The 123,367-nt window shown below is 43.8% G+C and overlaps 8 protein-coding genes across 15 annotated transcripts in view; 6 read left to right on the forward strand and 2 right to left on the reverse strand.

Annotated features, from left to right (window-relative positions):
• Window positions 1-3,834, forward strand: part of ajm1 (apical junction component 1 homolog) — a 16,188-nt gene extending 12,354 nt beyond the window's left edge. Inside the window, exon 2 of the mRNA XM_035625252.2 lies at window positions 1-3,834. This exon is cut by the window's left edge and continues 1,410 nt beyond it. Within this exon, the coding sequence (XP_035481145.1) occupies window positions 1-1,920 (1,920 nt within the window). The 3' untranslated portion in view covers window positions 1,921-3,834.
• Window positions 3,835-8,803: 4,969 nt separating this feature from the next.
• mapkap1 (MAPK associated protein 1) lies at window positions 8,804-22,227 on the reverse strand. Of its 6 annotated transcripts, none has more exons than XM_035625298.2 (13): window positions 22,009-22,204; window positions 21,385-21,548; window positions 20,494-20,977; window positions 17,748-17,837; window positions 17,046-17,197; window positions 16,678-16,850; window positions 16,420-16,596; window positions 15,447-15,556; window positions 13,610-13,717; window positions 12,215-12,355; window positions 11,115-11,252; window positions 9,705-9,802; window positions 8,804-9,488 (listed from the first exon to the last, which is right to left on the reverse strand). In XM_035625298.2, the coding sequence occupies exons 3-13, from the start codon at window positions 20,774-20,776 to the stop codon at window positions 9,366-9,368; spliced, it is 1,593 nt and encodes a 530-aa protein (XP_035481191.1). In that variant the 5' UTR covers window positions 20,777-20,977; window positions 21,385-21,548; window positions 22,009-22,204; the 3' UTR covers window positions 8,804-9,365. The 6 variants fall into 6 exon arrangements, with proteins under 6 accessions (XP_035481191.1, XP_035481194.1, XP_035481195.1 ...); XM_035625301.2 differs by having other exon boundaries at window positions 22,041-22,199; XM_035625302.2 differs by having other exon boundaries at window positions 22,087-22,184.
• A 1,944-nt stretch (window positions 22,228-24,171) lies between these two features.
• chsy3 (chondroitin sulfate synthase 3) lies at window positions 24,172-30,836 on the forward strand. Its single transcript, XM_035624014.2, has 3 exons — window positions 24,172-25,700; window positions 26,168-26,451; window positions 27,130-30,836. The coding sequence occupies exons 1-3, from the start codon at window positions 24,779-24,781 to the stop codon at window positions 28,699-28,701; spliced, it is 2,778 nt and encodes a 925-aa protein (XP_035479907.2). The 5' UTR covers window positions 24,172-24,778; the 3' UTR covers window positions 28,702-30,836.
• A 965-nt stretch (window positions 30,837-31,801) lies between these two features.
• On the forward strand, window positions 31,802-43,364 carry sptlc1 (serine palmitoyltransferase, long chain base subunit 1). Its single transcript, XM_035625310.2, has 15 exons — window positions 31,802-31,947; window positions 33,204-33,311; window positions 33,450-33,544; window positions 34,974-35,067; window positions 35,192-35,264; window positions 35,718-35,850; window positions 35,965-36,094; window positions 37,514-37,603; window positions 38,045-38,152; window positions 38,871-38,966; window positions 39,324-39,420; window positions 39,522-39,576; window positions 41,793-41,910; window positions 42,274-42,347; window positions 42,918-43,364. Exons 1-15 carry the CDS (start codon window positions 31,894-31,896, stop codon window positions 43,009-43,011), a joined length of 1,419 nt encoding a protein of 472 aa, XP_035481203.2. The 5' UTR covers window positions 31,802-31,893; the 3' UTR covers window positions 43,012-43,364.
• Window positions 43,365-45,009: 1,645 nt separating this feature from the next.
• ror2 (receptor tyrosine kinase-like orphan receptor 2) lies at window positions 45,010-79,656 on the forward strand. Its single transcript, XM_035625263.2, has 9 exons — window positions 45,010-45,654; window positions 64,997-65,068; window positions 70,241-70,528; window positions 71,011-71,041; window positions 74,272-74,393; window positions 74,511-74,825; window positions 75,530-75,784; window positions 76,397-76,602; window positions 77,147-79,656. The coding sequence occupies exons 1-9, from the start codon at window positions 45,591-45,593 to the stop codon at window positions 78,602-78,604; spliced, it is 2,811 nt and encodes a 936-aa protein (XP_035481156.1). The 5' UTR covers window positions 45,010-45,590; the 3' UTR covers window positions 78,605-79,656.
• Window positions 79,657-83,280: 3,624 nt separating this feature from the next.
• Window positions 83,281-88,401, forward strand: nfil3 (nuclear factor, interleukin 3 regulated). The gene is made up of 2 exons (XM_035625320.2): window positions 83,281-83,516; window positions 85,741-88,401. The coding sequence occupies exon 2, from the start codon at window positions 85,823-85,825 to the stop codon at window positions 87,005-87,007; it is 1,185 nt and encodes a 394-aa protein (XP_035481213.2). The 5' UTR covers window positions 83,281-83,516; window positions 85,741-85,822; the 3' UTR covers window positions 87,008-88,401.
• Window positions 88,402-89,814: 1,413 nt separating this feature from the next.
• On the forward strand, window positions 89,815-100,547 carry auh (AU RNA binding protein/enoyl-CoA hydratase). Its single transcript, XM_035625330.2, has 10 exons — window positions 89,815-90,089; window positions 92,127-92,194; window positions 93,073-93,160; window positions 93,282-93,368; window positions 95,287-95,379; window positions 97,278-97,334; window positions 97,787-97,974; window positions 98,187-98,237; window positions 98,601-98,648; window positions 99,288-100,547. The coding sequence occupies exons 1-10, from the start codon at window positions 89,879-89,881 to the stop codon at window positions 99,363-99,365; spliced, it is 969 nt and encodes a 322-aa protein (XP_035481223.1). The 5' UTR covers window positions 89,815-89,878; the 3' UTR covers window positions 99,366-100,547.
• A 4,282-nt stretch (window positions 100,548-104,829) lies between these two features.
• Window positions 104,830-120,699, reverse strand: syk (spleen tyrosine kinase). Of its 3 annotated transcripts, none has more exons than XM_035625280.2 (15): window positions 120,548-120,699; window positions 120,379-120,462; window positions 116,971-117,418; window positions 115,979-116,139; window positions 112,662-112,800; window positions 111,920-112,001; window positions 111,772-111,824; window positions 111,266-111,328; window positions 108,871-108,949; window positions 108,157-108,316; window positions 107,837-108,046; window positions 107,349-107,538; window positions 106,353-106,493; window positions 105,765-105,877; window positions 104,830-105,682 (listed from the first exon to the last, which is right to left on the reverse strand). In XM_035625280.2, the coding sequence occupies exons 3-15, from the start codon at window positions 117,370-117,372 to the stop codon at window positions 105,610-105,612; spliced, it is 1,866 nt and encodes a 621-aa protein (XP_035481173.1). In that variant the 5' UTR covers window positions 117,373-117,418; window positions 120,379-120,462; window positions 120,548-120,699; the 3' UTR covers window positions 104,830-105,609. The 3 variants fall into 3 exon arrangements, with proteins under 3 accessions (XP_035481173.1, XP_035481175.1, XP_035481176.1); XM_035625282.2 differs by having other exon boundaries at window positions 116,971-117,425; XM_035625283.2 differs by lacking the exon at window positions 111,266-111,328.
• Window positions 120,700-123,367: the final 2,668 nt, after the last annotated feature.

Here is a 123,367-nt window from a genome sequence, read left to right on the forward strand (position 1 = left end):
TTTTATTATTCCAGTGACATGTATGCAATGCCACCTGAGCACCATATCCCAGCAAGAGCATATTACACAGAGGGCCGAAGACATGCTAGAGTTATTCCGGCTCAAACAGATGATTGGTATGGCTCAGATGCCTCTGGTTATTCCACCAATCCCGCCTCATATGTATCTCAAGTCACTCCGACCAGAATCCGACAAGAGCCTGTGTTAACCTCTTGGTATGCCAACCCATGTGTAGAACCTCCAAGAATTGGCACAGATTCAAAATCTTACTCAAGGTCCTGGGATAATATTCTCAACTATCATGTGGAGAAGGAACAACCTTTTCCTGTGCAGCGGGGTCAGAGCTATGATGATCTCCTTGACTCTAGGAAGCCTGCAGAAGCCACAGGTGACAAACCTCAACCAGTGGTAGTCAATCTCTCCAGTTCACCAAGACGCTATGCAGCCTTATCAATGTCTGAAAACTCACTAGTTGACAAAAGCCCAACAGAGACATCAAAGAGCACCAGTAAACTCTGGTTTGTCACTCCAGAAATAACAATCACTGATAATGACATTCGACCAGGAAACCTTAATAAGGCTGAAGGACGGTCTGCCAGTTGGGACATTCTTGACTCCAGAAGCACTAAGGGTCCAGAACTGTCCAAGTGTGACTTTGAAAGCTCAACCAAAGAGAAGACACATGACAATGCCTCACTACAGCAAAGCCTAGAACAACTTGATGAGCTTCTGGCAGATCTTGTGACTGACTATAAGCCACCTAGTAGAAGGGCAAGTGAGGACATTCTGGATCAACTTAAGAAGTTAATTGATGAGGAAGAAGCAGTATGTCTGTCCAGAAAGAGCTCACGGGCAGGCACAGAGGAACCAGCTCCTCTCGATAAGCAGCCAACCTCAATAAGAATGAATTCCGATCCTTTTGGAGATATGGATGGGGCCAGTGATGCAATGAAGAGTGTAGATGAGTGTTCTCCAGATCAGAGCCCAGATGAAGATGATACAATGATGTGCTCTAACAACAAATGTCGGAGGACAGAGACCCTGTTCAATGCTTGCTTATATTTTAAATCCTGCCACAGCTGCTACACTTACTACTGCTCCCGTAACTGCCGCAGAGAGGACTGGGACATTCATAAAGAAAGCTGCCTGTATGGAAGAATTGGCAGTACATGCCGTCACATAATCAAACACTGCCGGGAGACTGTTGAAGTCCACAAGGCATTCTCCCGTATTGCCAAAGTTGGCTACCTTTCTCGAGGTAGAGGAGTTCTATTCCTTGGTTTTCCAAACCCTGCAGCATCCAGTAATTTCCTGCAGTATGGCCTGGATAGTCTCCTTATGTCTCCTACATACCTGTCCCTTCGAGAGCTTGATAGCTTCAGGGACAACCTAGGGGAGTACTGTAAGGAGCTGCAACAAGCTGGTAAAGAGTATGACCCAAATGAATGCTTCATCTTGAATGTATCAATTGCTGTTGGTGATCAATTGCCTAATGGGCCATCACCAAGGAACCAAGCTCCAACTGTCAGAAAATATGCAAAGGTTGCCCTGGCTTCCTTCAGCCCTGAGCGGAAGGTTCACAAGAAAGAAAGTGACATGGAAACTCTGATCCTCACTCCACCACCAGGAACAGCAGATATTGACAAAGAGGGAGAGGAGGGCAGGAAGGCCCGGGAAATCTGTTTTATCAATATACAACGAGAGTTAAGAATTCGAGGGGTTTTCCTACGCCACGAATACCCACAGGTGTACCAGCAGCTCTGTGAGTTTGTGGAAAGCAACAGAAGGTTCACTCCCACAACTATTTATCCCATCGATAAGAGGACAGGTAAACAGTTTATGTGCATGATTATGGCTGCCTCTGAGCCAAGGACATTGGACTGGGTAGGCACCCCGCATCTCCTTGATGACATTATTTAAGTGCACCTTTTGTTGTAAATATATATGTATAGAAATACATATATATTGTTACACATATTTATATATAAATCTAGTTATTAACATTTGTAGATACATATTTTGTTATTAAAATGATATATATTCATGTCTGCTTGGACAGTGTTAGTCTTTATCAGAATAATTCCTGTCAGGTGGAGAGTATAGTACACACAATTTATTTGACCTTTTTACATACTTTTTATCCACTAGTCATCTATCTGTATCCTGGTCATGTACTGTTACAACACATTTAGTTTGGTAAGGATAACCTAAAAGGACATTCTGGTGTTACCTCTTTTTGTTACTGTATGTTGTTTGTAACTTAGTCTCTTTAAATGACAGTCAATTTCTGTAAGTGAGTACAACATGGCTATTTTTAATATACATTCTTCAATGGTATATCATTCAGAAAATATATACATTATTTTCTTAGCTATGTAAGTACTTTCTATGCAAAGTTGCTTCATGAGTTAGTACCACAGTCCTGTACAAGGAGTTGTTTTATATTATATTATATTATATTAAAATGTTAGAATGTTGTTTTGGTGGCAACAGAAATCCTCAAAAGAAAATGATGAAAACTGAAAAGAGACTTTAAACATCAATAAAACAGACATTAAGTCGTATTGTTGCTCGGGTAGGAATATTATTTTCAGAGTTAAGATTTTCTTCTTTACTGACTCTAATGGCATACTGAAGAAATTAATTTGAGTACTTCTGTAATTCTACAGAGCAGAATGTGGAGCAGTGCTGGGCTTGACAGCTACTTCCAAAATGGATTTAAAAAAAATGGTGCCAGTTACCAGCCACACAGTTGATGTTGGCCTGTACTGTTCAGTTTTAAACACTGTGAATAGTTAGATTTTATCTACTACAAAAAAAAAAACGTGGTAAAATACCAAACAATCGTGCAATTTCCTTGAAGTTGTATTTTTCACTATATTTGCAAAACAAAATATATAAATTAGCAGCAGAAGTTATTGTCCCTAGAACAATGTGAGCCAGATTTGGCACAGTAGCTATATGATACATAATGCTTGAAAATGACATTTGTTGTGTATTTGTGCACTAGATTTATTATGTGTGATTTTTCGCCTTTTTTTGGTTTTAGCAAATCAGAAAACGATTCGATTGCTCAGTGGTTGCAGAAGTTTCAGAACCATTTATCCGTGCAACTTAGCCATGCTGCCACATTCTTTTTTAAGCATATCGTACATTTCTTGATTTTATTTTTGTAGTGTCCTACATCCCATATTTCTTGACAACACTGATCTGAGGATTTGAAAATCAACTGTTTAACTGGAACATGTTGACAGTGTTTGAAAAAATATAACAATTAAAAACTGACCTAATTTTACAGACGACTCAACATGCTGTATGCAGGAGATGTGAAGAAGCATTTGTCAATCAGTCCACATAAAAAATTGAAAAAGCTGTTTTCGCAAAGTCATCAATCATTCTTCCCCATTCAAACTTTCTTTCTTGATGAATCCGATTTCTTAAGAGTTTTCAAGACAAAATATAATGACACTTGAAGCACAGTATATATTTGAAAATCTGTTGTTTGGCTGACAGGATGTGCTGTACAGATTCAGTAAAAAGTTACTGACTGCATGCGACTAGGTTTTTTATGCTCTGATCTCATTTACATCATACTGATAGTAACTTGCTCGATGAATGGATTTGTGAAAGTGAAAACTACTATGCTGTGTGAGTAAAATCATATGAATTTTCCATTTTTGTCAGTTCTAAGTAAAAGAAACTTGTCAAAGGCAACGAAAAAGAGACCTCACATGTCAAGAAAATCCTGTAATCTTGTATTTTTTATACTTTCAACGTATGTGACTGAGTGTGTCTATTTATAAATTATATCTAATAAATGGAATGGGAACTCTGTTCTGCTGTCTGCCAGCTGAGTGGCTCGTGTTTCTTCAAGGAAAAGGGAAAAAAACGGAAAGCACGGTTATAAACAGGACAATGTGTTGAAGCCTTCAACACCATGATTCTCCCTGCGCTGCCAGGCTTCTCCAGGTGAGAAAAGAGCTCTGTGGAGAAAGAAGATGACGGCGGCATCTACCCATGATGTCAGGCTGGTAGGCGACCTGCAGCGGGTCCATCGATGGTCTCACCAGGGGGCGGAGAAGGACGAGGACCAGGCGCCCCAGCGTCTTCATCAGCTGCGATGTCAGTGCCACCGGCCTGTAGCTGCTCCACAGCTGTGGATCTCTCCCCAGCTTCATCCTCAGGTTGAAGACGCGCTCCACAATCCAGCACAGATGGTCTGCACAGGCCTGGTCCGGAGCCGAGAGCTGGTGCCGTCTCTTTTCTCACCCCTGCCGCCGGTGTATGAATGAGATAAAAAATGGGCCGTATATAGCAGCACTGTATGAATGTGTGTGTGTGACTGGGTGAATATGACTTGTACTGTAGTGTTTGGGTGGTCACTAAGACTAGAAAAAGCGCTACATAAATACAGTTCATTTACCAATCCATTCAAGTCAGGCTAAGGATATACTGTAAATAACAACCTGCTCCAGATTTATCTTCCAGGTGAAGTTGAGAGGATCAGATCAAAAGCTGCCAACGAGCCCGACTATCTGAGCAGAGAGAAGAGAAGTCTGTCAGAAATGTTCATTTATAACCAAGGGGGAATATTGATCAGTGTTTGGATACGTCAAAGGGTTTGATTTTCCTTCTCCTCAAGTTGTCCTGAGCTGCAGTGAACGAATAACAGTCAAAGCATCAACAGTTTTAAAACCAGAGTGGACACACAGAAAGAGTGGAACGGCAAACCGATTCCACTGATCACTGCATGCTAAATCAGTGCAAAATGAGCTCATTCGGGAAGGAGAATCATAATAATCCGTACAAATACAAGAGGGCCTCCGTCAGCCTCCTGCTGGTCGGCGCTCGGTCCCTAAAAAAAATTGTATAGCGCCAGATCACAACACACATCATCTCAAAGCACTTTACATAGTAAGGCCAAGACCATACGATGACACAGAGAAATCCAACAGTTCCCACAATGAGCAGCACTTGGCCAAGAGGGGGCAAAAAAACCCCCCGGTTTAACGGTTTAGCTTCACCTGAGCCTTCCAGAGCGTTTTTCTTTTCTTTTTTTTTACAGAAGAATAAGGAAAGTGAATTTTGTTTCTCATTTCCTGCAGTGGACTCGTCAAAGTTATTACTTCAGGTCCAGTGACCGGGGGTGATGGCCAGAAACAATAACTCTTCCTGTGTGCATGGTACAATTTGTGAGTGGTGTAATAAGATACACTCATTGCCAAGCCCCCTCCTCTCTCTTCTTCTCCTCCTCAGTGGGACTTGATGGTGCCTGTGAAATGAGATAAACCTCTCTGTCATTATTCTGGGCAATGACCTCCAACTGTCCTACAACCCCTTATGAGGCACCTTCGATTTCATTGAACTTCCAGTAGTGTGTGCGTGTGTGTGTGTGTGTGTGTGTGTGTGTGTGTGTGTGTGTAACACAGGTCTCATTCCACTGGCTGGATATCTAGCTGCTCAGCTCAGCATCTTTTGTGACGGCCGGGAGACCGACAGGACTGCGGAGGCACCAATAGGTGCAGCACAGTCGTGCATTCAGGGACCATCTCAACTGTAGCCAAGTGCTCTGAAAACCTGCCACCGGATGTGTGTGTGTGTGTTCACTCAGAATGTAGGCCATGTGAGTAAAAGAATCTCAGACAGAAAGGGAGGGGGCAGACTGGGCCTCAGTTTTTTCCCGGCTGAGCTGTTTCCTTGAGCTCGCTGTGGGACAGAGCAGACTGTTAATGAATATTACCACGTTTCACTGACCAAATGGACTTGAATTGAATGTGACAATCAATTCGTGAAGCGGTTACGAAGGGGCTAACTTCCAAAGTGCCAGACCACCCCTTTGCTCAGGCCGAGTGCTCCACTGCTTCCATACAAGCAATGTTAAAGTTTAACTGACAAACACCCTCTACTATGACTGTTGACCATCAGGAATAACCAAGGTACAAATGTCATTCTGTAAGAAATATTATTCACCCTCTGGCTTGGAGTTACAGGTTCAGATGGAAGGTGGAGATGGCGACGACGAGATCGTGAATACGAGCGGCTGAAATGAGCTCCCTCTGCAGGGTGGATGAGCTCAGCCTTCCAGATAAGGTGAGGAGCTCAGACACCCGGATCGGGGTCGGAGGACAGCCGCTGCTCCTTTTGCCACCTGGGCGCCTTCCTTTGGAGGTTTACTGGGCACGTCCAGCAGGGGTCGAACCAGCACTCGCCGGAGGCACTACATGTCCCTTCTGGTCTGGGAGTTGCCTCCGGATCACCCAGGAAGAAGAGGGAAAGTTCGGCTGGGAAGAGGGATGTCTGGAACACCCTGTTTAGCCGGCTGCCTCCCCGACCCAATCTTGGATAAGCAGAAGAAAGTGGAGGGATGGGTGGATGGATAGTCCATGAATGTCTTGTTCCAGTGGTACAGTATTAGGCAGCAAGCAAATATTTATTCTCAGCGTTGATGTGTTAGAAGCAGGCAAAATGGGCAAGTGTAAGGATCTGACACAGAAGAGCTACCGTAGCAGTAATTGCTGAAAGAGAAAGTGATGCTGGTTCTGATAGAAAGGTGTCGGAACACACAGTCCATTGCAGCTTGCTGCGTATAGGGCTGCAGGGCCGCAGACCACCGTGCTTACAATGGTCAACTGAGCATCAGAACTGGACCACGGACCAATGGAAGAAGGTGGCCTGGTCTGACGAATCACGTCTTCTTTTACATCATGTAGATGGCCGGGTGCTTTGTGTTGCTTACTCCTTGAAAAAGGAAAAGAAATTTAAGAAAAGCGAAAATGTAGAATGGAGCACTTGAAGCGGTGTTTGCCTGTTTGATAAATGTTTATTTACTCGCATAACTCTGGCACTTTTGGGGAATATGTTCATGGTTGAATGCACTTACTGTAAGTGGTTTCAGACAAAAGCGTCTGCTACATGAATGTAATTGGCCGAAACTGCCAAGTGGGGTGTGAGTGTTGGAAACTAGACAGAAATATCACATTTATGTGCTTAGAATAACATAATATTACGGTAGAATAATATTATGGTATATAAATATGGAGATTACATATTGAATCCCTGCCCTGACTGACCCCGTCATGACCTCAACAAGCTACGAAGTTAAAAACAAATTCTCTACTGTTATGTGTTATGTGCCCGTATGTGCCTGAAATAATTGCTGAATAAATATGTAGATTTTTTGCATGTCTATGACAAATCCAGATATACTGAAATATGTCTTGAGTATAAAACTATAGTTCATGTTGTGTAGCAGAAAGGAAGTTATGCAGGAAGTACTTTCTACCTGGACAGGAAATGAAGGGGAGGAAGGAGGGGCAAGAGAGATGATAAATCAGGCTCACCTGTGAGCGAAAAAGGCGGGAAAGTCCAAACAAAGAAACCATGGAGGAGGACCGAGTGAAAGAGGAGTGAGAGTACCCAGAGGAGAAATTAGCAGTTTTAAGCTTTGAAACAAATAAAGAGTAAAAGCAAAGAAAACAGACGAATCATAGTAAACCGAACTGTGACAGACATCCAACACCCGGCCATGAGGGACCTCGCTGGACCTAAGAGTGGGTTGTCAAGATGGACCCTTGCCACTGTTCTGTGGACCTGCTGGAACAGATGAGGGACCCCTGACTGTGGTGGAAGAAAAGAAAGCGAAGCTAAGTCCAGTCTCCGATCTTTAATCTCTGCTGGCTGCCTCTATGTACCTGCCTCCTATCATCCATGTCCATCTCCCTCCTCCCCCCTCTTAGTGATTTACCTGTTTCATTGTACGGTTATCTAGTTGAATATACTTTATTTGGTGAACCTTCTTTGATGTGTTGACTTATGTTTGGTACCTTCTGTAGCCAGGGTCAGTAGGCCGGGCTTCGACCAAATTATTTAGGTAAAATATTTAAAATAGTGACAGGAAAATAACGTCGTATTTCTCCTGTCTGGCGCCCAACGAGCAATTTGGTCATTTATAGTGTGACCAAACTCACGTCCTCATACCAGCGAGACAAAGGATGCCGCAACATTTTTTTCCACGCTTGTTCACTGTTGAATGAGGACAAGTGAGCAGGGATAAAGGATCAAACATCCCATCCGCGTCTCATTGCACAGTCCTGTCTGGAGACGGCCTTCTGTGGTGCATTACACCGTCCTTATCGTCCGGCCAACCATCAATCACCTCTCCGTGTGATGCAACACTAGCCTGGCGGGGTCAGACTAATGCTCCAATGTGTTTTAGTCTGGGACCTCTCGGTTCATTTATCCAGTTTCCAAGAGGCGTCACCACCGGACGCAGAGCAAAATGCCTCCGGCCGCAATTGGGTAGCAACGAATCATGTGACGTCTGTCGAGCAACAGACGAGAGCAGAGGGGAGATGACGTGATGTGTGTGATGATGATTCCACAATGTGTGAGAGACTTGTCGTTTTTGTGGGAGAAATGTGAAGATATCCAGTACTTTTAGTTAAATGCTCGTTCATTAGCGCCAGCCATCTTGGTTGTTTAGAAAAGCCGCGGCGTGGTATAAACCCCGCCTCTTATTGGATAATGGGTTGTGATTGGACCGGCACGTTTTCTGCCGGAGAGAGTTCACTTCCCAAATGAGGAGATCCAGACCGAAGTCTGGCACAGCAAATTAAATGAGCTCCCAGAATTCACCTGGGTCCCAGGCTAATGCAACACAGCATCAAGACCTGATCATACAGTTGAATGAATCCCTCTAAACATTCTAAATATGTTATATTGTCTTTAGCTCGGTGCACATAACAGACTGACAACTGAAGCTGGACGATGTTTGTAAAGAATGTAAAACATTTGCAATCTGAAGTCAAGGCAGAATGGTGTTGATCTTTTTAAATCCAGACTGGGTCATTCATATTTAATATTTAACCTCCTAAATGTAAAAAATACATAAATGTACAGTACATATAAAGTGAAAGTTTTCTTTGATGTAATATCAAAACTGTTACAGATGGAGGTCCGAAGCAGAAATGTAGTGCGTAGCATTGTTGTTGTTGTTGTGTGTACAAACTAGCATTTTCAAGCTGTACAAATCCATTCTGCAAGACGGAGCTTAAATTCAGAGGCAGCGAATAATAAAAAAAAAAAATAATAAAAAAGAAATGATGGCAACATGACAGCCGACAAATCCCACAAATCTTTTTGTTTCTTAGAATGCATGAACAAGAATGCATTTGTTGTTGCTCGTGGAACCTCCGCCGAGGCAGACACGTCTGCTTGGTCTGTTTCCTGCTCTCATCTCCTCTGACCCGACGCCCCGGTCTGTCAGTCGCCACTTCTGTTTCGCCTGATGCTGTGTATGAGAACATCACGTCTGGTCTGTGTACGTACAGTACAGACAGCCAGGTGCCTGAACAGCTGCAGTCCATCTACTGGCCAGACTTTTTCTCCTTCTGGAAACTAAAGCTGGTGCGGCGGCTTAGTTTCCGCTGTTTCTGGGCAAAGTAGTCGGCCCGAGAGGTGCTGGCCCGGGACTCCAGGATATAGTTCACCTAAAAAACAAAGACTGGTTTACATGAAATGTTGATGTACAACATTCAATTGTATGTCTGACATCCATCGTGTCCTCCTACTCCTGTGATCAGCTCTGTACGTGTCACTGTTTAATAACTGATTGAGGAATAATCCCAGACAACACGGAATAAGCTCGTAAAAGTTTTTCTGAGCAGAGAAACGGGACCGAGCACAGACGTCCGACCACAACTCACCTTCAGCACTATCTCATTGACGGTCCCAGCATCAGACTCAAAGTAGAGAGGCTTGTAGTCGTGGTTGCTGAGATAAGTGAGCTTAAATATTGCATGAGCTGTAAGAGAGCGGAGAAATTTCTTTAATGAGACAGAAACTGAACACGGATCACAACCTCCTCCCTTCCCCATGTGTTTTCATGTGTCAGATCTCAGATGACAAAGATGAAGCTGCATAGGTTTGTTGAATTGTTGTGAATCACAGTTGATCCAAAACAGTTATGACAGTTGCTTCGCTCCAGGTGATTATAAACTATTGAATCAGGATGGGTATTCAATTTAATTTTTGTTAATAAATCCCCCCTAAAGCCTACAAAGTCAAAGTCAATTGAAATGTAGCAAAGCGAGAATGAGAGGATGACATGACAATAAGAAAAATACTTTGTAGTTCACATGACAATAAGAAAAAGACATTCCTGCCTTCGTTGGATCCGTCAGTTCTAATATGATATAATGCAAACTAGAGTTGCAACAGTTAATCGATTAGTAATCAACTACTAAATTAATCGACAACTATTTTGATAATCGATTAATCTGTAGTAGTTTTTGTGGAAAAAGTCAAAATTCTATGACTTTGGCTTCTTAAATGTGAATATTTTCTGGTTTCTTTTCTCCTCTCTGACGGTAAACTAAATATCTTTGGTGTGAGAACAAAACATAACATCATCTTGGTGTTTTGAGAAACACGATCGACATTTTCCACCATTTTATGGACCAAACAGCTAATCGATTAATCGAGAAAATAACTGACAGATTAATCCTTTATGAAAATAATCGTTAGTTGCATCCCTAATGCAAACTACTTCAGTACCACTCAGTTGACTACCTTCCCACATCGGGCCTCAGCGGTCCACTGCATGCGAGTAAACTGTAGTGTGTCATAAAGCACCACTGCTAACAATTCCTTCATCTCTAATCTGTTTTTTATAAGCAACATAATCACATCAGTTGCTGATCATTTATATTCATTATATTAGTAACTTGGTCACAGACTAAATGGACTGGTGCCTCTGTGGTTCTGCTAGCTGGCTGCTGATATTACTCTACTGCCCTGAAATATTTGTGTATATGATATACCCAGTGCTGTTAAAACACAGATTTTGGTCCAGTAATTTATTATTGTAATGTCAACGTCATCATGTTTCACAGCACTGGGTTCATCAATCACTGCATCATTTACAGTCCATTGTGTGGGTAGGGGTCAATCACTCCTGTGCCCTCCATCACGATATAGACGTCTGTCCCAAACTACTCGTGAACTGCTGCCACCAGTTCGCCAGGTTGTCGCCAACTGTGGTGATTCATGGCTGAAATGGTCAAGGCCGAGCTGTGTACAAGAAGGGGATGAGCCGACTCTACTGGTACACTTACTGGGGCTTCTCTCCTCCACAAGGTCACAGGCACATAGATGGTCCGAGTCAATGGAGATGGGTTTCTGACGAATCCAGAACTTCGTACTGGCCTTCTGATTGGTAACAGGATCGATCTCCACCTTCTCTCCTGAAATGCCTGATCAAACAATTGTATGTGAATTAATTCATAAAGAACACAACGATGACCACTCAGTGTAGGACTGCAAGTTGAAGATTTGTTTTAGATGTTAATCGGCTCAAACATAACTGCTGCATATGAGCTTTCTGATATTTCATACACACTTAATGTGGCTCTGGGGCCGACGATGTCAGTCAGTCAGAGAGTGAAATATCTTATCAACTATTTTACAAACAGTCCAGTGCCCTTCACAATGTGCACCAACACATAGTTTCTCCAAATACAGAGGGTCTAAAATATGGAACTTTCCCCTCCTGACATACAGAAGCTTTCTCCACTATCATTTAGAAAATCTATGAATTTCCTTTTTTTTTACTCTATCAATAGCTTATATTTCTTTCGTCTTGTTAGGATGACTTACTCTTTTCTATTTCTTCACATATTATTTACTCTCATTGGATTGTCCCTTTCTTCTGTCCCTTTTTTTAGACTATATGCTTTTTATTTTTCTCTTCATGTTGTATTTTATTGAATAATTGTAGGGAACCCAACGTGCCAAGCCCCTTGTGGATGTATCCTTGTTGTTGTTGTTGTTTACCATGTGCTAAATAAATCATATCAAAATCAAAAAAAAGGTGAAATCAGTTTACAACTGTGACTCAAAAAGGCTGTTCTGGAAACTATGGAAACCCCTTGACAGTGAGCATTGGTTTGTCTGCTTCAGTATAAGCTGCAAATGTTAACATGCCTAGTTCCCAAACTTGCAAACTATACCTCAGACTTCGCCAATTAGCTGCAGCTCATACAATTTGCTAATGCTTGAAACCACAAGTTTATAGTTACCTGTTGAAACTGAAATGCTACTTTTGTCATCTATCTAAAATCAAGGAGCCTTTGTTTGAAGAATTTCAATGAATATTTCAAACAAACATTCTGCTGGGGAAAATGACAGTTTTATAGAATGGCGAAGTCGTGTGTACCTAGTTGGACGTCAGTGGTGAAGCGAAGCTTGTGGATCATACTGATCTTGAAGGACTTATAGTGGTGACTGCTCAACATGTCTTGGACAGTAGTGATGTCAATAGGAGGGTCTTCCTCTGAGCTCTCCTCTCCCCTGGAGCCTGGAGACAGAAAGAAAATGCTCAGTCCAAAAGATGTGAGCAGCAACAACTGGGTTCCAGGCAACACAAAGGAAAGTCATTTGAGCTGGTTTCCTTCTGTTCAGACACTAACAGTAACGTTTACAGTCCCACAACATCGGTCCAATGACATTGTTAACATGAAAAAAAAATTACTGTTTATCTAGTCATTTCTTGACCAAGGTTACAATGAGATCACACTGAATAAGTATTTTTTTGTTTTAATGCATGCAGAGTGACAAAATATATAAGATTCCACAAATACATGCACTTAACCTTAGGTCCAAGAAAACAATTCCATTTTCAAAACGCCCAGTATCAAAAGCCCCTAAAAATATTATACGGCGATGCGATGATCTTAATTTGGCATATGATCTGCTTTTCAGAGGAATCGTACAGATCGCAGGGATGGTTCTGAGCGGAACGCCGATACCGTAATGATTAATACGAGAACAATAATTATGAAAGGCTGTAGTCATCTTCGCTATTCCCACTCCTGAGGAGAGATCAGTGTCTCTGTGTGGGAGCCTGTTCGGTGCAGGGGGCGGTGCCAGACACAGAGTGAACCGGTCGAATGTGTGGTTGTTGTACTTCAACAAAATTAAAGTGTAATAAATGTTTAGTAAAGGCAGTAACACGAGCGACCTGTGGAAACATTTAGGGAAAGTTCAAGTGAAAGTTTTTTTTTTGCCCACTTGTTTTTTCCAGATAGACTGATCTGATCTGGTGCGAGAAATTGTGATTCAGATCGTGGATGTGAAGATGAAGCGAAGATTGTCATATGAACTTTTGGCCTGATCGCCCACCCCTACTTTAAGCCCATAAGGAACAGGTTTGTGGTGCCCTCTATTGGCCAATTTTGAGATTGACTGACTTTGTGAGACCGTGCTGGATTGACATCAGGTTTGGAGCGAAGCAAGTGATAAATGGGCTGTATTTAAATGTCACATTCACCCATTCATACAGCGCTGCTATACATTCACACACTGCCAGCACCAACGCCAGGGGCAGTTTGGGGTTCAGCTTCTTGCCCAGGGAAACTTTGACATTCCTAAAAACAGTGTCAGAAAACCGATCTAACAAAATTGGGTCTCATTTTGTACAGTCCAACTTCAGAGGGATTTGCTCCTTTGGTCCAAACATCTACAATTAGTGTCAGATAAGTGTTGAAGAGAAACTGGTGGACTGTAACCAGCTGTGGCAGTTGAACCCAACTGACCTACTGATATTACGTACTGTTTTCTCTGACCAGGCAAAACTCCAGTGTGTTTTGGCTCTCCAGCGTCACGTCCAGGTCCACTGCAGTGTTCGGCTCCGTCTGCTTCTCCAGGCGATACTTGGGCCCTGTTGGAGAATGATGGAGTCAGACGACAGACACAGACCTCAGATTTCTTGGAGTTGGGTTGGAGACCTTCAACAGTCTGATTGTCTGACTGCTTGTGTTTGTTGACCAGTCAGACTCCCTTTTATTGATCTCTCAAAGTTCTGTCGGCAGAATAATGCAAAAATAACTGAGGGGATTTTCCAGGAAACTTGGTAGAAGGATGGCACATGGACCAAGAAAGATCCCATTAGTTACTTTGGATGGCATAACTGTGGCCTCCAGCTCTACTGTAAGGAGCCCTGGAGTTATTATTAATGATAATATAGTATATTATTATTGACCAAGACATGTCCTTTGACTTATAACATCACATAACATGTCTTTAGTACAGCCTCACCTGACACATATTTAAAGGTTAAATCAAGTTTCAAAAAACAAAACTGAAACAGTTATACAGTGCAAACAGGAATGTTGATGCATTATTCAATTCAAGCTTTACCCGTCCACCAGATTTCATGGAAATAGGTTGAGTAGTTTTTGCATAATCCTGCTAACATACAAACAAATAGATGAAAACATGACCCTGTTGGCAGAGGTCAGCAGGGGGAGCAACGTAATGGTTCTGCTGCCCCACTTAGTCCTTTTAAAAATAAACATATCATACAGTGACCCCCGGTCAGGTGATTATATTTGAGCAACCCATGTCAAAGATCATTTCACTAATTTCAGCAACTGACAACCACTTTTTAAATTTTTTTAAAGTCACATATTTTTGGAAATATTAATTTAATGCTCATCTTTTCAGACAGGGTGATTGACAGGTGCTGGTTTACAGTGAGGTCTACGTCAAAATGATCTGGTTTTGAAGTTCCCTTTATAACCGTCCATCTACAGCAGCTGGTGGTGTTATGATAAACACTGGAATCAGACCGCTGTGGTGAGGAAGTCTCTTTCATGAATTCGGTCTGTTAGATTGTAATCATTGAGAATAGCAACATTGTTTAAATTGTTGCTTTTCTATTTACGTTGTTTAAAGACGTTAAATGATCTACATCCTTTGTGACGTGTTGGCATTTAAAGACATGATTTGTCCTTGTTTGAACTTGACAAAGGGTTGGTAGCCTGCAACCTACCTCCAACTTCACCCTACATAATGCTTTATAAATATAATGTGAAATATATGAATCAGACATTCTTGTAATAATAATTTCCTGCCTTGATCCACTCATGATTTGTTGTTGATGAATTATCAGTTTTCAAAGCAGCCTCAGTCTTAATAATTTAGACTAGCACAGGTGGCTTAGGGTTAGGTGTTGTAAAAATTAAGTTGTTTTAAATTATGAGAAGCCAACACCGATTATGTACCTATTAAGCTTTTTTCTCCCCCCTTTTAAAACACAGGACCCATCTCTGTAGAGGGTGGGGGGTTGGGTGGTTTATGTTACCACCTGGGATTTCTACAGGCAGTGGACAACCACCCTTTCATGTATAGATCCCTCCTCTAGAAATATAAACAGTATAATATCATCAGCAGCTCGACATACAGAGGCAGACAGGATTTTGACGGTAAAAGCTAATTCAGTTTTGTATCCCACACACTGAGGCGTCTCTTCCAACCAAGATAAACTTCTAACTGTTTGTGTTCTATAGTGAACAAGCTTTAGTACCAGTGTACTAACTCAAAGACAAGGACACATCACGTTTACCTGCTGTACATCCGATCTGGCAGGAAATGATGCGTGTCCTTACCTGAGCCTTTCTGTGAGCCTTTCCTCTTCTTGAGTGCTTTCTGGAGAATTTCCTTCATGGTGACCTTCAGACTGTCCACAGGGATCAGCGAAAAACCATGAGCAGCGTTTCTAAAATGGAAATGGCAGAAAGGGTTGAGAATCGCTTTGTTGGGGATGTGGAATTTTAAGAAAATGTACAATTTAGTATTCACAGAGCTATTGGACCATTATTCAGGATATGCACACAGTCGCCAAGTGTTTGCTCATTGGTGGAACTGTTGGGTTTCTCTTATATTGTAAGGTCTAGACGTTCCTGTGGAAAGTTAGATAATATACTGTATATTTGTGAACTTATGACATGCCATCTTTACCTGGTAGGTGTTTACACTGCACCACATTTGTTAATTTTTTTAAGGAGTTCACAGAGCCGAACGTGAGTAAAAAAAAACTATTTTTACAAAAAGCGTATTTGGATTGAAATCACTTCCTGTCCCTTTAAGATGTCTTTGGCTTTGCATGTTTCTCCTGATTGTGTAGCAGTTGGATCCAGAACAGCATCACAATACATTTATTTCACAGCCATTGTAATGTACAAAAAGTAGACTGTAGGGCAAGGTACCCTTTCGAAATGGTTCAATACTACTTGAAACCTGAGTTTTGATTCTGATAACAACATCATTTTCTTCAAAACCTTATTTTCATTTCACAGAAGGAGCCAAAAACTAATGTTTAATACTTTCTACAAACAGGAACACGTTTATTAGAACCTCACCGAAAACATATATAATATGATATGTTTAGCTAAAATGTGTTGCACTCTTTGTACATACAGGTCAAAGACAACAAACTCAACAGCGCAGATGATGTTTAGCACAGGCCTAAAATAACTCAGGTTAACCATAACATTCACATTTCATCGACATATTGATTATATATATATATATACACACACACACACACATATATGAATAGGTTTCTTACTCCATACTCACATTCTGACAAACAGCGACTGTCTGGACGTGAGGCCAGGTGAGGAGTATTTCTCCACCAAGGCCAAAGTGCTGAAACCAAACTTGTGGATTGGCTCATTGGAGTCGAGTGGAGGGAAGTCAGTGTCCACCTCGCCATCGTCCTCCGCAATGTGGAGACAGTAAGCGTTCACATTCTCACTGTGGAGAGAAGAAGAAGAGTGTGTCACACAAAGTCATATTTTACATTTTTTGAAACTCAGTAAACATGTTCGCTCTCACTTGAGTTTGGGTTCTCGCCCCTCGCTAGTGTACTGCCAACAAATGAGACCAATGAGGTCGTGCACGCGGGCATTGGCGATGGTCACCACCGTCATCGGGTGAACTTTCTCCTGAGCCATCTGCATTGAGAGGTAGACGTCGATCTTTTTTGTCGCTGTTGTGCCAATGTGGCCCTGAAACATGACGAGACAAAAGAGTAAAAACTTATTACACAGAGGAAAGGGGAAAACTTGGTATCAAAAGCTAAAACTATAAGTTCAGTATTTACTCTAAAAGGGAGCAAAGTTTGTTGATGGTCACTTTCACTGCATTATCCCCCGTCCACCTGCAACCCACACTTCTCAGGACTGAACTGTTGAATCATTCACCTTGCCATCAAACTTGGAATATTCATTGAAGGGGTTGTTGAGCTGCTGGGGACACTGCTCCAGTCGCAGGGAGAGGGTGGATTTGGAACCCGTCAGCTGCCGTGGCCTGTCTTTAAAGTCACGTTTCTCAAACAGAGAGCCCAGATCGTCCACTGGACAGAAGCATGACGGGCAAAAACCTTGATTACTGTCAACAACACTGACAACAGACACATGCTGCTGGGACACATCCAGATAATATGGAAGGTTTCATGTCTCGATGGAAAAAATGCTTTCACAAAACAAGTGCTTACCAGGTATGACTAGTGGGATTTTCAACTTTGTTTAACATGAATTTTAGAAGGTCAATTGATCTGATATATTTCATGTAAATCAAAGTTAAGTTAAGAATAATTGTTGTCGCCATTTTTCCACTTGCTTTCCTATCCAAGGGAGCGTACATAACAATCCAGTTCATCTTCTCCTCACACCTCACATTTATCTTGTGACCCCTGGGCAGATGGGAAACACTGACCGTGGGTACTACAGTTTAATTTGGTTTCAAGGTGTTTCCATGACAACACTTTGAACACTAAGAATACTTAGCAAACCTTTTTTGTTTAGAGTGAAGTTACTTCCAAAATGCAGTAGACATAGAAACAATAAATGAAGTGACAGATTATGTTTTACAACAAATCTTGATGTTTGTGTGTGAAATAGTACCTGATTGGGAGGATGACCTCTCTTTCCACTGAATATTTTTACATTTGATTTGGTTCTGCCGCTCTTTCCTTAGCCTTTCAAGTCTTTGGGCTGAAAAGAAAGAACAACTTTTACATTTCTGTTACATGCAAACAAGTCAAAGTCACTAAAAACCTGGTGAAATAGAGAAATTCATCATCGCTTAACACGCGAGAAAAATACCAGATCACCTCAGGTTAAATGTCTATTGTTCACTGGGCTAGAGGGAACATGTATACAGCAAACATGATACCGACCTGCCTCATTTGTAAGCTCTTAAATGGCTCCACTTCAACTTTGTACTTTTATCAATCAGAAAAAAATCAAACAAAGGACCAACTAGTTCTCCCCGAAAAGGGGACTGTGAAAGCTCTCAGGTCCAGCTCCTCCAACCAATCGGACTTCTCTGTAAATCTGGATTTATGCTCGGCGCATCGGTCCATGCGGACGGCGGCGCTGACGTCACTTCCTGTTGTGTGTGGTTTTTCATTGGTGCTGTTTCGCGAGGCCACGCACCTCCCGATTTTTATAACTTGACGCAGTCCGGAGCATTGGCACTGTAAGCTGACTGGGCTGCGATGGGTTCTGTTACCATGATCCGACGGAGCAGGTTGTCAGACCGATATGCAGACATGCGGAAAAGTGGTATCTCTTCATCCAACAAACCAACATTTCTTCTTCACTGAACGATCGCACCAGCTCTGCCGCGGTTGCCATGGTGTAGATATAGACTTTTGTCAGCGGCGACATTTTCGTTTCGCATAAGACTGTGTTCACTGTGTCAGGCACGGCTGAGAGTAAAGTAGTCTGGCGCTGCGGTGACGTCACAGTTGGTGCGCACATTGGCCGATGCGTCGAGCATAAATCCATTACCAACACGTTACCAACCGAGTTGAGAAACTGCACGTCTTCCCACACTCATCGTGTCCAGGACCGGCTTCTGAGCAGTCAGACATGTAAACATTTTTGACTCTTACAGTCGTTTTAATTATTGTTTACTGTTGTTATTGTCATGATTCTACCTGCTGCTAACTTCTCCCATGTCTTCTGCCCGTTGCCAGGAGTCTCTGTTTTGTCTAGTTTGTGGTTGTATCAGTGTATTAATGTCTTCTGGTTTTGTTTCTGTTCTGCCTGGCTCATGGCGTATCAACTCTCAATTACTGATGTGTTTTTGACTTTATTTAAAGTCACACAAAAGGCTCCAAAAAATCTTGACAAAGGACTGCAGTTAAAATGATACAGGCTTTCTAAAACTGGCACATTTTCAGAAATGTTTACAAATGTGTGTTGCCGTTATAAATAAATACAATTTTCAGGAAGATGCACTAAACATGTGCCATGTGGTATTTTCACTGACACGACCCATGCTGTAAAGACTGTCAGACACACAAAGAAATGGAAAGTGTAGACGGACTGTAATTACAAAGGCTCCAGTCTTACTGACTAATAAATGCTTTACACTACAAGTCATATTCATACAGTGCTTCTATACACAGCATCTTTTCCACCGAACTTTTGGTTGGTAGACGGACCCACTCTTCCTGGGCCACATGTACACACCCTATAAATACTGTGTGTACATATACACAACAGGAGGAACATCAAATGAAGCTTTCATCCCTGTCATCTTACCAGCGGCCCCAGGTTTCTCACGGCTGTCTTGTCCTGATGAGACAGCCACCACACGTCAGTCTGAAAGTCTTTCTACCCAAAACACAGACCAGCACACCACCAAACTGTGTCCAAACGTCCAGGGAGCCAAGAGGAGACGCGACGTCTACCTCTGGACTCCCTCCGTCACCAAACCCACATTTACCTTCCAGAGAAAACACTCTTCCGTTGATTGAAACTCACTACACTCATATTACACACCCAACTCCCCACACACTGCGTTATATTCATTTGATGACTGATTTGATGATTTAATGCTGATTAGGACACCAAACCTTGAGATCTGTATCTGACAAACACTCACTCACTTCTGTAGTTGCCATCAAATCAAAACCATTGTTTGGTCTGTGTGAAGAGAAACGATGTGCGTGTTTATTTGCATATGGAACGGTGAAGTGAGATATGATCGAGTGGTCCCAGGAGAAACACGAGGGAGTAACTCCACGTGTGAACTTGCTGTGTCCACGTGAGATCAGAATGTTAATGACAGCTATGAAAAGGGCCTTTGAGCAAAAGGCACCAAGCTGTCTTGATGACATAATGGTGCGAGGGAGATACCATGTTATGGCAACATGTTCAGTTGGAGTCCAGCAGAGGAGCTTTCTTCAATGTCATTCTCTTGCTATCGCTCCAATATTTCTGACATTTTTATCAAAAAGTATTATAAAAGGTATCAACGCCCCAAAAAAGAACTCACAGTAGGCACCAAGAAGTTTGAGTCCCACTTCTTTGCCATAGCTGCTTAAATTTGTTTTTACTTAATGACATAATAAGAGGAACAACCTGACATTGCTTGATTTACAAAGTATACTGGCATACAAGGGTGACATAAATCATAATGAACAATTTATAGATTTCACACAGCGCTATAACCCCAAAAACAACCATCCATAGTACACACAATTTGACTTGAGCCTCACTAAACCACTGGCCCAGATTAGACGAACACAACAACAGAACAGGCTTTGAGGCTGCCCCCGTCGTGAAGACAGAAGGGGGGGTGTGCCCGACAGAAAGCCTACCCTGCTTACCAGCAACAACCCTGAGAAAGGCCTACCTGTGTTGGACCGCCGGCGGATACCAAAGTCCCAGCTGGAGGTGATGTCCATGGACTGGGAGAGGTCACAGGAATGATTATCTCTCACACCGCTGCCCTCCTCGCTCAGGGAGCCCGACCCCGTTGAGCCACAGCTGCTGCCGGGCACCAGAGTCAGCTGGCACTTCTCTAGATCCACATCCTGGTCTATTAGTACCATCTCACACATTCCTGTGTCATCACTGGTCACATGAGACTGTCTGATGTGGGCCAGAATGATGGCTGGATTGTCCAAGAAAGCCATCTCTTTTCCGTATTAAGTGTGGCTTAGCTTTGGAAGTCTTCTACGTCTCACTGTCCTGCCTATGTGCCAGAGGATTCTTCCTCTCAATCTCTATCGAAGAGAGTAATAGAAGTGGCTGATGACAAGTGGAGAGTTGTCATCTTTTCCCCTCTCCTTTTCCTGATGATTCTCTCTGCTCCGAGGTGGGAACGGGGCCAGTGCCTGTTTGGAGTGAGTTCACAGTTATTACATGCTCCGCTGGAGCTTGACAATTCAAAGCCTTTAAATGTGCATTTGTTTACATTTGGGGTCAAATAAGTGTTTATTTTCTTAATTCAACTTCTCTTTATTTGGTTGTATTTGTAATTTCTTTTTCAATTTATAGGTATTTATGATAAAGTTTATGGTTAAACGTAAATATCATGCCTCAATTACATTTCTGTCATGAAGGTTTAAAAAGGACATCTTAGGAATCATTGACAGATTAAAATATATATATATCAGACTATGTATCGGTATCGGGAATCTTGTACTCCCTAATATTGATATCTGCATGTAACATGTAATGTAGTGAAAGCAGCACAGCACACAGTTTGCCTGTTGTTTGCATTGTATAATCTTAAAAATACCATGGGAGGTAGTGGAGCATTCCTGTCTACGACTGCGTTCCATTCCATCTGCATTCAACCTCTGTGGATCCCACACGGGTTCGAGTCCTCAACAGATGACGTGACACTGTCACAACGTTCACGTTTTGTCAACCACTTCCTGGACCGGACACTTGTATTCGACACTAAAACAAAGGACCACATCGCAGCGATGTGATGATGATGACGATTTCATTTCCCTGTGTGTTCACACTGTGTCAACAAGGCGATGAGCCACACGTCGACGGATCCACGGTCACCGTCTCCCGGGGGACAAGTGTCCGACATGTGGAAGGTGTCCTCGGGCGCCGCCGTCCCCCTCACTGTCATAACTCCCAGTGGCTAGTTTGACGTTAGCTCTGGTCGCTGTCGCGTTCCCCTGCCCGTTCTGAAACGTGCTTACTGCAAAGCCCCGCGCTCGAACCAAGTCGCCGTGTGTCCGCTACACGTGGCAGCACGAGTGCATACGTGTCGTCCACACTGTCAAAACATTTACCGACGGCTTTCTGCGCAAAGCGAAATGATCATTTCCAGTTAGCATGTAAGCTAGTTTAGCTAAGACCCCTGGCGCTCACTGTGGTTAGCTGGCTGTAGCTAACTGCTAACCTCAGAGTGTTCTGTTCATGACGGCGTCCCACCTTCAGAGGCTCCATCCGAACAGATGTGCACAGCGGCCCATCTTACCCACGATCACTCCCCCCGAACGGTCCCGGGACCCTCGTCGTCAGCAGCAGGACTCTGGTGCTCCCTGCTCAGCCTTCTGCTAGTGGCTCAGACTGTTGTTCTTCCGCCTCTTCTTCTTCTGTTTTTTTTGGCGGTAGGCAAACAACAATTTGGTGCATTACCGCCACCAGCTGGTGTGGAGTGTGGCTCAGCATCGCTATTATTTACTTGATGAAATAAAAACTAACCAAACAAAAATCAATAATGAACAAAACAAAACAAAAAAAACTCACATCTTCTCAACGACCATTGCTTGTCTAAGATACTGAAACATGACTTGATTACACTCATCTGTGTTCTTCTGTAGAATATCCATTAGATTAAACTGTACTTTTTATTTTCTTTCATCAGTTTTGAATTAGATGCCTTCTTTCTTGCTCATATTTTTCACAGTGCAGCATAACACGCTCTATTGTTCTTTCTTAGCTATACAGCAGTCACAGTTACCTGTATTATGTAATGATGTACTGTTTAGTCCAGTGTGTCTTGATATTATTGTTTCTCATCTCCTGATCCTGCCTGCACTCCTAGTTTCTCCTCGTTTCACCACCGGTTGCGGTTTGCAACTTTATACCAGATGCCGCCAGAAAAGTACAAAAATTACACACTGGGGCTTTAAATAATACTACTTAACCCTGCATGACCAAAACGTAGCCTGTGAATTATTGTTTCATCTCTCCGTGTTCTCCCCATACTTCTCATCACACCTACTTTTCTTCGAATACCATACAACCATCTTCCTGTTCTTTCTTTCTCCCACTGTTTTTTGCCACCTCTCTTTCAACATATGCTTAACTGCTGTCTTCATTTCTATTTTACTGAAGGTACTGTGATGTCAAGCGATTTGTTCTTGTGGCTTCCTATGAACATTTGTCAGGTATTTAATTCCCCTTGAATCTTATATGTGCTGGCACCTGAAAAAAGTGTCACGTCCAGTCCCATCATTTGAATCCTACACAGTATTGAATATCTGATCCATCTGTCCAGTCTCTTCCTGTCAGCAGTTAAGATGCAGATGGCTGATGGCCCCACAGTGTCAGAGACGGTCCTCAGGAGCACGTACAGTCAGTTCAGTTATAAGTCATTAGTAAGAACATGTTTGGGGTTGTCAGGTTGAAATGAATCCAAACATTCTCACTTTTTAACAAGCCGTCACACGTGTAGTTGCACATTTTGTAAAACTAACAATAATCACCAATAATCCACATTTGACTCAGCTGCTCTGCAGCCTTTCTTCCCGTACGTCACTCTTTTTCAACTTGACAGAATAACTCCATACAGTTTGGAGTAAGTGCATCTGTACCATGCTATTCTGCAGGTAGATATCAAAAGGGAGCATTATTTTTTCTTTTTCACCATATATTAATCATTTAAAATGTGCCTCCTCGCCTCAATTGCAGCAAAAATCGCTTTTATTTGAGGTAATTTCTCTTCAGGAGAGGTTGAGGCACTAAAATTGTGATTGAAGACAGACTCTTGCCTTGGACAGCTGCCCTGCTTGTAATGCAACCTCAGCCCTTCTTCTTGATCCTGCTGCCACTTGCTGGTGCTTTAGTTTCCCGAAACTCACCCAAAATGTACTGCAGAGTGGTTCAGATAGGACCTGTCATATTCAAAAATCCATCTTTATATTTGGAAAGTGGAAATGAAGGAGGAATGGAACGTTGGATTCCTCGTTCCCCTGTACTGAGGAGCATGAGATGAGCTGAGATGAGCCTTTATTCGACCACAATGGGGAAATGTGGGTGTTAACAGCCGCAAAGTGGATAGCAGAGAGTAGAGATCTAGAATTTTTTGATTTATCCTTTATTTCACCAAGAAGGTCCCATTGAGATACAATATCTCTCGCATCCCATGCCACACTTGCACAATGAAAAATACAAGGCTAAGTATGAATATAAATACTGAGATGTCACACAAAAGAGTGTGACGTGCTTTTTGCTCACCAGCAACACAAGCTGTTTCCACTGTTAAAGAAGTGGAAGAACCACAGGAGAAATTTAAACAATTACTTCAAATACACTATGTGTGGAGGCTTGAGTCCTTCTGCAGCGGCCACGGGTTCGACTCTGACCTCTGCCCTTTGCGGCGTGTCGCCCCCCACTCTCTCCTCCTTCACACTGCACACTGTCCTGTCATTAAAGGGTTCAAACAATATCTTCTAAATTCTAAAAATAAAATAAATAATTAAAAACAGGATTAAAAAATGTTCCTTCACACACTCGGGGAGAAGCAGCCGGTGATGGACGTGATGGAGGAGGAGGAGAGGACGTGGCACTGTGGACGCTGTGGGGTGACTCGCTCCAGAAGATGGCAGTAGTGCATCGTGAAGGGTGCAAGCTGCCCTGAAAAGCCAGAGAAGAAAAGGGAACGCTGCGAAGTTGGCACAGACACCAGTCCGTGTGAATGTCGAGACGACGTGTGACGGGACGAGCCGGTGGCGATGATCGAACCGTCCGGACGTGGAGCCTGTCCCGGGGGAGGGGACAGTGAGACCGGTTCACATGGGACAGTCGAGCCCTGAGGACGGGACCGGACACCGTGTGGTTCGAGCCCAGTGGCGAGCCTCCTCCCGCCGCACCGACAACACGTCAGCACCTCCGGACAACGGCGGCATTCATGTGTCCACCGGCTCTGGTCCAGGGAAACCGCGATGGCTCTGAGACCGAGGAGGCCGTGGGCCACCGTGATCCTCGGCGTCTTCCTCGGATTCACCGCGTCCTCGTGGCTCATCGTGCCGCAGGTCCTGGAGAGCCGAGGGAGACGCTCCCCCGCGTGTTACCACGGTAACGCTCCCGACATCCTCGCGCGCATCGCGGGCGGCACAGCCCGGGACGGCCCGAAGCGGAGTCGGGGGGGTGACGTCATATTCAACCATGGAAACAGTAGCGGAGCCAACGGGGGGAGGGACACCGGGGGGGGAGACACCGGGGGGAGGGACACCGGGGGTAGAGACACCGGGGGAAGAGACACCGGGGGGAGAGACACCGGGGGAAGAGACACCGGGGGGAGGGACACCGGGGGTAGAGACACCGGGGGGAGGGACACCGGGGGGAGAGACACCGGGGGAAGAGACACCGGGGGGAGGGACACCGGGGGGAGAGACACCGGGGGTAGAGACACCGGGGGGAGAGACACCGGGGGGAGGGACACCGGGGGTAGAGACACCGGGGGGAGAGACACCGGGGGGAGGGACACCGGGGGAAGAGACACCGGGGGTAGAGACACCGGGGGTAGAGACACCGGGGGAAGAGACACCGGGGGGAGGGACACCGGGAGACCGACGCGTTTCCTCTACGTCGGCGTGATGACGGCCAAGAAATATCTGCGCTCCCGCGCCGTCGCCGCGTACAAGACCTGGGCCGGTTCCATCCCGGGGAGGGTGGAGTTCTTCTCCAGCGCCGGGTCCGGCGCGGTCCCCCTGGCCGCCCCGGTGCCGGTGGTGTCTCTGGCCGGTGTGGACGACTCGTACCCGCCGCAGAAGAAGTCGTTCATGATGCTGAAGTACATCCACGACCACTACCTGCACCAGTACGAGTGGTTCATGCGCGCAGACGACGACGTCTATATAAGAGGTGATTAATCTCTCTCTCTCTGTCTGTCTGTGTGTGTGTGTGTGTGTGTGTGCGTGCGTGGGTGTCACGATGTGCTTATTCCACAAAGTGGATCACACACACACACACACACACACACACACACACACACACACACAGACTGGCTGTAGTTCTGTGCACACGAGGAACTGTTATTTGTTACCTCATGAACAGTTGCTCACTGTCCAACCTGTGTGATCGTCCGACTGCTTGATTTCTCATCCTGCCAAACTTTGTAGTAGTTATAAATGTCCATAACGTTGATTTTTGAGTGTTAAGTGTTTCAGAAATGTGACTTGTGTTTTGGGGTGAGTCTTTGAGAGCTGGGCACAAAAAAATTAATTAGTTTAAGTTCATTTAGTTCTGACTGCTGTGTTTTATTTTGTAGTAAGCCATGCTTATACTGAGCAGAGTAAGTAAGCTTCTTCTCCCTCTCTCCCCTCCACCAGGTGAGAAGCTGGAGTTGTTCTTGCGCTCACTGAACAGCAGCAAGCCCCTCTACCTGGGCCAGACGGGCCTGGGCACGGCGGAGGAGCTGGGCAGGTTGGCCCTCGAGCCAGGAGAGAACTTCTGCATGGGGGGCCCCGGGATGATCTTCAGTCGAGAAGTGCTGCGCCGGATGGTCCCGCACATCAGCACCTGTCTGAGGGAGATGTACACCACCCACGAGGATGTGGAGGTGGGCCGCTGTGTGCGTCGCTTCGGAGGAACACAGTGTGTGTGGTCTTATGAGGTATGTCTCCTTTCTGTCCATTCGGGTTCATGGATTGTGATGGAGTGTGCATTTAGTGACAGTGGGGGGCTTGGATCGGTCCCTTGGGAATTAAGATATTCATTATGGTGAAGTTTTTAGGTGAATAATAATTTATAAAAGTAAGAGGCACATTTGGGGTGCAACAAAAATGTTTATGACAAGGTGACAAGGAGTCTAACACATGTAGTATTAGAGGAGGTGAGCCAAGGGGAGAGAAAAACACTTTCAAGGCTCATCCCGTGTGACAGAATCAAATGATTGATTCAAATGCACGGACAACAGTGTACACTGGAAGCAGCTACTTGATATTGCCCCATCATGTCTTCATCCCAGGTTAAATGTCAAGTTGAAGAATTTCACAGTGGATGTGTTGCTGAGAATTATGCATATGTTAAGAATAACTTGCCTGACTGATAACAGATACTTCACTTTGCTGGTGTCACCGCACTGTGAGTGCAGAAAGACTGCACTGTGTCCGGCGCCTGAACCCGTCAGATGTTTCTCTGCACCGTCGTCTGCAACGCCATCATTCTTAACCGGCTGATTAAATTCTGCTCAACTTTGTCTGTTTCATGAGTGGGAACATGATGTGTCCTGCTATTTCCCTGAGCCTCCAGCGGCCGGTGTGTTAACATGGTGTTCCAACTATTTTCACAGATGCAGCAGCTCTTCTATGAGAACTATGAACACAACAAGAAAGGTTTCATTGAAGAACTTCACAGTAGCAAGATCCACAATGCCATCACACTCCACCCCAACAAGAAGCCGGCCTACCAGTACCGGCTGCACAGCTTCATGCTGAGCCGTGAGATCTCCAGGCTCCGTTACCGCACCGTCCTGCTGCACCGTGACGGCCTGGTCATGAGTTACCTCGGTGACACAGAGGTTCTGTGGGAGGACCTGCAGCTGGGCTCCCCGCCTTCCTACATGCGTTATCGGCCCAATGAGAGAAATGATGTCATTGAGTGGGATTTCCTGACGGGCCGTCACATATTTTCTGCGGTTGAGAACAAGACAGTGCGACAAAGCCTTGGGAACTTGCTTTGGACTGCACTCGAAGACATTATACTGCAGGTCATGGGAATGATTAATAAGAATTCAAAAACACGTGGCCGTATGATTGATTTTAAGGAGATTCAGTATGGCTACTACAGAGTTGATCCGATGCACGGGGCTGAATACGTCTTGGACTTACTGCTTCTCTACAAGAAACATAAGGGACGTAAGATCACCGTGCCTGTGAGGCGGCATGCTTACCTCCAGCAGCCCTTCAGCCGACCCTACTTTTCTGAATCTGAAGAATTAGATGTGGTCGAACTTGTGGCTGCCATCAACTCTGAATCCCAGTCTCTGTCTTTCCTGTCCAACTCCCTGAAGTTCCTGGCACCGTTCCAGTTCTACGAATCGACCAGAGAAATGTGGAAGCAAAGCCAGAGGAAGGTCAATATCGTCGTCCCATTGTCCGGTCGATACGACACCTTTGTCCACTTCATGGAGAACTTTGAGAAAGTCTGCTTGGTGGCCAAACAAAATGTTAGGCTGTCTCTTGTTCTTGTGGACAGTGAGAGCAACCAGAGCAGTGGGAAACATATTCAGTTAATCAAAGCTTACCGTAAGAAGTATCCCACCGCTGACCTTTCTGTAATCCCAATGACAGGCAACTTCTCGCGAGGCCTGGGTCTGGAGCTGGCCTCCTCGAAGCTTGATAACAACACATTACTGTTCTTCTGTGATGTTGATCTCATCTTTACTGGTGAGGCCCTGCAGCACTGCAGAGACAACGCTGTCCAGGGAAGACAGGTCTATTTCCCTGTTGTCTTCAGTCAGTACAACCCCAGGATGGTGTATGCTGAGAAGACCCTGAGAGAAAACAATTTAGTGCTCACCAAGAAAAGTGGTTTCTGGCGAGATTATGGCTTTGGAATCACATGCGTTTTCAAGAGTGATCTTCTGAGAGCTGGAGGTTTCAACACTTCAATCCAAGGCTGGGGATTGGAAGATGTGGACCTGTTCACAAAAGTTATTCATTCTGGTTTAAAGGTGATGCGCAGTCAGGAACCAGGAATTGTCCACATTTATCATCCTGTCCACTGCAACACAAGCCTGGAGCAGAGACAATACAAAATGTGCCTTGGGTCAAGAGCGAGTACATTTGCGTCGACAATGCAGTTAGCAGAGCTGTGGCTGGAGAAACATGTAGACACGGGGTATAACAGAACTTCATCCTGACATTCAAGACCTCCCCGGTCCTCACACTGTGTGTGTTGTAATGTGACTGTGGGTGACGTGTCAAAACAGATGGACCAAACCATTTCAAACCCTGCAGGTCGACCCACTGACACATGGATCCAGAGGAAATGGTCCAAGAACAGAACAGAGTCCAAGACACAGATATCTGTTACCTTCTCCAGTCCCGGACCAGTTGGGGAAACCACAGACACATAGAGGTTGCCTGTTGGCTGTTACATCGGACATTGAACAATTGACTTCAGTATCACAGATTTATTATTCACAAATCTGGAGTCTTGTGACCTTTACTGCAGTTACTTACCAGAGGTTTCGCTTAATGTTAATTCTAAATACGGTTGGCTGGTGTCAAATGATATATAACAGGAAATGCAATCAAAAGAAAAATACTAATATTACAGTATATTCAAATCTTTAGTAGTGTAAAGGTGTCACACAAAGTCCTACCTTACTGTGTTGCAGGATACAGCAGTATCCCCATGTGCATGCGTGCGTGCGTGCGTGCGTTGGCCATTACGGGTTGAATTAGTTTCCATTAATGCCAAACAATTCATCAGGTTCCTCTCTGAGTCGTGAGGTTCAGTTTCAGTCATCGAACTGTAGAGGAAAGGTAGGACACTTTGTACAAGGTGCACAATATTTATTGCGATGTAAGCATTTGCTTAAATCTGTGTAAATTGATTTTCAAACTTGTCTAAATTTCTGTTTTGACACAAGCCCACTTTCTTGTTGACAGGTGGAGCAGTGCCAGGGAAGTGAAGATGGGCTTTAGTCATTTGTTGGTCTAAAGACATTTAGACATCCAGGTTAAAACTGGGATAACATTGGTTGAATTTTTCCCCCCAATGTGTTTCAGTGTGTATGTCCGCCTCGACACTGCTGTTGAAACAGTTGTATATAACCTAGATGCCCCAAAAAAGACACTTTGTCATCGGTGCTGACTGAAGCGTCACATGAGAGACTGTAGTGCAACATGTGACTCGCTGAGTTATAGTTGTGATCAAGATCAACGCAGCATGAGGGATGTGTTTGATGTGGGTGGGGCCTCTAAGTGACAGCCCCTTGACTCCACTGCTGTGTAATAAAAGTATAAAGGCTAGGAGTGACGTGAGTGACGCATCACACCTGGACGGCTCCAAGTACAGGTGTGAGCGCACCAAGGCACCAACTGCCACATTTATTTATTGTCAAGTGGGTAGAATCTTATTATTATATTGACAACAGGCCCATCTGTACAGTGAGACAGGTTCAAAACTTCATCATTTGGTCTGAGCAGAAATAATGTAATTGAGCGGGAAGTGAGATCCGATCACAAGTGACCACAGGAGACCCATTCAGGACGTTGTTTACTCTAGGACCGATGTTAACACCAGGTGTGAACAGGTCCAAAGTGTTTAAGGTGATCCTGAAGGCCACACGAAGGGGTGAGACACTACGAACTGATGATTAGGGTCTCTCCTCATTCACGGTTCACAAGGTTATTCACAAGAAGTGATGGGTTGAGTTGTGTGAAGTATGAAATGAGAAAGACTGACATATGAGTTCAAACTACTTCCCAACATCTGGCCTGTCCCCACATAAAGTTGGTCGGACACAGGTCCATGTGGTGGACTACATCATTCAGATCCAGATCCTCTGATGGTCAATCAAACTGTTCTTGTGTCATTCAGCTCTACAGTATCTTCTAACGGACATAGTCAGACTAAACAAGGGATATTTTCTCAGCCAGGGCTTTTGCTTGACTTTTTACTGCTATAGTTATGATGACGTTTACAGTTCGGCCTCAGGACCATGTGTTATCACCTGTATGTGGTGCTCACTGCCTATCACCAAAAGGAATAATCTCGGAAATACTGTAATAGCTGGAGCAATCTGAATTAAACTGGTTCCTCCTGGAGCGTATTTCTGTCACCATTCAAAAAGAAAAATGCAATCCTTTTCACATCATAGCAGGATATTTCTGTATTTCTCTTGAATCACTTCATACCAAATTATTCAGCATCAAAATGAGAAACTGAGTTATGACTATGATATTTTTGTCATGAGTGCAGCAGCTTTTGTCAGACCTCTGAGTTGCTGTACATTCCTGTTTTATCAGCAATACAAACAAAATAAAACAAAATGTCTGTCACTGATTTTAAGTGACTGAATAATGCTCAGTTCTACTGGTTAATGATTTAATCAGAACATGTACATTGTACAGTACCAGATTAGCTTTTACTTTACAGTTTGTTCTATTGAAAAGAAGAACTAAAAGCTCTACAATGAACGACACAGATTCACAGCACCAGAATCCACTTACATTTCATGTACATTGCAGTCACCAAAGAAAAAAATGTCAATTTATCTAATGACAATGACACACTAAGTCATAATTACAAGGTCTATTTTTTTTCTTTTTGAACGAATTAAGGATCATTTGCAAAGATTCTGTAAGGGTTCTCTATGTATATACAAGAATGACTTCGATCTGCTACCAATAACAACTACTATATCAACAAATGATAATTTAGAATAAATGTTTCAACTCAGATATTTTGTCAGTGCTGTCTATTCCTGTAGTTCTACGCAAGAAGCTGAATTGGTGTAAGTAGACTGTATTTACTTTTATAAAGTCAAAAGAAGTTGTCAATTGGCTAAATCAGGCCATGCAAAGTTCTCACTCAGTGGCTGCATGTGAGAGGACTGCAAACAACACTTCCTGTGTGGAGCCAAAACAGGGGCCATAGTTTTGTTTGAAGAAATATTTGAAACCCTAACTTTGAAAAATACAACATTGAATTCGGAATTGGAGCAAGTGTAGTGTATTTTAATTTAAAGGAGACATGCTCATATTTAGGTTCAACATTTGGATTTGGATTATTACTTAAATTAATAAAATGTTTAGACGCTCTGATGTTCAGTGAACGCATCAGTGTCCTCAGATATGTCAACATGAATCGTGGGTTCGTTCTGCGGATCAGATTCTCCTTCTTACTGTGCCTCCTCATATTCCCTTTGAAGAGGAGTATTGCATTTTATTTATTTGTATTGCCAGTTACAAATGGGTGCGATTAAGAGAGTAGAAGTGTGAAGTTCATGTGATATTACCGTACATTCTAATCTACTAGGTTTTCTTGAAGAACCTGAATGTAGCATTACTGATGACGTTGGCGTTGCACAAGGAAGCAAAACATGGCGTCCGGACAGCAGTGGGTGTTGGTGGAGATGGTGCAGGCGTTTTACGAGGTACGTGTCCCCTGTCCGCCACTCAACCGAGCACAAGTCTGTCCACACGGACACGACTGTCGGTTCACGGACTCTCCTGTGTGGTTTTACTTCTGTCCGAGGCGGTCGGGTGAATTTCCGAGCGCCGCGGCCTCAGGAAGCTGCTGGACAGAGCGTCGAAGCCAATCAGCGGCTCCCGGAACACCGGCGGTTCCGAAACCAGGAAGTTGGCGGATCGTTGAAAAAGTTTAGTTTCGGCCCAAACGTAGAAACCGGAGTTTAAATTGATGCACTGCTCGAGTAGTGTCGATGGATCCAAGAGAATATGACGTGATTCTTTTATGTTGCGAACGTGAACATATGGTGTGTGCTACAGAAATATGGGGAAAATACCAGGTACCAGGCAGACATCAGTGTGGCGTTCATAAAACACTGTCCAGCCAACTAAGTCTGTGCCGTTCAGAAGTATGACTGAGATATAAATACGATTCTCATCAAATGTAATCAATGTCCCTTGCCACTCAACTGCTCAAGCGTTTCTTCTTATGGTGTTCCCGGACGGACGGGGGGGGGGGGGGGCAGAAGTTTACATTGTACACACAATAGTAGTAAACTAGAATAGATCTGTGCAATATTTAAATATATATGAAAATAGGTCAAGTTTAATTTAGAAATATGAACAGAAAATGTTTGGATTTTTGTCTTTAAAAAGTTATTTACTTATAGACCTTTACACAGGCGAGTAAAGATAAATTATTGAAACATTTCTGAACATTAGAGCATGTAAACCTTTTCAGTGTTCACACAAATTAAAATGAACCTGAATATGATCATTGTGTCACCTTTAAGATAAAAAAAAAAATAGTTGGCAGTGATATTTTCATACGGCATGTCATCAGGAATATGATGATCCTGTTCCATGTATGAAGTCTATGACTGGCATCTCTCAAGTCTACTGTGGTGTATGTGAGACGATGCAAAGAAACACAGCTAGTCTTGGCATTATCAACTTGAAGTGACGTACTTTGTTTACTTCATCATGCAACAAACTGTCCTTGCAAAATGATCCAATGGCCCTAAAAGACAAGTTGGACAAAAAAAATCAAAGTAAATGTGACCGATGAGATCATTATCATCAATATATATATATATATATATATATATATATATGAATATTAGCATCAACACAAATCTCAACTAGACAAGATGGAGCATATTTAGTGGACAGGATCAAACACGCCCCCCCCCCTCACCAGACTCTGTCCCTGTCACCACAGGCTCCTGCGTACCACCTGATTCTGGAGGGGATACTCATCCTGTGGATCGTCACACTGCTCTTCTCTAAGACCTACAAACTCCCTGAGACCTATAAACTGACAGAGAAGGTAAACTCAGCCCAGTGTGATGAAAAGCGTGTGCGTGTGTGCGTGTGTGCGTGCGTGCGTGCGTGCGTGCGTGCGTGCGTGCGTGTGTGTGTGTGTGTGTCAGTCAACAAACCGCTGTCATGTGGGTCCATGTTACAGGAGAAGGAGGACCTGATTGAGGAGTGGCAGCCGGAGCCTCTTGTCCCCCCTGTCTCCACAGATCACCCCTCCCTCAACTATGATGTTGTCACTGGGTAAAACCAACACAAACCTCTCTCTGCTTTATTTTCTTTAGAAAAAACACATTTACAAAAACTGCTGGTAAATTCTAAGGATACTGTTTTGACAAGATGTGAATGTTACAGCTCACACAAACATCCAGGATTGAACCTTGGAACATGCTTTTTGTGTTTCATGGGCCATGTTCAGAGCTGTAATTAAAGATCTGATCACAATGTCACTTCATTACACCACCTGCTTCGCCACCCACACAAATATATTCATCAACCTCCCGAACCCGACCCCACCCACTCGCACTTTTTCAACAGTACTTTATTGCTGGAAACGAGTAGTCCAGATACTTTCAGACATGATCTGCCCAACACAAACCAGTGTTTGTGCACATTCGAGCCCATTTGTCAAAAACAAAATCTAAACTCAAAAAGTACATTAGTTAACTACATCTCATGAGTAGTTTTTTTTGTTTGGTTTATCAAACTGCATATTCCAAGATCAAGAATGTTCTCTAACACTCAGTTAGATTTGTTCTTTACATTACGTTGTCATTGTGCAGTTTCGTTGACTTCTTTAATTTGTTGTAAACTTGTGTAACTCATGTTAAATTTGCAAGTTTCATGTCTCAGTCAATGTTAATACCTCAGGGATCAGATTATAGACCCAGTGGCTGCCTGGAAGTGAGGACAAATAATGACAATGCTCAACACTTGTACAGTAACTGGATATTGTGTCTTGTGGTTACTGGTTTTCACGGTAAACCACAGTGAAATTGCCCAGGATTAGCTCTACTGTTACAAATTGTAATTATCATTAAAAACGGTGGTTGATTACCACAGTAAATACTGCCAAGTTAAGTTAGCAACAGTCTCCCAGTTGCAGGCGCAGCTGCAACGTGGGTTTGTTGTGGATGTTTGAAGGCGGTGACAGACTACCAGATACTTTCAATCGTCGAAGACAACTATGTCAGAATTATGGGCATATTTTGGCGTTTACAAAAGTGCTGAGTGACAGTTGATGGGGGGCAGTTGATAAAAGATGGCTATCCTGTCTGCAGAACATGCAGGAACAAAATGGCTATTGAACAACTCTTTAGGAAGAACGAATGATCTGAGTGGCACTTGGGAGCCGTTCTTTTTATTCCTCAGCCACCCACTCCCCAAGACGTGAGCAGAGAGAACCAGTCGGTCATGAGGGCGTCATGTTGTCGAGTTTATGTTGTAAAACCCAATCAAACACATCTCTGCACACGATGAGCTGTTCTTTTGGAAGGTTTATATATTTTGAACATTTTCATCATATTGAATAACACCCTGATGATACTGATAGCCATGATCATTTTGGTCACAATGAACCGTGATGATAAATTGTCATAGCGTTGCTTCTCTGCTCTGAACTCCATACTGGGAGTGTCTTCAGTGAAGCATCTAACAGTGTTTTTCATTACAGACCTCCAAGCCACAAAATCATAATCAACGGAAAAGAGTGTGTAAACTTTGCATCGTTTAACTTCCTGGGTCTCCTCGACAATGATCGTGTTAAGGTCAGTTCAACTTTTTTCCTTTTTTTATTTGCATGTTTCCAGTGAGGTGGGGAGAAAAATCCTTGTTCTGTTGGAACTTCAAATCATTTCTTTTTAAAAACGTCTTCTTTCCTCATCGTGACAGCAAAAAGCTTTGGCATCACTGAAGAAATATGGTGTGGGCACGTGTGGTCCAAGAGGCTTCTATGGAACTTTTGGTAGGCAAAATAATTTATTCACCGCTTTTCCTCTTTGATGAACATCTTGTCATCTGATATCAAGATAATGCAATAGACTGTAGAAAAAAACAGATCTGGATCTTCTTGCTCACAGTGACGGGCTGAGGCCTCCATCAGTTCTGTGTTCTCTGTGGTGCAGCGCCACACGTTGACCCACAACACAACCAGAAATTGCTCAAACAATTCATAATAGAAAACGAGAAACAAAGAACATTGAGTTTAAACTGACAAAAAGCCACAGGATTCACGTGGGTCCTAGAAAGTTTGTGAATTTGAGAAAAAAAAGAGGCCACGAAAGTTTTGAAAAACAGATATAAATAGACATGGTCATTGAAAAAGCTTGAGCCTGGTGTTCTCTGTAAACTGGAATATGCTCTGTCATAGTAAATCCAAATTCACTCAGTGAAAACTACTCTCTGTCCCCTCCCCAAGATGTTCACCTGGAACTGGAGAGCCGTCTGGCCAGATTCATGAAGACAGAAGAGGCCATCATCTATTCGTATGGCTTCGCAACCATTGCTAGTGCAATTCCTGCCTACGCCAAGAGGGGTGACATCATCTTTGTGTAAGCTTTATTTCTGCCCTACACACGACTGTCAGCCAGGTTCAGTGCAGACAGACACATCTCCCATCTGCCGCCTGTTGATGATATCTGTTCTTTTGTGTTCTGGGTGTACAGGGATGAAGCAGCCTGCTTCTCTATCCAGAAGGGTCTTCAAGCATCCCGCAGCTTTATTAAATACTTCAAACACAACGACGTGGAGGATCTGGAGAGGCTCCTAAAGGAGCAGGAGCTTGAGGACCACAAGGTCAGCACAGAGTGGTCACACTAATACATTACATTATTACTTTACATTTACTCAGCCCGAACTTTTGTCCAAAGCAACTTACAGTAAGTGCACTCAACCATTAAGAGGTTACCCAGAACTCCAAGAATCATGCGAGTACATAAAAATTCATCAATCAGGAAAACGTCTTCAAGTGTGAAGGGTCTCTGCTGTCCTGATGTCAATGTGGAGCTTGTTCCACCAATCAGGAACCAGGACAGAAAACAGACAGGATTTAGATGAGCGATGGCTCTGCCCCTCATAGTTAGGGAGGAGCAGAGCGGAATGGATGGGCTGGGGTGTAAAGGTCTGACCATGTTCTGGATGCAGGACGGGCCTGAGTCATTCGCAACACGCGAGGACCAGATCTCTCCTCACGATTGGGAATAGCGAAAATTCATCATAGACAAATGCATTAATTTATTTAATACAATCGAAACTGGGGGTGTGTGTTAGTCTGGATGGACAGAAACTGGAACTTTGGAAATGGTGACGCAGGCGGCCATGTTCTCTTTCTATTGTTTCATCAACCACAACATATCCTTGCCTGATTTGTCATACTCGATATCACATGAACCTTTTCCAGAAGAAACAAATGGCATTCGGCTCGACTACCAGTGGTGAGCGCAAGACGGATAAGTTAGTAACAGTTCCACCTCGTCTTCAGGCCGAGCAACGAAACCCCTGCTCTTTCTTCTCATCATTGCTTTTCCTTGTCAGTAGTATTTTCTGTAAGACAATCTGCTTCCTGTTCACACCACATGACGTGTGTGTGTGATATGGGTTTTCACTGAGTTAATGTCACGATGGATATTTTTTGTGTGGACATAACCAGAGATGAGGATAATTGTGGGTGTGTCACGATATGACCCTACGCATATGTAGCCCAGAGTGTTCGAACTGCAGATCTGCATAATCCTAGCCTCGGACCCAGGTGAATTCTTGGAGCTCATTTCATTTGCTCTGCCAGACTCAGTCTGGATCTCCTCCGTCTGGATTTCTCCTCCAGCAGATAACTTACAGGTCCAATCACAACTGATTATTTGATAGTGGGCGGGGTTTATACCACGACACGGAGATAAGCGACTTGTGTAAACAACCAAGATGGCTGCCGCTGATGAACGAGCATTTGACTTAAAGTACCAGATATTTTCACATTTCTCCAACAAACATATCAACACTGGTTCACAGACATTGTGGAATCATCATCACAGACATCGCATCATCTCCTCTCTTCTCTCGTCTGTTGACATTTTCACATCGCTCAACAGACCTCACATGATTCGTCTGCGTCCGTTGGTAACGCCTCTTGGAAATCTAAAATAAACCGAGAGGTCCCAGACTAATAGATAATCCTGTTTCATGAATGTCGTGTTGTCGACCATACTTTGTCTGTTGCAGAATCCTCGTAAAGCTCGAGTGACCCGGAAGTTCATTGTAGCGGAGGGGCTGTACATCAACACTGCAGACATCTGTCCTCTTCCCCAACTGGTAAATGAAAAACTCAATTCATTATGCTCTCCTTGGTTCTGGCCCGGCTCAGTAGACGCTGTCGAGGAGCCTGTGATCTAGTCATTTATCAAGAGGCACATCCGTACAATGTCACAGATATCGTGTAACAATCTGCAAAAAACAGAGGACTCCTAGGTTCTGATGCTCCTGTTCCTACTATGACTCATATAAACTAAATGCCTTTTACTCATCATTTGGTGTGAGGTGTTTCCTGTGGTTGTAAGGAAAATCACAGGTTAAGTGAACATTCAAGAAGTGTAGGAATATTTAGACAGATGGATCACATCCATGTCATTGAGCAGTGTACATGTTTGATTCCGGTGGCGTTTTAGAGCAGGTCTCCCTAGCTGCATTTCTTACTGATCTCTTACTGGGCTACAAATCTGAACTGCTGCTGTTTTTGTGTTGTGCAACCTCCAGGTGGAGCTGAAGTACAAGTACAAGGTGCGGATCTTTCTGGAGGAGAGCTTGTCTTTTGGTGTGTTGGGAGAATGTGGCCGAGGAGTCACAGAACATTTTGGGGTCAATGTGAGTACACTGAGCTTTGAACAAGGAAATACTTAAATTCAATTTGAGTCCATACAATGGTATCTGTATAGCACCAAATCACAGGATACATTATCTAATGGCTCTTTACACAGTGAGGCCGTGACCTCACTGTGTAAAGAGAAACACAACAGTTCCACAATGAGCAGCTCTGTAAAAGGCTGAGCAGCTGATTAGAAACGTGCTGCTAACAATTAAGTTCCTTGTTGGGATGTCTGCCATAGTTACAGTATATCAGCAGATCAATAGCTGCACTACTAATAATAAACCAGGCACTTATTATTAGAAAAATTAATTCAATAAATTCACTGGGCCTCATGCAAGAACTGTTCGTACCAACACATTTGTTCTCAAATCGTGCGTACGAGTGATGCAGGAGAACTACCCCCATTCACTGATTTTATCGTAGATTTCTTTCAAGTACAAACAGAGTTTATGGCGTTCATGAATCAGCTGTAAATCAGACCAAGTTTTTCCACTTATGGATAGTTTTTTCTCTCCTCACTTTGAAGCAATTATACATGAATAGAACTTTGTTGTGCAAAGGCCAGGGGAGTGCACAACTTTAATCTTTTGCAATAAAGCCATTTAGAGGTTTCATTCGTTAAACTTTTCCCTTAAACAAAGATATGTAACACGTGTTCGATTGAGAGCGTGTCTGAGCGCTGTAACATCCCTGTACCCTTCCGGTTTCCTGCAGATCGATGATATTGACCTGATCAGCGCTAACATGGAAAACGCTGTGGCCTCCGTCGGAGGCTTCTGCTGCGGACGCTCCTTTGTCATCGACCACCAGGTAAATACACCAAGAGGATAAATCCTCGGCATTATCAGTTTGACTTGTCTTCCCTGGATGGTGTATTCTTTTTGAACCAGTTTTATTGAGGGAGCGGTGTGAATCCAAAAATAAGATTTTAAAGAGGTGTGAAAAGTTTCCAGAGCTCTGGTGGTGAAATGAAGTTCATACAGACTCGTCCATATAAACTGTAACTGTTGTAAATGTGCTTTTACAAAATATTGACATAGTGGGGGCAAAATTAAATGCAGCCATTTGTTCTCTATGCTCCCTTTTAATTTGTGCCTCTTTGTTTATAATTTACATGTTCTCTTTGTGTCTTGTGATTAACGACTGTAACTGACTGTGTGTTCATAGCGTCTATCCGGTCAGGGTTACTGTTTCTCTGCGTCGCTGCCTCCAATGCTGGCTGCTGCTGCCATCGAGGCCCTGGACATCATGGAGGAGGATCCAGGTACGAGCTCTGACCTCAGCTGCTCATAGGTCTTTGTTAGAGACAACGTGTTATTAGAGACGAGGCATATCACTCATCCATCTTCATCTTCTGCTTTGCAGAAATCTTTTCTGTCCTGAGGGAAAAGTGCAAACAGGTGTACAAGGCGTTACAGGGGTAAGTTCATCTGAACCATGATGTGACCACCGTCTGTCACTGTGGATGAAATTGACTGATGGAGTTCAAACTTGAATGGCTCATACTTCCAGGTCCAACAGTCAATCTGTGAGATCCAGATTCACACTCATAGATATCAGTCCCCTGAATATGTTTGATGTTCCCTGGGGAATAACAGTGTAAATGTCCAAAAACATCTTGTCTGGCAATGTTTCCTTGATCCGACCATTTGTCTGGATCCATGCCAAAATATAATGAGTTCTTTCTTGGCCTATCCTTCAATAAGTTTTGTGTAAATCCATTTAGTAGTTCTGCTGATAAACCAGCCAACAGACAGACAGGGGTGACATCATAACCTCCTTGGCGGAGGTACAAAGGGTACGGTCGAATTGTCAAATTGGCTTAGGAAGTTTCCTTAATCTGGAAGTGCCCCCCTTTTTCACCTCAGCACCATGATGAGATCTGTTCGGATTCTCTAAATGCTTAGGTAAGGTGCTTCAATGCTTCCCTTCCTATCTCCTTTAGCATAGGGTACACTGGTCCTTCCTATGCGAAAGGAAAAGAGATATAGACGGCCCACAATTCATTGCGGCAGCGATACTTAACGTGACGCCCTATGCACGTCATCATGTTAGTTACTGTTACATATGAATCATTTACATCTGATGTCACACGGTTGGTAAAACACTGAAACATGCTAATGGAGCCACTGAGGTTTTTGTAGTTCATCTTCAGAAGTGTGTAGTTTCACCACGAAATACGCACGTCAACAACGTCCACTGTCACATGATTACGTAGTTTAGTGAAAGTCGAGTCGGAATCTCTGAGCAGCGCTGTCTGCTTTTCCTTGGTCCTATGAATCCTCCTTTCCACCTTTCCTTGACCTCATGACATTTTCCACTGAGGTCAAGGAATAGTAGATAGGAAGGACAACTTGACCTCACAAACAGACTTAATGAGTATCTGCAAAGGATTCTTTTAAATTATTGGCTTATTTTCAAAAGAACAACACTGAGAAAAGTCGCACCCCTCAGGGTTGGGTGTTTGCTCTCATCTGATTAGTATTTGATGGAGTTCCTGTTCAGAAGTAAGCATGTGAGTAACTGTAGCCCTTTCATCAACCACTGCAGGAAACTTAAAGTCTGGAAAAGTCAAATCTGCACTTTGAATATTGCAGAAAATGAAAAGATGCATCAGAATGTTGGTTAAAATGACAGCTTGTTGTTTGTGGTTTGTTGGATCAAATGTTGATAAAATGTTTTCTATGAGTTTGGAAAAAAAGTCACATTTTCCTGAAGTAGTTTATATGAACTGATGGAAATAGTTTTGCATATGGACACGAATACAATGAGATTCTGAGGTAGTGTGACCTCACAATAATATCTAGAGCCTGACCAGTATAGAGGTTTGTTGGTCATTGCCGATATTAGAGAGTAAAACAAATTCAGATTCTGATATATCGGCTGATATATTTATTTAAAAATAAAAATGTCAATGATTCCTAAGATGCTGTTGAAATGTAATTGAGGCTTGATATTTTACAGATTAACCATAAACTTAAAGCAACAGTGTGTAATATTATTCACAGAAACTGAATCTATTGATCATAACTGTGCTCATATATGTATAATCAACTGTGAATGAGTTAAATATAGTTACATGATGTGGACCCGACCTCCGTGTGAGTCTCCATGTTTCCACATCGTGTTAAATATAGTTGTTGAAACAAAACGGTCCAGAATAGGTCGCATTCGAAACAGGAAATGGAATCAGATGTGCCACCATAAAGTGTCCCATGTCGGGTGCTCAGTTGGTTGTGGTTTGCAACTTTACCACCAGATGCCGCCAGAAAGTTAAAAAAATTACACACTTGGGGGCTTTCATTTGAAATTACTACAAATAAAAAGAAAACACAAATAGACTAAATGTATAGAACTTGAATGAAGAAAATAAAGATCTTTGTAAACATGAAAGTGTTTTCATACCTGTGATCGTCGGCAAACATAAACACTGATAGCGATTTGTCTGTGAAACACTTGTAGTGACAGATTTTCATCAGCCGGTGGATCAGGCCCTGGGCCGGAACTGTTGTAGCTCGTTGCTAAGTGAGAGCTATTTTTACAAAGTAGACAGAAATCACGTGTCATGTCCTTTTCTGAATCATTTGTTATTGGAACTCACCTGAGGATACACGTATCATTTTCCGTGTTTGACAGAACTCCGGGTCTGAAGTTGGTGGGCGAACAGATTGCCCCGGCTCTTCACTTACAGCTGGAGAGGAGTTCGGGCTCCAGAGATGCTGACATGCAGCTGCTCCGCACCATCGTAGAATATGTAAGACCTGCACCTGAACAAACACGATCAGATTTATTCGTCAGATTTGTTTCCTCGTCCTAAACCTCTGTTATGTTATAATGATGAGGAAGTGTTCAGGAGCCCCTTGTCTGCAATACTGCAATGTCAAGTTCAGACTGTTTTACTGATTTTACAAAACTCCTGATAACAGTTTCCACATTGTCAGATTTGTGTTTCCTTTTAATTTTATCTCAGAATCACACATTTGCTTTTGATTTTTGCATCACACTGGAAATTCCTCCAACAAGCTGTTGATTCAATTGTGACATAACATTCAGTGTTAAGCAACAGGTTGTTGTCATTTCCTGTTTTCAATCGTAGTTATCATATTTTCCTTGTCAGTGTTTGGAAAGACGTGTGGCTCTGACCCTCGCACGCTACCTGGAGAAAGAGGAGCGCTTCCTCCCCCCGCCGAGGTAAGGGACGCCACCTCGCTGTGTGTGTGTGTGTGTGTGTGTGTGTGTGTGTGTGTGTGTGTGTGTGTGTGTGTGTGTGTGTGTGTGTGTGTGTGTGTGTGTGTGTGTGTGTGTGTGTGTGTGTGTGTGTGTGTGTGTGTGTGTGTGTGTGTGTGTGTGTGTGTGTGTGTGTGCGCGCGCTAGCTCAGTATGGACATGATGAAGACAACAGAAGAGTGTCGGAGCAATTGAAGAAGGGCAAAGAGAAAGTGAGTGAGTCCGAAACAGGACAAGAGTGACTATAGGAGCGAGAACTACAAGAAGCCAAAGGAAGCAGGACACATGCCTACCTGACCTCTGACCTCTGACTTTGTGGATTTTGGATCAGATTAAATCCGTATTGTGTGTTGGTCCACTGTCGTTTGTTCTTCGTTTTCATCTCCAATGTCACCACAAATAAAACATGAATGAATGAGCGATCCTGACAGCGTTAATGCACATCACATAGTGTTGACAGAGTTTTAGTGACAGTGGACAATGTGTCGAAGTGGTCGTTTGTTTGGATGACAGAATCTTGTTGTGTGTCCTCAGCATCAGGGTGGTGGTCACCATCGAGCAGACGGAGGACGACCTCCAGAAGGCCGTGTCCTGTATCCAAGAGGCAGCATCAGTCGTCCTCAAATGAGACTGTATTGACCGTCTGACTGTGAGGGAACGTCACCGTGAGGGGGACGTCACCGTGAGGGGGACGTCACTGTGAGGACGTCACCGTGAGGAGACACTCCGGACCAGACTGTGTTAGTCTCTTGAATGATTCTTTGCCTTTGTTCTCATTTCAACGACACGTACAACTTGTGTGAATATTGTTGTAAATGTCACCAGGCGTGATCGTCACAGACCAAAGATCATGATTTGTTGTGATGCTCTGTTAGTACGTGAACTGTACATCATGTTGTTTTTACTACTCACCTGTTTTTCTTTTGTTCTTTGAATAATGTTTCCAACCACTAAACTCCTATTAAATGTAAACGAATGTGATTTGAATTGGGTTATTCAGACTGTATTAATATAGAGCTGTTCTGTTGGACACCCATTGCTTCACAGTACAGGTGACACAGAAGTCACACTGTCGGCACGTCCGTCAGGTCACTTTATGGTTATGGTGGACTGAGGGCCTGGGGGTTGAACCCTCGACCTACTGGATGGTGGACGGCCCTCTCTCTGTCCCCATCCACCTAGTTGAAAGAAGAATGGTGAAACTCGAGCAGATGAAACGTCATGACTTTTAATTTCTAATATTGTCCCACAAACACTAGATCTCGTGTCAGGCGTCTTTTAATGAGTATTTATTTCATTTTAAACACCAATTGTAAGCAGGTCTCAATGAATTATACTCAATACGCAAATTCATATTTTTTTGCATTCCTTCAGTGCCCATATAATCCCACAATACAACAAACAAAAGAAATGGAGGATCTCGTCCCAGTTGTAGACTGTAATAACTCAGGAGAGTGAAAACTGTTCTCAGACCGACGTCCTCAGATTATCACAGTTTGTATTTACAGTATGTGGAGTATGATCAGATATGTATCAAAAGTAAAAGTCATTATGCAGGAGAAATTATTATTTTAATTATTATGGCGTTTGAAGTTTTCATAGGAACCGAGCCGGACTGTGTCAGAGCTCAGTGTTCCTCAGAAACTGACCGTGACCATATTTGAAAAGCTGCAATAGTGACGAGCAGTAAACTGGACTGAGGCTTCACAAAGACTTTATTTAAATGTGACTTTTTCTAAGCTGAATAAATAATCAATTATCCGTTTCACCAGCATGAAGCTGTGAAACACCTTTCATATTCTCAGAAGTTTGCGAAACCAGATAAAAAGACTGAATTAACTAAATAACTTAGAAATTAAGACAACCCAAACGATCATAATAAAAAAGGGAGTCTTTACTTTGAGAGTCACTAATAGGAACTAATAGAAATAGTTAAAGTAGATCAGAATGTGCGGATGGAAGTACCTCAGGTTGATTGTGCTCTCAAACTGACAACAGTAATGTGAGTGATTGTCAGTTACAAGAATTCCATAGTTACACCCTACAACACTAACAATGCTGATATATAATCCACAATATCCAATTTTCTATCTTAAACTTATTGGTCATATTCAACTTGGCATGTGGTGCAGCTCTGTGGGCCCAGCTTGACCCACTTCCTCTGTCTGTGAAGTCAAGTGTTCCGCGCACACGATGCAGAACTTCTCAGAATCCTCTTGTTCATTGTACAAAGGCATTTTGAGTGACCATGTGTCGATGGTTGACATTTTCCCCCTAGCAGCCACCAAATAGCAAACGTTTTGCTGAATGGAAAGCTCCACATTCAACTGGAGCGGTCGCTGCTTCAGGTTCAATGAGTCAAACGGTTGAATCTACAACAAAAATGATCTTGATGAAAGCATTTTCAGTTTTTTGTCCATGAAGTCCACAGAGACCTGGCACCTCTCCCGTGGGCTGGAACAGGAAATGGGAGTGGGCTACGGTAAATCTGACGAGCCGTCAGCTGACCTCCCCGCTCTCCCCTCACCTCGGACACTTTCATTTTTCATTTTGAACCAAACCCCCCCCCATGTGATTTATCCCCAAACAGTGAGTGTTGTCATTCTGCTGCTGTTGAGAGAGAGAGTTGATTCATCCTTCGTGCTGCATGTATTAACAATTCATATTCGGTATATCATTCTGAAGGTTGAAAACTGTTTTCCACAAACACATTCAATGTCAAAATGTACATGAATGTATATAAATGTATGAGGCTGTGAATGTTTCTGTACAGTGGACACCGGGGGCCCCGACTGGCCTCAGATCAGACACAGAACTAACTTTATATTTGTCCTTTTCCAAACGAACCCCACATGGGCCTTGGAGATGTAATCTGACCCCCGGGAGGAGAGAGCGAGCGGAACTACCCGCCTCTGCCTCTAGGGGGGGCCCTCGGCCCTCGTGCGCGCGCTCCCGCTTCACCACTCCGAGTTGTCCGTGGTGCGCGCGGGCGCAGGGGCCACTTCGGGACCTGCAGCAGTGGAGGAGCCGCGCGGCTCTCGACGTCTGTTGCGGACCGAGCTCCGGGGGAAACGAACCCCTTCATGCTCCTGACCCGGGTCGGTCGCTGTCTGTCCGCGGGCCCGGCTGCCGCCCCACAGAGCCACGACAGAGGACACCCAGCGGGAGGAGAAGCTCCGTCGGTCCGTGAGGTTTCCCCCCGCCGCCATGGCCCCGCTCCTGGGGAGTCTGCTGTGGATGCTGCTCCTGCTGCCGGAGCCCAGATGTGCCGGTGAGTGTGTGCACGTTGTGTGGGCGACAGGGAGAGGAGATGCTCCGTCGGACCCCTCGGCCCTTCACCTGGGACAGCTGGACAGGAGCGTGTCCTCGGCGTGTTGGGGTGCACTTCAACGAAAAGTTTGTTTTTCTGTCGCTCGTGACCTTTTAAACTTTGCAGTTTAAGTAAAAAGTTCCCGCGAGCCGCCGCAGATTCCACATCCCATCGTCTGTTCCCCGTGCGTAAAAGTGTCCGGTGACCAGAGTCTTTGTCCTCCGGTCTCGGTCTCGGTCTCGGCCTGGTGACTTGTGGACTTCGTGTCGGTGGCTCGTTGTCATGTTAATGTGAACCCGGGGGTCGCGGGGTCTTTGTGCGTCATGCTAAGTGATGGAGGCCCCCAGCGGGGGGGCGAGCCCCCGAGAGCTTTCCTGTTTTCAGCTCTGGCTTTGAGGACGCACCGTTTGGTATGAAGTGGAGGGGGCATGGGGGTGGGGCGCAGCGGGGTAGATGACCCCCCCCCCCCCCCCCCCCTTGTGCATCTCCTTTGTTTTAACAGAACATTCCAGTGCAGATGTTTGATGTGTCTCTGCTCACAGTGAAGAAAACATAGTTATTGAGGAAGTGGATGAACGAATGGATTTCATATGAACCTATATGTCCACGTACCCCAACATGTGAGTTATGTGGTGACTGGACATGACGCGGCTCCACACTTGGGCCCTGCCTGTGGGCCCCGGGGCCACAGTGGATGCTGGGAATATAAAAACACAAATTGAATCATTGGAATTAATCTCCGTCAATGTTCTTGTGATGGGAACACAAACTGAGAGGGGAGCCCGTGATGTTTGCCTTTGCGCTCTTGCAGTCGGTTGTCCCGCCGGCTGACAACGGCTGTAAAGTGCAATGTACAGCAACACACTCTGTACACGTGCGTCTTGTGTTTCCATCTGAGTTACGGTCCTGATGTGAGTAATAACAACACACAAAGTCTTCCACTTTTTTTTCCATAGTTCCACAGTGTCCCGACAGGAACAAAGGCGGACTTGTGAGGGACCCAGTGAGAGAAATGAGACTGGAGCTTGTGTTGATGCTGCTTTGATCAGTCCGCAGTAAAACAAACTGTTTGCCTCTGACTTCCCTCCCTGGATGACTCCTAAAGCACAAAGCTACATCCTCAGCAGCTCAGTTGTGTTTCACGACAAATCACCGCCGCTGCATGTTCTCCTTGTGTCCCTGAAACGGAGACATGTGGAAACGCTGCTGGCCCCCCGTTCTACTGCGAAACCCTAGGGGGGGGGGGGATGGCAGACGCGGCGGTGACTTCTTGCCACAATGACGCCGACGCACGTTGCATGTGTAGCAGACAGCGTCGGCAACTGTTGCACATTACGGTCGTCGGTCCAAGAAGAGAAATCCCTGCTCCCGATTTCTCTCCGTCGCATTCTCTGCAGCTATGCGTTGTGTCTTCTGCGCAGACTAGACATTCTGCTTCCTGTTTACACTGGCGCACACATGACAAGTGTGTGTGAATGGTCCCTTGTGTTGGAGCGGACGCACAGAATACAGTCGTGTCTGACACGGAGCTGAAACTCTCGTCTGGACCGAGGTTGGTTTTGTCTCTGAATGTCTCGTTGTGGATCTCAGAGTAACGGCCCGAAGGATTTCAGGGGAAACTTTCATATCTGAAAACAGCTTTACTGGATGATGTTATCACCTGTGAACATTGTGTTTGTCTATAGTCGTGACTTGATGAAGATCACACCACAGAGGCGCCATGAACTGAAATGATGGGAGAGCAGTTTATGGAGGAAGAAGCAGAACTCTGGTCTGTGCGCGCACTGGAAGTCTTTCACTAATGAGTAGTGTGGTACGGTGTGACTCACCACGCTGCTGCTGCGGCGGCGCTCTGTCATACCTGCCATCAAACGTGTGTGGGATCGTGAAAAACAACGTGTCCAAATATTCATGGTAGTTTAAACATGAGCAGCTGCACTAGAACTCTTTCTCCTAAAACAGTTTAGACGTCGTGAGATGTGAACAAAGCTCTCATCAATCCCCCTTGACAGGTTTTCGTCGGCCCGTATTTCAGGCCCGTTTGTGCAACGAGCCCCATTTGTGAACCTTCAGGGTCTTTGTCTCGTGCAACTCGGTGTGATACCACGCACGCCCTGGAGGAAAAGTGTCTGATGCACCCTCATCCACCTTGTTTGTATAGCTGCCGGCTTCTCGTGCTGCCTTCAAGTGCAGCCTTTCACGACGGCCATAAACACTTTTAACGTCAGACATGTTAGAACACACGTACCCAGCCTTCAATCCACCAGCATGTGTGTATATACATACTGCATGGATGTGCCCCCCCCCCCCCCCCCCCCCCCACTGTGCTGACTGACTGGCTCCTTTCAAATGACGCAGGACGTCGTCGGTGTCGACCGGTCTAATTGCCGCGATCTCAGAACGTGCTGAAAGCTCTGGCACTAAGTAGCACGTGTAGAGGGCCAAAGAGAACGCTCTAATTTTAATAATCTATCGCAGTTTACTAAACCACTTACTGCTCCAGCTCTGACCCGTCGTACTGAGTATTGGTCGGGGCACAGTGTTGGTGACGTTATGGGTGATCTCAGCTACCTGTTCCTCATGTGGAGTCTCGTTCTTCATCAGGACAAACCATGGACACTGTTGTAATCAGGTGCCCCAACAGTAGAATAAATCCAGGGCGGGACTGTCTGTGGTTGGATGTGTTGTTATTTACCTACGGGGCAGGCCCCGGTGTAACTGACAAACACAAGGAGGGAAGATTAACTGTTTCCACCCCCTTCCCCGCTCGAGCTGTGAAGTGAACCAATGTGTAGTGGCCCTGGACACGCCAGGAGAGTTAGCCAGAGGTCAGTCCATTAATCTGGAGTTTGTGGAAACGTGGGGGATGTGTTCCGGGCCATGAGTTTTCCCCCAGCCTTTTTTTTTTTTTTGCAGCAAGGGACTTGTTAATTCTCTGCTAAGATGTGAAAACTTTATTTTGGACCAACAATACGATAATGGACACTGAGCCATGTACAGTAGATCCCATGTTAATTTGACTGGGCATGAAAGTCAGAGTGGTCTGCCAAGGACAACACGAGATAACATAGTTTTAAAGCAAGGCGATGTAACCCGAGAACGGAGAAATAGTTCAGACTTCCTCTTAAATGAAAAAGTGAATTCATAAGCAATAAAACACGATGAGACTTTTACTGCTCCGGCCTCACTGGCTCTGCTCTTGACAGTAGCTCACTGACTGATCCTGAGAAGATCACAGACATCTTCTCTCCGTTTGGTCTGCTTCAGTGTTGCATAATGTACAGTGCTCCTGCTCCACCGTCCCAAAGACTTCCCATTGAGATGATACGATGCACACATTTGGAAAGCTTTAGGAATCTTAGAACCTTTGGAATACAAAGAGTCACACTTTCCTTTGTTTGCAGTGTGTCAACAGTTCTACACATGTCTCTGTCGTAGTCGTGGCTACAGGTTTTTGCGTCATTGGGATTTTGTTGTTGTTGTTGCAGTGATGCAGTTTATCACAAGCGTATATTATGTTTTTGATATTGTAATGGCTCTGCTAACACATGTATGTATATCACAGCTGTTCTTAGTCCGGTCGCTGGAAAGGATGACGTCCGTCATGTAAATGGCTCTGAGAGACTGGATGGCCTATTCTTTCTTTCAGCTAAATGCTGGGGAAAAAAACCTGAGTCCTCAATGTCTGCCCTTGGATGATCCTGGGACTCTCCGCTTGTTGGTTGAATCATCCATGCATTATGTGCGTGTTACTGGACCAGTGTCGGACTCCAGAACAGCGGAGATAATTACGAAGGAAATGTGTCTCGGTGGTTCGATGTCCACCTGTCGGCTCCCTGTTCAGTTTGTCCCTTTCCTTCGACTGTACGATGTGACGCTGACTCTATTTGCTCCTCACTGGCTCTCCATTAAATTCTGAATCCAGTTGGAATTCCTTGTGATCACACAGAGCCGGATATGGTCCGGCTCCTCCCGTCTGCTCAGGTGGCCCTGCCTCTGTGTTTCCTATTAGACCTGAAGCAGTTTGTCACATCTCAATAATTCTCCTGCAGCTTCCTCCTTTTGTTGCCGTCATGGATGCTGCTCAGCAGAAGTTGTACAGTAAAGGAAAAGATTCAACTCATTGCGAGTCTCGGGGTGGCTCGCAACAGTCAACTATTGTTTTTTTTATTATTGATTGATCCGTTGATTAATTCCCTGTAAGTGCAATACAGCTTTTATAACACACACACTGTAAATCTGCTCAAAGAAGCTGATAGAAGCTCTCAGGGGGCCTGCAGATGGTCCATATGTTACCATGGTTGGCATAGTTGTGCCATGCTGTGTGGCCAATAGAGGGAATCGATAGGAGCAAACAAACCAAACCATTCATACAAGCCTTTAAAATCGGTGGCAGTAATGAAAAACACAGTTGGAGTGAGTCAGGAGAGTGAAACTTTAAACCTACACTTCCTGACTTCATTACAGTGCCCTGAATGCCCCTAAAATCCCGTTCCAGCTTATTGTGGATGTTGTCAACGTCAAAATATCATGAGAAAAGAAACGCTACTAATGTTTTGACCGTAACTGTCGGTTTGAGATTGGCCTGTTGTAAAGCGCCTGAGTCGGTACTTCTGGGGGGGGGGGTTGTTGCTATGAATGGATTTACATACATTTTTTTTATCAAACATACATGTCTTCTTGGACAGGGTAACTGGTGATTACATTCTGGGAGAGATCCAGATCCCCCAACCAGAGGCTTTTAAAGGATCCTCCTCATTGTAGATGAGATAGAGAGGGGATGTGGGTGGGGGGTTGCTGAGTAGCTCTCTCTCTCTCTCTCTCTCTCTCTCTCTCTCTCTCTCTCTCATAGCCTTATGAGTTAGTTTTTTCTCTCCGATTTGACCAGGGGTACTTTTAATATTACCTCCCGTCTCTCTGGCTCATTTCCAGTGTTTCACAGCCAACCTTCTTCATCGATGCAGTGCGTGGTCATCCCGCTGCAACAGTGCTGCCTTTGTTCTGAGGTGCCGTTAATTGCTGGCTGGTGACAAGCACTCAAAGGAGTGTGAAACAGCTTGAGGTGCCATTGTATTTATATGTAGAGCTCACCACGACGCCCAGCCCAGCTCTGAGGCCACATGCATACTACTGTGTTTTAAGCAAAAACCATCTCCGTCCATCCTACGACGTCCGATACTGGACCGTCCTACAGGTAGAAGAGGCCAAGACGTAATTCACCTTGGTGCCAGCTGATGGGTGCTTTGAATGCATTGTATCATCGTGGGCTTTTGACCAATCATTCGTGTCATTTATATGACTTGAAACAGTTTGATGATCTTGTGAAGCAGATTAAGCTTCTGGATTTGAAGTTGCCAAGTCAACCGTTGATTGATATACGGGTGATCGACGAGTCAAGCCTTCTTCCGCAACGTTATTTTCTGTTTCGTGTGTGTGTGTGTGTGTGTGTGTGTGTGTGTGTGTGTGTGTGTGTGTGTGTGTGTGTGTGAGAGAGAAAGAGTGAGCGGGACGAGGAGGGGCTGAATGGTGAATGAATGGGCTGTGCACAGCTCTACGATGAAATAACATGTTCTCATTTGAATGGGATGATACAAACATGTTAATGTGTTAATATTTTGGCGGTGGACACAAATAGATCAATATTAGTGAAACCCTGAGGAGTATGAAAACAGGGCAGTAGTCAGTCCTTCAACGTGGCCCCAGGAACAGCACAGATCTCTCCTATGATTTTGGGATTGTGGTCGTAATAGTGATAGTGGTTGTTACCCCCGGGCATGAACATCTGTATTACAGAGGAAACAGCTGTCAAGTTCATGCCACAATGTGTAGGCTTTTGAAATCTCCTGCCTCTGGTAGGTATGCAGCTTCTTTCCTGTCGTGTCCACAGGGCCACAGCCTCAACGGGACTGGAGCTGCAGTGTCGACTCGGGTCCTGTGTGGAGAGTAACAAGCTGCTATTGGTTGAACATTGGAGTGATGATGAGGGTGTAAAGCCATGGTGTGATTTGCTTTGGGCCATGAGGAAGACGTGTGTGCTCTGATATCCATGTCTGTATGATTCATGTCTTACCATTCTCTAAAGACAAAATCCAACTACAACCACTAACATCCGACATTTGTCCTCAGTGTGAAAAGGTTCAATCTGCATTCATTCACTGTTCAGAGGTCACGGCTGATGGAAACAAACTGGACCGAGCGTTTTCTGTTGCGATGCTATGACGCCCCCTCCATTGGTAACTCTGCGACTCGTTGAGTCTTAAGAGACTGTAGATGATGTAATAATGACTGCAACAGAGTCACTGGCCTCCAGCTCATTTCTCTGGTTCACCCACCCTGTTTTGTGGTGGGCGCGTGATGACGACTATGGCCCACCAGACTATAGCATCCACACTAAACCGAGTTAAGCCGTGGACACGACAAGCAGACAATTTGCTAAAGACAAACACCTCTGTAAACACATCTGTAAAATTTATACATCTTGTCAGATCATTCAATATATTTTCAATAACCGAGTTAATTCAGGGTTCGCATCAACCTCTCGTTACTATTTGGGCGGGACAACAGAACCATGAAGTTCTCATGCTTGTTCAGAACTGGCTCAGGCGTCGTCTCCTCCTAACTGGACGATTTCTCTGCACACTGATGACCTACTTCAATAAATAGTTTATGGAAGTTATGTCAGACGGCACTAAGTCCAAATCAAACTCAGAGTTTTACAAAGACAAACTCATCAGATATTATTGACAGGCAGATGTTTGTGGTCCAGGAACCGTCCATGTGCATGAAATATAAATACTGAAACAAATAAAAACCGCCGTACTAATTTCAGTTCTGAGGACAACTGCCTACTTTTGGTTATCCCACAGAATCATCACAGATATATTGTGAACATTGTGTATATTGGGGGCGTCATTATGACATTATTATACAGTATTATAAATAGGCCAATGCAGAGGTGATCCATACGTCCTTACGGAATTGTAAGTGTCATGCCACAATGATGGACTTGAATCCAACAAAAGAATCAGTGCCCAGCGTTTTGTTGATGTGAGGTGACGAGAGCGAGAGAACGGCCTGTGCGGAGGCACGCTGCTGTACGCTGGTATGTCGCGGGTCTGGTACTAATTATAATTCTGGGTCTGGGACTGATTAGAGCAATGCAAGACGTTCCCATGGACGGGGCTCAGGGTGGACTGACTTGTCGACAGGATGGATTACTGCTGCAACAGAAATGTTTCAGACTTAGTAGTTCCTTGCTTTTTTGTCCAACTTGCCCTTTTTCGTGGTGATCGGTGGTTTGAATAATCACAGCGTTGGACTGTCAGCCCCACTGCTTTAAAGACTACGTCCGAACACAGCATGCGTTAGAAGGATTTATCTTGATTGCATTTGAAAATAAACCAAAGAGGCATAATGTTAACATATGCTGCTAATTAGCGGCACTGGTAAACAGAACCAGAGGCCTACAAGTGTTTGTAGGGGGAGAGCAGAACGCCGTGGTTTTACTGTTGACCCCCCCGTTCCTCTAATGCCTCCCTGTGTTGTTACTGTGTATGTCCATGTGGAGGATGAACACAGAGAGGACTGACCAAAGGCCGTGAGCTTTTTAATAAACAGTATCAAGTGCTGTTTATCATTGCGCACATTGTTCTGTGCACATGAAGGATCCACTGGTCCTCAGGCAGCAGCAACATGTGAACAAAGACGCGGAGGACCAAGTCGCCTGCCAGCCAGTAAACACAACTGTAATCACAACAGGATGTCAGATTGCTCAGCATCAGGAGCGTGATGGAACGCAACAGTCGGCCTTCAGCGATACAAACGGAGCTGGTTGCGCCAGTCGTAACATGGCACCTGAGAGAACTAACATGGCTGCACTCATGCATAGCGGCTGTGGCTCAGGAGGTCGGTGGTTCGATCCCGGCCTCACACAAGACACTTGACCCTAAGTCGCCTCTGGCGGCTCTTCAGACAGTGTCTGAATGTGATAGAAAACAAAGCACAGTAAATATCAGCGCAGTGTGAATGGGACCTGTGTGTTTGAGTGGTCAGTCAGACTTTTCTCTTATGGAGAATGGGACGTCCTTTACTCAGTGCTGGGGGTGGTAAATGCCTCAGTTCCTGTGTGGAGTGGGGTTTCCACCAGTGTCACCACTGACTACAGACCAGTGAGAACTAGTGAACGTACAGAGCCGATAGATCATGTGGCAGACCACCCTCCGTCACCGTGTTGGGGTCCTCATGTTGGATCTTTCCGCAGTTGTCTGGTTAGCAAGTTGGCTCGATCACCTTTTGAACTACGTTACATAAATTGTATAGTCTGCTAAGTGAGGGCGAGACCCGCCCCTTCCAGCCCCTCTACCCACACCCAGAGGTTAAAGGTCAGCGGAGGCAGGCCTCACTTTGTGTGTTTAAGACATTTTGTCACAACACTAATCAATCAAGAATATTGAGCTGGAGAAAGACTTTTTTTGTCTTATTTGTGTGTTTCTCAGTCAAAGCTGCTGTGGATGTTCCTAATCTTTTGCAGAATTCCAACATGTGCCTGGAAATCATCTGTTTGGATGAGAAGATTTTTGTACCCACAGGCAGAGTTGTTGCGTCTGTTCATAATTATCCTGTTAAAGTGTCCCAGGATGTGTTCTCATGTTTTATGGTGAATACTTCTTTACCTGTGTAACTGCATTTAGGTATATTTGATTCTGGATCCCTCAAACATTCCCCCTCAACTCAGTTAATAGAAACAGGGCTACTTCTAAAAAACACATGCTGCACTGCACAGTTTGTCTTGGATTATTCAGCATCAGGTAAAACGTCTCCATTTCTCCATGATGTGTTTTTTAGGAAACAGACTATCAGCTGTTTGTTCAACCTTGATAGAGATAAAGATTTAAAAATGAATATCTATTAATTGTTGTCTTTTAATAAGCAGTGATGACGTCCATAAAGCGACTCCTGCATATGCGCGAGTGTCGTGTTTCAAAACGTCTTTGTGTTGTGGGAAACGCCTCTTGTCTCAGGACCTCATGGGCTCTGCAACGTGGCGGAAAAAATACCCCTCATTCAAACAGTATTAATACCATAATTGAAAACATGCTATTTAAAGTCCAGCTTTCAAGATTTGATTAAATCTTTATCCCTCCAGAGCCAGTGGCTCCATCCTCACACTGACAACAGCAGATTGCTGCTCTGATCTCACAACTCCAGTGGAGCACTCGATCTTTCATTCAGAACTACTGTCTCAGTGGATGATTTGTATAGGTTTTTAGCCATATAAATTCAATGACCCATTACTTTTATCAACAGACAGACTGATGAATGTACTCAAGTGATGTCACACGAGCCAGCATCGGTCTGATGAGTATTCAAATCTCGTGGTGTGTAAACTGAAAGGAGTGAGACCTCTGCGTCCTGCTCCCCATCGCTGCTTGAGGCGACACTACTGACACAGCACACCTGAGTTTCCATCCACAGCTCTGAACCGCTGCCGGCCCTGTTCTAGTTAGAAAGCTCCAGTGCTGTGTTTTGTAGTGTGGACGTGCAAAAAGGTGCATCCTCTCCCTGATCACCTGTCCTTATCAGTCACAACTCGACCAACAGCTCAGAACCCCCTGCTCTCACTTTTCACCATTACTGTTTGTCGTTATTAGTATTTCCTGTAACTAAGCTATTGGCTGCAGAGTAGACAATCTACTTCCTGTTTACACAGTGAACTGAATGGTCACGTGATGTGCGTTTTCAGGGGCGTTAGTTTGGAACTAAATTCCTTCTGGTACCGAGCTAAAACACTCGTCTGGACGGAGATCGAAATAGGTTAAAAAACACTTTTTAAAAATAAAAAGTATTGATGCAGCCTGTATCTCTCACTAAACTCTTGAAGTCAATGATTTGTGATTAATGTAAATTAATTAATTTTGCACGACAATACAAAGACACTTGTGCAGGTGAGATTTAGAAAAGAGCAATGTCAGGGTGTGTGTGTGCGTGTGTGTGTGCGTGTGCGTGCGCGCGTGTTTTCAGAAGTTGACTGTTCCATAGTTGAACCCCTTATATCAAACAGAAAAAATGTCTCCTTCGCATATTTATAGATCGGGGAATATTAATTGGAATAAAGGAGCAGAATTTTCGATTATGAACAACAACAACAACAAAAAAACAGGTAAAAATACAAAGCTAAAACAGGTAAATCACTCAGATTCCATCAAAGAACAAAACAAGGATGCGTTCGAGAAGGAGCAGGCAGAAGCAGCGTGCTTATTTAGTCCTGCCTCAACTTTACAATATCATATTATTACAGAAAAAAACAAATATATATATACTGCATACAAAAATGCAATATAATACAGAGTACAACAAGTCATTGTGAGGAACAGAGATGAGGTTTTCTGGGTTGAATCGATGCCCGGAGAGGAACTTTGAGGCTGAAAGGACCGTGTCGATGTTTCAGTAACAAATGCACCGTTAAGGTTATGAAATGTTGAAAAGAAGTGGGACACAGTCAATGTTTAGTTGATCCATCCATCAGCTCTGACCCCCTCTCTGAATGGACACTTGACCTCCTCCTGTCCTGACACTTACTAAAAGGAATGGTGCCTGGTCACACAAGAGCTAGAGGTCACTTAACAATAAGACTCACTTCAGGTCGTAATGAGCTACCCACACAAAAAACACAGTCGGCACCAGAAAAACCAGGAAAATACTGGCCTGTTAAATGGACAAAAAGAATGCAGCAGTGGACTGATTTCATTTACTGAATGATTTTATTTTCCAGCCCGCTGCAGTTTCACATATAGCCATAGGGAAACACGGGGGCCCTGAATCCCTCTGGACCAATCACAGCCCAGTGAATGGATGTATTTGTGATCTGAAAAACTGTTATTACACTTAAGTAGGTCTGGAAGAGGAAAAGAAAAACAATGACACTAACCCAATTCACTGGTGAGGTGTAAAAAAAAAAAGTATTGACAGCCATCACTCAAATGTCACAAAGAGTGATTCATCCGTTGAACTGAAGAATATGGGTTCATGGAGACACCCGAGCCGTCAGTAAGCGGGGGTTGGCGGCCATGGGCCCTCGGAGATATGTCAACTGTAGTCCTGTGGAGGTGACGCCCCCCCCCCCCCCCCCCCCCCCCCCCCCCCCAACCTCCTCCTCCAGCAGAGGCCTTGTTAATCATAGTTCAGAGGCAGCGAGCGAAGAACTGAACTCCATCTCTGTGATAGTCTGTTGTGTGCCAACTCTCAGCGCCACATTCCTGCTCTTCCCTCAAACTGTTTGGACGAAGGAAAGAGTGACGAAGAGCGGGTCGGGAGAAAGACAAACAATTGACACAAGAGCTTTGTTTTACATATAACCAGACTCCTAGTTTCCACAGACCTCGCTTGGTATGCACAGCTTGGTATCTTATCAGGGAGCCAGTAAAATGCAAAGTGACCTTCCCAGTCTGGTTTATTGTCTTGTCGTTGAGCCTCCAAATGGCCAAATGTTTGAGCGGAAGTCCCTGTTTTTTATTAGATGGCTATTGTTGTTTTAACTCAGTCATGGGGATGGAGTTACCCCTGTGCAGGCCGCCTCGTGATGAGGGCTCGCAGGGCAGGACGATAGCATCAGGGCCAGTGGAGGGGAAATTCCTTGGCCAGTGATACCATCTGACGATCCAGAGAGTGCCATGATTCAGTCATTATGTTCAAGAGCATGTCAACTGGTTTGACATGCCTATTTATTTCTAGATAAGGCTGATGGGAGTCTGTGACCAAAAGGAGTCACATCTGGACACGGTTTGTGCTTGAGAGGAACTTCTCCACGTCACTGCTCTCTAGGGAACTTGGTGTTTGAGGCACAAGAACCGACCCGGGACGAAGCAGGTTCTCAGTGCAGGTTTCTTCAGACAAATACAGTCTGGGCTCCAACATCAAGAGAAGTTAAAGGGATCGAGTCCCGCACATGAATCTGGTGCCCTCGTGTATTCTGGCGGGGTTCGTAGCAACTGAAAAGGACCCTCGGCTTGTTATTAGCATTTGGCATATGTAACACATGACATAACGTGTCAGAACAAATATTTTGTGCTGATCAGTTTGTTTTCCTTTGAAGCCATGCGGGGTTCTCTAATCTCACGAGCACAGTCCCTTCTTTCCTGTGTGGATGGGTGAGGTCTCGTAAACTGTGACAATCCCAAAAGCACTTAGTTTGACTCTGTCCACGTCCTCCAGCCACAGAGGCCACAGCCTCAGATGGATTCTGGGAGCTCATTTCATTTGCTCTGCCAGACCTGGGAAGGGATTTCCCTCTGGCAGAAAACGTGCCGGTCCAATCACAGCCGTTTATCTGATAGTGGGCGGGGTTTATACCGCGACGCGGAGAAAAGCGACTTTTGTAAACAACCAAGATGGCTGCCGCTGATGAACAAGCATTCGACTAAAAGTACCTGATATTTTCACATTTCTCCCATAAAAACATCAACACTGGTTCACAGACGTTGTGAATCATCATCACAGACATCGCATCATGTCCCCTGCTCAACAGGCGTCACATGATTCGTTCCTCTCACTGGTTGAAGGTCTGTCCATGTGCGTCCGGAGGCATTTTGAAAATGAACTGACTGGTCCCACACTAATACACATTTGAGTGTTCTGGCTACGCCGGGCTACCACAGAGCAGCATTATCATTGAATTGTATGTATTTGAAGTTCTTTATTTACCTCTGGTAAGAAGGATTTCTGACCTGACAAGGTCACAGAAGGTCAGCAGTGTTACCTGGTTTATCCACGTTTGTGACCACACTGATGCAATATGGCTCAAACTCTTCAGAAGGCATTTCAAATTGGATTGGAGAGACTGACGACGTGAGAAACACGCAGGGATTTTAAAGAGGAAACATTATTGTTATTCAAGCTGAGCCCTGTGGAATCATGGTTCATTCTGAGGTTTGGCAACATTTTGATATAGATCTTAATAGAAACGTATCTGGTTGTAATTATATAGTTGTGTAGTAGGCTTTATAACACTATAATAAGGTGCAAGCTATTTTAATGTTTGCTGTGTATTGACAATTATTTTACTCATGGTGTTTTTAATGCGTGTAATTACATATATGTTAGTACAACGGCCCAGAGAGCTCAAGTGAGGTTAAGAAAATACATAAATTAGTGTTACACAACAAAGATACTCACATCTCGACCAAACAGACACACCCCAAACACTACATCCTCTTATTAAATTCCTTCGGATTCTTCTGGACAGAGATGGATGTAAACTGCATCTTTGCTTGTTTGTGGAGGAATAAAAGCGTGAGGCCGTGCTTCACGTTGCCCCTCTGACCGCCTCTTCACCATACAGTCGAGCTGTGGTGAATACGCTGCTGCCACTGTGTCGTCGGTGGACATTCTGACCATGCACTTGCCTTAACGTCACTGCTGGTCTCTCATCTACACTTCCAATCAGTCCCAACCCCAATGTAAGCACAAGGCTGCTCCTTCCCCTTCCCCTTCCCCTGGTAATCCTTAAATTGGCACTATCCATCACCACAGGCCACATTTACCGTCTCTCACTGTCACTTCCCCCATCGGGGAGACTGTCATTGTTTGTGTCTGTAATATTGTTAGAATCTAAAGCGCCTGGAGATAATGTCTGTTGTGTTTTTCAAATGTTCTTATCTTGTGCTTACCCTTGTCCAGTGCACCAGCTCAAACTTGTGGAGCTGATTGGCTGGACTGCGGACAGCTAGTCGGCCCGAGAGGTGATATTCACTGACAAAACCTTCATTGAATTCGAATCAATAGAATACTCCATATGGCTCAAACTCCACAATCACAGGGTTCTATACTGAACCTCCCATAATTCAACAAATTAGCATCCTTTTGTTTTTCTTCACTGTTTTCTCAGACTTGACAAAGCTCCTGCCAGAGCAGTACCGTATCTGACTTCCCTTTGACATTAACGATAAAAAAAGTGAATGACGTCATAAGGGTCCGTCGGTGCAGGAATCGCAGATTATTTACACTCAACCATGCAGCTCGACAGTTCTTTTCAGACTCTTTGTTTCATTTTTTATGGCCCAAAACTTTGATGTTTATGGTTTGTCTCAGGACTTTGTCTCCAGCTGGCTGTTGTTAGCAGTGAAACCCGTCTGAGACCTGAGAACACTGCAAACGGCAGGGAGACAGACTGTTCATGTAAGGGAGTATCAGTACAAGTTAATCATAGAGTTTTATAAAGTTTCTCTTTTCATTTGACCCGTTTTCTGTTGGCGAACGTGACCAGGCCTTTGGGTGAGTTCCTGGTATGTAGCTGCAGGGCAGCATGGCTGAAGTGCTTCCATCAGATACACTGACCTGCAGCTTTTATGAGGGGTCATAACCTCAGGACATCGTCTGTTTCTCCTTTCAGTTGGAGAGAAGGTGTGTGTGAAGTGATTTGTTGAAATACCAGTAACACATTCCAACACGTAACATTCAGTCTTTCCATACCACTCTTAACCGGCCTGGGAGAGTTATCATTAAGGATTTCCGCCCTCATTTTTTCCCTGGTTCATTTGCCGTCGTTTCACTCTCTTTCCCTGTCAGCTCTTGTGTAAATGGGTCTGTCATCGTTCCTCTGCTGGTCCGATGTTTTTCACAATTCCTGTTTCAACCAGCTGCGCAGTGAGGAAACTATGCTCTCCCCACATTGTGCACTTATCTCATTTCATAACAGTTCTGCTTCAGCTATAGACCATTTCAGGAAAGAGTGAAAGGATCTTTTGAAGATTTGGTTTCTGAGCAACAACACACATTTGATCCAGTTTATTGGTTTCTCCTGAAGAGGGGCAGCTGCTGGCCACATTCAAATAAGATTGTCTTTTCATGGTCACCAGAGGAAGAGTGTGTCTTGTATGCACGAAGCTTTGGATATTATGTTAAAATGTTGTGGGGACTACTGAGAGCATTCATTCTGTGGCTAACCATCCTCTTTTGAATATGTAATTACATTTTCATTTCATTTCCTATTTCAGGTTTAGTGCTCATTAGGTTCTACCAGTGTCACAGTGGTGTATGGCTGCAGGAACAAAATACATTAAAGGGGCAGTAAGGGATTCTGGAGAAAGCTTGTTTCTCTTTTTGTTGTTGTTGTTGTGATGTTATGGATCTAGCCAGGTTGCGAACCCACAATCTCCAGTATGGGAGTCCGACGCACTGACCACTAGGCCAGAACCGCGGAGTTACCCGCCAGTACGTCTCTAAAGGTGTTGTCGAGTGATGTTTACAAACTGTTCTCACAGTGCTGTGTGGTGCGGTCCGCATGATTTGTTCTGTTTTCGATTGACAGAGTCAGGGCTGCGCCGAAAACCAGGATTTGTTTTTGTAAAGATTTTTACAAAATGTGTATTGCTTTAGAATCGCTTACTGCCCCTTTAATGCATAACTGCAGTGCATAAAACCAATCCTTGAAATTATGTTTTTGGCAAACTGACTAATTGATTTTAAAAATCAACCATTTAGAATCCATAACATGTCATTTTAGGCCTCATGTGTAAGTAAGTTACCCTTCATGATGAAACAAACGTTCTCAATCTGAATTCAATAACAGTTTCAAACCATTTCCTCATGAGAAACCAAATTAATAGTTTTGAATCAGGGACTATGTCGTAGATACTAAGTCACAGGTAACTTAGTATCTACGACAAGATCAAGATAGTTTGTACATGAATCAGCATTATGTTGCTGGTGTTCTCTGTGGAGGCTAAAATGTGTTCAGGCCATCATATTGGAGGGTGACTCTCATTGAAGAAGGAACAGGGTATGTATGACATCATGCATACTGTAAGTACATGTGGTAGATGAACCTCAGCAGTATGAACTGGGCTCAGTGGACTCAGGCGTGTAGATGCACCTGGAATGAACACGTAAGATGACACAGGAGCTGAAAGAAAAAGTGCATCTCACATTAAAGCCACATTAAAGCAAACAAAGCACATCTGCATGAAACATTGAAGGTACTATTTTGAGAACAATTTAAGCCTGTAAGCAATGATCCCATTGACACCAACCCTCAAACCTCGAGGAGCAGTGTGGGGTTTCCTTCTCAGACGGCACTTATCTCTGTAACTGAAGAGGCCCTGAACAGTCCCACAACAGAGGCTGAGGGAGACAGAGGCGCACACTGTGGTCCCGATCGGATAGGGACAAGAGGGAGGTTGACCAGGACTTGACTTATTTGGACTGGGCAGATACTGTGTGCCGCTCCAGCTTCACTTAGACCATAGCAATGTATGCAGAGTCTGAACTGCAGCAGGTCAAGTACGAGATGAGCTGATAGAATGCACACAACACAAACTGGTGTTGTAGAGGCTTGATCATTCAGACAGCGTCTCATAACCTGAACCTGTAAAACCCTGTGTTGTTTGGTGCAGGGTTCTTCCTGTATTCCCACTCTACCCACTTGTCCCCTGCACTCTTTGGCAGCGTGTTGTCACCCCACTTCTGTTACATGCTGAGAGATCTTGATGTGGATTCTCACAGCTGAGTCTGACTCCCTCTGAATTGCCTCCTCCAAGTCAAATATCACTTCTTTGCATTGTTCTGAGTAAAGTTTGCCGGGCGGTGAGGATAGCAGTCGAGGGAAGCGTCCACCTCCTGAATCCAACAGAGGTAACTTGAGTTGTTGCTGTTCAAGCTTATGAACACTTTTCAGGAGCTAAGCAGGATGTATATGATCAGCCATGATTTCTTACCCTCATACTTCATACAGTTAAACTGATGAAAAAACCAACATTATGGCTGTTTGCCGCTTTAAAACACGCCATTAACCACTCACATTCTTGGAGGGGAAGAAGGTTGTGGTGGTTGGGTTCTCAGTCATGTTTTCCTCCTTTGACACTTTGTGGCTCTTTGCTTGCATCCAGTGGGGTTTAACTCGACCAGCTCCATGGTTTCTGCCTCCAGAGTAGCTCTGTCTTCAGGGAATGTTTGTGTAACTCCACTCTGCTCCCTGCGAACTGTCAAATCTACCCTTGTCCAAAACTCAAGGAAAGGTTGGAAGTGCGAGCAGAAATTGTAGAGGGGTGGAGGATGGGGAGTAGGAGTGACAAAGGATAGAGGACTGAGAGGTAGTAGACACACACACACACACACACACACACACACTCACTTAACAAGCAGTTTAAAACGGGGGAGGGAAGGAAAGTGTTGAGGTGTGCCAGAAGGCCCTCAGTCAAAACTCCAGTAGATGGAGCTGTGGCTTGGCCTCTCAGCTCTCAAAGGGCCCTTTCATGGTGGAGGCAGCAGGCTGGTGGAATGCAGCAGCCAGCAGTCGTACTCAGCCCCTCTCACTCTGGATGGAAACGCGTCCCCTAGCCCCCAATCACACATTTCCCGAGGCTAAAGATACATGTAATCCGTCAACGCTACCCAAGGAGGCTCAGTGTGCAGTTGTGTTCTTTTAGTTTACTACATTAATGTTGTGGGGATCATGTTATATCGGCAAGCTCAATGGCATCTGGCGGACACTCCTTCACAAAGATTAAGCCCCACTTGTGGCTGCTGGAGGCTGCTCTGTTCATTACACCCCACAATGGAAATAGAGAAGCAAACCACATAAGGTTGATTTTGTATTCTGGTCTTACTCTCATTTAGTTTTACTGCTAGTAGGTGCCATTGTAGTTGTTATCATTATTTGTACTGGTAGTTCTCAGAGATCAAGATAACAAGTTACAATTCAATACTCACCTTAGTTGATAATGAAATGTAGATAAAAATATGCAAATGACCAAAAAAGCAATTACACGCAGTAAATGTGGGGCGGTTGTATACTTTTCCTACTTCACCCTGCTGGTAATCCAGCTTTGTTTGTGTATTGTTTGTTTGTTAGTACAGCATCTTAAGTAAAAGTCACCGGAAAATGGACAGAGTTAAGACGATGAAGGCATTCTGACTCTTCAGAGAAGGCGGTATACAATAGATATACTGTGGAATTCCCTGTTCCTAGTTAAATATGATATATCGTGAGATATTGGAAGGAGGTGCTTGTGACGACGATACAGAGACAGTATGTTGCTGACAGCACAGTGGTCGTCTCGCCAGCAGAAAGGAGCAGGAATTGTTTCCATCTCAGAATTCAACCAGTTTTAGTCAGGGACTTCTGCAGTTGATCTATAGTAGAACAGAAAAGAGCAGTTGACTGACTAGGCTCAAGACAAAGAGCAGTGTTTTGGTGTTGGTTCTTGTGCTTCGTCTTTGCAGTGTGATCACAACTACTATGACAGGAAGGAAGGAAGTCGAAATGTGAGGGCTGGTCACATGTACTTACTTAAAAACTTCTAGGATTATGCTTGATCTGTCTTAGCCAGATGGGGTGGCCAAGATAAAGCAATTACAAATCTAGCATCTGCATCTGATGTTGAAATATTTAGTGAAATAATCCATCCTTCTCATATTGAAGGACACTCTGTCTTTATTTCTGCTCACATCTATGACTGGATTAAACGCTAATCTATAGAGGGAAGTACGGCTACTGAAAGGAATGCTGTATGGTTTTACTCACTGCCGTCCTCCCAACACCAATTTCTACCATCACCCACATCTGTCAAGCACATGCTCTGCATCACAGGGACGGGAGCCAATGCCTAGTCGAGTTGAGCTCATAACCAAGTCATAAATTGTTTCTGCTCACATGTGCCTGATCCTGATTAGCTTCCAGGAAGAGCCAGGCCCAATCAATGTGAGCAGCCAGGGTATCCATTACAGATATTCCTCAAAAATAAACACTGCCAAACTGAGAGAAGAGGTGGTATCCTCTAAACACAACAAACTGACACCATGAAACCAAACACAAAAAGTGACCTTTAGACAATTCTTGTTGTTTTTGTGGTTTTTCATTCAAGGTCATAATTATAATTATCATCCAAATAAACAAGAAACAAAATGTTTCTGCCGATCTGCCACACCATAAAAAAATGCTACCAGTTTAAATGTTGTGGCTGATAGTTGTATTTGGCTGGGCATTTATTCACGTGATGGCAGATTGTGAGACGGAATGTGATTGAACAGGCAGCGCTGCGCTCCAGCAGAGTGTGATGTCGATGTCAGGAAGGGATACGACCATCGTAAGCCCTGCATGTAGCCTCAAGCCTGAAGTTGGAATGGTGTGGGGGATGGTGTTTCATACACTCGTAGACAATCGGTCTGTTTGAATGACACAGGCAGAACCTGTTGTCCTGAACGTTGATGAACACATTAATGTTACCAAGAGGATGAAGGTCCACTACCAGGAGCAGGGTCACTGGGTCACCTCCTCTTCCAACACTTGTGTTTTTTGCTCTCTCCTCAGCTGATCCAGGTCCGTCGGCGGATGCAGATGGTCTGGCTGAAGCTCAGAGTGGAGCTGCACCTACCGCTGAAGGTAAGATTAAAAACTGTTATCATTGTGTACGGTCCATTAGCTCAACTCCCCTGAAGCTCACTGTTGATCCAGTTGTAGTCGTTGGAAATGCATTCACAATGGTTTATGGGAAGAGCAGTTCCTTTACTCTTCAATAATTATATACACAGTCTTGTTCCTTTGCCTTTCATCCATTTTCCGTTTTTGTTGTTGCCCCGATTAAAAGGTTTTATGGTCACCAGTCATCAGGTGGTTTATTGTCTTGGATCCAGGCGTAAAACTCTTTATATAAGGATTTTATGAAACGTCAATGGAGTGAATGAATCTGAAATTCACTTCTGGAAACGGAGCTGTTCGAAAAGTGTCCGGTCACTGTTGACCTCTATACTACTCAAATTATAATATAATAATTTCCATCCAATGAATAATGAACGTCTGTGGCCTAATCTTCCTTCAAACTTTTAGTCATGGTAAGATTATATTCACCAGTTAATCACTGAGATCCAGGCCCGTACATGACAAGCAGCCACAGAGTTTCAAGTTGTTCCTCCTCCGCAAGTCAGTGTCAGTGGTCAACTCATGGAAACAATCAGGCCTCACAGCAGCTCTAAAGAGTTCACTAATGATTAGAAACAGATTTGTTAATGGCTGTGCCTTCTGGTTTGTAAGCCCTGTCGTCTCCGCTGCGTGGCCTGTTGTGATCATCAATCATGTTATAATTTAAGGGTAGGCAGACACTGCTGCAGCATGGTCTGCTTAATACCAGGGTGGGGAACTGGAATGGTACAATGTGAGGACTGTTGGTGTTGACTGTCAGGGACCAAAGTGAACACTGAGCAGTAATAGTTTTCATAAATATTTAAAGAATATAATAAAGAAAGCGCTGCAGAGCTTTCTTTGTGATTATTCTTTCCTTGTTATAGTAATGATTCTAGGTGCCGTTTTAAAGCACACTGTTTATATACTGTACATGTCACCTCTTTATGTATTACGTGTGGTAAGACTTCAGCCAGCCAGCTCATGTGGGACAGTTTATTATTCTAATACAGAACATGTACAGCATTGAATTTTGGTGTAAAGGGTGTGACCTTGTCACTCGCCACAGGAAGCACCATGTCTGCCGATTGCAGTTGGCGGTTTCCAGCGATGAAGTTTGAGCTAAACCAGTCCACAGGCTGATGCTGTCCATGACACAAGACTGATCCCCCGACCCTAGTTCCAAAGCAGAGGCACTGATGCACCCCCAGTTGTTTTAAGGGTTTTAAGCAGTGTACCCCAGCATTATAAAGCAACAATGTAATTGCAGTGATTGGGCCATTCTGAAATAAAATCACACAAGATTTATTAGTGAGAAGCCAGCGCTCCACTTTGCCTGAATTTTGCTCAGTTTCAATGTCATGAATACCCTGTAATTATAGACGAGGTACCCAGTAGTTAAAATATCTCCAGAAAGAAGGGTCTTTGTAAGATCATGACTTGTTACTCCCTCATTCCATAAGATCAAATCTTGTTCCCCAGAACCTACGCGTATTTGTCGTTACTGCACCAGTAGAAAAGATTACTCTGTAACTCTATTACACTGTATGTTGTGGAGTGTAATCTAAAGTGTTGCTGAATCAAAAATTCGTCCGCCATTGCAAAGAAACCCCCCTTACTGCATTCATGCGGCTTAAGTTGTCCAAAGATTACATTCTTTCAGTATAGACTGTCCTCGACCTTAAACAGTTGAACATGACAATGTTTGCCCTGTGCTTGCCCTCCGACGTCTATCAGTTACAGTCCAAGTACAGAACAGCTCACTCCACATATGTGAACGGTGGAAGAATGTGAATCTGCCATCCTCGGTCCCTCCGATTTACCATGAAGTCTCCAGCAGATGACACATCTATGTAGGATGGACTGGATGAGTACAGCCCGCAGCCCTGCTGCTCTGATGGCTTCTCCTGTGACGTGATGTCCTTGGTGTTTCACCTTGTCATAGTACGTACCAACAGAGCAGGGATGTGGCTCTTCTTAGGGAGGATAACAGGGTCCCTCCGTTTCTGTGTGCATGTTTCAGCCTGCCTCCAATGCAGGTGAAACTAACTTCTTGAATCAGGCGGAGGTTGAGAAGGTGTCTCTTTCAAAAACACGATTAATGCTCCTAGGAAAGCTCCTCTCTTCGCTGCCCTGACAATTATTATATTGCTGCTTGAAACAATAAATCTGGGGTAAGTGACGATGGCGACGGCCCCTCACGCTCCTGAAGCTGGCCTTGCCATGTGGATGAAAAGGGCTGCAGCTCTTAAAAGAGATTTGTCGGTGGATTAGTGTTGTTAGTTCTGTGGTGAGATTTGTTTGTCTTGTTCATGATGCCACTCACCTCTGGGAGAATCTCTACATCTTTTCCGGGGTGCAGCAGTTCCAATGTCTTGAGCCCCTGTTGACTGATCTCGACCTGTAGTCTGCTGGGTTATTGTCACCGGGAACATACAGCCACCGTTCGGGCTTTGCTGGACTCAATGTACATACACACGGAATCACTTACAGCATCTACATGTAGATGTACCCCAGGACCACTGAAGTACCACAGTAGAACCTGATAGCATCTCTGTAGCCTCAGGTCTAGTTCACCATTAATGAGTTCTGCAGGTTTCTCCGCTAACACTGAAGCACATGTTCCATGCTGAGGAACTGGTGGTGTTGAGCTGTTCAGTTTTCATCGTGTCCAGTATATTAATCTTGATGTGCTCATATTGGCTTATGAGTACTTCTCAAGCACACTTCACTCACCAATACCCGACCGAGATCAAATTTTTATTTAATAAAAGTGCATCTCATGGGCTGTTGAACTACTGCCTCACCATGTGCACCCTGGTGATGTCTCTTTCAGCATCCGTGTCAAGCTTTGGAATGGGTGCTTCTGTGTTTCCCAGATGAGATGAAGAGGGTCTCCCAGCTTTTCTCAACTTTTGAGAAGATTTTGAGAACCTCCCAGCTTATAAATAAAGTACTTTCTACAAATTGAGGGCAAAGAGTAGTGGTCCTCGGGTGTCCCCCGGCCATACCCAGGGTGGTTTCTGACTTGTTAACATAAACTGAGCATATTTAAATGTGTTCAGGGGATCCTCTCTGTTAGCAGATCTCGTTTCATATATACAGGGTGCGATTTGCCAGAGGGATGTGTGGGATTCCCCCCCCTTCTGGTCTACGTATCCCCCCCCCCCATGCTGAATTTATTTTTATCCCTGCCTCAAAGTGACCAATGCCACTTCACCAATAGACCATATAAAATACCTTAAATAGAATAATGTATAAACTCAGTAAAGCGCTGTATCGTGAACAGTCTATAGTGCTATATAGAACGATACAATCCTAAATGGACCACCCACTGTCAGCGCTCGCGAGACAATAGATGATTTACCTGATGATCCTGGTTCCATCAGCCCTGATCGCTGCTCGCCTTTTCAGAATGTCACCAAGCACGACTATTTGGAAGGGACATTTCATAGCTCATACAACTAGAGCAGATGTGCACTTGTGCCGTGGTAAAGTCCACAGTTGGTGATGTGAAGGCCAGATGGATGTGCCTCGCCAGAGCTGGTGGTGAGCTGCTGGTGAGCTGCTGGTCACGCCAGAAAAGGCATATCGAATAATTTTAGCATGCTGCCTATTGTACGATATTGCAATGAGCCCCATTGTACTGACACAGAGGTGTCAAAGAACCCAGGGAACAAGACTGACGGTAACAAGGGCGATAGAGCTGACGGTTTCAGTGGATGGAACAGCTCAAGGTGTGATAGGACAAGAGAGCTGTTCAGGGGGGTTCTGGGGTGTGACGATTGGATGGAGAAGTTGTGGTTTCAGTGAAGATGTTGGGTGAACACGATGAGGTCAGTGCTGGAAAGGAGAAATTATATTATCAAGGAAGAGCAATGTAGACACTGTTTTATCTCTCCCTCCTCTGCCCTGCCCTCACACCTCTGTCATTATCCCTTAAAGACAGATGAAGGCGTTTTAATAAAAGAGCCGCGTCCTGACACCACTCGTCGGCAGCCCTCTCTGGAGAGCTCTGCTGTGGCCACGTTTGGAAGATTGGGCACGCAGTTCTGTTTTTCCATTACGTAAACTCCAGAGCCTGGCTGCTGCTCAACATGCAGATGGTACTAAGAGAGAGAGAGTGTGTGTGTGTGTGTGTGTGTGTGTGTGTGTGTGTGTGTGTGTGTGTGTGTGTGTGTGTGTGTGTGTGTGCGCGTGCGTGCGTGCGTATCATTGTCTAAGTGCCCCTTTTATTCCCTTATTCAGTAATCTCCATAGCTAACAGGGCTGAGAGTAAACATGCTTCTGCAGTGCTGAGGTCCTAACCAAACTACAGCCTGAGGAAGAAATGTCCAATACGTATCAGCCAATATACTCTCTGTGTGTACACACACACACATAAAACGGAGCTAAAATGCTGGTGGATGGAGCTTGTGTTTGTTTTAAAACACTGTAAAGTGAAAACATAGTAGTATGGATGTAGCCTGACCCACTGCATGACATTATTTCAGCCAGAGACACATACTGTACATCAAGGATGACTTGAGAACTATTTACAGAGAGCTCGAGGCTCTTCACACAGTGAGGTGGAACTGAACCTGTTGTTGGAGGGAGAGCTGGAGCCGGTCGCCGGTGGCGGCGGGAAGCTTGGACAGCCAGTCGACTGGTCCGTCCCTTCGGCACAAAACATTACACAAAGTGTTCGTTCAAAGTCCAATCTACACAGTTTCATGTTTCACCCACAGAGAATTGAGAAAACAATAAGTAAAAGGACGAGAAGTAGAATAAGAAACAGATGAAAAATCAAAAGCAGAGCACAGATACAGCACATTAAAGGAGTTTTTTATGTCCATAATTAGATTTGGACATAGTTAAAAAACAACAATGAGCAACAGTAATCAAAAGTAATAGTTAACTGCAAAGAACTTAAAGGTTCTTCTTGTGTTTTTTGTCAACAATGGGTCCCTTGAAAGGCACTATATAAAATGAAGTTATTATTATTATTCAATGAAAAGAATGCATAAGTCAATATATTCAGACCCCCCCGCCCTGCCTGTGGCTCCAAGCCTGTTTGTTCCCGATGCAAGAACTCAGTTCTTTCGGCATGACTTTTGCCCGTTTCTCAGGTTTAATGCTTCCTTCAAACTTTAAACGGCGGTGTTTCATCTCTTCAAGGTTATTTCCTGGAGTTCCAGGAGCAAGTCAACAACATCACCCACTTCCAGGGCCAGACAGCCACACTGCACTGCAGAGTGACCGGAAACCCACGTCCCTCCATCCGCTGGTTGAAGAACGACGCCCCAGTGGTCCAAGAGCAGGGACGAATAACCATCCGCAAGACCGAGGCTGGATCCAAGCTCCGCATCCAGGACCTGGACACGACGGACACGGGCTATTATCAGTGTGTCGCCTCCAACTCCCTCAAGGTCATCTCTGCCACAGGTGTCCTGTATGTCAAACTAGGTAATGCTTTCAGTATGGATACACGGACCAATTTATTGATATGGAAAATGTTAAATGTTTGATTTGCTGTATACAAAGTCATTTATGAATCTGTGAAACACACAGTCTATAACGTGGCAATATACTTTAATTTATCATTATGAGGTAAATGTCCATTGTACAATGCAATGACTAGAATAATGACATCATCAGAATCTAGATTGGTTCCGAATAAGCCTCGCTTTCACAATGCAATTGTGTCACTAAGCAACCAAAACAGGAAGAGGAGACCTTTTGTTGTCCCCGGTTACCAGTCGCTTTCCTCAGGAAAAACTGTGAAAATGCAGAAAAACAAAAAAGAAGCAAAGAGGGAGAGGGATGATTGACTGATGATGTCACTAGTGATCCTTAAATGTTTCTTTGTGTTGAAAAACTGTTAAGATCAGACATAATAAAAGATGTATTAATTATTATTATTTCTTTACAATCTTTTTCGTCCACAGGACAGATGCCCACACACAGCCCTGATGAACCGTAAGTGAACTCCTCATACAGATTCATGTGTGTGGGAACAAATGTCCTCACAGCAACAGAAAGATTAAACCTTCCAAATGAAGAATCCTTTCACCAGAGACAGATTTATCAAACAGCAGCAGTTGCGACACATGTTAATGTAATAAGATTTTCATAGCAGGAAACTTTTCTGTCATCCTCCTATTGATTTTTTATCAGAAGCTTAGTTCTGCAGAAAACAGGCTAAAGATACTGATTCTGTCAGCACAACAGACGAGCCATGCATGTAGCCACTGACTGTTCATGACAGAAGTATCTCATGTAGTCACATTGTTCTAATGATCTTGAAGCAAACAAAGTTTCCATCTGGCCTGATCCAACAGAACGATTGTTCATGAGATGAGTCAGGCTTTAATCTGATACGAACGTCCATTAGTCCCAGTTTGTTTTAAGAGTCAAAGTCAAGCGAAGAGAAAAGTAAAAGCCAGTTTCAAACCAACATCAGACAACGAGCTGTCATCGAGAAGCTGACTCACGTTTCACACTCTTGTTGACCCAAGGCCCTGCACACACTTCTGTCTCTTTCTTGTACTCTCACAATTGTTTGCACTTTCCTCAGACGTAACATACATTCGAAGGAAAGCTTAATCAACTTGTGCTCCCAGAACAGACTGTGAGTGAGGGTCTCATCTCGGATGCACAGATTCCATAAAAATGATGTGCACCCAGAGATTGAGCCAAGTATTTAAGAAGCTCATCAGAGAGCCCAGTACAGCCGCCTTGTGAACCACTGATTGTTGGGCATTGTGCCCATTTCCTGGGCCTGAGTAGCTGGTGATATGCCAGGATATCAACAGAGTAATATGATGTTATGACTTCACATCTGTCAAAACACAGGTGGGTTATTGAGTTACCCGTAAAAGATCACCTCATTGGGTTTGATTTCAGATTACATTTAGTTTGCTAAGATTAAATTATTTGAGGGGTTTACAGTTTTAGAGTCCAGATCATACATTGGGAATGGGCATAGAAAAAACCCTTTCCCCAGTTAAGTGTATGAATGTGACAATGAAAATGTGCAGTAAACAGCAGCGCTGTATGAATGTGTGTGAACTTGTCCTGTGAAGAGCTCTGAGTGGTCAATAAGACTAGAAAGGTGAATACAGTCCATTGACCAGTTAGACCAGCTGACAGGTGAGGCTGGGTCAGGAGGAACTGCGTGTGTCTGCCGTGTCAGACGTGGCTGCCCAAAGCTACAATGGGCAAGTGAAGACATGTCAGCCGACAGTCACGGTGAAGAGCTTGTGCTCTGCTGCGCCGAGCGAAACAGCCAGATGATGAGGGGAGCAGGACGTGTCCTGTGGGTTTGACTCACCAGCACGAGGCGCAGAAGAAATTCCTCAGCCAACAGTCAGACACCAGCCGGTGGTTTGGATGGGCCTGCTCTGAACTGGAAAGAACGCTGATTCATCTCCTCAGTTCAACTGTTTCTAAAGGCCTCCTCCAGGGAACTAAGCTCATCAGCCAACTAGAGTCAGAGAAGGGAGTTTTCATTCTCAGAGGCACTGGGGAGGGAACCATCTATTTAGTTCTTGGCTGTGGCAATAGTGGTATGAAGTCAACGGTGTCCTTTTCACTGGAGCACTAACAATAAGTGTTTAGCTAAGGTTATTTTCATTATGGCATAACCTTAAACCTTAATAGATTCATTGTTTTTGCAATACATTGTCAGATACTCCGCAGCCCTGTGATTGTCTTGTTATGTCTGACCAACAGCAATAGCAATTATACATTCTGCCAAAACGTGCTGCTAAATTTTGATCGAGAGGTGAAGTTGTGTGCCGACTCACAATGAAGCATGCCGCCCCAGCAGGGGTGTGCCATCATGGGGGAGACTCCTCGTGTTTCTGCTGTTTACCTCGACAGAAGGGAAAACTGCTGACGCCATGAAAACTTTCCTAGTATGCAGTGTTTTTGCCCGATAAACCTTAAAAAAAAACATGGATCTGTTGCTCCGACTTCTTCTTGGATCAGATTTCTTGTAACTGGACCAATCCAGCCTTGCATTGTTTTGATGCTGAGCCTGTCATTTGAATATGACATCCAGGTTGGTTCTACAGTTGCTCCTTTCCTAACCTGTTTGTACAGGAAAACAAGGGATCAGAGCATGATACTCAAACTAAAACACAACTTGAGCTCTCTCATCCGTTAGTAGGCGGAGGTATGCAAGTAGATGTAAGTACAGTGCTGGACAGACTCACTGAGTAACGTCCAGATTCAAGTGCTGCAGGTGAGAATAGAATCATGTGGACAACGAGACTCATTGTGAATATATTTTTTTCCCTTACTCGGCAGCTCAATGAAATTACGGGTGCTGTGTAAATCTGATTGTAGGTAATCAGAAGAATGTCCTCTGAATAGGTCGGAGCCGCCGGCCCGAGTGAGCATGCAGGTATTCACCCTCTGCTCTGGGCTCAGCCTGTTTGTGTTGTGGATTAGGAGTTAAACCCGGCCTGGGAGACTAAGTCCTGCACAAACATAACATGTGGGTGACTTTAGCAAAGATCCAAGTTTGAAAACGAGATCGGGCTCAACCAACACAGCTGTACAACACCAACACAAGCAGCGTCCCTTCTGTAGTTGCTCGTGCCCTTCTCAGTGTTAATCACACAGTCGTATCTGCATCCAGTCTAGATCTACATCCCCGGTGCTGAGCTCTGTGTGTCACTGATTTTGGTTGTTTGTGGCTATTTAACGTTGAACTTTTTCTGATGTGTACAGAATGTCCGGTGCCAGTTATGGTGTTATATTCTAGTTTAGCAGACTGTATAATGCTGTCAAGCCCTAAATGTGTGAGTCAGACCATGTGGCGACGTGTGAGCCCCACTCCTGGGAGAAAAACCATCCGTATTCATCCGACACTTGTGTACACTTGAGTGTAATGAAAACCGGCTCGTGGGAAGTGGGAGTCCAACATCTTATCAGTAGAGTTGAATATCTACACTATACATTTTTGATAAGGATCTCAAGTACAAGGATTATAGATAAGGATGTTGCTATTATTTAAAGTAGTTTGATTAGTTGAAATTAAACTTGTAAGTGCTCTTTGGTGGACCAAGGCTGGACTACCAACCATGAACCCATGACCTGTGACCCCAGACCCCTCAGCAGCCCCAAAAACCCAGGCACATAAACTGCCATGTGCCATCTGCTGTGGGCACTAATGAGATGTTGTTTGTTTTACTTCTCAGGTCACGTGAAAAAGGTTTCTGCCAACCGTACCGAGGCATCGCCTGCGCACGCTTCATCGGTAACCAGAGCATCTATGTTGAGTCCTTGCAGATGCAGGGGGAGAGTGAAAACCGCATCACCGGTAAGAAACCCCACTGGCTAGTTGTGACACTTCCTTCTTCAATACACAACGCGGTTTAGATTCCTTCAGAAAGTTAGGAAAAGGTTCACACAGGACTCTCTGTTTCTCCCCTCCAAGCTGCTTTCACTATGATCGGCACCTCCACCCACCTATCGGACCAGTGCTCCAGCTTTGCCATCCCGTCCTTCTGCTACTACGTCTTCCCTCTGTGTGACGAGGGCTCCCGGGCCCCTCGGCGCCGCCAGCTCTGTCGGGATGAGTGCGAGGCCCTGGAGAACGACCTGTGCCACGCGGAGTACACCATCGCCCGATCCAATCCCATGATCCTCATGCAGCTGAAGCTCCCCAGCTGCAACCTGCTGCCGCGGCCAGGCACCCTGGAGGCTGCGTCCTGCATGAGGATAGGAGTGCCGCCAGAGAAACTAGGTCCATGTAGGTAGATGCACACACACACACACACACACACACACACACACACACACACACACACACACACACACAGTGTAACTATTGTACAAGGAATTAAATTATTGATGTAAAGACACCCTGCTCATGAAATTAATGACAAATGAGTACAAAGGAACCAATCCCTGTGTGTTAAAGTTTCACCTGTGGCTCTGGTTCAGTCTTCAGGGATGTAACTGACCATGTGCAAGAGCTGGTGTAGGGATCAAATCCCACGGTCACTTCATTTTGAATTGAAATGCTGTCAGACTGCTATTTCACTGAGGAGATTTTACAGCTTCAAGGCTTGTCAAGTCATGAACTGTCTTTTCTGTTAAGAGGAGAAGTTGAACATCTGGGGAAATTCACTCCTGTGCTTTCTTTCTGAGAGTGAGGTGAGAAGATGGACGTCTGATGTGTAACGTACAGAGCTGGAGTTAGGATGTTGCCAGCGTCCCTTAAAAAAATAAGCCTATTTCTCTAAATAATGACATACGCCCTCCAAAGCATACAGGATTATTTAACTGGCTGCACGAAGCTCCAAAATGGAAGAAGCTGAAGTGAACATTGTCCACAACATTGCTGGACATTACAGTCCAAGGCTGCCCTGATATGTCTTTCACCGGACTAAATCTGTAACTATAATCTTGTAGTGTTTGAGTTTCCATACTGAGTCGCTGTCCGCTCTACAGATTCCCCCTCAGAACACATCTGCTTCAATGGAAGCGGCGACGACTACAGGGGCACCGTCAGCATCACTAAGTCTGGCCACCACTGCCAGCCGTGGAGCTCTCAGTACCCTCACAGTCACCATCTGTCCCAGGAATACCCCGAGCTCTGGGGAAGTCACAACTTCTGTCGGAACCCAGGAGGCCAGATGCAGGCCCCCTGGTGCTTCACCCTGGACCCCCAGGTCAGGGTGGACCTGTGTGACATCCAGTCCTGCAGTAAGTCCAATCGTGCAACAACTGTTCTGTTCCCTCAGTACTGGACGGGACTGTTGACATTTTCATCCGAATCAGTGTGGCCTTATAGGTACAGTTATACCTGAAGACATCAATACATGTCACATCCTGCTGGCCACTGTCGTTGTATTGTCATATGCCTGTCCGGTCCAGGGCTGTCTTTTAGTCCCAGTCCGTCCCTGTGCTGAAGTGACCTTGGGCAAGACACTTAACCCTACATCAGCTGTGGCGCAGCGTGTGAATGTGTATGAATGTGACACAAAAAAGCAGCAGTATTAACAGTGCTGTATGAGTGTGTCTTCCTGTAAGTGGATGTTGGATGAGACCAGAATAGCTTTTATAAACACAGTCCATTTAACATTTGAGTTGATTGTTTGATTAGAGTAGACTGACCCGCTAAACCTCATGTTCCGGCACTTAAACTGTTCTTTGGATGGATTTTTTCCTAATTGTCAAAGAAGAAAATGAATGGTGTAGAACATTAAATCCGGATGAGTGTTGTTTGTATCCTGATAGCACAGATGTTGTGTTCTTACTATGAGTCCATTACAAATCAGCAACGTGAACTGCTGTCTCTTATCCCATCATCTTCAGACCCTCCAGAGAACCCCCGGAAGGAGATCCTGTTCATTTTAATTCCTGCTATTGCCATCCCGTTGGTCATCGCTTGCCTCTTCTTCCTGGTGTGCATGTGTCGCAATAAGCAAAAGACTTCGACTGACACACCACCTCGCTGCCAGCTCAGCAGCTCGCCCAGCCAGGACATGGAGCTGTCGCACCTCAATCAGCAAAAACACCAGGTGAGACACACACACACACACACTCTTTCATTCACTTTCTTCCTGAGGCATGGGTGTGTTCAGACCAGGCCAGACACAGGAGGGGCCGAGTGAATCAATGCACTGCAAGCATCTTTACAATGAAAGAAGATTTAAACCCAAAAAATAGAAAATCTAAATGTGTAAATATTGGCCTAGAAATAAATCACCGTATGTGAAACACTGAGAAGTGTAGAAATACTTCTGGGTCAGGGGATGTCAGCTGAGTAGGCGGTCCTTCAAATTGGCCCGTGATGCATTTGTGTTCACACTGTTGAGAAAACGCGGACACGAGCGATCGGATCAGATCTCAGATGGGTGTTGTCTCACCTACCTCAGCTTCATGGATCTAAGCTCATCGTCTCTTTGGTACCTCAAGCAACACATCCCACCAATGCAGATGCTTTTTTTTTTATGTAGTGCTGGTTTTAGTCTGAATAAAAATGAAAGTGACATCAATACACCTGCATTAAGAACAGTTGTATTTTGATGGCATGTATTTGTAAGTATTGCTTTGTGTTTGCAGGCCAAGCTGCGGGAGATGAACATGTCGGCAGTGCGGTTCATGGAGGAGCTTGGGGAGGATCGGTTCGGCAAGGTTTACAAGGGCCAGCTGTACGGCACCGCACCCGGCGAGCAGACCCAGGTGGTGGCCATCAAGACATTGAAAGACAAGGTGGACGCCTCGCTCTGTGAGGAGTTTCGCCACGAAGCCATGCTCCGCGTTCACGTGCAGCACCAGAATATCGTTTGTCTGCTGGGTGTGGTCACCAAAGAGCAGCCAATGAGCATGATATTCACCTACTCCAGCCTCGGTGACCTGCACGAGTATCTGGTGATGCGCTCCCCCAACTCAGACATTGGCAGCTCAGATGATGGCAAGACAGTCAAGTCCACACTGGAGCAGGCTGATTTTCTTCATGTGATCACCCAGATTGCTGCTGGAATGGAGTACCTCTCCAGTCAGCAGGTGACCCATAAAGACCTTGCTGCCCGCAACATTCTAGTCTTTGACAAACTCAGCATCAAGATCCTGGATCTGGGCCTGTTCAGAGATGTCTACTCGGCTGATTACTACAATCTCATGGGCACAAGCCTTTTCCCTATTCGTTGGATGTCCCCAGAGGCGATCATGTACGGCAAGTTCTCCACCGACTCTGACATCTGGTCTTACGGTGTGTTGCTGTGGGAGACTTACAGTTATGGTCTGCAGCCATATTGTGGCTACTCCAATCAAGACGTGATCGAGATGGTCCGCAACCACCAGCTACTGCCTTGTCCAGATGACTGCCCGTCCTGGATTTACACTCTTATGCTGGAGTGTTGGAGTGAATTCCCAGCGAGAAGGCCTCGCTTCAAGGACATCCACACACGCCTGCGCTCCTGGGAGAGTCTATCCAACTATAACAGCTCTGCTCAGACCTCCGGCACCAGCAACACGACCCAGACCAGCTCTCTCAGCACCAGCCCTGTTAGCAACATCAGCATGAGCACAGCGAATGCATCACGCTACACCAGCCCTAAAAAGAGCTCGCCGTTCCATCAGCCCCAGTTCATGCCCATGAAGGGTCAGATGCATCGGCCAATGGGGCCCCCACAGCTCTACATTCCCGTCAATGGATATCACCCCATGTCAGCTTACCCTTACCTGCAGAACTTTTACCCCATGCAAATACCCATGGCCATGCCCCACCAGCAGATACACCACCCACCACAGATGGTTACCAAAGCTGGTTCTCACCATAGTGGCAGTGGATCCACATCTACAGGCTACGTCACCACTGCCCCTTCCAACAATTCTGCGACAGAGCGAGCAGCTTTATTAAATGACAACTCCAAGACCAATGATGAGGACTTGGCCGACCGGGCATCTCAGGGAGAGCTGGAGCAAAATGAAGACTTGTCAGTGCCTGAAACAGAATTGCTCGGCGATAATGACCCTCCACAGACTGACGAATTGGTGGTCCACTTGTCAGACACATAAGTGTGATGCTGTGTGAAGGGACGGTAAAGCTCAAATGTTCTGTGAGCTGTGCTTGCTCGGCAGACAATTCAATGAGCAGCACAAAGTAAAAGGAGACATTTTTGCAGAACTGTGACTGAATGTTATGACGAGTTTCTTCGACAGTACTGACACATTTGAACGTCAAGTGTGTCTTGTGTTTGTGCCTCTTACGTGCCTGCGTCAAAGATTATCCCAGTTCGATGCCACAACACCCACCCTCCCCCCTGAAATCCCCCCACACCCTCCTTTACAGACTGCCCTATCTACCAGTATGAAGGTGCTAACCCCTCACCCTCTTCCCGCCCTCTCACAATGCCAGTTGTGTTTATTTGACTGTACAACCGAGCCAGGGGTATTGCTACCGGAACCCAGAAATGAACCCGGGTTTCTGTGGTAGTAGACAGGGGCTTTGCTTGTGTGCACCCCTTAATAACAATTTCATGTTGCTTTTAAGGTTATTATTTTGTGGTTTGTGAAAGCCACAGCCATAGATGTATGTATGATGTCCTAAAATATTGTTGGAGTTTTGAAAGTTACTTAGTTATTAATGAAGTTCTTTGAGCTGTATTTTGTAACTTACCTCCATCACACAAAGTCTCTCGTTTGAGGCCGTTGACAAAGGTTTTTATTCTACATGATATATTTCCCATGAAACTGATGTTTGATAACCAAGTTGTACAGATTTGTAATTTATGTACTTTGGTTTGAACAGTTTTTTATTATTATATAGTTTTCCTTTACTGGTGAAGATTGCTAAGTCAAGTGTTAGATCAATGCCCTTTCCACAACATTTGCTTTGTTAAAGCAGATGTTTTCCTTCCCTTGATTGTGCACATCCATCTGTGGCGTATTCAATCAATTCATATGAAGAAAATGGTGTATTTCCCTTCGGTAAGATAAGAAAATAATGTACTATCACTTGTTGATTATGTTTTTTGATTGTACTGTCAAGTTACAATAGGGCAAAAATATACTTTGTATTGAAAAATAAATTTAATGCTGATACTAATAAAATAATCTAAGGGATTAAATATTGTATCTTTCTGTTGTGGTTCACATTAATATTTTAATATTTACCAAATATATACTTATATTATATATTGGCGTATGTACCCTACCGGCCGGAACAGTCACACAAGCAGTGTATGTTTTCACCCATCTGTGTGTGTCAATATGTGTTTGTGTCTGTCTGTGGGTAGTTGAAATAACCGATCCAATAATTGATTTTCACCAACCTCACTGTTAATATTACTGAGGGTATTTACACATTCATAACTTTTGCAAATAATGGACAACCTAAAGCTTACCCTGATGAAAAAATGATGCCCCCTCATATGATATCATATATGATAAGTGACGTCATCAAGGTATCTCTGCATCCAGTAGGACTATAGACACGACTAAAAGCTTGAAAAGACGGAAAAATAATTTACAATCAATTGGTGTGAATGATTTCATCATGTAGTCAGAATGTAGTAATGCGTCAACTCTTTGCGACTAATAAATAGCAAAGGCTTTTGCTCCTATCTGAGCACCGAGCGATTTTCCTTGTAGTCCTCGTTCACTATCCCACTGTTATTGTAAGGGCACATTATTGGGATTAAAGGAACCTCACTACTTATCTGATAGATTTCAGTTTGCTCTAGTTAACAACAAATCTTCAGCACAGACGTCTTCAGGAAATGAGCTTCAACCCTGCTCCTGAACCAGAGACAACATCAGAAGCTTTCCTCTCACATGAATCTTACCGTTTCAGAAGGGTTGACTCGGGCTTGTGTGAACCATCCTCTCGTCATACTCATGTCCATTGAGGCATATTGTTAGTTCAGCACGTTGTGCTCTCTTGTCTCTCTCCTCCTGTTCAATTGAGTTCAGTTCAGAATGAGCTAATGTCATGATTGGACAACATTGCCCAGAGTGTGAAGGACCAAAGAATTCAATAATGAGATGAAAAAAAATTATATAATGGATCAAGTGAAATAAAATGGATGGATAAAAAGAACCGTGCGCGTGTTAATATGTGTAACAGGCCATATCAAGATGATTTTTATTTTTGGAATTTAGGTGTTAATGACGTGTAGCTCGCAGACTGTTGCATGTCCTATAGAATGTGATTGTGTGCAGTGACCGCAGACTCTTTCCTCACTTGGCCACCAGGGGTCGCTGTGTTGTGTTCTCTTTGTGACTGTGACTGTGAGGCAATATATGAACTGGTTAAGTTAACACGACACAAACAATTGTAATATCCCATTGTTTTGATCCAAACTCTTGGAAGCACCTTCCTGGACGGATCACGGTTGAACGATGGACATCCAGACACATTCTCTCAGTCAGCGTGTCGGGCACATGCATCAGTGAAAACCCCTGCTGATGCAGAGTGTGTCTTGTTGTGTCCAAACTGATCAGGTGGATGGATTCCCTAAGCAAAAGAGACGAGCTCACTAACAGTAATATATGTGAATAACATTTGAGGGGAAATGAGCCTTGTGTGTGCTTAGGAAAAGTATTTTATTTCAGCTCCTTGTGAGGGCTGAGGGGGTGGAAACATTGCCCCCTGTAGGAAGAATCAGAAAGGGCAACCTTTTCCGGTGTCACCTCTAATCAGGGCCCCAGATTGAGCGAGGTACATTAAACTTGCACGGTTAATGTAAGAGGGTGATTCCCCCTGAGTTACTTTTCATTAGTTTGTTTTTCTCTTCCATCTTATGCTCACTCGTATTCCTTTATTGCAGACCTAGACCAGACCAGACTGCTGCTTTGCTGGATCCAGATCATCCTTGTTGGGCTTGATGTGTCTGTTTCCTTGGTCTCGGCGATAGATTTTGAACTATTCAGTGAACTTTAATTAGTTTTATGGTTTTATGTCGCTGTGACGCTTGACTTTTACATTGATCTGTGTTGTATTGTGGAATGACCTTTACACCTGTGAAGATGAACCAACTGATCTTCGTTTAGTTTCTTTTTGTTTTCTTCATGCATGCGATGTGGTAAATACCCTGCCTGATAAAGTGTTGCCATCTAACATCATCTCATCTTATACTGTGGCCCTATTCCTTATTTTTAACCGTTTTAGTATTGTGCAATAAAAGCTTTTTCTTAATCCTACTATTTTTCTCTCCTTCCTCAGGTTTTCCAGTATTCTCATTTTTGGTTTCCCAGTTTTCTCATTTTGAATAAACTTCCCTGTGAACTGAATGCACGTCTCCTCCTGCTCTTTGAACTTTTAATTATACTGTGTCAGCCCTTGTGAAGTTGGGGCTTTTTCGGCCCATAGGTTTTTATAGGGACCTCATATCTGCCTCGCATACGGTGCCTGGTCAAAAAAACAAAGTGTTGTATTTTTTTGGACCACTCACTCATACTGGGGTGTGGGTGTGGGAATTGGGGGAGACTCAACAGACTCTGGTCTGCAGCAGCCATTTTAACTCTGAACCTGCGGGTACAAAGGAATTCACATTCAGCCCAGTTGTCCAACAGTGACCCCTAGCGGCCCTGAGCAGTATGATCTCACAGATGGAGATCAGTTCTCCAGCTGCAGTGCATGTAATACTCTCATCTGCACACATGAACCAAAACAATGTATGCATTTTATGTAGCAGAGTACATTGCAACGGATCAAAGTGAAATTATCACCCGATTATTTATGCTTTGCTTTTCATTTATACATTTTTAATCTCTTATTTTTCATACTCACAATGTATATTTCACATGTATATTTTTACAGCAACCGGTCACAGCAGATGTTTCACCCACATACAGATAACTGGCACCTTTGGGAGAAAACTGTTCTCTCTCTCTCCTAGTGTATCTCTGACTCCAGAGCTGCAGGATCCAAACCCATCATTATTATTATTATTATGGTTATTATTATTGTTATTATTATTAATAATAATAATTAATAATGAATTATTAATTATTATTATTGATAATAACATAATTGCATCTATAAGTGTCAGTATTATTTCTGTAATTATAAGCATCAGTCTGTTCTCTCTCCTCTTTCCTCTTACCAGCCGGTCTCAGCAGATGTTCTGGTTATGCTTCAGATTTCCTCTGTTAAAAGAGTTTTTTCTCCTCCACAGTCTCAGAGCTGCTCATTGTGTGAACCATTGTGTTTCTCTGTAATATTGCGAGGCCACGACCTCACTATGTAAAGAGCCTTGAGATAAATGTATGCTGTGATTTGGTGCTATACAATAACAATTTAATCTAAATCGAATTGAAGAACATTGAATGTACTTTGTTGATCCCAAACTGGCAGCTGTCAGGCAAACAAAAGACATCACACAAATTTGACTATATATGAGTATAAGCAGTAGTATAGTACTAATAGTAGTAGTAGTGGTACTAGGCTAGTAATAAGTATAAGTTTATTCATTACATAATATTAAATTCTACATTTTGGCTGGTAAATGTCCATCTGTTCGTTCAATACGACAACGCGTGCTGTATTAGATGTACAAGTTTGAATGACTCTATATCACACTCCACTCGGCTGTAGAGATTTAATGTGTATCATCAGAAACAGTGTAAAGGTTCTTAAAGGTGCTCTGTGATGAACCGACGCACCTGAACGCACCACAAGCATTTCATAATGAGCTCTCTGCGTGAGTCATTGGCTGAACAGGGTGAATGTGCTGCGTTCTGATTGGCTGCAAGTGGCTGTCGCTTAACGTCGCGCTGCCAATATACTTAAGCCCTGACCTACTAACACAGATCCATGAGTGTGGAGATCTGGAGGGTCCGGAGGTTTGGAGCCCCCCGAGAGGCGACACACACTTCGACCGCCTGTCATTTCCTCGAGAGTTGATGGGAAACCTGCGCCCGATCCGCGGCGGGAGACCGGAGCAGCCAGCCAGCCCCCGAACCATCCAGCCCCGGGAGAGAAGAGGTACAGTTGTGAGGAGACCTCAACAGTAGCGAGCGAGCGTGTGTGTGTGTGTGTGTGTGTGTGTGTGTGTGTGTGTGAAAACCGTCCCGTTGCCACGGCGCAGCGCAGCTAACGTTAGCCTGCGTGTGTGTGTGTGTGTGTGTGTGTGTTCTGTGTCCTCCGCTCCCGAGGCCCAGTAATGGCCGGTCGGGTTGCGTCCGGGCACGTAGGCCTGTCAGTAACTAACACGGAGTTGTACCACAGCGTATGGAGCGTGACCCTTGTGGGTCATCGGTCACAGCAGCGGCTCTGAAACTGTTCGTTACTTGTCACCGCTCCTCACGTCAGGGGTGAGGGATGATGTCATGCAAGTGGACGTGCACAAACACACACACTCGCGCGTATCCGTTATTACAGACAGGCCCGCGTTGTTATTGCCACACAGCAGATGTTGCATAATATAATGTCTGCGGCCATAGGATCTGCTGGAAGTGTCCCGTTCCCGGGGGGAGGGAGGGTGTGTTGTGTAATACGGACGCATGGACGGGCCGGTCCGGACCCCCGTACCCGCCGAGTCGGCAGTGAGCGGCCCAGGTGCAGTCACACTCCCTCCCGTCCTCATCACGTGTCTTCTAAATTTAGTCTTGATGTCATGTGTCCTCGTTCGAAAAGACAAAAGACAACAACCAGCCATGTTGTGTCCACTCCTCTCTTCTTCTTCTTCTTCTTCTTCTCTTCTTGATTCACAGTCTGTTCGGATCACATGGAACCATATGAATTCACATTCCACACCTGTGTGTGTGTGTGTGTGTGTGTGTGTGTGTGAGTGTGAGATGAAGTGTCACATGTGATTACAGCTGTCTTCTGTTCCTCCTCTGTTCCTCCTCTGTTCCTCCCTTTTGAGGCAACGCTTCACTCCAAAACATTATTTTAAGTCCAGTAATAGAAATGAGAGTTAATATACTTTATTATGAAAACAGTGGGTCTCAGAATGTTAAACTTTGGTCCTATTTCTAACATGACATCCATCAGGCAACACCAATCATATAATGCACCATTCATCTGCTAACAAAGTGATCAACAAAGTGATCAAAATAATATTCACTCACTCATTCCGTCTGCACCAAATCAATGGATGTGTCCGTTCAGAACATATTGATAAAAACCTCTCCCTCTCTTATATATATATAAATATTCTGGTTGTCTTAAATCAGCTGTTAGACGTTACGAGCTCAGATACTTCTGTAGTTATAATGTAAAACTGTGATGTTGGGGTAATTAATTATATTCCATTTAAATATCATGGTTGATCGAATAAACCGTGATATTAGAAAAAGAACTGCTGGGCTAATGGAGATGTGTGAAGTGAATAACATGACATGTTGTTTCATTCCAACGCTTGGTTAGATACTGAGTGAGGTTTTCCTACTCGCACTTCTTCACTCACATTACCTTATTTTGTCCGCTTGACTTTATTGTTGAAATAATCAGAACAGTCATAATAAAATAATTACAGCAATAATAAGGAATCATGATAACCATAACCCAGCGCTGCATGCTGCCTTCGAGCCTTAACACATGTCCACACTGAAGTAAGAGATTTGCTTCCAAGCACTACTCCGCCTGCAAATATCATCATTATTAATAGATATTAATACTTAATGTTTGCTTTAAGATTATTTTAATTATATGAAAATGAAGGAAATATAAGGGTCTTTTTAAAAAAATTAGTTTGTCAACATTAATGCTAAATAATCACTAATAATAATATGTAAAATATGAAATCTGCTGGATTCATATGAATTGTTCAAGGATCAAGGGTTCTTTATACGTACATATTCAGTTTAACATACAATCATCCAAATACTGACACGTTAAAAAAACACAATAAAAAGACCAGCGCTATGCTAAAAAGTGTCATTAAATAACTTTTTTTAGAAATATAAAAAAATATATTATGCATAATAATTAATGCATAATCATGTACAAAATGTAGTAAAACCATTCAGTAACAACAGCAGGAACCAGAGGATGTGACCATCTGTGGACCTCTGAGTGTGCTGCCATGTTGCTGGGTTTCAGCATCAATAATACAAATATTATAATATGTATGTATTGAGACACATGCGAGGGAGACATATTCACCCTAGAGAAAATACATAACAAAAATATCTTTAACTTGATAACATGATTAATTTTGCTGCAATTTGACGCTGACATTTAAACCTCTCCTTGTTCTTCTCAGATTTCCTCCAGTGGATTCATACCAGCACGATGGTGTAAAGTTAAAGACAGACGAGCATATTCTCAGTGGCAGACAGTTTAATATGCAATCAATCAAGCAAGAGATGGACTCGAGTGAGGACGCCCTGGTGCTGGCTGTGGCCCGACAGGGGGCTAATAGAGACCCCCTGGGCCACGACATGTCAGCGATTCCATTCAAAGCTAAAACCACCTGTCGCAGGAAAAGGGAGTTCATCCCAGAGGAGAGGAAAGACAACCTTTACTGGGAGAGGCGTCGCAAAAACAATGAGGCGGCCAAGCGCTCAAGGGAGAAGCGGCGCATTAATGACATGGTGCTGGAGAACAAGCTGATGGCCCTGGGAGAGGAAAACGCTTCCCTCAAGGCCGAGCTCCTGCTGCTGAAGCTGAAGTTTGGCCTGGTGAGCTCAGCGTCATACGCCCGAGAAGCCCAGAAGTTATCCAAGTCCACCGCTGTCGACCTCTACCAGGAGCTTGGTCCACCCACTGCTGTCCAAGGTTCTTCCAGCAGCGATGTGGAGCCGGTTCATTTGCGCAGTAGCTGCATATCAGTCATCAAGCATTCGCCTCACATGCCTGAGACTTGCACTGCCGCTCAGGGAAGCTTCAATGTCTGCGGCAGCTCAGAGGTCAAGCAAGAACCAGCAGAGAATGGCACGTATGCACAGGAGAGGAGTAGCCCCTACGAGCTCTATAGGACCTACCCGTCTGGTATCTTCTCCCAGCAGGTCACCAGGTCGTCCAGTAACTCACCCCGGAGCTCAGACGATGGCGCTGTGAGCAAATCCTCAGATGGAGAGGACGAGCAGCAGGTCCCCAAATGGTTTGTCCCGTCTGCAGCCGGCCCGACAAGTGTCATCGTCTCCACACACAACGTGCCTGATGCCCACTCTGCCGCTTTGCCCCATAAACTGCGGATCAAAGCCAGAACCGCCCAAATCAAAGTGGAGGCCGTTGACCCTGAATACGAGTTGTCGGGACGGGGAGGGTGCTACCGGACCACCCAGGAGCTCCCCCCGTGCCCTCTGTCTGTACAGGTCACCAACATGCAAGGCTGGAGCCACCGCATGCGGACCCCGAGCCCCCTCTCCAACATCGAGACAGAACCTTCCTCTGCACACTCGCATGCCGAGGACTTGAACAGAGGACACAACCTCGCCAACCTCTCTGCTCAAATGGCCTCTTTGAAAAGACTGATGGCAACACAGCAGGGTTCTGTGGCAGAGTGTGATCACCGCGCGTCATCGTGAGGATGTTCCTCTGAATAACATGTGTGCGTTTCCACTTCATTTGCTGTTGCACTGTGTGGTTGTTATTAGGGTTGAATCATGTTTCCATTACTGTCAAACATCAAATAAAAGGTTGACACAATATTAAAACAGATCATTTGATCAGACATGGTTATAAAACTGGACCCACCCCGACATATGAACCTCTGGTTCCCTCAGCGGCAGTTAGACTGAAGACTAAATCAAGGATTTCCACACTATTTGAGAATTGACCGTAAATTGTTAATCAATCATATATGACAAACATCACTGTTGTGTGTTACCTTTATTTGACTTTCATAACTGCTCTGATCATTGTACACCTACTGTACTGTCACTGGGCACTTGGCTGGCGGGGAGTTTTACCAATCCATTCTTTAAAGATGAAATCCATCATGTTACTAATTAATGTAATATGTTATTGTATCCATCCGTATGTTGCTGTGGTGGCTGGAGGCACAGTCAATGCTTCTGCTTTAGAGCAACATTTGGTAGTTCTTTTTGGGGGTTTGTCATTTCTTAATAATTTCCCAATCATTTTGATTGGGAAATAGCTACAACATCACAAGTTCATGTGAGCTTATCTCTTCATTCAGTTATTTCAGATTTTTATATTAACTTACACAGTCACGTTTTCACTTCACCAAATATATAATAAGAAGTGGCATGTTGTTGCTTCAAATGTTGTTTTACGGCGTCGAGCTGGAGTGACCTCCGAAGATGTCACATCTGATGATGTCACATCCACAAAACTTCCTCTGGTCCGATCAGATGCGTGATGATCGTGAAGAGGGAAAATGGACGGAGATCCTTTAGTCAGCTGGACGTGCATAGATCTAGAGTTTGTCGACAGGAAGTTTAAATGGAGATTTTCTTTCAGGACATTCCTGTTTTCCCTGTAAACTTCCACCTTAGTTACAGGAAAATTTGTCGGAATGTGTTAGAAAGTGACAGACCCGTGAAACGCAGCACTCCTGATCCTGTGGTTCTGGTTGACCATGTGATCTTCTGCTCTGTTTTCTTGTCTGTTTGTTGCAGTCGGTGCTATTGTCAGTGCATTCCACCTCGACACACTCATCATCCCTGCTGTCCTTTTCACAAACTGTCTGCTTCAACACAACACAACTCTCTGCTTCAACACAAGTCAAGTTATCAGAAGGTTTCCACAGGTTCTGGATCACAGCCTCTCACCACTTGGAGTTGTATTACTACATCTTACAGACGTCAGTCATTTTAAATGAATGACGTGTCATACTTATGAATATGTCAGTGATGATGATGAAGATGATGACTTATTTGCCTGAAGTCGAGACAACTTTTCTCAAGATTTATTGTCACCGTGATCTTTTGTTTACAATAAACGTCTTGTCACTGAATCGTGTGTGCTCTCACTTTATTTCTACACAAGCTGAATTTGAACAACACCTGTTGGAGCCGGTATTCTGACCTTAAATACGATCAAATGTACAAGTGAGATGAAGGCTGATTGTGGGGTCAGGCCCTGGGACTCTGTGATCATCACGATAGAAACTGACTCCAGAAACTATGACAATCCTTTTGTTTCTTTGAAAATGATGGAACCCAGACAGCATGTTATGGTCTGGAAATACAAAGTGAAATTGATTTTTATTTTTATCAATCAAGCTGAAGCTGAATTGGCCCATCATTGTACAGTAGTGTTGATGACATTGTGTGCATTACTTTGAGTCTGGCTTCATCACAGACTGTAACCTGATTCATTACTTTCACCAATGAGGTTATGTCTGCGTCAGCAGGATTCATCTAAATCTGCAGAACGTGGACGGGACATGGAACAAGAAAGAACATTTTCACCAATGGGGTATGGATTTTGATGAACATAATCAGGCACATTTAGAAGACTGATATGTATGAAGTTGATTGAAATGACGGGGACTGTTGGGCCTCGTTGGAGGTTTGAGCCCGAGTCACATTCAAACATTTGATTTTCAAGCTGCTCGTCAGTTAATATGTCGAAGGGGCGATGACCACAGACTGTATGGTCCTAGCATGTTAATATTAATTGTTTTTACTATGAAGAAATGTCATGTAATCACAGATGACAATACCAGTGCCCAATTATTACAGTACAAAACAGACAAAGAAAAGGGCAGAAAATTTAAGGGTTTCTACGAATAAATGTAAGATATCAACAATGTTCGGTGGTTACATGGCTGTTTTTTTTTTCAAATACATCTCTCATTAATTGATGTTCATATTTCTTTTTGTTTATTAGATAACTTATATACAATTACAGTATACACACACACGCACAAACACACACACAATCGACCTCTGCCAGGGGGAAAGAGAATGAGAAAGAAAGAAGACATTTATCAAATGAACATAAGAATCTGTCTGTTTTAAGTAGCTTCTTGTTTTGAAGTTCTTTTTGACGTGGTGCCACATTGGTAAAGAAAAAGACATGTTCATATCATAGAATAACTAATAATACCGTCCATATCAATCTGCTGCAGTGGCGGATCTAGAACATGGAGCATGGCGTGGCGAAGGGGTGGCCAGAGGTCTCAGCAGGGTGGCATGGGAGGACGGTACGCGGGAATCCCCATATGTCAAAAAAATACTTACAAATGATTTATTGTTTTATCATGCCCTAACACACGACCCAAGGGCCGTAGCTAAGTATTTGAGGGGCCTAACATTTACAATTATTCACACACAGAGGTTAGGGGGACAGCGGCCCCCCTTGCCCCCCTGTAGACCCGCCCCTGATCGGCTGTCTCCTCTGAAGCCTGCATAGAAGTCACGTGACGCCACCGCGTGACCGGGTTCAAAGTTGAAAGTCAAGCAGCTCGTCTGTCCTCGCTCCTCAGCATGGCGGTCCTGGTGCTGCGAGCCTTCCGCGTGCCGGCGGCTCACCGGGGCGTCGCGTGCGGGCTGTCGGCGGCCCTCTCCCGCACGACACAGTCCGTGTTCCCCGGCGGACCGACGCCCTCTGCGCAGCCGGCGGCGGCGGCGGCGCGACATTACAGCTCCGACCCGAAGGACGACCTGCGCGTCCGGTACCTGGACGGAGAGGACCACGGTGAGTCCCGTGCACTACCGGCGCCGCTGCACGTGCGCTTCATGTGTGACCGCGTCGACGGACCGGTGTCCTGCGGCAGTGACTCGCTCCAATCACGTGTCACGTGCCCCTTGTTTACACACGCTTCCATGAAGCAGTCTGGGGTCAGATGTGTATGGTCAGGTGTGAGGGGTCAGGTGTGTGGGGTCAGGTGTGAGGGGTCAGGTGTGAGGGGTCAGGTGTGTGGGGTCAGGTGTGTGGTCAGGTGTCTGGGGTCAGGTGTGTGGGGTCAGGTGTGAGGGGTCAGGTGTGTGTGGTCAGATGTGTGGGGTCAGGTGTGTGGTCAGGTGTGAGGGGTCAGGTGTGAGGGGTCAGGTGTGTGGGGTCAGGTGTGAGGGGTCAGGTGTGAGGGGTCAGGTGTGTGGTCAGGTGTCTGGGGTCAGGTGTGAGGGGTCAGGTGTGTGGGGTCAGGTGTGTGGGGTCAGGTGTGAGGGGTCAGGTGTGAGGGGTCAGGTGTGTGGGGTCAGGTGTGTGGGGTCAGGTGTGAGGGGTCAGGTGTGTGTGGTCAGGTGTGTGTGGTCAGGTGTGTGTGGTGTCAGGTGTGTGTGGTGTCAGGTGTTTGGGGTCAGATGTGAGGGGTCAGGTGTGAGGGGACAGGTGTGAGGGGTCAGGTGTGTATGGTCAGGTGTGTGGGGTCAGGTGTGAGGGGTCAGGTGTGTGTGGTCAGGTGTGTGGGGTCAGGTGTGTGGGGTCAGATGTGTGGGGTCAGGTGTGTGGGGTCAGGTGTGTGGGGTCAGGTGTGAGGGGTCAGGTGTGAGGGGTCAGGTGTGTATGGTCAGGTGTGTGGGGTCAGGTGTGTGGGGTCAGGTGTGTGGGGTCAGATGTGTGGGGTCAGGTGTGAGGGGTCAGGTGTGTATGGTCAGGTGTGTATGGTCAGGTGTGTGGGGTCAGGTGTGAGGAGTCAGGTGTGTATGGTCAGGTGTGTGGGGTCAGGTGTGTGTGGTCAGGTGTTTGTGGTGTCAGGTGTTTAGGGTCAGGTGTTTAGGGTCAGGTGTGAGGGGACAGATGTGAGGGGTCAGGTGTGAGGGGACAGGTGTGAGGGGTCAGGTGTGAGGGGTCAGGTGTGTGGGGTCAGGTGTGTGGGGTCAGGTGTGTGTGGGGTCAGGTGTGTGTGGTGTCAGGTGTTTAGGGTCAGGTGTTTAGGGTCAGGTGTGAGGGGACAGATGTGAGGGGACAGATGTGAGGGGACAGGTGTGAGGGGACAGGTGTGAGGGGTCAGGTGTGAGGGGTCAAGTGTGTGTGGTCAGGTGTGTGTGGTCAGGTGAGCGGGGACAGGTGTTTAGGGTCAGGTGTGTGGGGTCAGGTGTGTGTGGTCAGGTGTGTGTGGTCAGGTGAGCGGGGACAGGTGTTTAGGGTCAGGTGTGTGGGGTCAGGTGTGGTCAGGTGTTTAGGGTCAGGTGTCTTGCCCAAGGACACCTTGGCATATGGACTGGAGGAAGCGGGGATCAAACCCTCCAACCTTCTGGGCTACGATCGAATTGTCGAGGTTTCCTAAATCTTGAAGTGACCTGGAAGTATTTAATCTGCAATTTACCTTTCCTAACCTCATGACATTTTTCACTGAGGTCAAGGAATAGAAGGGAGGAATAGTAGATGGGAAGGACAATTCGACCTCTCCCTTAGAAATATCCTCCTCGCTTGTGAAAGAATACAGCTCACACACCTGAGATTTCTACTTCTGAATCCAATCCAAATTTCTCCACTTATGGTTTTTCTATAAAGCAGCAAAAGGTTACAAAAAGTTATCGATGTGTCTCCAGCTTTCAATTTCCACTATGCTATAATATTAATATATTGTAAACAGTGAAATTTGTATAGCGCCAAATCATAACATACATTATCTTCTATCATTTGTGTTGTGTAAAAAAATGACATGACAAATTAGACTTAGTCTTGGTAATGAATGGGAAACCGAGGGACACAGTATTTCAGTTTTTCTGACAGTGTGTCATGTGATCTTTATTAACATGTCACTACTGATCTAACACTGTCTTTCAGGTATCGTTGTTGTTGGGATAAATCGACCAAAAGCCAAAAATGCCATCAGCAAAAATCTGGTCAAAATGGTATGTATTGCCATTTACCTTGTGTTCATTTATTTTTAAGTCAGTGATTGAATTAATGTACCTCTGAAATGGTCTTTCAGTCGTTGTGCTGTTCACACTACGTGACTCATCTGTGACGGAGGTTCACACACTACACGATCCTCCACCAGGAGAAATGTCTTTCAAAGAACCGTACACATGAGAAGTGACACAGGATGATATGTGATACACGTGAAACAGGAAGTGTTTGCCACTTTCACCATGGACGTCAAAAAGAAACTGTTCAATATATTTCAGGATGCTCTTATGTTGACAGGTCAGAAACAGGAAGTAGTTTGAGCGGACGCTGTCTGTGTTGTGTGGAGAGAGTAATAACTTGAAGTGTTAATATGTGGTTCTGTATTAAAGCAGCTCGAGGTTACGCTCATCATCTGTATCAGTGAAAATGCACAACACAACAGAAACAAGTCCTGCAGATAGTCTGTGATGATTCGTTCAGAAACACATAAAAGGAAAAGGCAGAAAATATGTGTGAAGAGTGTTGTTATGCTGATGTGTGACAGTTCAGGTTAGAAACCCGGGTTTCCATGTTGCAACCTCACTGCCTGACGAGTCCAGATATTTAGCCTGATGGATATCTGACGCACGTCGGTAAGGCCTCGGAGATTCACTTTGATGGCGTCGTTGGCCGTTCACACACATCGATCGAGTGCGATTCACGAGCCCTGATTTCAAGTTGATGTTCCTCTGATTTGCTGCAGCTCCAGGATTTGTCGGCGAGCTGAAAACTGGGCTTAGAATCGTGTACTGTGAACTCGTCATTAAGTAATATAAAATGAGTTTTAGACTCAAATCATGAGACATTTTGAGAAATGTTATTGTTTCATGTCATCTTTCAGATGTTGGACGCTGTGGAGGACATCAAGAAGAACAACAAAGTGCGCAGTGTTATTTTCTGTAGTTTGGTTCCTGGGATCTTCTGTGCAGGTACACACTCCAATCCTCATGTGTCACAATGTTGCGTTGGTTTGGATCTGATGGAGAACATGGTGTACTGAGCTTTATATTCGAAGGTTTGAGCAGATCCCTTGCCGATGTGTGTGTGCAGGTGCAGACCTGAAGGAGAGAGCCAAGATGCACCAGAGTGAAGTGGGACCATTCGTGTCTAAAGCCAGAGCGCTCATCACAGAGCTGGGTAAGGACGGCTGAGAAATGTGTTGACTGGCATGTTTTCTTATTATCTAATAATGATGGATTCCTTTGACTGACTCATTTTGTTATTATCACTACTTTAAAAAAGTGAAATCAGGGCAGCACTGGGCTCAGTTCAAGTCATGTAGCAACTATAAGAAAATAACACACTGCATCATATATTACACAGATTAATATATTACACAGATTCATTTCTAAATTAACAATGTACATGAAAACCAATTCAAAACTTAAATTAATATAATAAACTCATTTTCTAGATCAACTATTTCTTTGAGACTTTGCCCTCTCCATTTCTTCTGTATTGATAAACTCCAAACCTTCGGGCCGTCGACATCTTTACCTAATTCATAGTAAAAAACATTGAACATGTCTCTGACAGAATAAACCAAAGACGTAAATTTGCCTCATTGGTTTTAATATAAAAGTGTTAATTTTAAACTATAATAATTACATTTCCCTCATATGATGAGGCCTGTAACTGTCCCTGTTTGTTTATTGTGTTTGCATTGTCTCTGTTGTAAAATGTGCAATATAAATATAGATGTGATATAGAGAAGTCTCTGCTCTGATCACACAGACATTCATACTGTATGGAGCATGTAGGGTCACAGGCACGTTTCTCTATCATCAGTCGTTGTGTTAACATATACAGGTGCAGCTCAAAAAATAAGAATATCGTGGAAGTTTTTTTTTATTTTTGTAATTTAATTTTTAAAAAGTGAAACATTTAAAGGGAAATATTTCAAGCATTTAATTGTTTCTGAATGGGGTTCATGTCAGGTGAGTTGGCTGCTCAACAAACCAGTGAGTAGCAGTTAGACACTGGGCAGGTGCTAAGTGCTGCTGGAGAAGGAAATCAGCTTGTCAGCAGACAGGAGCAGGAAGTGACGTCTGCTTTGACTCTGGACTTGATCAAACACAGTGGACCAACAGCAGCAGGTCACATGACGCCTCAAATCATCAGCGACGACAGAAACTTCCCACTGGACTGGAAGCTCCTTGGATTCTGTGCCTCTCCACTTTTCCTCCAGACTCTGGGACCTTGAAACTTACTTTGATCTGAATGGAGGACTTTGGACCACTGAGCTACAGTCCAGTTCTTTGTCTCCCAAACCAGGTGAGACGTCTCGGATGTTGCCTGTGGTTCAGGAGCAGCTTGATACGAGGGATGTGACATGTTGAAGCTCATTTCCTGAAGACGTCTGTGCTGGAGGCTCTTGATGCTCTGACTCCAGCCTCAGCCTGCTCCTGGTGAACTTCTTCAATCAGCTTTTCTTGACAGTCTTTTCAAGGCTGAAGTCGTCCTTGTTGCTGCCACACTTTCCCCTTCTAATCAACTTTCCATGAATATGCTTTGATACATCTCTCTGTGAACAGCCAGCTCTTCAGCGATGACCTTCTCGGTCTCACTCTCCTCGTGGAGGGAGTTGATGATCGTCTGATGGACGACTGTCAGGTCAGCAGTCGCCACCATGACTGTGGTCGTGTACTGAACTAGACACTGTATTCATACTGTATGAATAGTAATTAACTCAAACTCAAAATGAATACTCTAATATTTTGAGATACTTTTTTTACCAGTAAGTTCCCACTGAGATACAATATCTCTACTTCCAAGGAGTCCTGGTCAAGATGGCAGCAAATGAAACGAAATGTGTGAAAGACATTGACACATAATAAAAACACAATGATAATGTTTTATGTAGACTGAGTTTATAAGATTTTCAAACATGTCTATTTTTATCTGTAGGCTGAATTTATCAAAAAAAAATGAAAAAACAGCTTGAATATTTTTTCAGTTTACATATAAGAAGTGTAGGATATATAAAGTGTGTGTGTGTGTGTGTGTATTTTATAGCATCTTATGGTTTGGTTTGATATTGTCTTTTCTGTTCCAGGTAATTTGCCAGTACCAACAATTGCTGCCATCGATGGAGCTGCGTTAGGAGGAGGCTTGGAGATGGCTCTCGCTTGTGACATAAGAATTTCTTGTAAGGTTTTATTATGAAGTTACAGTTAAGTCTCTTTGTGCAAAACACTGTTAATATTCTGACACAATATCATCATTGTAGAAGTAGTAACAGCTGATGCTAGTAGTCTAATGTGATGTGTTGAGTGTCTGTGTACTAGAGATGTGGCATAAAATTCCTGTGAGTAGAAAGAATTGGAAACTATAAAATGACCTAAAACCGGGAAAGGGAAGTTTGGGGCCCCCTACTGAAGCTGCTGCCCCCGCGACCCGACCACGGATAAGCGGTTGAAGATGAGATGAGATGAGAAAATGACCTAAAAGCCAAAACAAGAGATTATGTGCAGCACTAATGACAGTATTTTATACAGTATCTTTTGTTGGCAGTTGAATGGTGTGTTACAAGACTGCATCTTGGTTGTTAGCAGCTTTTTGAATGTCAGGTAAAGGCCAGGAAGTGATGAGGCTGAGATGATAATTCTTTAAATAGGATAAAACCCATGTCCAATTGAATGAGAAGGGCTGTGATTTATCCCAAAGCGCAGATGTCTGTGGAAACAGTTGACTAATGCATGGAGTCAGGTTGGTGTGAAAAAGAAAACCACCCAGTCGGAGCCGATGTAAAAGACCACGGTAACTCTGAGGCTGCAGATGATCGGCTCAGAATTTGGAGTCAACAGTCCAGACTGGAGGTGGTGTGATGGTCTGACACATCGGACCCATGACACCAGTCCATCATGGTTTGAATACCACCCTTTATGGTTTCAGCTTCTTAGCCATTAGCTCACTGGCCACAAAACACCATCTTGTCTTGTCAAAGCTGCTGGTTGGAGCGTTGAAGGAGCATTAAGCGACTGTGGCGAAAGCTTGTTTCTGAATTCGCGACCTCTGGTTTGGGAGTCCATCACTTACCACTCGGCCAGAACCGCCACCCGTCAGCTCGTCTCTTAATGTGTCGACGAGTGATGTTTACAAACTGCACTCTGTGTTGTGTGGTCGAAAACCCATGTTTTTTTTCCCGACAGTGAGGAAATATTTGCTTATTTTTACAAAACGTGTATCACTTTAATATCACGTACTGCCCCTTTAACCTTCTTTGTGTTGTAACTGATCAGGTGCATGTTTACATCCAGCTGTAATGATGCTGGACGTTGATCTTCATCACGGCCACAGACAAGACACACCACCATGTTTTATGTCAACAAGAAAATAATTATTTGTCAATTTCTCCTGGAAAGCAGGACATTCCTTGTTTCTGTATTTCTGATGAAACCTTCGTGAATGTGGTAGAACAGGAGAACCTCAAGATCTGCATAGATGATGTGATGTCAACATCGAGCAGAGGCTCCGAGGAAAGTTTCCAAAATCTTGTTTATTAATAAATGACACAAAGAACTGCAGCTACTCTGAAAACAAAGTGAGGAGCCAACTAGTGTGGTGTTCCTAATGAAGTGCTCACACATTAGTGAGCTCCATACTGCTGCATTCAAACCAAAGGGAGAAGTGCATCAATGTCATAATAATATCAACAGTTTCCCCCCATCCTCACTCGGCGGACTCACTGTGGAGGCTACCTGAGTGTGTCTGATCAACTAATCCACGGAGTGCCGTTCCAGTCGAGCGCTTGTGGCTCAGGAGGCTCCTGCCCCTGACAGCAGTGTATGAGTGTGACGTGACTGGTACTGTAAAGGACATTCAGTTGTCGTTTACAGTAGAAAACACGTATAACACATATAAATACTACAGTCCATTGACCAGTGGAGCCCAACAGTCCCCTTAGATCCAATAAAACCACACCAAATTGCACATACTCACAGATGTCGGTCCCTAAATTAATACAATTTCCCTCATGATCTGCTGAGCCACAGCCTCCCTAATCGTGTGATCATCAATAGTGATTGTGCTTTCTGATCTCTCTAGCTAACACTGCGAAGATGGGACTTGTTGAGACTAAACTCGCAATCATACCAGGGGCAGGTAAGGCTGCATTTAATTAAAATATCTTCGTTTGTTCTGGTTAGAGCGATCTTTGAAGAACAGAGGATGGAGGAATCTTCCTGCCACCAGCTGTGATGTGTGGCTCCTGTCGTCACTGGGCTGCTGACAGACACTTTGTGCTGTAGACGTTCACAATGTCTTTAAAGTCAAAGCCTAAACAGAGATATCATCTTATCATTTGAACTGTACAAACAGTTTGACAGACAAGACTTCACGAGACTTATTAAAACAGATAAGTCACAAAACCATCAGGACGTTAGTTATAATTGTTTAAAAGGCAGTTTAAAGAAATTAATATTCATCTAAAAGGAGGAGGTTTGGAGCTGGATGCTTTGGGCCTCTTCTTTTTTTGACAACCAATACTCATTTAATGTGAGCGATAACCTGTATTCCCATCAACCTTTGCGGTGGATGTTCCATGTCGTGTGCAGGTGGAACACAGCGTCTACCCCGGGCGATTGGTGTCGCTCTGGCTAAGGAGCTCATCTTCGCTGCCCGGGTAGTGGATGGAACAGAGGCCAGTCGTCTGGGTCTCGTCAGTCAATCTGTGGAGCAGAATGAGAGCGGTGACGCTGCCTACCTCCAGGCCCTGGAGCTCGCCCGTGAGATCAACCCTCAGGTAATCCCTCACCGACCAGCCGTCTTTATTATTAAGTTATTCACCGAGGGAAGAACAAAGAGGTGGATCTATGAATGTCAGGACTATTTTGACCATTTTAAGCAATAATTGCTAATTGTATTGTGCTCATTCAAAACTATTTACAAAAGCAATTAATACCGCACACTGCAATGTAACCTGTAAAAAGACAATCTACCGTTTGACTCTCCCAGGGGCCGATTGCAGTCAGGATGGCAAAACTTGCGATCAACCAGGGGATCGAGGTAAGTCCCAGTGCAGGGCTGCGAGTGTGTCGGCTCACCGCAGTGTTTCAATGAGCAAAAGTCTCCAGTGTTTGAATCATCTGGAGTCATGGTTGTACTAAAATGAAGGGATTTCTATATAAATACAGTCCAGTAGTTGTAATAGCTCCTCTAGTGAAAGAGGAAAACACTGACAAAGTTTTGAGAATTAAAATACAGCTGCTGTAAAGCTGGAATAATTTTCAATATATTTTTTTTGTTTTTAATTAGAAACCATGAAGTCTGAGTCACACATGTATGGGGAGAAAATTTGATTCTCTAGAAAATGATGAATGATGATGATAGATTGTGAGACTCACTAATAGATGTCACATTCTCTGTCAGGTGGATTTAACTACAGGTCTCGCCATCGAAGAAGCTTGTTATGCCCAGGTGAGAACTATTTACCTTTCTGTTTTGAAAAAAAATCATTCTAATTTCAATGATTACAGATCTAATTTCAATGATTACAGATCTGTAAATATAGAAGAATATTTCCTAAGATCAATCAAAAACGATTATGTATGCTGTAATGTTAATTCATGTTAATTAATGCTACTAACCCAGTATGAACGTGATGATTTCTGTCATTGTTCTATGGTCTGGTTACAAAGACACATATAGAGAGTGAAGCCATAGAACTTCTTTAATTATCTAGTTTGACTGTCATCACTGAAAAGTGCAGCCACAGCTTATCAAAATAAAAGACCTTTAAATTTATAGTTAGTAGTTTATAGTAGTAACGGATTTGGAACATCTGTAATTTAAGTTGTATGAATAGTAATTTACACAAACTCAAAATGAAATGTCACAATATTTGGAGATACAATTTTATTTTTAGCTGTAGACTTATTGTGTATGAAACATTTTTGTTTGTTATGACTCTGGGATTTATGACATTTTTTCTTAAATAATAATTCACGATATTCTGCGTTTTTGCGCTGCACATATACAGTGAGAGGGGTTTATATTTATGTGAAGGAGACTGGACGAGGAGTCTTTGTTGCTGACTCGTCTGCTTCCTTGTTTCAGGTGATACCAACTAAAGATCGACTGGAGGGTTTGGCTGCATTCAAGGAAAAGAGGCGTCCTCAGTTCAAGGGCGAGTGAGGGAGAGTTCTGCCTCCAGCTCTCACTGTTCCACTGCTCCAACATATCTATGGGTGAAGCTGTACACGTCCACACATTAAGCTGTACAGTATCCGGGCCCGACTGCTTGCAGGACATTAGGGTCGATCACTTCAAGTGAATTCACTGTGTTGTGGTCCCTGCTTGTAATACTACAATACAACCTCTGCAATCTAAAACATGAATTACTCCTATTGCTGTGCAGTGAGCAGCAGTTAGTCACTAACAGCAGCCTCCTCGACTAATGAACTAATCCATAAAGCTCTGTGAATGCTCCTGGGTAGATGAGTACTGTGTCCAGAACAACAATTCACTCTGTATTAGATTTGAGTCCAGTGGGTGGAGGTTTGGATTTGACTGTTAAAGATTTCTGACCCTGTTGTAGTAACAAGTGACGCAGATCTACGATGAACATACAGACAATATCTAAGCTTCTTTCATCATCATGCAATGAATGACTTCTTCAGTGAACATGACACATGGTCTATGTGACTCCTATAATGACTCGTCTCTGTATCGTCAACAAAATCATTAGAAAAGATGGAATAACGAGAACATTTTACATTTTCACATCTCAACATTCAATGTCCTGGAGTCACAGACACCAAATATATAGACTACAAGTATACAGGAAGAAACGTGTTTCCACGGCGGATCTTTATGATCATAGAGGCTCTGGAGGCGTCACACACAAAAACACACACACACACATGATGGATTTATTTGTAAAAATATATATCTGTTCAGTGATGGACATGAGAATCACTTCATAAATCTGTCAGAGCAGATTACCCTTCAAAGTGCATTGTACACATATTTTATGAAAAAGATAACATGTAATTTGCCCTACAAACAGCGACGTGCTCCTTCAACACCGTGCATGTGGTCTCAGACTTTTTGGACCTAATGCCTTGTGTTGCTGTATACTCTCACTGAAATGGTTATAAGTCTTGAAGCACTTCAAATTCATTTCCTCTGAGTTGCCTTTTCTTCTCTACTACACTTTACTTTTTGTCCTCACTGATTCAGTTGAAACCACGTGCAGGACTGTTTTTATAGAAGTGCAAATGAATGAATCCGTCTCAATGGAGGAGGAGTGTGAGCAAAGCTGTTCCAACATGAACTGTGTCTGTAAAGACAAAATAAATACCATTGTTTCATCTCTGTCAAGCACTATTCATTCCAAAAAGACAACAATACAACTCAAACGATGTAGGCCAATACATAAATAACATGCATATATACTCGGCCAGGCAGATGATATCATTTCTGTTTGTTTCACAGAACACAGAGGTTTGTCCTCGAGTAAGACTAGATGCATCTTTGCACAAAGGCATCTACAGTATCAATGCTAGCTTGTATTCTAAGTATAGTGAATAGTATTTTTGGAATTAGGCGTATGTACTACGTGAGGCCTTCTGTTATTTTAATGACAGAAGTGATTGGATGTCATAGTGATGGTGTCAGATGTGTAGCGGCTGCTCCCTGCAGACACAGCAGCAGAGCAACACTGGGAACCTGCTGAGGAGTCTGCAGCTTTGTTGCCCATGATAAAACTCTGTGTGCAACACTTTACAAGTGATTCAGTTGCTGCTGCTGCTGTGCCTCTTGAGTGATGACCTCATATATAAAAGTCAAGAGAAGGAGACGGAGCTGAGCTCAGCAAGGTCCTGTGGGTGTGAGGAGGCTCTGGCCCTGTTCCGTCTCGGGGTACAGGTAGAATCTGGTGCAAAAAGGAACATTGTGTGATTTTTGGTGAAATAAGGGGGGAAATCTTGATACGTCACAATCATAACTTTGTCTAAATTCCAGCCAGAATAATAACTGAAACATCTGTGAGCTCAGAGTGCAAAAAAACAGCTCCAGAAGTCCCCACACAAGTTTAGAACAATATCGTGGTGTCACAAACGGCAATAAGAAGTACCGTTCAGAAGGAAAACGAACTTCTGCCCCGTGATACTCAGACGAGGGTCTCCATGACACGTACTGACCCCGTGTGTGTGTGAGTGTGCGTGTGAAGGATGTTTTAATCAGCAGTTTTCAGGTTGGCTACACAGCAGTCGAGAAGCGTTGTATAGATGTCAGATGGATATCATAAACCATGGAACTACCGCTGCTACTCCTATTTAGGGATTATTTGAAAACATTCAAGTTGTCAAATGACAAATTAGGTTATCAGAGCGGGAATGTGGTGGGGATCGATAAAGCTATTTAGCAATGTCAGTGTATCATACTAATGAAGGTAATGCTTCATGCAACGAGAATGAACTAGTTCAATGTCACGAACCTAGTCTGGAGCCCCAAGTTCACCAGGGCAACACAGACAACCATTCCCTATGGTCAATTTAGAATCTCCTATTAACCATTTGTCCATTTATGTAAGTATACATGTGTAGTGTTGTATAATGTTGTTTTGAATTGAGATTGTGAGGTTTTTTTTTTATAGTGAGTAGGCGCTGGCCTTAGCCTGTGTTTTCATCTCCATTTGACACCGATTGTTTTTTATTGTTTACTTTAACCTCAAGACTGAAATTAAGATCGATCGACTAGTTCAATGCACACGGGCTGAAAGATGGTACTGAATGGTGAACCAGTCTCCAGTCTACCTGTGGGTGACATCACAGACTCTGCAGCCAGGTTCTCCTCACTCCTCACTCTCCTCACACGAACAGTTCATGTCGGGGGTACGATCCGGTTCCTCTCAGCTGCGAGTGAGACGCGCAGTGCAGACGGTTGGGTCAGGGTTCTCATGAGGATATTAGCAGAGGGACTGTGTGTGAGCCTGTCAACAGACACTTGAGGCCCTGGCCGGCGGTTGCGTGCAGACCTGCCCTGTGGCTTCATGCTGCTGCACACAGCCTGACACCAGGCTGCACATCCCCACTGTGGCTGGCCTCCTTCCGGCAGATGTCCAGCACTAGGCCGGGGGCAATCCCACCACAAGTGAGGGTTGCGTAAAGAAAGATCGGTTCCCCAATACTGGAGGCCTGCACCCAAGCCACTGCTCATGGGAAACGTTGGAGGTGTAACTGTAACGGCATCCGTCGCAGCATTTTATAGTTTTTCGTTTTCCGTTTGTAGTGTATTTTTCTTTAGGAACAGCTTTTGCTACCGCAAGTCAGCCCAGTCGGAGACATGTGGCCCCTTGTCCCGGCCATGTTCAGGGACCATTTCTCTTCCGCAACTGTTTCTCAACAGATAGTTTGGGGCCTTATTAGCAACTGCATTCAGAGAGCAGTGAACACTTTCTCACTTTGTAATATTGTCCTCAGTGACGGGGACACATCTCACACTCTGCTGTCAGTATCACCATCTAAACTTACTGCCAAACCAAATCACACATACTCATACATATCAGTCCCCAAAATATCCCAGATTTCATTTCATCCACATCCATATTCCCTGGGGAAAATGGTATGTTTTGTTTTTTTCCTGGCCCATGTCCCATCCTTCCCACCCAAGTACCATGGAAACACATTCTGTAGTTTTTGCATAATCCATCTGAACAATGGACATAAAGTATTTATAAAGTCTTATCGACCACTCAAAGCAATTGTACAGGACAAGTCACATTCACACACCGCTGTTACTGTACCACACTTTTTCTATCAGAAGAGCTGTCAGAGGGAGTTTAGGTTTAAGTCTCTTGTCCAAGGACACATCCGCATGCGGACTGGGGGAAGCTGGGATCGAACCGCCGACCTTCGGGTCAGTGGACCACCGACTCCACCTCCTGAGCCACGGGCGCCCAAACGAGCGAAAAAATGGACGGGGCGAAAGCATTTGAAAAAAATCTGGCGCCCGACGGCACAAAGGAGCCTCCTCGTGGCTGAAGAGAAGACACGTCCATGATGCTCTCAGCTTTCCTCTCATCCTCTTCTCTGTCCAGTTCCTTCCCCACCACAGAGCTGGCCTTCCTCACCAGCTTGTCCCCCTCAGCTCACCACAGCAGGGAAGATGACACTGGCTGCCACGGACAGGTAGAACCTCCTCAGCAGCCTAGTGCTCACATTAAAAGACCTGAGCCTCCTCAGAAAGAAGAGCATCCTCTGTCCCTTCCTGTCGAGGCCTCAGTGTCCCACCAGTCCAGGAACTTGGACCTATCCACCATCTCCACCCCCTCCCCGTTAATGACAACAGGGGTGGGGGGGGGGGGGTCCACGACCAGCTCCTTGGTTTTCCTGATGTTGAACTGCAGGTGGTTTTGTGCCGCACCATCCTACAAAGCCCTCGACCAGGTCTCTGTCCTCCTCCACATCATCTGGGAGGAGTCGTCTGAGAACTTCTGGAGATGACATGTTCCCCCAGTTGAGGCAGAAGACCGCGTTGTAGCGGGTGAACGGAAATGGTGACAGGACAGTTCCCTGGGGAGTTCCAGTGTTGCTCAGCACCACATCTGACAGGCCGCGGCCTGTCAGACCGCGGCCTGTCAGTGAGGTCGTCTGTGATCCGCGTCACAAGGTCCTGGTCAAAGAACATGGTCCTCAAGGGGCTTTGTGGCTCCTGCAGGTAGATGATGAAATGGAATTCAGCCACGTTTCATTGTATCAAATGGACCATGTGACATGTCACATTATGTATTTCTTTAAGTAAAACTGCTAAACACACCGTTCACCTGAGGTAGGAAAGGAGCGCTGTAACAACACGTGATGGCTGCTGATTCGTTGGGAGTCTTTATTAGTCAAGTGCTCATTAAGGAGTCATGTATGTTCAATAAGGAAAACAATTTTTCACTTTCTAATAAACCAACAACAAATGTTAATAGCAAATAAAATGTAGGGATTTCCAATTATTCATCAAGTCTAAAGTACAAAATCTTAATTGAGCTGAGGCTTCGCGGTGACGTGGTCCCTGGGGGTGACGTACTCACAGGGACATCCTCTGGACAATCGGTGAACTGCCTCTGACTACATGACGGTCAACAGGCAGTGAGCTTTAGAGCTTTAATAGATCATAGCAGTCAACATTTGGGGACGTCCCTTCTATCACTCGGGGTGCCACAGCTTTCGGTTGGTAGGTCGTCTGGTGAGCACGTACAGCCTGGAGCGTTGGAGCATAGTGGAGATTATCCACTGACCTAAAGGTCGGTGGTTCGACCCCCGACTCCTTCAGTCTGCTGTTCCATCAGACTGTGAATGTATTATAGAAAAAGTGCAGAATATAGTAGCATTGTATGAATGGGTGAATGTGAGTCGAATTGTTGTCGTATTCAAATTGCATTTTCTGATTTGGGATCAGAGAATGTACTTAACCATATTGTTTTTGAGGCAACAGCCCCATCATCATGTTGGACTCTTTGGTCGTAGTTATTGTAGATAGTGATATTTAGAACAAAGCATGCAGTAACAAACCCTTCCAGTCTTTACTGGGCTGTAAACAGTGAATCCTGCGGTGTTCGCCACGAACAGGTCACACTAACAAACTAACAAAGGTACGGAAACAACAGTCAGGATTTTAGATCCAATTTATTTTGTCAGCTTTTACATTAGTCAGAGTTCTGCGGGATTCCGTGTAATATGGTAACAAACATGATATCCAGTTGCAGTTGCTCCTGATTCAACACAGTTATAGACAACGACGACCTGGATGAATGAGAATCACTGCAGACGGAAGAGACTTAATGAACCCGTCAATAGAGGGCTCCAGTAGTTCCTCTTTAAATACAGAGGCAGCGGATTGGACAAAGGAATCAACATGTCATTTTATTGGCAGAGGTCACTGACCACATCATGCTGAATCTCTAAAACACATGGTCCGACCTTAAGCTAGACAACTCGTATAGCCCCCAAGGAAGTGTCCCAGGTCTATTTGAATACCTTGTATGTAAAATACACTTGTTGGGGTGTTGGTTAAACAAAACATGATATGCGACAGTAAATGTTCCATTCATCTCAGTATATCAGATGAAGGAGAAATAAGGCCATGGCTCTGAAAGTACAAAGAACATGTTGAGTACTCTGGGCTCAAAACTTGTTCATGGGGCTTCATCCCTTTTACTCTGCTGCCACCTGCTGGTCGACCGGTTCCCAACACCTGACCCTAAAAACATCCATCAAAAACATTATACAATATATTTTTTAAATGCAGTTCAGATCGCCCTAGCTAATATTTCATTTTTTTAATCAACACTCAAAAAAAACACTCAATCATTTGTACATTATCAAACTCCTTTTTTTTCCTCCATCAACCAACATCTTGCATAGTCTCATAACGGCCATGTGAAGAATCACTGTGCGATATCATAATAATACTCTCGTAGTCTCGGCTCCACGATGGTGAATCCGGGCCTTTCGTCTGCCCTGTAAGACAAAGACCAGGCGCCGCGTTATTCCTGTCGGACTTGATACAGACGGATCCTCACGGGGACAACTCGTAACTTACTTGTACGTCCAGCACTTCCTCATGAGGTCATACATCTCTGGTGGACAGTTCACGGGGGCGTCCATACGCTCGCCACCTTCTATCATCTGCATGACATCGTTTCCTTTCATTCCCTGTGAACGGTGACACATTCAGATGTCTGAGATGAGGGCAGGATGGTGGAGGCGACACAATATAGTGTCATTGGGATGTTTTAGTACTGTTAACACCGTTGAGGACGGCCACTGTAGCTGTACACTAACCACTACTGTAACTGTTTCATCTTGTGTTCAGTTGTGTACTATTGCTCTTGTTGTACCCCCCAAACCCCCGTCGTCACGACGGTTCACACTGTGGTGCAGTGGTCACAGGTGAACTCACTGTTGTTGCACTTGAATCCGAGTCGATCTGACCTCTTCACTTAACAAGAACGCAAACACGACCGAGCTTCAACTTAAAAAACATAACATTTTTGAAACGTGACACAGTTTGGTATAATTTAAAGTTGTAGTGATGTGAAACGGGAGTACTCAACAGACAAACGAACGAACAAACAATGATCACGACGACTCCCACATGAGAGAGGGAGAGAGTGAGTGATGGTCACACCTTGTATGGTTTCAGGCCATAGGAGTAGGCCTCCCACAGGAGCACCCCGAAGCTCCACACGTCACTTTTGGAGGAGAACTTGAAGTAGTTGATGCACTCGGGAGCGTACCATTTCACTGGCCACTTCCCATGACCCTTGGCCTGGAGAGGGAGACGCACACAAAACATCCGTGGGTGTGATTTGGTGTTGGCCTGCATCACTGCACCGAGGAGACTGTCAGCGATTCACATGCTCCTATTCCTTTTTTTTTTCGTGCAATTCTTCTTTTGATAGACTATGATCGACCACTGAGCGATATGTTATGCTATTGAGATTGAAATTGTGATGCTTTGTATGCACATTTATTCATGAATGTATTGAGGTTTATTCAGAGATGAAAGAATCAACTGAGACACACTCAGCTGGACCAGCAGAGGGCACCATTTCTCAGACCATGTGACATCTATGTCATCATATTAAAGAGGGTGATGAAATGACCAGAAATAATTCAAAATAAATGGGGTTTTTTTTCCCTACAAATTAAAGAATCAGCCATGTTGAGCCACATTATTTATTTACTGCTGTAGCCTTGGTGATGGGGGAACTTATCTGAGGTGTATTCATCTTGGAGCCAAAAAGGTTCCAAGCAGTCCACTCTTATAAAGACTTGAGACAAAAATATTAAAAAAATAATATTTGTGGCGATGGAAATCAAAGTGAAGAAGCATCTCCACATAGATGAAAGAAGGATGGACTCTCAGAGGACAGTAGTTCTTACAGGGAAAACACAAGAACCTACATTTTCTGATTGTCAACACACTTTACTTCTAAACCAGATGTATATGTCGAAAGGGATGCCACAATACTTGTAATGTAAAATACTATAAAATCCCCTTTTACCAAGTGATCATTACCTAACAATAAGGCGGCAGTATATAATAACAATATACCCACTCAAACATTTTGCTGATACATATGTAACATGCATATGTAACATACAAGTGAAGTGTTGTCACCTTGTAGTAGTTCTTCTCCTCTGCGACGGCCTTGGAGAGGCCGAAGTCACTGATCTTGGCGTAGTGCTGCGTGACCAGCAGCACGTTCCTGGCGGCGAGGTCCCTGTGCACAAAGTTATGCTCCTCCAGGTACTTCATCCCCATGGACACCTGGTGGACCAGCTCGGTGATGTTCTTCATGGAGGTTTGCCTGCAGACGATCAGATGTTATTTTGACTGTCCAATTCAAATGATACAAATGAGAAGCTGGTCATTAACAAACCTTTGAGATGAATTCAATTTTAAAGGTTTCACAGAGAAAAAAAGAAATAGGTTTACGGATAAAGTGTGAGCAACGCAACTGTACAGGTTCTCTCTGCCAGCATCTTCAACTGGAATGAAGAATGTCTACGATTTGCTGCTGTTTGGATCGCTCAGTGCACTTCATGTGACCAACTCTTCCAGAGGAAAGGAGAATAAATATATTCATAAAATGATAGTATAGATACTTGTTTTTCTGCAGGAACTTGTTGAGCGGCCCCAGGTCAGCCAGCTCCATGACCAGCATCAGGTTCTCTGCCTCACAGATGCCGATCATCCGGACGATGTACGGATTGTCCAGCTGCTGCATCACATCGGCTTCTCGCAGCATTTCCTCTCGCACCGACGGGTTGTTATCATCGTTCTTCAGAATCTTAACTGCAACAGGCTTCTCTGTCCTGATACATAGGGAGGGTCAGTTTGTATTGACACAAATCTATACAGGAGCACAAGGATCAGTACTGCACTGCAGGGGTGCTGTTGTTTGTATGTAGGTGTGATCGGATACCTTCTCATTTTGTAGATGCCCTTCATGACGGTACCAAAGTTCCCAGAGCCCAGTTCTCCATCCTCCAAGAAAAGATGGCTGCGATCCACCGTGGAGCTCCTCAACTCATCTGGGTCTGCGTACGGACGCTCGTACACCTCCGTGTCCATCGGCATGGCCTCTGACGGAGGAATGAAGACGGATTGCAACAGCAGTCCATCTTTTACAGTACGTGCACTAGTGTGTGTGTGTGTTTAGGGGGGGTTGGTTGACATTACAGTTCTAGCTCTCGCTTCCTAAAAGGTTAAAAAGTAATCTGTTGTGTGTATATATGTGTTTTTTCTGTCATTCATACACTGCCGGAAGAGCCGTCAGAGGCAATTTAGGGTTCAGGTTGGCGGACGAAGGACTCTACCTCCTTGACTTCTTTTTGACTTCATGATGTCACTTGTTATATGAAATCCTATGATGGGGGAGCATTTTATGACCAAATTCAGATTTAGATTGTCTCTCTTTTGGACCATATTTTAGTTGACCTTCACCTTGAGCTTTGGCCGATCAGCTCCAAAAGTGAATCATCTGGAGAGACCTAAATGAATGTTCCCACCAAGTTTGGTGAAAGTCCGTCCATGTATTGTTGCGTTATTTTGTACACACACACACACACACACACACACACTCACACACTCACACACACACTGTGTGATAGACACATTCATAATTGCACAATCTTACCTTTGATGTCTTGATTGTTGGGCACCCTGGATTCATAAGGATTGAGATTATCTGTGGTGTTGTGTCGGGATCCTCGGCTCTGTCGTCAGTAATCAATGAACATAGAGAGTGGAAACGCAGGAAGCATATTTTTCACAGGGTGCACTGCTGAAATACATCATCTGCAATAGGTCAAATGAATTCAATAATCAGGCAACCAAAAACACTCTGTATGGAACCTGTATTACAGCGATAGACTGAAATGAGAGCTATGCCTGATTCAAACATGGGAGACAATGTTCAATCTACCCATTGGCAACAGGTGAATTCATGTTTTTCTTTCGTCATCAGTCTGTATCACTCTAATAAATGATTGTCCATACTAAGGGTAGGAGAATAAATGCATCCTCATTCACATGCATTCAAAGAAGGGGTATCGGACAAGTTCAGGAAATTGTCCCCAGACACATTGTAACAGCTCAGGGTCAATGATGTGCTAACTTTGACACAGATAGTATGTCCCACACCCCGGCTTCAAAGTGTCTCCATCCAAAAACCCTTCTTTGCACAGAAAACAATATTAAAAAGCAGTTGGATTTGTCCAAGTTGGAAAAGCTGAACTCAAAGAGCGGTGTGAGATGCAACAAGAAGAAGTTTTGCAAAACAAAGTCAAAGGTTTCACGCAGAATTCATTCCAGGGGGGGGGGGGGGGCGGGCTGCCTCCTTCAGAGACCACATCCAACATGACGGTGGATCACCAGCGTTTGAACATCTAACCTCCCAGAGAAGAACTCAGCATTATACTACAGGGCGTCGTACTTTCACTGACACATATCAGGTTCTCCACGATACGTCCAGGTCCCTTCCACTGATTCTCCCGAGACCTCGTCGGCCCATCGTTCGCTTTATGTCTCATGAACATTACGCTTCTGGAGCTAAAGTCGTAGGACGGAGGTGGGAACTCCATTTGGACAAAGCATCAAACATTAACATTTTATTTCTTTAGTTTTACTTTGTTTCTACAAAGGAAATAATATACTAATTAAATTGGATGATATACTAATTATGTAATTGCACTTGGTATTAATCAAGGAAATTAGATCGGATGGGCAGAGTCCACAACCACTCAAAATAGTGATTTAAAATAACTGTGCTACTTTTTTTCGCTGAGCTGCTGTGTGTATCCTGAATGTTCCCTATGGGAGATCAATAAAGGTTTATATTGTCTTATGTAATATCACGGAAATGAACTCAAATGTCTCATGTATAACTAAAATAGATCAATGCAAAATGTATATTGTATTCATCATTTCATCAACATCATGAAAGGTTTTTGTTTTTTCGATTTTAATTTTTTTTGGACAGCAACTTAGAGTGTAGTTTAGAGTTCAGTAGTTGTTAGGAAAAGTGATCAGGGCATTGTTCATTCCCATGATCATATATCGCACAAAAATATCTTGTGGGTCAGCAGGTCGAGACGGTTTGATCACTTCTTCCCCCTGTCGGCACGCAAGACACGTAACACTGTTAGTAGCCTGTTAGTCTGTGTGTGAATGTCTGTGAACGTGTGTGAACGTGTGTGAACGTGTGAGAACGTGTGTGAACGTGTGAGAACGTGTGTGAACGTGTGTGAACTTGTGAGAACGTGTGTGAACGTGTGTGAACGTGTGAGAACTTGTGTGTCTGTGTGTCAATGTGTTTGAATGTGTGTGAATGTGTCTGAACGTGTCTGAACGTGTCTGAATGTGTGTGTATGTGTGTGAATGTGTGTGTGTGTGTGTGTGTGTGTGTGTGTGTGTGAATGTGTTTAAATGTGTTTAAATGTGTGTGAATGTGACTTGTTCTGTGAAGCACTTTGAGTGGTCAATAGGAGCAGAAAAGTGTCATTACACATTGCTACATTGACCGTGGTGTGTCTGTCTCATTCACACAGGAAGAGCCGTCAGAGGCAATTCAGGGTTCAGTCCTCGGCCAAGGACACATCGGCATGTGGACTGGCGGAAGCAGGGATCGAACCGCCGACCGACTCTACCTCCACCTGCACGTGTTGACCCATCATTACATGTTTGGTCCGGAAATGTACTCTACGCACTGCTCCGTACTGTGTGTAGCTGGAGGCAGCTCTGAGTGGGACAGACTGCAGGCTGTGGTTCAGTGGAACCCCTGGATGTTAGATTGTCATCACAGGAAAGTCAACAACCACAATGTCACACAAACTATGAACTGATTGAGTTTGTGTGCGCAGCCAGCGCCAGCTGTGAACTGTCAGATCGAAGAGGGATGTGACAAAGCAAAGGACCACGAACTCAAGGAAGACTCTGGGTTGAGTTAGTAAGAAGCAAGATCACACAGAGGGCAGAGGTCACACGGCTGTGACCAATAGGATCATGAGAGGGCAGGAAGTGTGTTAGTGCACCTTTTTTCGGCCAGGTATGGGAACAGTTTTGAGTCGGGAGAGAATTCCACCTGCTGCATTTTGCTAGAAACCAAAATGTCAGAGAGGTTATCAGTTAATGTTAAGGTCATGCATGTGATCATTTTATTAGAGACACGTTTAAGGAATGGGTCTAACTCAACTCAACTACAGGACTTTAAGGAGGATGATATACATATATATACACATATATATATATATTGCTACCAAAATGAGAAATATTTTTGCACTTTTGTGTTACTTAATTCCTGCTCTGATAGTATTAATGTGCAAAAATGAACACAACATAGCACTAGATAGGTAGATAGGTAGGTAGATAGATAGATACAATAGAAAGATAGATAGATACAGTAGAAAGATAGATATATACAGTAGATAAATATATACAATAGAAAGATAGATAGATACAGTAGATAGATAGTTAGATGCAGCAATGCTTTAAATATGAGCATAATTAATGAATGACACAACAGACACAGAGAACTTACGAGGGTAGAACTTAGTCCAGGAAGGTCCCGTGGGAGGAGTGGCCGTCCTATCACTACGAGTATGAATATGAGCACAGCATTGTACAATCTACATGGAGATGACATTTGAACATTGACATGCAGCAGTCTGTGCTGCGGTGGTTCTTACCAGTGTCTCCATCGGCTCGTGGACAGACCTCTGTCAGCACTCGCAGGAGGCCGTCTGGTTTGTACGAGTAGTGCTCCACCAGCTGTGGTGCAGACACAAGGTGACATGTCACACATCAGTGAATACACATGTCGTTCAACAATGTTATTCTCATGGTGCATGAGTTACACAGCATTCGATCTAATAGACGAGTCAAACATGGACGAGTTTAGATGAATGAAGGAATGAAGACAGCAGGTTCATGTCGTCCAGATGATGTGTTTTACAGTTTAACATTTTTCTCAACGCTGAATGGAATTGAATTGTTTCTTTCTGTCATGTTCAGATCGAACAGCTGGTTGCGGTGACTTTGTGCAGCTTCCTGAATTGTCATCACAGTGAGATTAGTAGGTTTTGTAACATTGCTCTGGTTCAGAGACCAGAACGAAAGCCCGCCCTGAGGCCAGAGAAGCTATACATGTGTTTCTAAAAGCCTAATATTTGACTATATCTATTATGGAGCTACAAAAAATGATAATTGAATGAAGAAGAGGGAGTTGATATTTCACTGCATGTTCCTGCCTGTGGAGAAAGCTTTGAAACAACATTTGGACCATTATATGGTCTATGGGTGATAATATTTACCCCCCAAAACAGTTACACGGCAACTTTTTATGATAACTACTAAATAATACTATTTCTGAGAGAATAACTCGGGTTTCAGTCACCAATGAGTCGCAGTTGAAGACCAACAGGAACTCACCTGCCACAGCGTGTCAAACTTCTTGCCATCTGGGATGGAGAGCTTTCCAGTCCTGTCCCTGTCAATGCGATAATGCATGACTTGTCCTTCATGTAGTAAACACAGAGCATAGGATCCACTCAAATCTCTCTGTCGAATCCTGTCCACACAAGGAGAAGAAAATGAAGAGAGGACATGGGACAGTACCGACGGGCTCAGCTCAGTGCCCAACTATGGATACAGATCAGATCAGATTGGTTAGAACAGTTACCATCAGGACAACTTTCTACTGAGTGGCTTTTATGACTGTAATATTACACACACACACACACACACACACACACACACACACTGTAATCGTTCACTTTGTCATTTCTGTTGTGAAGAGCAGAGGCCTGAGTCAGTATTTCACACAAACTATATATAATATAATCCTTAGCACAGGATGTTGTGTCAGTAGTCAGTTGGACACACAAACAAGTAAGTGCAAAGTTACTAAAGACAATATTTTATTAACCATGGCAACAGTCCCAGTCTGAGGCTTCAACACTGTTCACCACATACGCAGAGTTGCAGCTGCAGCGTGTGATGACAGACGGCGGCAAAATTGATCTGTCCATGACAGCGACTGACTCAAAAATATGATATACTGTATTAGACAACCGAACAGTCATTCGTCAGGACTGTGTCAAAGATCAAGAAGAAACCAAACAGGAAATACATCAAGAGGTTATTTATATCGTGACTTCACTACTTCTGGATCAGAGCTTTTTTTTCTTCATATTCAAACCCTTTAAGTGAGAGCTTTCGAAAACTGCTTTTTCTCATACTGAGGGGGCCGAGAGAAGGTCCATCTACTGTTGTCGTACTAAATGCAGCTCAGCAGCACAACATTCATCATTTTTGTAATAACTTTAATGGCCAACAACAATTTATAACAAACTTGGCCCAACCACATTTCATTTTTTCGTAGTTTGTGTAAACTTTGTGTAAAACATTGTTAGGCACACAGTATTTTCTTTTGTGTATTTTCTACCTTAATTTTTAGATATATTTTATGCTGTTCATAGTTTGACAATAATCATTTCTAAAAATGGGAAAAAAAAATTGCAAACGTTCAACATTATTACACTGAGGAGTTGTGCAAAGTGGAAAACAGTAAAACACACATACACAAATTTACTGAAAAACATAAATGTAAATGTTGTATTGTAAATTGTAAATGTACAATAAATTGGTGAGTTGCTAGTATAATATGAAACACAGCAGCTACAACTAAAACACTGCCATTCATGTCCTCAGTGTTGTTTCTAGGGATTTGGGGGTTTAAAGCCCTTTCCATTCTAAATGTATACAGAAATTACACAGCTCCTAGAGGGGGATTTCAAAATGTTGTAAAATATGTCTTTAAATGTAAATGGTACAGACTATTAAATGTGTTTGCTTTTCAAAGAATATATCTGCTAGCATTTAGACCTTCAAGAATATATCTAAACAGTTAAAAAAAGACAAAGAAAATCATGTACATATTCATCAATTTATATTTGGAGCTAGTACCGGTGGGGAGGGGTTTAACTAAACACTCTTAGATATTCTTATTTTCATTATTTTCCCTTTAGTCATTAGTTCCCATTACCATGGTTTCACAAAACTAATATCTATAAATACTAAAATAATGAAAGTAAAAAGAATTTAAAAAAATACTTTTTTGGATTGTTCTCATTCTTCCGCTTTAAAGCAACAACTCATGAACTATGTTCGTCTAAACCAGTATCTCCTATCTAACCACGTTATGGCAGAAAGGCAAGGAAAGAGTTTATTTTTATATATAAAATGCGTTATTATTGTTGTTATGATTAGAACCGAGAGCTCCACACTGGTTAAACTTGAATCAAACCCAAAACTCTTTTACAGGCTACTTACTGTCCAACAGGGGGCAGTGATGTGCCACAACACACTATGAATATGCAATTAACACTTAAAATAAATGTATAGGCTTAAATAAGCTTTCATGTAACTGCTGCTTCTTTGTGTCACATTTCATTTTATTCTCCTTAACCATTCAGTTATCTGGTTTTATTTGTGTCTCATTTGATCTCATGCTTCATGCCTGCTCTTATCCTATTTGTCACTGTTGTTACCTTTATCTCTATTGTTTTAGACTAGAATATTACCCTTCCATGGGCCCCTCTGGTGCACATAGGGAACCTTTAAACAGCATTTTTCCGCCTGATACCACATCTATATCAGCTTCAACGTGTTCGTCGATAAAAGTGCCTTTTTGAAACATTAGGATCTGAAGAAGAAACAGTCCTGACTTGAGTAATAAATCAAGAGAGGCCAATTTACAAGAAATAAACCTTATCGCCTTAATATCACTCTTCCGGTCCGATTTGTGATTTAAATTATATGATCAAAACTATTATAGAAACAATATATAATGCTTTGAGACGGTGTATGTTGTGATGTGGCGCTATACAAATAAAATGTAATTGAATTGAATATATATATATATAGAGAGAGAGAAAGATAATATATAAATATAGCATAACAGACTGTTATAGTTTTTTTTGCTGGAATCGAGAGCCTAAAACTTGCAAGTGATGCCAGAATAATTTAGTCATGGGTACAGGACATTGCAATGCCTGGAACACTTCATAAATATTCATGAAGGGTTTTAACCAGCATTCCTTTTCGACACTTACTGAGAAAAGGGACAGAAGAGATCTCAACCTGCTGACTTTCTTCTCTTGTTAGGCTACTCAGGAAGTCCTTTGCAAACTACCAGAACGGAAACCACAGTGTGAGTGTGTGTGTGTGTGTGTGTGTGTGTGTGTGTGTGTGTGTGTGTATGTGTGTGTGTTTGTCCGTGTGCGTGCGCTAATCTGCTATATATTCTTTACACCCTCTTCGTTTAGGTGTAACAAAGCAAAACACATCTTGAATTAAATCTAATATAATACACATATTAAATAATGTATGATTGTATCTGTATTGCTGTAGTTGCTGATTTTGGATGTCGCCTTCTGCAAAATTTCCATTTATTTCACAGCTCAGAAAGTAACAGTGTACTGGACCTGTAATTCCATTGTCTGAGCTTCTATGATACACAGAAAAATCATTAGGATACATTACTAGTTTTTGTGACAGAAAATTACTCCCCTGGAAATAAACATATGCTATAAAAATCCGTTTGTGTGCGCTGAGAATGGAGGTGTTAGTGAGTTTGCTCTTTGAGCATGTTCTACACATTCATTCCTTCATTTGTTACAATTCAATTCACATTAACTGTAAATGCTGCCAGAGGCTTTCCAAAGACACCTGTAAAAAATACTTACAGGAATTTTCCATTTGTACGGGAGCCATTTTGAAGTCTGGGCTCGGAGTCTTCTCGCGTAATCGCTCCGTGGAACCAGGGCATTCTCTCGTGTGCAGTGGTGGCAATGAGCTTCTCCAGCTGAGGCCTCTGGCTGATGATGGCCTGCTCCAGAACTGCCCCCTGAACACATACATGACCAGTGATGTGAACATACATGATCTGAACAGACTGAAACATACAGGCAGATTTGAGGCTAAATGCAATCGAGTACATGAACGGTGGAGGGCCACACACACATATATATATATACATATATCAGAAAGTGACGTAAGATCAGCAGCAGACTGGCACTTCCTGAAAAATAACCACAATGTTGGGGGTGACCGTCCACCTGTGTACACACACACACACACACTCATTTTGTAAAAGCGATCAAACACTATTTTCTCTCTCCATTTTCACTATGAACTCTTTAAAACCACTAGCTGCACTTTGGTTGATCATAAAATCCTAATCTCCAGTGTGGAAATTACACACACACACTCACAGATATCAGTCAGATTATTTTCATCAAGATCCAGGGATTATTTCCTGGGAAATCAGTGAAAATGTATAAAACCCCCCGCCATATCTCACAATGACAAAGTGATTGAAAAACGTTTTTCCCCTGGATCTGCCCCTTTGTTCTGATCTGTGCCAAAATGTAATAGTTTCTTTCTTCTCCCATTTTCCAAGTGTCATGAAATTCTGTTCAATAGTTTCTGCGTAATGTCCTGCTGACCAACACGAAACGTGACCTCGTTGGCGAGGTAACCACCGGAGTGATGAGGAACACGCAGCAGAGAGCAAAGTGCTTCACGCTGTCGGACTGTTTCGACTGCTCGTGCCTCTCGCCTCAATTCACCAATCTTTCAGCATTTCAAAATCTCAGTAATTACTTCGGCGGGAACAGTGTTATCATTACCCCCAGGATGTTGGGCAGAGCTTCAAATATAAAGAGTTGAAACCAACCTGCAGGTTCCAGGTCTGCTTCACATACTCCCGGATCAGTTTATCCTTCAGGTCCTCAAACGGCCCCACCTTGGGCTGCATGTTCTTGGGCCGGTTGCAGGGCTTCTTGAGCAGACACACGAGGCCATCCATCTCCTGCGAGTGGTAATCAATCACATCCACAGGGCTCCTGTGGATCTTACCACCGGCTATGGCATATGTTTCATTCGCCTCACTTTCAATGGTGTAGTGGTAGCAGCGGGCTGAGTGCAAGACAGAGAGCGCAAAGCCTCCCAGGTAGTTGCGGCTCTGCCGGAGCAGGTACGAGCCGCTGCCCAAGCCTGCCTGCTTCAGGTAGCCCTCCGCGTCCTCCCTGGTGATGTTGCCGTAGAAGAATGGCAGTGCATGCACACTGTCAGCCATTTGGGCTTCTGGATGGTGGTTCCCTTAGGGACGAGAGGATTTAAATCTGAAACCAAAAGCAGAAATAGAAATCAAAATGAATATAAACCCCAAAAATATTCTTATAATATTTTCTTCCAGAAACAGATTACTCGCAAATGTATGGTAGCAGTCTCACTGTAATCTTCCTTCCTGCCTTCCTCAACAGCAGGTTTAGATGGTGTCAGAAATGTGAGGGTCAGACAGAACATAGGTGAGAGAGGTAGAGACTCGACACTAACACTGCCGGCACAGCCATCAGGGGCAATGTAGGGTGACGTGTCTCGCTCAAGGACACTTAGGCATGCGGACCGGGTGAAGTGGGCATCGAACCACTGACCTTCTAGTTCGCGGATGACCCCCATTGCTCTGACAGACCTCTTTAAACCGGCGTTCGGGTGATGTGTGTACCAGGTCTGTCTTTTATGCCCTTTTTCTGGACACTTCACTGTTTTCCTGTGTGTGCATCTTCTATGTATGCATCATTGTGTACGGGCTTGTGCAACTCTGTTTTCAACTTTCTAGGGCCCGGTAAAGCCCTCTGTGAAATAATCTGCTGGGCTTCTGCAGTCTCCAGCCTCTTCCTCATCATTCATTATCTCGTATCCCTCTTTCTACGCAGCGTCAGATAACCACTCTGCAAAGTTACATTTTACAGTATTGTGCCCTTCTATTTTGGGAGCTTTCACTTGAAGGTGAAGTAGCCGTTCATTTTGATATGGAGCTGGACATTAACTTAATAGGCCCCCTAACGCTCACTATTTTTTAAGTTCAACTGCAGGAAGTGTGTGAATTTTGTCTCAAAGACGGTCCAATCACACAAGGGAAATATAAGTGACTTTCTATATTCTTTATGATGTATTTGAGATATTATACAATTTCCTTTACTCCAGTCAGACTGAGGATTAGAAGCGTCATCTGAACTCGGTCACCAGACATCTTTTGAATTGTAACAGATGCCATCTGGAAGGAAGGCTGCTGGTGATGGCACTGTTTATGTTAGCTACACCCGGCAAACCAATATGTTTTCTGACTTTTAAACTAGTTGGTTAGTCTACAGTTAAATTTACATTCGTCGTTGGGAACATCCCCAGTAAAAACCACGGTCTAGTTCTATTACTGATGAAGCAGCATCATTGAGGGAATGGCTGTGGAGTGGTCTGGATGTGGCGTGTGCACGCCGCACTCTCCTCAACCTGACTTACGTCCTCTACCTGAAGCATCCTTCCATTCACTCCCGAGTGTTAAAACAGTGAGCCTAAATTAAATTCTGATTTCAGACGTTTGTCATTTTGAAGTGATAACTGTGCTTGAATGAGACACACGTTGTAGAATGAGTGTTGTTGTTGTTGAACCAAATATTCTTTCTTTTCTAACAAACTTTTTTAAAGGTTAAGCTGATTTCAAACATACGACATGGTTTAATTGTAATTATTGGAGGCTGGCAGGTCTTTTTCCTTAATCTTAGAACTTGTTTGTTATAAGATCAATTGAGTTAATTCTAACTCAATATTTAGTCTCAGTGGTACAGTGACTTTATTTCCCTGAATTTTCCTAATTCAGAATATGGAGTTCACAAAATTTAATTAGTTGGAAAATATTTCTGTAATTTTTATAAGCATGTGACCGCTTTTTACAATAACCAACCTACACAAAAGCTCAGTGTATTTCATACTGGAAACAATAACGAGGAAATTTTTGATCAGCACAATACACTTAATCTTTTTACTTTTCCATTTGATTTCCGTACTTACATCTCAGATTTGTGTTGCATTTACTCACTTGATGATGTTTGATTAATGTTCAATATATATAATATAACAAATATATGATATATAACAAATAAACTTCCTTAAAATATTGTATTATGGTAGAACGTGATGATCTGCAAGTTACAGTACACAAACCATGAATATTAATGTTAAACATCAATATCCCAATGAGCCAAAATGAAACCACAGAAATTGACATTCATGAGCTAGAGGACTTTGATGTTCCTTAATTGGACAAAAAAATCAACAAAGAGCATATGTGGAAAAAAATGAAATTACCAATACAGCAATTTAAATATAGATCATAATTACCAATACAGCAATTTATAAATGCTCCTTCAGTGAAAATCATCAGCAAAATGTGCTTTCTATCAGTTTCAAAATCACTCTGCAGAAAAGTGGCCTCGGTGATGATATATTGTTAAATATCAATATACTGTAACTGTCACTGTTGAAGTGTGCCTGGATGTTACTACTTTAAATATGTTTTTTTACAGAAGTTATTAAAATGAATTGAGTCGTTTCCCAAGCTCTCAACAGAAATCATGATATGAGATGAGATGATTCGCACAAAGCTAAAACAAAGCTGTGCTAAACAAGCTGTCGACATCTCAGACATGGTGACGGGCGTTGAGGAGACGCTGCCTTTTTGTACACAGTAATACGCCCGGTTCACTCTTTGCATAAAATCTATTTTACAAGTTTCCTTCTGTGTTTTTTCAGGGTAATATGCAAAGTGACTGCAGATTAAAAAATATATTGCGCCGTAAAAAGTACATTATTTCCCTCTGAAATATAGTGAAGTAGAAGTAGCAGAAAATGGACACACCCAAGTAGAGTTCCTAAGATTGGTCTTATATTAATGAATTTATATTAATTTGACATATTTAAATAAATGTGCCTCTTCATCATCCTGAATCGGTACCAACAATGTTGATTTCGTTTCTAATGAAACTCTGTCAGTAGGCCAAAAGGACAATATTAGGATAATCAATATAACATGAAACCACACAAACTGATGTTATGCTGTCATCTTAATTTCCCGAAACAAAACTAACTGTTCTGGCGACAGGAGGAATGATCTCAACCCCTTTGGCAGATTTTCTTCTTGTCAGCAAAGTGAGACCGGGAGAATGACAATGACAGGCTGGCCATTTCTAAATGAGGGGTTGTGCAGTAAAGTCTCAAATGTCTGTGTTAAAAATACAGCACTTACTGTAACAGTGTTGAAGGAGGGCCACAGTGTGATCCTCCTCTAGTGTAGCTCCTTCAGTCCTTCAGCATAACCGCTGCCTGCAGTCTGAACAACATTTGAACAAGTCATCTCACATCCAGCTCCTGACAAACACAAAAATGAAAAGCATATGAAGGAGTCCGTCACTCACAGTGGATCCTGGCTGTTTCCCAGCAGATTAACTGACACACAGTGAGTCGGTGGAGCACTGAAGCTTCCTCATTTCAACAACTTCCTTGATATTTTAATTCTTCTACTTCCCTTTTTTATCTGTACACTGACCAATACGCCTGTTACACCCAGGAAATGATGTGACATCTGCGACGACACGAGCCACCGTGCTCATCACTGGAAGGAACGCACCAATCTAAAGCTCGTTCATTTTACATTGTTGCATTTTTAACAAGTTCATTGTTTACCTTGGAAAAACAGTGGAAACAGTTGAGGAATAATAACTGAACCAAAAGTCTGTAAGTTAAATTGACCTTTTCCGTCTTAAAGCTCTGGCATATAGTATAAAATGCTATGTGGGATTATTTGACAGAATTGCCGTATTCAAGAATTATAATTAACTTTTTGCCATGGTTGGGGTTGGACATGACTGGTGTTGGTCTTAGTGTCCGAAATTTTACTGCAAGGACCAATATGTGTATTAACTATTAACTTTACTCAACGGAAAATATGTCAAATGTCAAATATTATATGTGACAACTTCATAGGAATATTATAGGGATGTTAGGCAAGTGCTTTGATCCCTGGTGGAACAATTACTTTTCTTTTTCATTTAATAAAGTGGCTTTATGTTATATCTATCCCCACTAACACATAAGATGAAAGTAATCTCCATCCAGACAAACATTTTACTTCTTGATCGGAAAGACTCTCCATTCATACTAACACACCTGACAAGGCACATCACATACACTGGGTAGGCACAGGTATTGTCGATGAAGATGTTATTATATTCGGATGGGGTCTTTAACCTGAGTGCACAGCAACCCACGGGGACTTTGTTTTAGGGTTCAGGTTACATTGAGGTGGAGGTGCAGGTGAAGAGCCACCGAATGCATTGTGTCACTGTGTCCCCACAAGTACAGTAAAACAAGACTCTCTCTCTCTCTCTCTCTTTGTGTGTGTGTGTGTGTGTGTGTGTGTGTGTGTGTGTGTGTGTGTGTGTGCGTGCGAGAGAGAGAGTCAGTCATGTTCACCGCTCAGGAAGTGCCAGCTGTTTTTTTTGTGAGCGTTCACACACACAACATCCTGACAGAAAGACACAAACTGACCCTGGAGACTGTGAGGCCATTGATCTGGTTGAGACGTCGTCAGGCTGTTTTGAAGGATGAAACCAGCTTTTAGGTTTAGATTGTAACGGTTGAGGTCGTAACAGTTTAGGTCGTAACAGTTTAGGTTGAAACAGTTTAAGTTGAAACAGTTGAGGTGGAAGTTAGAGGTCAGGCAGTGTGAGTGTCCACACTGTGTCCATACAAGTGTGATGTGTGTTTGACACTTATTTCTATTATTAGTGTGAACACAAGCATCTTGTATTGTACTTCTTATTCTTTTTTTGCTCTTGGAATGTAATACTGATGAATTAGCTTTTCCGATATTAATGCATATGTAATTTTGTGTAAATTATTTAACTGTAAATGAACTACTGAAAAACTGATTCTTTTTGTTCTATAACTTTTATTTTTGATTATTCTTACACGATGTCCTTATGAGTTAGTAATCAAACATTCTATATATTACACACTAGTCAGCTAAGAATAAACTGACACATGCCAAAATCCATATCCAGGTCAATACACACTGACTTTTCCGAGGAATACAAAATAAATAATCATATTCTGCATGAATGTGCACAGAAAAAAATCAATGTTTCAAGTCTCATTGATACATTTTATATTCTTTAAACAAGCAAATAATACAAAGCAACAACTAAAACATAACCAATAACCTTTAGAGTCAGTGAGTGAGTGAGTGGTGCCTTCATGTCTGAGTGAGAGTGAAAAGAAGAAGAAGAAGAAGAGCGACAGTGTGAACGCAGCATGTAAGACATTGTGTAACACTGTGACATTTCAACCTACATCAAGGTGCTCAGGTCTGTTTGGGAATGGAAAATCTCACCATATAATGATGTGCACTTGACACTTTGTGGTCATTGTGCGCTCACTTCACTATGTCAACTATCCATCATCATGTGTCAAACATCAGTGTCTTCACTTCCTCCGCCAGGAAGTAGCTTCTGCTTTTAGTCCTCAGTTTTGACCATTTTGAGAATCGTTCTGCACGTGATGAGAAGTGTTAGGGTTAGTCTTAATATGGTTATGATGAGAAGGGTTAGGGTCAGGGTTATGATGGTTATGATGAGAGGGGTTAGGGTCAGGGTTATGATGTTATGATGAGAGGGGTTAGGGTCAGGGTTATGATGTTATGATGAGAAGGGTCAGAGTAATGATGTTATGATGAGAAGGGTCAGGGTTTTGATGTTATGATGAGAGGGGTTAGGGTCAGGGTTATGATGTTATGATGAGAAGGGTCAGAGTAATGATGTTATGATGAGAAGGGTCAGGGTTTTGATGTTATGATGAGAGGGGTTAGGGTCAGGGTTATGATGTTATGATGAGAAGGGTTAGGGTCAGGGTTATGATGGTTATGATGAGAAGGACGACAGATATGACCCTGCTGACCCTTTGCTTGCAAACATCTGAGTACATTTTTAGTCATTTCTGTATTGTAAATCCTTTTTGACTGATTTCATGAAATATTCTAATATTTTGAGGAACTGGATTTTAGATCTTAATGAGTTGTCATTAATTTATTGGGGGGTTTTCCTCTATGAAAAAGCCATTACCTACTGTAAAGTAGAAATTAATTTGAGATGCAAGGCTACAAAGCTGGTGGAATGAAGAGTATCTTCTTCTGAAACACATGGACTCGTACATCAGTCCTTGTGGCCGCTCTATGTAGA

The sequence above is a fragment of the Scophthalmus maximus genome, chromosome 2 (genome assembly GCF_022379125.1).
Source record: "Scophthalmus maximus strain ysfricsl-2021 chromosome 2, ASM2237912v1, whole genome shotgun sequence".
NCBI lineage: Eukaryota > Metazoa > Chordata > Actinopteri > Pleuronectiformes > Scophthalmidae > Scophthalmus > Scophthalmus maximus.

Bases quoted from the DNA above. Each gene is read 5' to 3' on its own strand.
- mapkap1 (XM_035625300.2), bottom strand. From the start codon at position 20,776: ATGGCTTTCTTGGACAATCCAGCCATCATTCTGGCCCACATCAGACAG. The intron at 9,803-11,114 runs GTAAGTGTACCA...GCTCTCTTACAG, and splicing joins TGTGGAGGAGAGAAGCCCCA to CTCATGCAATATTTAAGCTC. The intron at 9,489-9,704 runs GTGAGTTGTGGT...TTTGTTTTTTAG, and splicing joins TCAATGAGATAGTGCTGAAG to GTGAACTATATCCTGGAGTC.
- nfil3 (XM_035625320.2), top strand. From the start codon at position 85,823: ATGCAATCAATCAAGCAAGAGATGGACTCGAGTGAGGACGCCCTGGTG.
- chsy3 (XM_035624014.2), top strand. From the start codon at position 24,779: ATGGCTCTGAGACCGAGGAGGCCGTGGGCCACCGTGATCCTCGGCGTC. The intron at 25,701-26,167 runs GTGATTAATCTC...CCCCTCCACCAG, and splicing joins CGACGACGTCTATATAAGAG to GTGAGAAGCTGGAGTTGTTC. The intron at 26,452-27,129 runs GTATGTCTCCTT...CTATTTTCACAG, and splicing joins AGTGTGTGTGGTCTTATGAG to ATGCAGCAGCTCTTCTATGA.
- auh (XM_035625330.2), top strand. From the start codon at position 89,879: ATGGCGGTCCTGGTGCTGCGAGCCTTCCGCGTGCCGGCGGCTCACCGG. The intron at 93,369-95,286 runs GTAAGGACGGCT...TTTCTGTTCCAG, and splicing joins AGCGCTCATCACAGAGCTGG to GTAATTTGCCAGTACCAACA. The intron at 98,649-99,287 runs GTGAGAACTATT...TCCTTGTTTCAG, and splicing joins AAGAAGCTTGTTATGCCCAG to GTGATACCAACTAAAGATCG.
- ror2 (XM_035625263.2), top strand. From the start codon at position 45,591: ATGGCCCCGCTCCTGGGGAGTCTGCTGTGGATGCTGCTCCTGCTGCCG. The intron at 65,069-70,240 runs GTAAGATTAAAA...CATCTCTTCAAG, and splicing joins AGCTGCACCTACCGCTGAAG to GTTATTTCCTGGAGTTCCAG. The intron at 74,394-74,510 runs GTAAGAAACCCC...CTCCCCTCCAAG, and splicing joins GAGTGAAAACCGCATCACCG to CTGCTTTCACTATGATCGGC.
- syk (XM_035625280.2), bottom strand. From the start codon at position 117,372: ATGGCTGACAGTGTGCATGCACTGCCATTCTTCTACGGCAACATCACC. The intron at 112,002-112,661 runs GTGAGTTCCTGT...TCTGCACCACAG, and splicing joins AGTTTGACACGCTGTGGCAG to CTGGTGGAGCACTACTCGTA. The intron at 108,317-108,870 runs GTAAGATTGTGC...TTCCTCCGTCAG, and splicing joins CAACAATCAAGACATCAAAG to AGGCCATGCCGATGGACACG.
- sptlc1 (XM_035625310.2), top strand. From the start codon at position 31,894: ATGGCGTCCGGACAGCAGTGGGTGTTGGTGGAGATGGTGCAGGCGTTT. The intron at 31,948-33,203 runs GTACGTGTCCCC...CTGTCACCACAG, and splicing joins TGGTGCAGGCGTTTTACGAG to GCTCCTGCGTACCACCTGAT. The intron at 39,421-39,521 runs GTACGAGCTCTG...TCTGCTTTGCAG, and splicing joins CATCATGGAGGAGGATCCAG to AAATCTTTTCTGTCCTGAGG.